General features: G+C 41.6%; 3 protein-coding genes across 3 annotated transcripts; all 3 read right to left on the reverse strand.

Annotated features, from left to right (window-relative positions):
• Window positions 1-946: 946 nt before the first annotated feature.
• LOC144463861 (protein diaphanous homolog 1-like) lies at window positions 947-56790 on the reverse strand. The gene is made up of 11 exons (XM_078169638.1): window positions 56636-56790; window positions 28745-28923; window positions 28505-28599; window positions 27396-27497; window positions 26808-27047; window positions 24690-24819; window positions 24386-24511; window positions 24052-24215; window positions 23412-23544; window positions 18948-19037; window positions 947-3864 (listed from the first exon to the last, which is right to left on the reverse strand). Exons 1-11 carry the CDS (start codon window positions 56788-56790, stop codon window positions 3677-3679), a joined length of 1602 nt encoding a protein of 533 aa, XP_078025764.1. The 3' UTR covers window positions 947-3676.
• A 9574-nt stretch (window positions 56791-66364) lies between these two features.
• On the reverse strand, window positions 66365-120444 carry LOC117260872 (protein diaphanous homolog 1-like). Its single transcript, XM_078169639.1, has 18 exons — window positions 119615-120444; window positions 90260-90286; window positions 89281-89445; window positions 88155-88256; window positions 87204-87334; window positions 84991-85074; window positions 84831-84894; window positions 84193-84332; window positions 83767-83872; window positions 83470-83580; window positions 83106-83224; window positions 81493-81609; window positions 78941-79056; window positions 75259-75323; window positions 73009-73188; window positions 70405-70923; window positions 67766-68077; window positions 66365-66460 (listed from the first exon to the last, which is right to left on the reverse strand). Exons 1-18 carry the CDS (start codon window positions 119711-119713, stop codon window positions 66365-66367), a joined length of 2553 nt encoding a protein of 850 aa, XP_078025765.1. The 5' UTR covers window positions 119714-120444.
• Window positions 120445-125039: 4595 nt separating this feature from the next.
• Window positions 125040-126161, reverse strand: smim32 (small integral membrane protein 32). The gene is made up of 2 exons (XM_033633639.2): window positions 126027-126161; window positions 125040-125681 (listed from the first exon to the last, which is right to left on the reverse strand). The coding sequence occupies exon 2, from the start codon at window positions 125645-125647 to the stop codon at window positions 125306-125308; it is 342 nt and encodes a 113-aa protein (XP_033489530.1). The 5' UTR covers window positions 125648-125681; window positions 126027-126161; the 3' UTR covers window positions 125040-125305.
• Between the last annotated feature and the right edge of the window lie 18018 nt (window positions 126162-144179).

Raw genomic sequence — 144179 nt, forward strand, 5'->3', positions numbered from 1 at the left:
CAAAGTTTCTCCCATCAAGTCTGTTTTTATACATCACAATTTTTGCGTGGAAGGTAGCGTATGCCTCTTTCAGGCCTCGTTTTGTGCATACACAACGTTTATAAATGAGACCCCAGGTCACAGTGACTTTGACCTTTGACCACCAAAATCTAATCAGTTCATCCTCGAGTCCGAGTGGATATTTGTGCCAAATTTAAAGAAATTCCCTACAGGTGTTCTTGAGATGTTACAGTCATGAGTGCAACAGATGGACAGACAACCTGAAAACATGACGCTTCTGACCAACGCCATAGACGGCGTAGAGGCATGACAAGTAAGTTGAAGCCAAATTCGAAAACTTCCTGTCCTAGTTTAGATGTTAGTTATTGCATATGTAGAGATAGAGATGGCGGAGCAAAGAAAGAGGTCATACAGTATTGATGACAGCAACAGAAGGGTTGGGACAGAGATGGAGAGGTGACAAATAATGAGAAAAAAACAAGATCAGTGTGAGGCACAAAGTGTTCTCTCTCTCTTTCACACACACACACGCACACAGTTTATTGTGAGGGATCATGTCGTACACTGGCAATCAATGCTGGAAAATATCTCTGGAAAACCTGGAGGTGTGGAAAAAACCCTGGAATTTCTCTGTAAGACTATCTAACAAAACTGTTTATTCATTCTTCTGCTGTCCTCTGGCAATAAAAATATAGTTTGACTGCAGAGTGCACAAACTATCTGCTATTTTACTGCACAATGTGTTTACATGACGGAGAGGGGACGAGTGGGGAAGAGAGTGAGAAGTTTGGAGAAATGTGCTTCAAAAGGAATTTACTTTGGCAGAAATACAGGAATACAACTGCGCCAGAAACTCCACACACACACACACACTGACATCTGACCACACTGACAGACGACGTGCACACTTTTCAGCGTGAAAGAACGAGCCGGCCACATCATTAAATTACTTAAGACATTTTTAATAGTTCTGTGTAGCAAACAGAATGACTATGTGCATTATTCTGTATACATCGAGCAAAGAAAAAAACAAAATCTTGTTTCCATTCAAATACATTAAAATAAATCAACCATAAAAATTCACATAGAAAACAATCTCTTAAAAAAAAATTACTGAACATAAGGAATGCCTCAAATTAGAAAACAATTATTCCAGTGATGTTCTGATATCCTTTTTTAAACCTTTCTCTTGTTAATGTTGAAATCAGTTTGCAGTATCTGGTACACACAATCACCTGGAACTGTCCACCAGGGTAATAAATCAGCAGTTGTGTCTCTGGTTTTACAGCTACAACATATTTTGTGCTGGAGAGCAGGCGCAGCAGTCATTATTCTCAGTGTTACTGGATTAAATTGCAGCACCAGCACCTCTACACCTACTGTACTTGACGAACCTCATTTCTTGTTAAGTGTCAGTGTCTCCATGTATGAAAGCATTTAAATTTTAATTGAAGTTAATGAATAAATGCTGGTGTTGTTGAGAAAAGATGTGACTTTTTTAAATTCCTGAAAAGCTAAACTTTAGGGAGCTTTACAGATTTTCTAGCGTGGTAAGACCATCTTGATGACGTGAGCTCAACATTTCCTTTCTCTATCAGTCAGGACTCAGTGCCGCCCCAAACATTCCAGAAATTAAAATCCAGTCAGGAATCTGCACTACAGTTGACAATTTAACTATATATAACCGTCCAGGCACTGTGTTGTATTCGATGACATAAAATGGAGGCTGCAGCTTGCAGAGCAGTGATGGCGGTTCCTGAAGCAACAGGCGCCACCTCTGACATTAGTGGAGCAGACACAGCAATATGGAGAAATAGAGTCAATGACGTCAATTAAACGGGAAAAGACGTTTTTGCTGTTCTTCCATCTGGATTTGGCAAAGCTTGATTCATCAACTGGCTACGTTGGTGATGACGATGATGTTTCCCAGTGTTTTGTTCTGCTGATTGGCAGACAGAGGTTGTCTGTCAAGGTGAGTGCTCCCGCCCACTCCAAGTGTTTGGGGTGGCACAGACTGATACAGAGAGCGAAACAGAATATTGACAGTCTCACCAGGCCAAAGATTTTCCTCAATCACAGGCAAAATGAAGCACTGATCTCTAATCAGCGGGTTTACAAAGACCGCTGGAGTCCACCCAGTAGTTTTTACATCCTGAGGCTGGCTGGGTGTCAGAGCTGAAGTACACACACTACACTATTGTGTTTGCATAGTTATAAATATTGCATGGTGCGGCTGACATCACCTCTCAGGATTCCTGTCAGATATTACACCACAACATCATGGCAACATGTTCGCTGATTGCTACTGAATACAAGTAAGAGCAAGGCCAGACATTCAGAAACTACTGCTGCAGTTCAGTAGGAGGGAAAGTGGGTGAACACACACTCAAACACACACACACATACTTGTCTCAGCAGTTTTTGGGCAGTTTTCCAGTGTGCTATATCCTCAGCAGAAAGACCACAAAGCTGTTTATGAAACCTAGGATTTATGACAGCATGGTCGGTACCGTACAGTAATTACAGATGGTAACACACACGCACACACTCAAACTTACACGCACAAACACACACACAGATATGTAGGAAGTTGAGCGTGCACATTAAACTAAATATAGGCGGCTTACTTCACACAGTCATTCTCATACACATCAACACACAGGCATGTAAACTGCTCATGTACGGAAACACCCTTTGAAAAAGTTTTTTTTTGGTTTGACTGTGGAAGAACTTTCTCCTCCAATTTATCTCTACATCCCTCTGAGGTTTATAGGAATGTTCGTGGATGTAAGCAGGTTGTCTTCATATAACTTTGTGGGCACGTGTGGTAGCTTGGACAAGTTTTTGTAAATTATCTCCATTTTTATATGTGAAATTTAACATATGCATGCACACCAGTGAACTAAATCCCTTCTCAGAAAACAAAACACACTGTGACACCCAGGTGATGACTACTGTTGGACTGGTTTGCACACGGCATCCCAGTGCAAACTGACTGGACTAAACCTGGGAGTGAAATGACAAGACTGGATTTCTATTGGTTGGCACTTTTTTCAATAACACAGCAACAATGATTAACACTTACAAACAGTAACATACAGTATATCAGACAAATACAAATCAATATGTTTCATGAGTTAAAAAAAAAAAGTGAAAAAGCGCAAAGTGGTCTTGGCCTGGAACATCCAGAGAAAACTCTATGAAGCACCCGCAGGAGGTGTCGAATTCCAGACATTCCCAGTTCAAATTTGGGATTTGGAAATAACCGCTATAAAGGGGTGGATCCCTCCTGAGTAAGTCTTTGGAACCGTTTAAGATGCCCTTTGATGAGTGACAGGTGAAGCAAGTGAAACAGACAAAAATACATGAACTGATATGTGCACATGCCGAGGAAAGCAAATCTTTATGACACCGGCAAAGATCCAAAGGTTGACGAGGGGTGTGCAGGGTTTGTGGCTGAGGTGACAGCCCCGCACTCATCCTCTGCCACTCCCTGTCCTCCCAGAAGACACAGACAATGCTACCCTAAAAGATGGTAAGACAAGAATAGGAGACACAGGGCTTTTTTTGTCTTTGAGCTAATCTCAGGTTGATATTGGCCCCTGGAATGGCTACGAAATACATCTGCATTTGGATATCACTGACTCTGAGTAAAAAAACTTTCTGCCCTGGATGCCTAATTGGACCGAGAAGGAGCAGCGTCCAGTAACTCCTCTAATGACTCCGCTCCTTCTATTTTAGGCTCCTCTGTCTCCTCTGGCTTTTTCTTCTTAATGGGCACTTTGCTGGATGAAGGCGTGTCTTCCTGCATCAGCTCTTTGGCCAGGATGTTGGTCACTGCATGACCAGCTCGTCGGTGGTTGGCTGAGAAAGAGACAGAAACAGACTGAGTGAGATAAACACATAAAGGGGACATTATAAATGTGTACACCATAACATAATCCATTCAGATATGTCAGTGCATGCCATGAAAAGACATATCTGAAAATATATCAGTCAAACAACACTACAGGCAGATACTTAAAGGGACAGTTCACCCCAAAATCAAAAATACATGTTTTTCCTCTTACCTGTAGTGCTATTTATTATTCGAGATTGTTTTCATGTGAGTTGCAGTGTTGAAGATATCGGTTGTAGACATGTCTGCCTTCTCTCAAATATAATGGAACTAGATGGCACTCTCTTTGTGGTGCTCAAAGCACCAAACACTACATCTGATAAACTCAACAGCAATGTCTCTTTCCAGAAATCATGACTTGGTTACTCAAGATAATTCACAGACCTTGTTGCGATCAATTTCATGTAGGAACTATTTACTTTCTACTGAACTACACACTGCCATCTGTATCACCACGCAGAAGGAAGTGTGCATCTACTCATGGACGAGAGGCATGGAGGAGATTCCACCTCCTGCCTAAAGCTCTGTAGCTGCCTTTCTGGCCTTCGAGGCTCTTCACGATATTTATGCCTCCTGTCTAAACCCAGCATTCTCACCCAGATGTGCTCTCAGACTCATACATTCAGAACGCATTTAACATTAATCGGTAGTACTGACATTATTTGGTCAGTACCCTTAACAGTCCCGAGATCAGTACCCAACTCTGCTGATCTGTGGATTATCTTGAGCAAGCAGGTCATGATTAGGGTTGGGTATCGTGTATTTTTTCCCGATACTGGTGCTAAACTCTTGGCACACTATTAACAAATTCACATACACAATCACATAATATATTTCACACTAAATGTCAGATACAGTACTAGGGCTGCCCCTTGAAAGTCAGAGAATCGAACCATCAGTTGGAGAGCAGTCGACTGAGATTGCTTCGAGTTGAGCAGTGTTGCTTTTGTTTGTTTGTTTTTTTAGCAGTTGTTTCAGTTTCAGTTTTCTAGTTTGTGTGCTATGCAGTGTTCTTCTAGAGACGTTTTGAAACCCAGATTTTGCTGTGGAGTGAGCACTCTTAACTTTCACACTACTTTTTGGTACAGGCTGCTGCAGACATGATGCAGCAGCCTCACTGTAACAGTGACACACGCACTCCCCCTCCGTCTCTCAGCTGCACACTTGTTACGCACAAAATCTGGCACTGAAATCTGTGTTACAATTAGGTCCCAAAGGTAGTGTCATAAAGGGATAGCACAGGGTTTCGGTATCCAACCGTAATCATGACTTCTGAAAAGAAACATTACTGTTGAGTTTTTCCAATGTATTTTTTTGGCACTTTGAGCACCACAAGCAGAGTGCCATCTAGTTCCATTATATTCGAGAAAGGGCAGACATCTCTTCAGCTGACATCTCCAACACTCAACAACTCACACCAAAACAATCAAGACAGATAAATAGTACTACAGGTAAGAGGTAAAATATGTATTTTTGATTTTGAGGTGAACTGTCCCTTTAACATTTTCATTGACTGAACACACGGCCACAAGTATGTGCCTTCAAGGACACCATAGACTTGTGCTTTGAATGATAACACAAAATGGATGCTCCCTTTATTTCCAACATACACATACATGCATTACCATGACACACAAATGGCTTAATGATGTGTGTGTGTGTGTGTGTGTGTGGCTTAGTGTGACATCTGGAGCCACTCACTGCTGATGTCAGATTAGACTCAACTTGATCTTGACGAAGTGGGAAAAATTAGGAAAAGGGGAGAGCAAAACGAGGCATGAGAGACATTTAGAGGAAGTGGGGCTGATGGGATGGAGGAATAGTGAGTGTGTAAAGCAGCAGAAAGAAGGGGTGAGACACCAGGAGGAGCGGGATGATTCACGCTGTGGGAAGATTACAGAGGCAGGGATGAATGAAAATGAGACGAACATGGGTGGAGAGATTGAGTAAGAGGAGGAAGGAGCTGTAGGGAATGACGGAAGGAAGTAGTAAAATAGATTGCACACAAACAGTGGATGCAGTGAGGAAGGATAAGAGATGCACAGGGACGCAGAGAAGCAGAGCGAGTGTGACAGATTGTGCCCTGAGGATGCTGTCGTCTTTATTCTTCTACCTGCTTACTCTGTTATTTCCATCTCCTCCCACACACACACACCAGCAGCAACAGCCTTGCCTTTATCTCTCAATCCCTCCCTCCATCCTTTACCATTCTTCATTCTCCTGTGTGGGAGGACAGCTGTGCAGCAGCGGCCATTTTGAATTATATAGGTCAGTGGGAGATTGTGTTTGTGTGTATGTTAAGAGCTCAGGGGTTATGAATAAAAGGTTAACATCAGTACAGGACACATTTGTTATCATACACACACACATTGACATAATGTGTTCCTGTGGCTACTGATGAGAAACAAAAAACAGATCAATCCGACAATGTCATGATGCAAACCAGTAGCAATACACATGCAAATGAACCATGGTAACATAAACAACAAACCAAGACCTGACACATGGTTCTGACGGAGAAGAAACAGACACACAAAAACACAAGTTACCGAACAGGTTTCCAGAACTAGCTGTGACAAAGACACAATTGAGTCTGGGGAGAGAGAGGAGAGGGAGGATTTTGAGATTTCGAGTCATCTTCACAGTTGACTTGTGAGCCTCAGCTGGACTGATCAGCACAGACAGCTGGGGTGTCAAATAATCATTTCACACACTTTCCTTGGAGAGACACACAGATCACTCGTCATCTCTTATGAACACCATTATCTCTCTCTCTCAGTCAACTCTCAAATATGTCCTCCATGTCTATTTCTGTCCCTTTTCCAAACCTCTCTCCCTTACTCATAAACTTACTAATTAGAAATTATGCAAATGACCCAAAAACCGAGAGAAACAGTGCGCGTCAGTGTGGGTGTTATTCTATGTGTATGTGTACTGTGCTGAGCTTGTCCTAAAAAAAATCCAACCCGCAGAGAAAAGCTCTTCAAAGGCTGTCAACCCAGCTCCTCTCTCATCCTCCTCCACTCCCTCTGAGAGAGAGAAGACAGAGAGGAGGAAGAGAGGGGGGGATAAGAGTCAGGATCAGAGGGTTGTGTCACTGGAGGCAGCATGGGAAAAGATGAATTTAGACAGAAACCTGCAGATTAAAGTTAACGAGCAGAAAATTCTCGGAGAAGATGTGCAAAGTTTCACTGGTTTTAAATATAGTTAAATTATGTGAACTAAAACAGCCTCGGAAGCAAATACATCACTGACAGACAGGTTTCAATGAGCATATCAAGTTACATTTAAATAGAACCTCATATAATCTCACCAGGAGAAGGCTGGCGATATAAACCCGTGGCCATAAACCTGTACAGCTTATCATGCACATAACTGTCCATATTTCTTATGTTTAATCTTATTCTATTCGTGTTTATTCTATTGATGTACAGTACAGGCCAAAAGTTTGGACACACCTTCTCATTCAATGCGTTTTCTTTATTTTCATGACTATTTACATTGTAGATTCTCACTGAAGGCATCAAAACTATGAATGAACACATGTGGAGTTATGTACTTAACAAAAAAAGGTGAAATAACTGAAAACATGTTTTATATTCTAGTTTCTTCAAAATAGCCACCCTTTGCTCTGATTACTGCTTTGCACACTCTTGGCATTCTCTCCATGAGCTTCAAGAGGTAGTCACCTGAAATGGTTTCCACTTCACAGGTGTGCCTTATCAGGGTTAATTAGTGGAATTTCTTGCTTTATCAATGGGGTTGGGACCATCAGTTGTGTTGTGCAGAAGTCAGGTTAATACACAGCCGACAGCCCTATTGGACAACTGTTAAAATTCATATTATGGCAAGAACCAATCAGCTAACTAAAGAAAAACGAGTGGCCATCATTACTTTAAGAAATGAAGATCAGTCAGTCCGGAAAATTGCAAAAACTTTAAATGTGTCCCCAAGTGGAGTCGCAAAAACCATCAAGCGCTACAACCAAACTGGCACACATGAGGACCGACCCAGGAAAGGAAGACCAAGAGTCACCTCTGCTTCTGAGGATAAGTTCATCCGAGTCACCAGCCTCAGAAATGGCAAGTTAACAGCAGCTCAGATCAGAGACCAGATGAATGCCACACAGAGTTCTAGCAGCAGACCCATCTCTAGAACAACTGTTAAGAGGAGACTGCGCGAATCAGGCCTTCATGGTCAAATAGCTGCTAGGAAACCACTGCTAAGGAGAGGCAACAAGCAGAAGAGATTTGTTTGGGCCAAGAAACACAAGGAATGGACATTAGACCAGTGGAAATCTGTGCTTTGGTCTGATGAGTCCAAATTTGAGATCTTTGGTTCCAACTGCCGTGTCTTTGTGAGACGCAGAAAAGGTGAACGGATGGATTCCACATGCCTGGTTCCCACTGTGAAGCATGGAGGAGGAGGTGTGATGGTGTGGGGGTGTTTTGCTGGTGACACTGTTGGGGATTTATTCAAAATTGAAGGCACACTGAACCAGCATGGCTACCACAGCATCCTGCAGCGACATGCCATCCCATCCGGTTTGCGTTTAGTTGGACGATCATTTATTTTTCAACAGGACAATGACCCCAAACACACCTCCAGGCTGTGTAAGGGCTATTTGACCAAGAAGGAGAGTGATGGAGTGCTGTGGCAGATGACCTGGCCTCCACAGTCACCGGACCTGAACCCAATCGAGATGGTTTGGGGTGAGCTGGACCGCAGAGTGAAGGCAAAGGGGCCAACAAGTGCTAAACACCACTGGGAACTCCTTCAAGACTGTTGGAAAACCATTTCAGGTGACTACCTCTTGAAGCTCATGGAGAGAATGCCAAGAGTGTGCAAAGCAGTAATCAGAGCAAAGGGTGGCTATTTTGAAGAAACTAGAATATAAAACATGTTTTCAGTTATTTCACCTTTTTTTGTTAAGTACATAACTCCACATGTGTTCATTCATAGTTTTGATGCCTTCAGTGAGAATCTACAATGTAAATAGTCATGAAAATAAAGAAAACGCATTGAATGAGAAGGTGTGTCCAAACTTTTGGCCTGTACTGTATATATTGTAGTTACGTTTCGCACTTACAGCATCAGCACAGTGACAATATATATTTTATTCTTTAATATTTTCATAGCTTACAATGCACATTTCTATTTCTATTTTATGTTATTGTTTTATATTTACATACTTTTATTTCATACTTTTATTCTTACTTCTTACAACTCTCTGTTCTTAACATCGGAGCGACTGTAGCAAATCACAATTTCGCCTCTGGTATCAATAAAGTATTTCTGATTCTGATATTCTATTTTTATTGTTAACGAGTCCCATGAAAAGACCCAAACAAACCACATGAAAGTCAGTCTCTCAGATGTTCCCTCAGGTCTAATTGTATTTGTTCCTACTACATATCTAAATCAGGTCAACAGGAAGATGTATTTTCATTTATAAAAAAGGTATAAATAGTTTTCTAAAACAGCCGGGCACTTCTGCACATCAGGTCTGAATTTTTAATCACACTAACTGTGGAACAATTGTCCGTCATTCCATTTTCTGCATTTTCACATCCATCAAAATCCTTGAGAGAGTTGTTTGACTGTGAGGTAGTGAAGAAAATGTGGCGTAACCTACATTCCCAACAAGAGAGGAACGAGGCGTACAGTATCATTTCATAACTGATGATGATGATGAGGAGGAGGATGCAACAGCGGATAGGACTACACTCAGAGAGAGTGACAGTGTGGAGACAGAAAAGGGAGGACAGCTCAGCACTTTCAGCCAAAGTGCCAATTACAAGATGTGGGTAGAGAGTGGCGAAAGCCAGGGAGTTATTTTATGAAGAGACAGATTTAGATTTTAAAAAAACGCACACTGAAAACATAAATATTTGGGGACAAATAAGAAAACTATAGAATATAACCAGACTTATCCTTCAATGAATTACTCTGGGTTACAGCTCCAGCAGCCAAGTTACCTTTCACCAAAAATGAAGTGGAATGATCCTGCAGCTTGTAGCTTTCAAGTGAAACTAACGCAGCAAAGAAATAATCTTCTGTCCTACAAAGTCAGATTGAAAACAGTTGTTAAATGTCTTATGTGCCTCTGGAAGAAGTTGTCTAAAGCCTGAAAAAAAAAAAAAAAAACCCAAAAAAACAAACAAACAAAAAAAAAAAACCTGATGATGAAACGTAGGAGCCAGGGTTTTTGGAACTTGACCCACACTAGGGACTGAAACTCAGGATATCTCTGCCTCTGCTGCCTCGATTTTCAACACTTGTGGAAGTGCAATACTGAAAACGCTGGAGTACCTCTTTAACACGTGGCACTACAAACATAGGAAATTCTCAGCATGTGTATCCAGAAACTTGCTGTGATGCTGTCTAAATGATCCATGCACTTGGCATGGAGCCTGGTGTGTGCAGCAGTAGGAAGTCAGACGTCGGGACTCACAACAAAGACTGCTTTTGGGTTTGTTTACTGGTGGGAGTGAGATTCAATGAGTGTGTTTGCACATCGAGGGGCAATCAGTCGCAGAAAGAGTGAAGTGAAAAGATCATCTGTAACACATTACACTCCAGGAGACTAAATAATGACTGCCTGATGAGGGAAGGAACGCTTTGTTGTACAGTATGTGTGTGTGCTGACCTTATGAGGGGAAAATACAGAAACAGGGAGAGGAGTGAGGAGATTATTTGCAACCATGCCGGTGTAGGGCAGCGTGAGATAGGAAGCTAAGCTTTGTTGAGGTTTACTGAGAATACCCACTTCCTCTGTGATCGCAGTTAATGCCTACCCTATAACTTCATTAGGACAGGTTCTGCATGGTGTGATGCCAACGGCTGACAAGGAAGCAGCCATCTTTATTCTCTTAGTTTATTGTCAGTACGGCAGCTGCAGCAAAGCCACAGTCACGTGACAGCATGGTAGCAGTGCCACGACTAGCATGATGTTGTATTTGCAGATGTAGACTGAACCTCCATCAGTGTCTCCAGCTTAGCAGGGACTCATATCGCCCTCCTCAGGCCACACTGCGTAACACACTGCTGCTCTGCACTAGAGGACTGTGGGAAAGAGTGACGTCATCTAGCACCACTATTGGCTTGTGTGTGTGGGTTAGTACTGATGTCCAGGCATGTCTTCCATGACACCCACTGGGCTCAACTGGTGTCTATGTGTGGCTTGATGGAATGTATTGTCACAGTGGGTGTTTAGTATGCATGTGACATCACCGCCACTTCAGTAATGACTTGATTGATGAGTGCACTCCTATTGGTCTAAATTATCACCTCCTATGTGTGTTTGTGTGAACACCTGTGACATCACAGATCTCTATAGGGGTAGTTTCTTTTTTTTGTAGGAGCAGACTGTCTGCTGAGGCAGCGTGTGCCTCTATTGTTGCTATCCCCTTTATGTCCGTCTCTCTGTTGTGATTGGTGCTTTGTCAACTTGTTGCTACTGCGATTGGTTGCTCTGGCAAGGGTCGTGACCCAGCAGATGGGTCTATAGTGAGTGTTGAGGCACGTCATTCCTCTACACATGAGTGCCTTTGAATTGCTTTAAACACATACTCACAAATTAGACTAATAAAATTAGCCTAAGCCGAGCTGACAAAAGGACAGATAGACCATACCTTACTATCTAAAACTGTGACAGTGTCTAAAAAACTATGCAAGGGTGTCTGTCCTCTGGAACGCAACACGTCTGCTTGGGTGCATCTATTGGTATGCAAACATCCATGTATTTCTTTGTATCAGTATGCAAGCATCTGGTGTGTGTGTTTTGTCTCTGCGTGTTTTTAAAGGGGGTGGCATGTGGGGGGGTAGACAGACGGAGGGCAGACAGCTGAGGATGCCCCATGCAGTCTGCCCATTCTACACAACCAGCAGCACAAACACACACACACAGTGAGCCGAGCTACAGGTCAAAGGTGAGGTGGTGTATAGCCTCTGCAGCCTCGTGGCTTTCCATTCTATCACAATGCTGTGACACAATAAGCATGACAACACACTCAATAGGCCCTTAGAAGTCTCTAAACACAGAGTTGGTGACGTCAGAAGTCGCCACAGCTGTGAGAAGACCAAAGAAAGAGGAGGCGAGGGGACTGACACACTTCACGTAATCAAGATGAAAACAAGCACAATGGAGGTCTGTAGCTCCAAACACAAACAGAATGTATGTGCTGTTTTACCATTTTATATCAACATATGGTAGATGGAAAAATGTATATATATAAAGTTGATAGCAGTTATAGTTCTGACAACTGACATTTTCAATCTAAAAAGGTTTTGAATGCCGTATGTGTGGCTACTCAATGTATGGCATGGACTGTGTAAGGCTCTAAACGAATTGCCCTTTTGGGACCAATAAAGTTGAACTGAACTGAATTTTGTTGAGCTATTATTACAATGTCTGACAACAAAATAGATAAAAACATTGAAACTTTGTAATTACACCTCAGGCCAAGTTAAATCTACACCCACCACTCTGCTGTGAGAGGGTTGTTGTGTCCTCATTTATCTGCTCTGATCTTATCTGGACCAGCTGACTGTTATCAAACATGTTTGATAACGTCCTCAACAAACAGCAATTGAACAAGCTGAAGTCTTACACTTGAGACATTACGTATGTCGGCACAGACCGTAATGTGAGATGTCCTCTGATGAAACAGCGTCTGGGTGCCCAGCTTAATAGAGTAACTGATCTGATTACATGTTACATGCTGCAGTGGCCTGATACATATATTTGCATTTTGTTAACCAATTTCCCTGAACATACAATACCTTACATTGTCATTAAAGCTACTGCATGCTTCAAGAACTCCACCAAAATAATCATTACAAAAATCTCCTTTCCATTCAGCTTTTGCAGCTTAGCTCTGTATCGTTGTTATTTCTAACTAAAAATACCTGAGTATGTAATAAAACTTTCAAACTTAGAAATAGGAAGCTATGAGCAGAGCCTTAAAGGAGCTGTTTACGACATTCAGAGCATATTGATCATTTAGAGTCTGATTCAGGTTTTCTGCACACAGCTTTCGACATGGAGGTGGCTAAGAGGCAGCTAGCAGCTAATGACGCTAACATCACTAACAACAGTAAAAGCCCTGAAGGGGTCAACGGTGCTAGCATGGGGTGGAACTGCAGGGTGGGCACTATGCATCTGCAATGACACCGTGAGCCAGGCCGGGCTTATTAGCTGTAACTGCTGCATGAGCGAAGTGCAAAGCTGCAGGAATTAGCTAGCCAGAGGACACACACACAGGACTTAGATGCACTAACATGCACTTGCTGCCAGACTGTCTACCAAGAAAATGAACAGAGAAGCTAAGGTACAACACACAGATAGGGAGTGTGACTACATTCTCTGCTCAGGAGGCCATTACTCCACTATATCTTAGTAAATAGTTGTTTGCTGCTGTATTAATGCTCTGAATGTTGTATACAGAACATTTAAGGCAGCAAGATTCTTCTACCAGATCAAAAATATGGTTGGGAGTGGCTCTTGGAGTGACTCTAGGCACTGGGTTATATAGCACAACTTGTTTGAAATGAGTTTATGAAAAGTTTTACATTTCTGCAAGTAAAAGAAAATACTTGTAAAAGTAACTTCAAGTGTAGTGCATATTTATTCATGGCTTGATAGGGGCAGATACAGATACATTTGCAACACCTGTCTTAAAAAATAAAGTACAAACTTCACTGATGTTTTGACTGACATTAGAATAAGTAGATCATTTTTTTTCACATTTGGGTAAATTCTGATAGAGTGCTTTATTTACCCCAGATCTATATCATGTGAAAAAAAATGTGTCTTGACACCAACATTCTTCCTGATTATTACTACCGCTATCTCAAATGCAAACCTCATTAGCTTAAGCACATGTTTTCAATATATCCAGGTGATTATATCGGCCTATCTGGTAACTGAAACTCCTGTTTTAATGTGTGGTTTCACTGTGATGCTGCATCCCCTTGCGCAGAGAAACCATGACCCCTCCTCCACAGCTTTGCTTATTTATAGATCATTAAAGTAGATGAACACTTGCTATGTGTTTGCAGACTCATTACATGGCATCTGATCAGTGATACCATTGAGTACAAGAGCTAAAATCAATTGTATTTTAACTGCATGGAAAAGTAATTAGGATGAGATTAGATAAGCAACTGGTTCAACTGGCCTGAGGGCTAGTGACATATTATATCACACCATCAGTGAGGGAAGGAGAGATGAGGACACATGTCACCAAAATGATGCCACTTTTATAACATCTGAAATTAACTGCTTTGTCCTAGAGCTGCGGTTCCTTGATATTGTGTTCTATTATTATCAGTAGTGGAATATGTATTCAGCTTTTTTTTACTGAAGTAAAAGCATCACTACCACTGTGAAGAAATACTCCTTAAGAAGTATAAATCCTGCATTCAAACTCTTAGGAAATATCAGCATCAAAATATTTTCAAAGTACCAAAAGTAAAAGTACCTGTATGCATAATGGCCAGTCTCAGAATAATGTATATCATATTACTGGATTCTAATTATCAGTGCATTCATGTGTTTATCCCTTTAATGTTACAGTTGTTAAAGGTGGAGCTTATTTGAATTACTTTTTACACTGCTGGACAGCTTAATCTTTAATAGTATATAATAATTTATTAGTTGGTGATATTTTGTATTAATACTCTATATCTGCAAAGTAACTGGTATTTAAAGTTATTAAATTAAATTTAGTGGAGTAAAAAGTATATCTCCCTCCAAAATGTAGTCAAGTAGAAGTATAAAGCAGCATAAAATGGAAAAACAGCAAAAAAATAAATCAAACAGCACCAAAATGTTACAAAAAACAAGCCACAGACCTAAAGCAAACAGCCAATTTACAACAAACAATTAAATTTGAATTTTGAATTCAGTGGTCAGATAGTCCTTAATTCTGTTTTTTTTCCCTCAATCTCCCATGCTTATAATATAATCTATTTTAAGTGCAGGTTCAAGGAGTGATGTACATAAGTTGACCGTATGACCCAGGATGGCAACTACTGATTTAGGAGTCAGTAGAGAAAGTAAATGAGGAAGCAGGGTTATAAAGAAAGATGTACCAGTGTTCCATTATACAGCTATATAAAGGACACATACTAACTTCAGGAACCACTTGCAGTGCAGCATGGTACACTGAAAACTGAAAAAGTACCTCAAAACTGTAGATTGAGTAGATGTACTTAGTTATATTCCACCTCTGGTTATTATATAACAGACACGGAACAAATCAAGTGATTTATCCTCCTCCTGTACACAGTAAATTGTATAGCTATATTACACAGTATAGAGTAAACACTAAAATACTCTCCATGCCTACATAATCTGGATAGAGGAGTGTTTTTTGCCTGCTCATACAAGCTGCCTGTGGCCCCAGTGGTGCCAGATATATATCAGCAGAGCCAGAGTCAGAATGTGCCTCCTCCCACTTCAGCTCCACTAAATTAAGACCTCTGACTCAACCAACCAGTCAAATACACACTCCCATTGTGTGTGGGTGAAAGACTTCCCGGGTGTACGAAACAAAGTGGGTAACTGGAAAGGAGCAGCCTTTAAACATGAAGAAAATTTAAACTAACAAAGATGAGATTGCCTAAAAGCCACAGCAGGGCTTCACACTCTCCACATCAGCCATGGAAAACCCTGAACTTTGGCAAAAGACAACAAAAATGACAAGACGGAGGGAAAAGTGGAGACAGGGAGGAGGCACTGAGCAGAGATGTGATACACACAGACACTTATATTTTCCTTCTTCTGTCCTACCACAGACAAGTGTGCGTAGGGAGGAAGGCTCTGACTCTCCTCTCTCTCCCTCTGTGTCTCAAACACACATGTGAAGGTATTTCCTGTTAGGAGTGTGAGGTGGCCAAACAGTATTATGGGTGACTGACTAAGCCCTTGAGTGGGCCCCATTTTCTCTCATACAGTGCTCTTTTCCCCTGCTCCCGCTTCTCTCCCTCCATTTCCTCCTTTCACTGTTGTCTCTGCCAGTTTAGTGGTGATGAGCGCGAGCTGTTTGTGATTAGAGAGAGCTCGCTGCACTTAGCGATTTTCTCAGTGTGACTTAGAGGACCACTTGTTACAACCCCTGTTTAATTGCTGTGGACAATTACTGCTAGCAGGCTATATAAATGCGTTTGGTAATTGAAAGTAAAAAGGATGAAAGTAAGATAAAAGACAGAGAAAGAAAGAGAGACATAAAAAAGAAAGAAAGAGTGCAGTCTGCCCGCCGGCTCTGAGCTATTCCACTCTGGAGCACCGCTTCACATCTGGCTTCTATTGAGGGAGGTATTGGGTTGCACACACTCTTCCCCAGCCTCTCTTATGTGTGAATACTCGACCCACACATGAGTGCATGTGAACAAACACACATACAGGCTCGCCCTCTCTCTCTCTCCCTCTCTCGGTTAATGGGCACTGGACACTTTCCCACTCACATAGTTACACACAACTCAAGGAATCATATTACAAAGTTACTATCCTGACTGCTCACACTGCCCCATTTTCATTTGCATGGTCTTACCATGACATATTATCCACAGCATGTGGTATGAGTACAAGTTTAAAAACAGACAACAGAAAAGAGGGAGAAAAACACTTTAGTCTCCAATAAGTGAATGTAACTGGATTGGGCAGAGGGACACACAGCAGAATAAGTAGCTAACCAGATTACTGGCCTGAGCTTAAAGACTGAACAACATGGCCTGAATGAAAGTCAATACAGACTGGATTAGTGCTCAGGAGTATGTCCTCATATACAGGACATGGACCCAGTAATGACTAAAACAGTGTTCCTACTTTTTGTTCCAAGAAAAATGGAAAAAAGATTTTGAGTTGAATGATTGTTACACTATAGATTTTATGATTGAATTTCGTGTATTCATACCAACCAGTCACGGTACAGGGGTCACAGTACGGTGAACACAGCTGCAAGGAGAATACACAGTCTGTACATTAATGCATGTAATGTGGAACCGAAGTCCACAAGCGCAAGTTCTGCCCGCAAATTTTCAGCCGTACGCTGTTAGCAACATGTGCTGAAGTTAGCACAACAAGCTGATAGTTAGTCACACTATGGTGAGTGCAAATGAAACACCAGGACTGGAAGACCCGACTGCGGGTTCCTGGTCAGCATAAACTGCACCAGAGGGAGACGAGTGTAAAAGACAAGGACCATGTGTTGACACTTGTAGGAGAAATTAATGGAAACACATCAAACACCTATTTGATGACATCATGACGCGCCAATCATGGGGATGACAAATGTTTGGATATACAGTGGAACTAACTGAAACACTTCTCCTAAAGCACAAGTTTTACTTTTTAGTATTCTATGTACACTGGTAATTTCAATGTCATGGCCAAGTCTAATGAGTTTAGAGTTGAAGTCTACCTCTAATATGCACTGTGGCCGTGACAGGGCAGGAAAATGACACCACCTATGTATGACCAAGGATCAGACTAATTGTGAGACAGGTGGAAATGATTAGATTTATTAAGAAGCCACAACAGATGCTTTTACAGCCTGTGGTCACCTGTTGCATTTTGGGAAAGTGTTCAGTGTTTATACAGTGTAATACAGATGTGGAGGGTGGAGGATTTGTCTGTCTTTGGCACTTGCACTACTGTCTGCTAAAAAAAAGAAAAAAAGGAAATATCTTTTCATATGTATTTTTCTTTGTGTGTGAACCAAACTCTCACCAAACCCTGACTTCTGTGTACCATCCCTAGTGTCTACAACTTCCATTTTCAGCATACTGTGTGTTTTTCAATTTGCACTCGTGTAAGTTGCATACTGGACCATGACTGGCTTCCCAACAGGTTGTAATGTCCACTCATACTTGTATGTAAATGTCTTAAAAACTTAGATTAAGACTGAGCAGAGAAACATTCCTTCTTCAGCAGATACATTTGAAACGATGATATGCAAAACACATTTTTACATGGAGGGGTGACTTAAAGTGAAAACAGACAACTTTACAAACCAGTTGGTATTATGGTTGGCTCTGCTGAGGCAAAGACAACTGAATAGCATTTTGTTTTCCTCAGAGCCTAGCAACTACCAACAACACAAGGCAAACTGCAATTTGTTTTCCAAAGTTACCACTGTTGTTCGACCGTCTGCCAGTACCACTACTGCGGATAGTAACTGCAAATAACTTACAATGATAAGGTTTGGTAACTGGGGTTAGCTACAGATAGCTACTAGGGAAAACAAAAGCAGTAGGCTCTTCCTCTTTTGTTTGTGCAATGGTTAACACAGTTTCTTTGTACTGTAAATTGAGCCTTTATGTTCCTGGGAGATCATAACAGGTGGCAGTCGGCATTACAAAGTGAAAGCGAGGCTTATAGGGAACCAACTAATCACTGGTGATGTCATTACTCTATAGACATTACATTGTGCAATCAAGGTTTACCTCATAATGATAAGTTAAAGCTAAAAACAACTTGTCTATTCCCACTCTAACTACTTGTATTTTGTTCATACATTTTAAAATACATTGTGCCTATCATCCATGCGCCCACTTCCTTTAACTTTCTACCCACACACTGGTTTATCCTCCTTAGCTCTACATTCATATTCCTCTTACATTTTCCTACAACCACACCCTCACCAGTTGTTCCTCTCGTAAGTATCCTGCTGTCCACACCCACCCCTTGGCACCCTGCCTCTTCTTTTGTTGTTGTGCCAACCATTGGTGGAATTGGCTTTGCCCCCCTGCAGCCGTGGCCAGAGAATACAACCACAACCCACAGTCTCTGAGCCATGCAACAGATGGAACAGAGACATGGGGAACACAAACAAATCTGTTGTTGTGTATTGACAGAAACATAGAGACAGAGAGGGAGAGAGATGGAACAAATGTGTCTCATATGCTCCACATGTTTCAGTATAGTATGCATACCACAAATGTCGGTGAGTGGAAACAGAAATCTGTAAATCAAGTAAGACATGACACTTTGAAACATCTGCATGTTTGATGAAGATTTATGGCGCTGCTGGTGTGTGAGTACCTGCTTGCCGTGGTCCTCTCTTTCTCCTGAAAGCAGCGCCGGACTGCAGCGCTTCCAACAGGCCGTCCATGATACCAGTTTCATCACCCTCTGTAAACATCAAAACATAACATCAGCATCATCAAACACTGGATTGAATCAACATGTGGAGTCACATTTTAACTTTTATTTATGTCTCACACACACACACACACACACACACACACACACACACACACACGACTCCATAATCACAACCATGTTATTTTAAAACAATACAACCTTAAAATACACACTAATTTTGCTTCCCACCAACAGGGGAGTGATTGGTGGTTTTTCTAAACCCTCTACCTATCACTGTTTCTCTCAGACACGCCAACACACACGTGGGCAGAGAGGTTATTTACCAGCCACGTGGCCACGTTGGTAAATTAGCTACATTAACCTAGATAGCCAGTGACCTAGTTCAGATACTGTCTCTGCTGGGGGCTACACACCACGTTCTGGGAGATAACCTCTATAACACAAACACAGCCTTACTGGACAGACACACCCACTGAAACCAAACCTCCTCATAAACATTAAAATACTACAGAATGAATGAGTAATTGCAGGTTGCAGTTAAAAAGGTGCTGACTGGAAAAGAAACCTTGGATCTGTGTGTGTGTACAGGTACAGTTAGTACGGGTGGTCTGTTTGTGTGTCTGTGTTTGTGTTTGTTTACATCCACATTCTCTGCACAGACTCTGGTGGTCTTAAAATCAGGGATCAGGGAAGGAGGGGGGGTACTCCACGGTGACGCTGCTATGTGTACAAGTGTGTGAGTGTTGTCATGATTGTTTTGTGGGCAGGATTCAGTGGCACAGCTCAGTGCTCAGGCAGATGGTTTTAATTATTTCTATTTGAACCTGAATGGAGACAGAGGGGTCTGGCAAAGGGGGCAGTGAGGTTGGGGGTTAAAGGTTTATGTCATCACCTCCCCAACCCCCCAAACACCAACACGCACAGCTTTGCTCACACACAAACACACATACACACTACATCTAATCCTGCAGTAAGCCATGAAGCAGATGGCCTGTGGTCTCGCCTGTCACGTCAGAGAAACTCTCCCTCATACACTCCACAGGCCTTCCACAGCTCACATACACCCCTCAATGTTCATGTTGTGGAACTGCACAGACAGATCAGGATGATGCAGGCCTTGTTTTTCTCCTTCCGGGGAAACACATCTGGCACATTTCCACTCACACTAATCACATGGTTGGCTTAAACCACTGATGGAGGCACAGAAACACACAAACCTATATGTGAGTATGTACTGGAGGCTTGAGCGGGACCAAACAATGACATGGCTGTGTATAAAACAGGCGCGTTGATGACCGAGTGAACTCTCATCTAAAACTAGAATGTCCTAGGGCCACTGTACTGTGTAGCATTATACATACAGCTCTGAAGTGCTTTTGTGTGAGTGTGGTGAAGGGTAACACTATTTCATGAAGCCATATGTGAGTCTTCTTTCTCAAAAGGAAATTTTACAATGTGTGGTTTGTTAGCGACTAGTAATGGGGCTCATTTTAGGGGAAAAACCCTGGTGTTTAAACACTTGTTGATGATCATGTGCTTCTGTTAAGTCACATGATTTTTCTGTGAAACACATCTGACTAGTGGTGTCACTGAGAATCAATAGAGAGTCAATACTGAAATGGTGTAAAAAACTGGGGTGGCAAAATCAGTATGACAGTGGCATGGACTGGGAGCAGCACAAGCACGCACACACACTTCACACAGACACAGCTATCGTGCATGATGATACAAACAGAATGGTATTGTTTGAAGCAAGTAAGAACATAAGAAGGATTAATTAGTGTAACAGCATTAGATCATGAGCTCTTAAAGATGTCTCTTTGGATCTGATTTACACTGGATGCACACACACATTGACAGATTCTATCTGGCACACAAACCCCCGCGCGTGCAAACACACACACACACACACACACACACACACACACAGAGGGAGGACAGCATCTCGTGTGGAGCAGTAGCACCCCTAATGGACGTTCACACAACAACAGATGTGGACTTGAATGGAAAAATTTACAGAGAAGAGAGAAGCAACAACTAACACAGAGAAAAACATTAAAGGGGGAAAGGATGATGAGAAAGAAAGACAATATTCAAGAGAGAGACATAATTTCTATATTCCTAATGTGCCATAATCATGCCTCTCTTTCACAGTGGACCAGGGTGAGGCAGACTACCCAGGCTTATCCCATCTCATCCCTTCTATCATCATGTGCTTTTCTCCTCTGCTCCTCTTACCTCCTTTTCTCAGAGACAACACTGTCTAATCCTTAAGAGAGCATCTGCTGCCCTACTACCCTCTATCCCTACCCATCCCCCACACCACTCCCTCACTTGCTCACTGTGTGGAGCACGAGCACTCCTAGTGGCAGTTCCCAAGCCAGCATCTGAGTGGGTGTGTAAACCACACATGTGCAAACCCTTTTGGCTCATACATAAAAAACCCACAGCCTCACACAATCTTTTACAGGCAGTACTGACACCTAGCTGTGGAAATAAGAAAATATCAGCAGCTAAGTAGTCTGGCATGTTTCCAAAGATGAGTGTACGACAGGCAGGGATGGATTTTTCATTACAGTAGTAGACAGTGTTTATCAGATGAAATTACTTTAAGCACAGATGGTGAATGTGGATATTTGGGTGTGGCAGTCTGGCTCCCTGAATCCTGAGCTTCCATTTTTTATGAGAGCCAAATAAAGCCAAGTAAAAGCACTTACTGATTAGATTATGAAAAAAATATATTATTAAGTATTGATCTACTAAGAGTCTCTCAAGGATCAGTTATTCACTACAACCGACATCACATGCTTAGCACATGTGCAAACTGAGGCTCCACTGAGTGAGCGTCTGTCTGTCTGACTCACAGAGGAATGACAAGGCCACAAAATGCAAACACACACTGACCTTCCAGGATTTAACCACCAACTGGGATATTATGTTTACAGAGGGAGAAAGAGGAACATTCAGAGAATTCATGAGATAGTGAGGGTATGTGAGCTGATGGGTGGGGAATTGAGAGAGAAAAGGGAACAAGGAAGATATGAGCGTGCGAAAGTGTCGCTGCTGAAAACAACCTTTGTGTAGAAAGCCATCCAGTATGATGGTTATAAGCAAATATGGAACAAAGACCAGGTGTGTGTATGCTAGATTTGTGTGTGGTTGAATTTAAATAGGGGGGTGTTGAATGACTCCGGGCTACAGGGGCAGTCAAATATGCCACCTGTATGTAAATGATCTCTAGCCCACTAGTGCACGCACACACACATCTTTGAAGCACTATTATGTTCCATTCACGCATGCCTCTAGAGGCTGAACATGAAATTTGACTACCTTACTTTCTACCACAAATGCCTGCTCCGTACTTTAAACACAGACATAAAATATTCCAAGTGGAGCCTCGGTGCTGGCTGTGCCTTTAAGTGCCCTTTAAATGATTTGACGGGGGGAGGGAAAGAAAAAAAAAGAGGAGGCAGTGATGGAACAAAAGCAAGAAAGAGAGGAGAGGAGAAGCCAGCTGGAACTTGGAGCACTAGCAGAAAGGCCAGCGAGACTTTTTGTAAAAGAGGCTCACAGAATAGACACAAATACACATTCGTATACACACAGAGTGCAGAAACACTTTGGCCAAAACAAGCGTTTTCCAACTCATGAGGAAAGTAAAACACAAACATTCAAACGAAGAAAGAAGAAGTAATAATGTAACACACATGCATGCAAACATACACAGGGTGCAACAAGGCTGAAGCGAATTTTGACTGTGGAACTGTGGAGTCCCAGGAGAACATGACTGGAGCCAGAGAGAGGAGGAATGTACTGAAACTAGGTCAGTCTGAGAGAAAGAGGAGAAAAAAAAGTGCCTGTGCATAAATGTGTGTCTGCAAGGCAGGATTTGAGTGTTAACTGTGTGTATACGAGGATGAGCGAGCAAGAATGTATGTGTGTGTGCTACGCAGGACAATATGCTGCAAGCATTTCTCAAAGTATAACAGCATCTCATAGAAGAGTAGAAATATGTTTTTGGTGATAAAGAGATTTAGGAGCTCTTTCCGTCCTCTTTTACGGAAGCAAATCCCCCCGTTCACCAGAGGAGTGAAAAGAGGTCAAGCAGTTCCTTATATACATCCCGCTGGTTCTCAGTTTCTGTGAAGCTTATTATTATTCTTCAAAACACAGGTCATCAACATGAGATTAACTCTGGTCTATAAATACTGATGGGTTGTTCTTTCACACACACACACACACACACACACACACACACAGACACACACAAATGTTCCACAGAAGCGTGGACTCTGACTGCCCCCAACTGGAGTCTGAGGGAAATACAAACTGAGAGAAGTGGAGTGTTTCTCTCTCTTTCAGTCACACACAGGTAAACAGACATGATCCAGCAATTATGACCTGCGTTGATGTCGAGGAGCTGGCTCTTCTTGAGCTTCTCCTCCTTCTCCTTCTCTGCCTTTTCCCTGGCCAGCTTGGCCCTTTTTATCTTCTCCTCAGCCTCCTTCCTCTTCTGATTCTCCTTCACTGCTTGCTGGTGGGGGAAGAAAGAGAAAATGATATCAGACTGTGTGTTTGCAGATTAAATGTGAGCGTTTGGTGTGGATAACTTAGTGTGAAAAGTACCAAAGTGATTCTTAGACAGGTGTATTATGGATGTGATGGATATCTATGTATGTAAACATAACTTCAACACCAGTGGATGGCAGTTATGCTCAATAACTGGTAAAACAAGTTATCTCCTGTGGGAGCCCTCCCAAACGGCACATTGGCAGTTGATATATAAACTTAAAATATAATGGAGTCACTTTCATTCGTTATTATGTCAATACAAGCAGGTGTGATGCCTTTTGTCTTTTTCCAGGTTTGACATTTGTCTTTCATCTTTCCCTCTTTCAGCTACTTCATTTTTTTCGACTCCACTTGTGTGTATGTCTTTGTGCTGTATGTGTAAGAGTTTGATTTGGTTGGTGGGTTAAAACTGAAAACCACACCTGCAGATAAGACTCAAGTCAGTTCATTCATGTGCACAAAAACACACCTGGAACATGTTTTTAAAGGTGTTGATGTCCCCAAAGAATTCCTCTATTGACATCTTTTTCGGGTCAAAGACAAAGTACTCTCCCAGGTCGTTATATTGCTTCTCCATATTCTTATGTAGCAGATCCAGTTTCTCATGCTGCTCACGAGCTGTACCAATAAAACTGTGGAAACATGGTGTTAAGGAACACGGGGCACACATAATTCTGTACCTTAACAAGGCATAAAAATGTAATTCATGATGGCAAGAGCTGTTGCTTGAATTTTCATATAAACAGACTGTTTCAGGCAATTGCTTAATAATTAATTAAACATATAACTGAATAAAAAGGATATGGACATTTTCTCAGCAAACAGGTCCTTGTCATTTTGTGGAGGTGGGAAAGTTTCCAGATCTTTTTCCAGGGTCTTGATCTGACGGCCCATCAGCTCAAGGTTCTTCTGAATGGTCTCTGCAGAAACTGCAGGGGGAAGAAAAATGATGCCGAGCACTTACATACACAGCCTATAATGGACTGTTGTTCTGTCACATGACTATAACAATGAGAGCACACTGTATCAATAAGACCCAGAGGGTTGTAACGGGTGATACTATTTAGGGATGGATATGTATAGAGATCAGTCAGATGTCCCTTGTACCTCTGCTGGCCTTTTCCACGTGGATGAGCTCGTCTGGGAAGCCCATGACATCAGGATACTGCTCCTGGCACACATCAGCGAGGAAATGGAGCAGCGTCTGCTTCAGATCAGCTGATTTGGTGTCTCGCAGCTGATTGGGAGAAGAATTGATTTCAAAATGGTACACTGAGATGGCAATCAATCAAAGTATTTAATGTCTGCATGCGCTGTCAGTGTTTTGCACTTCTGTGTTTAAAGATATGTATAAACAGCTGTTCAAGCCAGCTTATCAGAATCCAAAATTCCAGCATCTATGCACTCATTGTGTGTCCATGGTGGCTTTTCAACAGGTAAGAATACCATAAAATGAACTGTATAGTGTAGACATCACTGTGGTTATACTTATGATGTAGTATCACTGTACTGAGGGATTTATGAGACCATCTGTGCATGTTTATATCTGTGTTACTGCACACCTAAAGTTAATATTGAAAAGGCCTTGGGGAAAGCCTTTGCATGTTATTGTCTATGTACATGTGTTTCATGTCATTTAGCTGTGTAAAAATAAATACTATGGCACAGACACAGATCCTGCTTTGTTTTCGTTAAGGATGACGCCATAATTCAGTGCTATAAATATGTGAAGCTATAGACACGGGCAGTGAATTGATTTAGTGCTTTCTGTGACATTGACCACACTGCAGGTAGGGCACTGTTACAAAGACAGGTTACTGCAAACCAAAATTGCTTTTTTTTTTTTTTTTACCTGTAGTGCTACCTCGATTGTTTTAGTGTGAGTTACTGAGTCTTGGAGGTATCGGCCTTAGAGATGTCTGCCTTCTCTCAAATATAACAGAACTAGATGGCACTCCACTTGCAGTGCTCAAAGTGCCAAAAAATACATTTTAAAAATTCAATAGCAATGCCTCCTTCCAGAAATCATAACCAAGTTACTCAAGATAATCCACAGATGTTGCTGTGAGCAGTTTCATGTAGGAACTATTTTCTTTCTACCAAACTACACCCACCTACTGTATCCCCACAAAGAAGGAAGCCTCTACTCACAGTGTTGGGGTATAACTAGTTACATGTAATAGATTACAAGATAAATGTTAATTACAAGAGAAATGTAATTGTGACACTGTTAAAGTTACTGAAAAAAATATGGAATTAGATTACAGTCACTAATCAAAATGTTGGTGATTACGAAGGGGTTAAATCTGAATATATTTGTTTTGGTAAAAGCTGATAATGCAGAATATAATATTATATATACTTCATTACATTGAAGGGCCTTTAATAAACGTTTGACAGTAATCAGTGAGAGTACCGTTGTGAGGTTCACACTGCCTGGTTTAAGAGTTACGTTTTAAGGACTTTTCAACTTCATTGTTCGGTTTAAAACAAATGTATGAAAGTAATTGCATCTCTTAAGTTACATTACTCTGATGAAGTAATTAAAATAGTTATATTAATCTGTAATCTGTAATCAATTTTATTTAAAAAGTAACCTTCCCAACACTGTCTACTCACGGACAAGAGGCTTGTGCTCGTGACAGCACAAGATGTAAACATTGCTTATGTACTCCCCGGCTGAACTGTAACAGTTAGCTCATTGATGCTAAGTGAGCTGGCACTAGGTGCACGCTTCCTTCTGCCTGGTGACACAGTTGACAGGTGTAGTTCAATAGGGAGAAAATAGTACCTACATGAAACTGCTAACAGGTCTGTGGATTATTCTGGAGAGAGACATTGCTGTTGAGTTTTTTAAAAATTTATTTTTAGGCAATCTAAGCACCAGACAAGTGCCATCTAGTTCCATTATATTCAAGAGAAGGCAGATATCTCTAGGGCTGATATCTTCAACACTCAGGAACTCGCAACAAAACAATCTAGACTGATAAATAGCACCACAGGTAAGAGGAAAAATATGTACTCTAGATTTTGGGTTGAACTGCCCCTTTAAGGTGAGAGCTTTACTCTTGTGGGACCCAGTTTAATGTAATTTATTATACATCAGCATTTCCACCCTTGACCTCAAAAATATATACAAAAGGTTAAGAGTAAAGGCTGCTCCAGTGCACTGATTCAGTTTTTACTGTGTATGTGTGTGTACATCACATCTACACTTTATTTTACCTTGCACAGGTATGATATGGAGAAGCCGAATGCCTTTCCATTGCGGGAGCCCGCATTCATGTAATTCCCGACAAGGAGGATGATCTCTAGCAGCTTGGCAAAGTTCTGGCTTTTACTGAGCTCCTCACAGGCTGCAGTCACAGACACCACATCTGGCTTGATGTTGTTCAGCTGCTCCTCAAACTGCAGCTTGAACAGGATGGCCTGAAGCCGAGGCATCAGCCGCTTCACACCGGACATCTGGAGAGAGAAAAGAGGGACCCATTCCTGGTATATCTGATGCCACATAGATTGTGTGTGTGTGTGCAGTTGTGTGTGATAAAAAAGGGGATTTCATTCATTACTCACATCTTCCACAGTTGAACAATGCAGTCTGTGTTTAACAGCAGGAGGATTTTCTGTGTCTAATATGTTGACAACGGTATGACTCTATCTCAGTGCTTCGACATTTTCTATGCCTCATTTGCCATTAAAGTGATTTCCCTGCTATGTTTGTGGTTAGTCATGTCCAAGTCAGCTGACAATTTGAACTGCACAGATTTTACAGAAGCAATTGTTTTGTGTTTGTTGGTGTGTATGTTGTCTCACCACTACTCCAAACTGCTCCGACTCAGCCAGGTCATCATATTCATCCTTCATCTCTCCGAGGGTGCTCAGCTGCTCTGCTGGTGGCAGCAGTTTGATCAGGTTCTATGTGACAATGAGAGCAAAATATAAAGAACTATCAGGATGTGGAGACATTTGTGTGGTGGAACCTTTACAGAAAATCTTCTGTGGGTTATTCCACTGTGAAGGACAATCAGTGTGCAGGGTCAGTAGCTCTGAAGATTCAGTGTGAAGAACCTTAAAGCACATGTCTTCTTATGCAGTTTTATGACGCCCATCTTAAAATGCCCAGTCTGTCTTGTAAGAGAGATAATGTATCTCAAAGGACTTCCTGGTTAAATAAAATAAAATTTAATATGTGCTAAAGGACACAGAAGCTTGCTGTCACTAGAATATACTATGAACTCAATACACTTTCTCCTTCTCGTTACAATTGCTCATTATTCTAAAAAAAACAAACAACTTTTCAGCTTATTCCCCCCCCCGGTATTTCCAAGAAGTATTATTGTAGTGTTGCTGACGCAAAGACAGCCGGATTGCTTCCCATTTTCCTAAGAGCCTGGCAACTACCAATAACACATTTTGTTTTCCACAGTTTGAGTTACTTCGGTTGTTCCACCATCTGCCATTTCTGCTACTGCAGACAGTAATTGCAAAGAACTTGCATTGAAATTATTTGGTAACTGGGGGGATAGTTACTGATAGCTACTGGGAAAACCAAAAGTGCCATTCTCTCCCTGTTCTGACTGTGAAAGGGTTGACACACTTCTTCTGTGCCATAAATTGAACCTTCATTTTTTGGGAGACCGTACCAAGTGGAAGACAGAATTGCACGGTGGAAGCAAGGCTTATGGGCTGTAATGATTCTACAGCCACTACATTGTTCAATCAATATTTACTTCACAATTGTATGTTAAAGCAAAAAACTTGTTTGTTTCCATTTTAAACCAATCTACTCTGAAAGACACAAAAGAAAACAATACAAATAAAACTAACTTTTCACAGCCAACACTATACTGTTAAAACATGCATGAGTAGTTGCATACATAGAACCTTGTACACCAACAGTGGGGCAGATCTGAGCTCTGTACCTGAACCATGGACTCTGTGATGACCTTGTCATTAACCTCCAGGATGGCACTCTTGATGTCTTCATAAGGGAGACGGAATGATCCCAGGAAAATGGCTGTATGAGCAAACACAATTAAGAGCGCTTATTGCAAGCCAGTGAGGATACAGTTGAACACTTTAGTGTGTTGGTGTTTACTGAAGGTATGTAAAAAGCAGCGTCATTAGTGCATGGGTATCAGTGTCGACATCTGTGGACTTACAAAGGTTCTGTGAACACTTGGAGTCAAGAATCTTCAGCTCTTTCACCTTCTTCTTCTGCGTCTGCTTCTTTTCATCTCCACCGTCCTGCTCCTTTTTGGCTGGAGAGGTGGATAGAAAAATGTGGGGATCAGGGTGGGGGGTGGGATGGGAATATTCGGAGGATAGAAGACAGGAGAAACTTTGTTAGAAAGTGCATTTCTTGGTAATTTTCTTAACGAGAGGTGACTGGTACAGCTAGATAATAGAAAAAATGTTGGAAAGGACAGTGGTAAATTCAGTGGGTTCTTTAACAGAGAGAGAAGTGGACAAGAGGGATGGATAGAGGGCCTATGTGACGGCTATGAAAACTGACAGACTTGGCACGGCCTTCACTTTTTTCATTCCCTCCCAACTGTATGGTGTCACAGAGGTGTTAGGATTATTGTATCACTGGCCTTGGGTATGATGGAACTGCTATGAAATGGCTGTAACACTGGGGGAAAGACATCCCTGGCGTGTGTGGGCCTGGTAAATACGGTCAGATGTTTTTCAGCTGTAAGGCATTTAAAGTTTACAATCAGCTTACACATATGCACGTACAGTACATTTCATCACACATACACACACACGCACTTGACAGGAACACTTCACATAAACTTGTTCTGACAAGGTCAGGATTGTGACTGTAAGGATGTGTCAGTGTGTGTGGGGGGGGTGTGCGCTGGATGAGAATTAGGAGTGAAAGATGAACAAGCACATGGGTTTGACCACATGATAGCCCACTGTACGCAGGCACATCAGACCTGAGGTCAGCAGAGTACATGATGTCACAGCTGTTCATTTGTTTCTGCCAATATTATCTAACCACTCTTACTCAATTTAACATTCATGTGATAGTGCAGTACAAATGTCTTGTATCATGATTAGTGCTGGAGTCATTAGTCCATCAACCAAACATGTTCTCATTGTCAAAACTCATCAGCTTTTCCTGCTACAGATTCTCAAATGCGAGGAGCTTCTTTTATTTAGGACATGCCTTATAACTGTGGGTCAAAATAAGTAATTTTGTCAGACAGTTCTGGCCTGAGGTAACTTGAGATGAGCATTTGGCATGCTTATGGACATTTCATCAAGAAAATCTGAATATTAATTCATGATTAAAACAACTGCTAGTGGGGGCTAGGCCTAAGTATCAGTACTTGATACGCATGTAAGGCATATTGTGGTGTGGTGAAGAAGAGTGCAGTGTATTTGACGGAGTTGGCAGCTCAGCGTGCCGAGATGCCATCTAAACATTTGAAAATATGGCTATACTACATGCATGTGGCATCTACGCAACTAAATTCTTGTATTCAATTTATGAACATCAAAGGAAGTAGAATTAAATGGCATCAACTGAATTTCTCTATTGGTATCGATTCCACTTTAAGGCTACTGGTAATGGCACTAGTATTGTAACTTTTTAAACAATACCCTGCCATAGTGGGTGCCTTGGCTTTAATTAAAATAACAATGCAACAGGTACTGGAAAATGCCGAGGAGTATATCTTGGTCTCAATACCATAAATATTCCAAATTTTCACTCAACGGCCTCAACCATTTCTCATTTTTATGTACTTTCTGTATAGTGATAAGTCGATAAAAAACTGGAGGATCGATACCGCCCACTTTTTCCTCCGCCACTCCTCAGTGTGGCCTTGCTGTACTTTATCTTTGTAAAACCCAGACAGTAACAGGAAGCAAGAATCACTGTCTGGAAAACAGCCAGGAGTGCTGGCACAGAATGTACAGTACAAGTATGCTGTATCTCTTTGTCACTTTCTGTCTGAAACACACAGACAAACAATACAAATAAAAAATAGCCCCATGTGTGATGAGCAGCCCACCTGCTTCCACTGCCTGGTAATTGCCTCATGTTATGACATCAGAAGCTAAAATTAAATGTTCACGACAACAGACAAGGCTATCAGGACTGAACCTCTGTAACCATTGTAAAATAATGACTTGATGTTGTGGAGACAGACCTCCCTTCAGCTGATTGTTACTAACATTTATTATCGATTGTAATTTAGGTTAATCTAACACCTAGCTTCCTCAATTCAACCATCTTTTCCCACAGTCTGTCCCTATTTGACTGCAGTTTATCAAAAAATAGTCTCATTCAAACAGCAACACTGTAAGTATTCTCCACACAGACACAGAGACAGCCACAGCATAACAACTCATTCATCCATCTGCCCATCTTTCCATACGTCCAGTCAAACAGTGCTTTGTCTCTATGTGAGAGACCAATCAGTCGGACAGTCTGTCAACAAGCCCAGGCCTCTTAATGAGCTCCTCATTTCTCCATTTAGAACACACACTCACACACATAACAGTGAGTCAGTCAGTCAGTGGACTGGGGCCTCAATAAGTCCCATTGTTTCATTCAGCTTCAGCTGTATTAAACTCCTCTCTCAGAATCTACCATGACTTGTGTCTAAAGTTTGACTCAGACTTTAGGGCAATCTGATCTGTTTCAACTCTGTTCTTCTACCACTTGCATACAGTACACCGTATATCAGTATAATCAGCTGTGTATCTCTACCATGAATCAATAATACTATTGCGGGTCCAACACTCCAGCTATAGTCCCTGCTGTGAGCAGGAAACCAAAGCAGGAAGTCAACCATTACCCACATACACAGGGTAGGAAAATCCACCCGGACATCTGAGAGGAAAAAACATAAATATCTTCACACAAGCACATAAACATAGCTGAAAGGTTAGGAAGAAACTCGAAGGAAGTGACAAGCATCTACAAATAAACATCCTGGGACAAGGACACAAACAGGGAGACTAATGACCTAGAACAATACACAGATAATGAGAGAAATAAGATAATGTGGAGAGAAAGAGAGATCAAAATATCAGTAAAAGGTTGGACCTTGGAATACTGTGTGTGCACATGCAGACTTGTACAAAGACAGAAGTAAACATGCCACAGTGCAGTCTGATCTCAATAGCATATAATCTTAAGCAGCGACAATCCAGTTAGTCTGGGACAAGACTAGTGACGGCATCATGTCACTAGGTCAGTGGGCGCCTCTGTGTGTGTGCATCTCATAGAGATGGAGAGCCGGTGAGTGTGCGTGCGTGTGTGTGTGTACATCCGTGCTATAATAGCTACAGTGCCAGCTGCGCTCCAGCCAATGGAATCAGGCTGAGCAATGTTGACATCATGGCTGATTCATAAAATGGGGTCTGGTGTGCAGATTGTAAAATGGCTGCTCTGTGGTTTCCACATGCACAGCCAGCTCATTTCATTTATGAGCCGATGGCACCCCTAGTGGTGGCTATGGAGCACTGCACCATGTTACACTTAGTCATTGTGGGGGAGGAGAGGAGATGACAGAGGCAGAACACATGTGTGGCTACACACAAACATACACACCCATACACAAACACACCAGTGGAGCACAGGCATCTTAACATCCACATGTTTTATCGTCCCAGCTGCCTTTTTGTTACAGCGGCAGACAAAGTGGGCCCTCTTTTTGTGGAAACAAATCACTACCACCCCGACTACCAAACACACACACACGCACACACTTTCCTGGAACACTTCCCCCTCGTCTCCCCAACAGCTGCTTGGCACTGAGAGATGATGTGTGTGTGTGTGTGTGTGTGTGTGTGTGTGTGTGTGTGTGTGTGTGGGGGGGGGGTTAGGTCTGTGTGTGTGTTCCTGTGCACGCAACCATGCATGTGTGCGTCATGAAAGAAAAACTAAATTCTTCCATTTCTGACTTCTGTTTTTAATTAAGTGGAGAGACAGAAGAAAGCAGGGCGATGGAGGGGAAGAGGAGGCTCAGGAGGAGTGCACAGAATCATGAGGAGCCAAGTCATGCAGAGGTCTCTGTCAATATATAACTAAGCGTGTGCGTGTGTGTGTGTGTCTGCCTCCATCTGCACAAAGAGGAGTCTGTTTATCAGTCAGCAGACCTGAGTGTGTCCTTCAACCCCCCTCCCTCCTATTCCCTTCCTCTCTCATTCCCTCTCTCCTTAAAAGGAGAAAATGTGTGGTAGAGAAGGCGATGGGTAGTCAGGCTTGGAGAAAGGAAAGAAAATAGAAAAAAGATGAATGCAAAGAAAGAGGAAGAGATGTATAGGACACTTTGATCCTGGACCACTCTGAACTAACTCAAATAATAGTTTCAGTCTCCTCCATGAAAACATAGCCTCTTTTCTTTTCAATCTCTTCTCCTATCTTTTCATGTGGTCTATTCATCCTCTCATCACCACTCCCTGTTTGTGGAGCGCTGCAGTTTATTTTTAACCCACTAAAAGCTTTCAGATGATGTGCCCTATTGTATATCTGTGGCGCCCAATGTGTTTTTCCATGGGCCCTCTGGTGGCGAGATAGGAGTAGAGCACAACATTAACTTTATATAACTTCAGACTAACTTTTTTCCATTCAGCATTCCACGGCTGGAGATTGCCTAAACTGGAACAGAGGAGAGGGTTTATAGTTTCAACATCAATATCTCTGGGGTAAGCTGTTCTGTGGAAAATGTTGCTGAGGTTGCCCAATTGAAAGAACCACATAGAGACACAAACAAATCTTTTGCCAACTTTCAAAGTCATCGTAGACCAAACACATTTCAGGGAAACTTAATAAGAACATCTTGTGTTTTTGGTTTAAGAAGGCTTGCTTAAGAATACTAATGTATTAGTACTAGAAGGGAATGAGACAAAGAGAAAAAGAAAGGGGAGGGGGGCATAAAGTTCTTTGTCCAAACTAAACAGAAGGCCAAAACTATGGCAGACAGAAGGACAGCTGTAGCCTTGGTCCCTTTAAACTTTAAATGTCCAACATTCTGTCACTCTCTATATATATGTGTGTGTGTGTGTGTGTGTGTGTGTGTGTGTGTGTGTTACAATGTAAGCAAGTTTGACAGAAGAAGAATAAGGGGGTTTCCACGGTAACCTCGAGTCTGAAAGAGCCCCTTCATCCTGTTTTTCACTGTGAAAGGAAATGAGGAGAGAAAAAAATTCCTGAGTGTGTGTGTATGTGCGTGTGTGAGTGTGTGTGTGTCTGTGATTGTGTGAAAAGGACCAGATGGCAGGGTGGGGCAGTGGGGAGGGGGGACGGGGGCAGGATGTGGGAGGGCCAGGATGCAGGGGGAGGGCTTGTGGGAGGAGCTTGGGCTGTGCTCACTTGCGCACCCCTGGCGCATGAACAGTGTAACTGCAGCACAGATTTTCTGCACTAAACTAAGTTGGATATAAACAGACTACATTTGCTTTAGAAACATAAATCAAATTAGTATTTATAACTAAAAACATCTAGATGATCTCAACTGCATAATTTGTTCTGCTTTACCATCTACTCTTCAGACTTAAACTAATAAACTTTTAATAAACTGAAGGGCACCACACTTCTGAAATTTTGTTTTCCAAAAGGTATCAAATATTTTTTAATCTCAAGACTATAAGAAAAAGCTTGTTAGCATCTATTAAAAAAAAATATTATTTGCTTATTTAATGGTCTTACACAATGCACAATTACAAGTGTAATAACTTGTATATATTCTATTTGATATTTAAAATTAACTTTAAATAGCTGTTTTTTGTCATTAAATATTGGTGACATGGCATCTTGTATGACTCATTTAAGTTTCAATAAGTGATGTTTTAACATATAAATTGAAGGCATATTTGAGAATTAGATTGACTGTTAAATTGTTAGTGTATTAAATGGCTTGTCAGTTAATCTCGTGGTGACAGGAGGTTGCAGTTGGCATTCTGAATTTTAATTATTTTCTTTATATTTGGATGAAACACAACTTCAATAATTTTAAATGACAGAACTCTATACTTACAATAATCTACCACAAACATTCAGTGTTAACTCCTTGGAAATTAATTTTTCCATATCAGCCTTAAATCGCAATTTGAGATATATTTAATCTTTCACTTCTTAAAAAGTATTCAAATGCAGTATAATATAGAGTGGCATGTTTTTTTTTCCTATCTAAACGTATTGACAGGAGCCACAAAGTGTGGGTCCTTCAGTGAGGTGACTGTTTATGTGTGGAGTCACAGTGCCCTCCACTGGAGAAACCTGTGTACTGCAGCTACATAGCATAAGCCTGGCAAGCCCCTACACCTGGATGCACTGTTTATTACCTTCACAGTCCATCTCACTCACCATCCAAGTTGTGTGTGTGGGTCTGTGAAAGTGAGAGAAGACAAAAGCCAAAAGAAATAACTTTCGATTGTGTGTGTGCATGTTTGTGACAGTTTAGGGGGGTACAAACGGCGGAGACAGAGGTGGAAGTGAAAGAGCGAGCGGACAGAGGTTTGGAAACAGTGGGTCTGTGTGTGAGTGTGTGTGGGTGTGTGTGTCAGTGTTGTTCTCCCAGGGCCATTCTGACCTCTCTGTGCTCTTCTGGCCATGAAGGTCTTCAGCGATGACGCACACACGGCACGTAACGGCATCGCTGATGAGACACACATACACACACACACAAAGTATGCTGCCTGCATTGCTGATAAGGTGCACTACTGTCGACACACCGACACAGCACTACCTTGAACTCGAATTCACACTTGCTGAAACCACACAAACAGCCCATAAATCCCCATAGCAAATAACAGAGGACACAGACAAACCCCCCCACCACACTCATACACACACACACACACACACACACATACACACACACACACACACACACACACACACACACACACACACACACACACACACACACACAGGGAGAGGTGAGCTGCTGGTGTGCTTATTAAATCAGTCCTATATCAGCCAGTCTCCTTGGGACAGCAGAAAAGATTTACTACAGCAATTACACTGGCTAATTACAAGGAGGAGAGAAAGAGGGAGTGCGGGAGAGCTACAGAGTGTAAAGGCGAGAAAGGAAATCAAATCAAAAGGAGTGAGAGCAAATAAAGGTGTGAAAACTGAGATGATGAGAGAGCAAATAAAAGGCAGAGAGAGATAGAGAGAAGTTAGTTTAAAGGACAGAGATGATGAGGATGTGACCTTGGAGCCAGCCGCAACACCTGAGCCTTGAATGGGGTGTGTGGAGACAAAGCAAAAACACAACGCCTTAGTGTTCAAACTCACAAAGCAACTGTGTATGTGTGTGTGTGTATGTGTGTGCCTCACTGACTAACTGAGTGACTCACTGAGTATGTAAGTAGTTTTTCTGTGGTACTCTGGTAGTCTGTATGGCGCTCTGGTGTTTGTTATTCACAGTGTGAATGTCCTTGACGCCGCACTGGCCTTCACAGCACAGTGCTCCCTCTACGGGGAGGAGAGTGAATTACATCATTAAGCAGGATCGCTCACTGTTATGCTGGGTATCAATCAACCCTGATCCTTGCTCCTGGTGCTGTGGCTGACATGCAGTGACATTTGCAGACACTTACATGCTTCACGTATGTGTGCGAGTGTGAGACTGACTGATGAGATTAGTGTTCTTACAGACAGCCATCTGTGAAGGTCTGACAATCTCTCATATTTGAATGCAGCCTCGGAGAGAAGCAATTAAGAACAGCTAATAACTTGATACTTCATCATTCCCATTTGAGAAAGATGAGTTACCACCCCCGTGTTACCTTCATTAAACAGGAGAGGGGGTTCACAAGCTTTTGCTCATGGACACTTCATCCTGTCAGATGCATGAACTCAGGTCATGCAGCTGAATGCTACCCACTCTATGTACAGTGCCAGCTGCCTGCCAAATGTACTGACATTTCCCTGCTTGTCAAGTGTACTGCCCATCCTGACCGCTTCTATGACATATGCACCACCATGCAGAAAGTCTCATTTACATGAGCACAGAGGTAGAAATGAAAACTTAGAAATTGGGTTTCTATCTCAATTAAAAAGTTAGATGAACTGTAACACACATGCACCCCATGAGGCCCATTTTGCCCAGGGCAAAAAGGATTAGGTACTGCGCTCCTGTCAGCCCTCAAATATTCATTATTACCTTATGGAAAGATAGCAGACAGAGAGCGAGTGGGAGCAAGGAGGAGCAAGAAAAAGGGAGAGTGCAAAAAAAGAGCACGAGTAAGTGATAGAGAGGCACTTTATGAATACAAGCAGTTCTGACTTATGCAAAGCAAAATAGATGAAAGGAGGACAGAGAAAAATGGAGGTCTACACGGTGTCATGCCATGGAGGACAGTTAAAAGCTCGTTGCAGGGCTGGAGCACACACTCATCCTCTGTTAATCCCTCAGTTTCTGTCCTCTCGTCTCCAACCATCCATCCCTTCACTCGTCTTTATCTCTGCTTCAGTGATGAGGACAAAAGAAAGCACTCACTCATTTGCTCCCTCCCTCCCTAGTTCTCCCCCCCCCCTCCTTCCTTTTCTCCTTTTCTTGGTCTCTTCAGGCAAGGCTCGCAGGCCTGATTAGCAATTGTGACTTGACCGCATGGTGGAAAGAGTGGCACGCATGCACAGGCACACACAGGAGCATGTACACACACATATGTACACGCATACACACATATGTGGCAAAGAGGAGGACAAGGGCCAGTTTTGCTAGGTCTAATTACCCCTCCAGCGAGGCCCCGAGACAATGAGCAGGCTGGAGAGGAGGAGGGAGTTTTGCCTTTTCTAATGTCAGCCATCGCTCGCAGGACATGTACACTCACAGACACTTGAAAAAGTGTATCTGACTCCAGGCAAAAAGATTGGGCTGTTTTCTGGTGCTTGTCACTATGGGTTTTTTTCAGCCAACACGTTAATATGACCAAGCCAAGGAAACTAGGGAGGGGAGGAGAGGAAAAATAAAAGGAAAAAGATATGTGGAGAGCAATGCTGGAAGAGAGATACAGGGGATGAGTAGCAAAGTGGAGACACTGTGAGGGGGAGCAGTATGGTGAGGGAGAGGCCGTGGTGCAAAAGTGATGAGACGAGGCTGAGGAGAAAGACAGTGTGATATCATCAACAGAGTAAGAAGAGAAAGGTTATGAGAGCCCAGTGTCAGAAAGAGTTCGCTTCAATCATGATGATTAACACAGCAGACAGACACGTAGTCATTTCCATATACATACAAACCCAAAGCTCCCTCTTTGAACTAGAGTTTAGTGTATTTTATTTACCACTTTGAAGCATTGCAAAACCGGGAAGTATACCGATCCTGCAATCCACACCGCTGAGAACACAGCGAGCACTTCTTTGCATTTGTGTATTGTGAACCTTTCTCTTTGTTGCAAAAGCTTTGGGAAAACTACTGCAGGTGTTTGAAATACATCAATAACGCTGGATCATAGTCAAGCTAAGTAGCTGGAGGGGGATGACAACCATGATCTGGCAACCTCCACCTCTGCGTGGGAACCTGGGGAAAAGTCTCTCTCATCAAAGATCCGTTGGGGTGCTGTAGGGTTTCCAGTTTGTGAAATCAGCTTTACCCCCCTCCCAAAAAGAGTGAAAAAACAACCCAACCCCACTCCAATCAACTAAACTAGAGAAACGGATATTTAAACAGAGAGATAGACCTGCAAATCCTCTCCCAGAACATCTGTCTGCTGGCCTCTCTCAGGAATTGGCTGTAGTTGGGGCTAGACAAAAAAAACACACATGCATGCACACAAATACACAAACAAACAGCACACATACACACAAAAGTACACACCTAATCCCACCATGTGCTTAGTGAGCCATCAGGGGACGTGTTGCCAATCAGACAGCTATGTGAGGCTGGGCGAATGAAAACAATCAAGGAACAACACACAATATGGCAGAGAGTGTTTGTGCGAGCGACGAGAGTGTGCATGTGTCTGCGTGTTTGTGTGATTGAGTTCACAGATTCATACACACATAATGCCAACCAGAGACCAGCCTCTGTGCTCACCCAATGCATTCCTAGAGGGACTATGTGTGGAGAGACTTTCTGGGTCTTCTGTAACTAAACACGGTTGATTGTAAGACTGGCAGGGGAAGAATCACTGTTTTAGGATTCACTGCTGCTGTGCATATATCTGTGGACAAATGCGTCTGCAGGATGAATCTAATGTGAGGAATATCTTTGCACTGCAGAGCTGCTTTGTTTGACCTGCAGGCTGACCTTGATGCGATTTGTTTACTACTGGACAGTAGAGCACTCGTATCCACAATTTTTACAATGATAGTGAGTGCACTATTATGCTTTAAAGTCTGGGTAAAGCAAAATCTCTGGTTTCTTTTAAAGCACATTATGCATGATAGAAAAAACTTGTTGAAAACGTGACAAGACTGGGGGCTGTGTAGTACAGAAATGTGGAGTTAGACTGTAAAACTGTATTTCACTATTTCTGTGTCAGAGATTTTACTGGCAAGACTAAAAGCATGGCTTGATGACACACTGGAGACATCCTTATCACACCCCCCTTCCCTAATATATACATACTACTGACGTTAGAGTGCAAAGCATCAGTGTCATTTAATTCGCCCCCTGGTGAGATCGCTATGTCCCTTGAGCTCTCTTAGCTCTTTCAGTCTTATGAATACATGCAGAACAACTCTGTTACATGCCACAATCATATGAACACAAGCAAAATAGCCATCACTACCGTACCTTTTTTTGCTCTGTGCTAACGTTAGCTGCTGTTAGCAGCTGAACAAGAGGCTATCGCTGTGCTGCAGCTCTCATTCCCTGGTTCACTGGGTGTGTGCTGTGCAACCATGGATTGGCTTTGCTCCCGAGTTAGCTGCTAACGAGAGTCTGTCGCTACACTCGGGGGTCATGTATGTTACTGTGCTACTGGGTTAGCTGCTAAAGATAGTCTGTCTTGTTTTAGCTCCTTCAATGGACACACTCCCAGCGTCTCAGAGCAGAGAATACTGCTCATTTTTTTCAGAGTTTTGAAACCTAATTTTATGTTGGCAATTTTTTTATTCATTCAAATTCAGTGGGTGGTGAATAACGCATTTTCTGTGATGTGAAAAACTCAATACACATATTTATTTCTGCTTTTCCCAGACTATAAATATAGTAGTGGTATGACATGAGAAACAAGTTGTAAAAACACTATAATTTGAATTTTAAGGTTTGACAGTAAGTCAATGGAATGCCCCCCAAAATACTGTAACACAAGTCTGTGTGGTATTTTCTTTACTCTACCTGTTGTTTGTGCTGTGGACTTGTTAGCTAGCATGTGTGTGTGTGTGTCTCGCAAGCTATTCCTCCCTTTTTCTGTCTTGTCTTTTCTCACGGCTCAGTGAGTATGTCAGACTGCATTGGCCCTCTTTCAGAAGCTACTGAGAGATGGCAGCACCATTAAAATTTAACCCACTATCTCACCACTCACCACACACTGACAAGAGAGGAGGGGGAGAATGGCAGAGATAGCCAGGCAGGCATACAAGGATATACAGGCATGTATCTAACCACAGATATGCACACACACAAAACCCCACACACGCGCTCATCCAAAGGAGTGTGTGTGAGATGTGATAGCACAAGATGGGGAGCGACGGAGCGAAAGATCCTATACAGATGGAAAGTAAAGAATAAGATGGAACAGATTATGGCTAGGAAACCACACACATACACACACGTATCTGATGCATAGACGACTGTGGAAATGAGTGACATCAATTCAGCAGGGGAAATGGAGAATGTGTACGGGCCTTGTGTCCTATCAGCCTACACTATCCCTCTCTCTAAATCCACATTTCCACACTTTCTATTACTTTCTCCCTCATCAGCTCTGGCTTCTCACTCCTTCACAGGCAATCCTTCTTTTACTTTCCCTCCCCTTCTTTCTAAATCTATCACTCTTTCTGTTCAATATTTTTTGACACATAGCTTTTTCATTTTTCTGTCCTCACTCTCTGTCCCTGCTCTCTCTCTCCCGTTCTGTTCCTGTCCTTTTCTGCCCCAGTGGAGTGTGGGATAGCAGGCAGTGCTGGGAGGCCTACGGTCTCTTAATTAAGAAGCAAGCGGAACGAGGCCACAGTTAACAAGGACACACACACACACAGACGTTTGCATTGCTTTACTTCTAAGGACCCGCACTGTCTACAGTTAATCATCCGCGCTACATGCATGACCTGAGCCTGTACTTCACCGATTCAAATCAGTGAAGTCCTAACTTTAAATTTGTACCTTGAAAAAACTAAGGAATAGACTAAATGTCCTCTCTTTGCGATACCGTCTTCAGTCCTAAGGTCTTAAACTCCAATTCTGCCTAAAAAAGGACAGAAACACATAAACAAGCACTCAGTACATGCTCTCTAAGAAACAGACCAACAGACACTGTTACAGACCACTGAGCTTAGGTCACACACACTCACACGCACGCGCGCGCGCACACACACACACACACACGCGATTTCCTCTTTCACACATCACAACACCTAATCAGAGGCTGAGGACCAGGGTTGAAATCTGCGGGGCTAGGACTCAATCAGCCAGTGCAATCAGACATAGGACACACACTCACCCACGTTCATTCACAGACACACACACAGAGCTACAATTACACACGGGGACGACACACACGTAATAAGCCCTGAGCTGACGGACGAGAGGAAGGCCATTACATTATTCAGTCTACCTCATCACCACTGTAACCAACACACATACACACACAGAGGAGGCGGATGGAAGTAGCTATTTTGAGAGCGCGTGCGTCCGTTCTCTGCGAAGGTGACTTTGGGCTGGCTGGAGTGGTAATTGGGTACACATACAAATGCCTTTTTCTTTCTCTTCCCCACGTTCGCTTCAAAGTCTCTCTTTTTTCCCCCCTCTTTTCCTTCCACCATGATCCCCCTCTTTCCCCTCACCGCAGCCCCCGAACGTGATTACATTTCCGACATGAGTGAGGGGTGAAGAGAGAGAGCAGTGGAATGAAGAAAAAGTGAGAGAGACAGATGATTGACTTGGAAAAACAAAGAGAAGGTAGAAAACAGCTTTTGCACTGGATGGAAGAATTTAAAAAAAGCAAATGCGTAGACACACACGCACATACATTAGCATTTGCCCCCTGCACGCAAATACGTACACCTATATACATATATATCATTTACTCGGCAGGGGAGCGAGGAAAAGCGGAGGAAAAATACACGAAATGTCAGTCAGACTGTCATCCTGATCTTTTCTGTTAAGACGCACACAGACACACACACAGTGCAATGGCCATCTCATTTCCTCAGACGAGTGACATTTTCTCTCCCTCTCTTTTTCTATCCCTCCTTCTGCTCTCTGTCGCTGTGGTGATAAAATTAGCATTCCTTTCCCTCCTCTGCTTCTCCCTCCCTCGACGACCGGACAAGAGGTGAGGACCACAGGGACGAAAGAAAGGAGAGAGAGAGACAGAGAAACAAAAAGAAAGATGGGAACAAAAGAAGACATTAAGAGAAAGAGGGGGAAAAAACGCCTGAGCGAGACGTGAAGACAAAGGAACAAACAGAGAGCAGAGTGTGACAGACAGAGAGAGACAAGTGATAGTAAGACAAAAACGGCGAGATGCAATGAGAGAGAGCAAAAAGAAAAATACAGCAAGTGGACAGAGTGTGTGGAGAGAATGAGGGGGGAAATATACCCTCAAGGGATTCTTATCACCATGACAACCCTCTCCTGTCTCCTTTGCTGTCCAGTTGCATGATGAACTCCTGCTACTTTCACAGACCTCGGCACGGACAAAATATCCAGTCACTATTGCAGCCCGATAATCAACCTGTGGTTATAATTACCTGCAATAAGTTCAATCATACTCTTAATAACTAACTTCAAACCAGATGTGTGTTTGAAGTAACGACAGCTGGACAATCATGGTTGAGCTTACTTTGTTTACTCTGCGCAAGTCTGCTCCTCTTCCGCTTGTGTGGGAGGGTGCATAAACCCGCATGTGTGCATGTTTCTACAGGGGACGGGGTAGAGGGCCCACAGAGTATAATTAAAAGCCAGAGACACGGAGTCCTTGGGAGCGACTGCAGCAATAACTTTATGGGGAGAAGGGGGGAAAAAAATGAGGCAGGGAGAAACGGAAAAAAAGAAAAGGAAAACTGACCTTTAAAAACACAGAGTGAGACGGAGAGAAACGGTGAGAGATGAGAGAGGTGTAATGGAAGATGGGATAGTAGGAGATGGACTGAATTAGATTATGCCGAATTGAATGCGGCAAAGAAAGACAGAAAAAAGTGAATGCAGGAAAGGAAACATTATTGGACTGAGTTGTTTGTGGGGAGGGAGGGCTGGAGGAAGAAGAGACAGACAAAGAGAGGGAGAGGGACCGAGAACGAGAGAAAGAGAGGGAATCCTAATCAGAAACCTGAAGAACAAAATAATAAGGCTGCCTGACAGCAAATGTCAGCTCAGGGAGGGTAGCAGATGGAGGGAGAGAGAGAGAAAGAGAAAGCGCGAGACAGAGAGAGATGCAGGAGGAAGGGAAGAGGGAGGAGAGGTAAAGAGGAGAAACATTCAAAAGGAGACAGGTGGGGCTGGAGTGATGGAGACACTTCCCCATCATTGCTCCCTCCAGGAGGAAGGAATACAATCTTTCTGATGCTAAGAAGCAACACATCGCTAGGAAAGATATTCCCCATCTCCCACTGGAGGGAAACAGAGCTGCCAGGTCAGGCGGGTGAATCCTCATATGATGCCGTATACGTGTGTGCATAAATGTGTGTGCTTGTACACTAACACATTCACTGCCTGGCTGAGAAATGTTGCCCTTGAGCCAACCTTGACTGCTGTTTCACTCTCGCTAAGCTTTGCTTTAATTCCCAAATCAAAAGCCATCTATTCCTCTCTCCCATGTTACTTCATCACGTCTTGATGGTGAGACAGGATCCCGACAGTCTCTTGCAATTCTATTGTAGCTTTCCTCTTTAGCTGTTCTGTAATAGTACTTCAGCTTTTTTTTTATCCTCAGAGATGCAGAGAAAAAAAAAAACAAGAGGAAACAGACCCATGGATGCATCAAGTATCTCCAATTAAAAGGAAACAATGCCTGTTAAAGGCGCTTCTTTTGTTTCCCACCCAAATTAGTGGACAAGTTTAATAAATATGACAACAAAACTGAAAAGAACACACTTGGTTAATTTAACTTCACAACAACAGCTACTGCCAGGAGTACACACACGGCAGCAACGAAGAAGTGGTAATATAACCAACCATTAACGCTGACTAAAATAAAAAACAGAGATATATTATGCGTTTCTCATCTACATTTCTATAATTCTACGATTAAAGTGTTGAACTTTGGCCACAGTCTTTAAAATTTAAACACTCAACAGTGTCAAAAAGCCAGGCAAATGTCAGTGGCGAATCAGATAATATATGCATTCTGTCAAGGTGTATATGAGCAATGTGAACCTTAAAGGGAAATCAAACTTTAATGAGTTAAACAGTTCTTTGAAGTTAACCTAAGGTCAGTGGGGTTGAGCCAGTTATTCAGATGCAAGAATCACAGACTCCACTACAGTGAAACATATAGTGCACAACATGAAGTTTTAGCCATGCACTGGTCAAAGATGTGATGTACCTGTTGTAAAACAGAACTGGCCGAGTATTATCAATTGCTATGCCAACTCTGTTATAGATGAGTCACTTTTAGATAGCAGCTATTAAGGTAATAGCAAAGTGCAAATGACCAACAGGTGGCAGATAATGAATGGTAATACTTTAAAGCATGTCAAACTAATGCTTAAAATGGAACTGTGTTCTCCAGGAGTCAGAGCTGTGAAGCAGCTTGTCCTGTCAGACCATGCAGCTAATGTTATCTCATCCTGTTACAGTTTAGATCTGTCAAAATCATTTACCGTCTGTCAGTCATCATTAGCGATTACTTACCAGTCATTTGTTACTATCAGGGGAGAACATGTGTAGTTGTCACACATAAACTTTTGAATGACACGATGGTATTTTCTCTTTGAAGTCGAGTAGAATTACACAACAGGCTTATACTGGCTTTATAATTTCCTATATAATAATCTTCTGCAGTTTTTTCCTGTTTGAAAATAACAACCATGGGAGCTGGTTCCCTTGTTTTGTCTTTAGAATAATCAATGTATTCCAGTGGGCCAAATAAGCATAACAAAGTATGTTTATTTGTTTCATGTTTAATGATGTTAATAAAAAAAATACACCAACAAATTCTGGAGTTTTCTCACGTTGCATGGAGAAAACAAAAATCAGTAATTACACAGATAGGCGTAAACACGATAAAAGTGTTGGGGAGTCTGAGAGGAAACAACATGATATTTGAGGATAGGTTAAAGAGATTTTACTGGGCTCTGCATACAAAGTTTGTGTGTAAATGTCGAGTTAGTTAACTGGTACATCTGCTATTTCAAACACCACCATCACAATGTGCATGCCATTGCATTACCATTAGAAACTGAAATGTCTGAAGAGCCACAGCATTCACATTTCGCTTATATCTGTATTGACATATTATAAAACCTACTTTGATTTAAAATTAAGAACTGTAAATATGAGGAAGACCTGGTTATCTTAATCCAAATATGAAAACGGTGCAGTACATGTTCACATTTGGATTATGCTTTAAGGATTAAATATCTACGGATATTGCAAATTTCAACTAGGGATGGAAATCTTGACAATTATCTCAACTTCCCCTGGGATAATAGCAGGCATTCATCCCTGAGCTATATCTATATAAGAAGGTCAAAAAGAGATAGAGGTTATCATCTACTTAAGAAGCTGTCCCTGCATTCCCCCATAAACCACGGTTTCACCATCGCACCTAAACCGTCCTCCTCAGTAAGGACATCTTCCCAATCACTTGTTCTCCCGTTCTCTCCCTCCCCTCATCTCTCTCTCTCTCGCTACACCCAGTGAGTAATGGCGGGAGCAAAGGATAGTGGCAGAGAGCTATAAAAGTGTAATTTGCTCCATTTTCCTTGGGAAACCAAATTCACTTTCTGTCCCGCGTTACAATCTGTTAACATTCAGATGGCCAGCATTGCAGACAGCGCATTACCCGCCTACACTCGCTACTAATGACCCTCACACAGAGTGCACACATACACACGCTCGCAAGCAAGGAGAGCAAGGACACACAAGCAATGAGTGTATAAAAAGTACAAAGTGTATACGCGTACACTTGCGTGTGCACACGCCAACACACAAAGACTCATATTCTGGTTGTAATGGACTGAGAAAGGGCGAAAAGGGGAGGGAGAAGGGAAAGAGAGAGGGATTATAAAGAGGAAAGGTAGATGGGATGAAACTCTGTGTGGAGACTAAGTATGTTTCTCTGAATTAAATTAAATAACTTGTTCCAGCTCACTTTTTGCTCCTAGAGGAAGAAAAAAGAGCTCTCTGTGCTGCCCTATAAGCTTTCCTCCTCCTGTAATCTGTCTCTCCTCCTCTAATTCTCCCAAAGTCTTGTTCGCATGTTCTTTCTCTAGCTTTTCCTCCCCTTCTTTCTCCTCCTCGGTGTAAATCTCCCAAACTCTCATTCTCTAACTCCATCCCTTTGTCTCCTTGTTCACTTCCTCCATGCCTGTCTCTCTCCTTCCCTCACTTGTTCGCCAATTCGCTCTCACACTCTCATCTCATCATCCCACCCTCACAGCAATCCTTTCTCTCCTTCTCTATCCCTCTCCTCCATTTCCACCACTCCTCTCTCAGGGAGCTAATAGCCTCCTCCTTTGTTCTTGGAGAACAGCGGGGAACAATGGCGGAGTGGGGCTTGTCGTTGTGGCAACAGGCATGAGACAAGAGAGAGAGAGGGAGGGAGACAAAGAAGAAAGGCAGAGAGAGAAAGAGCAAGCACAGAGGGGATGCTGGTTGTTAGCCGGGCGGCAGGGAAGCGAGCGCTGGCTAATTACACTCGTTTCTATGCACACCGCAATTAAACTCTGATGCACACACATACGCCGCCCGCGCTCAGAATATCCACAGCCAGCCACACATACACACACCCATACACACACACTCGCTCTGCAACATCAGAGAGAAAGAGCAAGCAAGAGAGGAGGTGGCAGAGAGGCAGAAAGGGGGAGTCTGGGAAGGAAAAGAAAAGAAGTGACAAGAAAAGACTGAGACTATTTTAAATCAATGCTACTGTTCTCTCAAGTAGCACAGTAAAAGTTCATTAAACTTGGAGCTTAAACACAATCAGCTTCATCAAATCTATTTAAATACTGTAAATTGACATAAGGTTATGAGGTGGCTCAGAGACCTCTTCACACCTACACATTCTCTACCTCCTATCTATCTAATCGTCTAACACCACACACCGGCTAACCAACAGTTGCTGTACTGTCACCAGCTGGCCTCAGCTTCAACACTCCTATCATATTAATCCACCCCCCCCTCTCTTATCAGTTGTATTCCTCCCACTCTTCATCTACCATCAGTTAATCAGCTCATCTGGCTCCATCTCTCCACAGGATGATCTTGCTCTCTCCAGAGATGAAGAGCTTTAACTTCACACAAATTAACAAAGCAGGAATAGCTGAAGGAGTGAAGGAGAGGTTGGCATAAATGTGAGAGAGAAAGAGTGAGAGAGAGATGGAAATGAGGGGGGGACTTACATCCAGGTCACAGCACCCTGTAGGGTGGAACTTATCCTGTGTCTCATAAACACCCCTTCCCAGCTTCCTTCATCCTTCAATCCGATGCCCTAACACTCTTTTCCATTAACGCACGTCTCGGAGAAACATGTGTTCCACGCTGTCTGCCTGTCTATTCTATTATTCATGCAGTTTAATGCTTGCCCAAAGTGTGTGCATGTGTGCATTAAAGAGCAGGAACATGTCACTACATGTCTGAAGACCAGCTGATGTGTTGGTCACATTGAGCTTTCGGTGTTAACGGTGGAAAAAAAAGAGCAGCCAAAAGAATGTGTGTGTGCGAACACACGCATACCAATGTGCACACAAAAAGCACAACTTCACACAGCAGCATGAAAACACACACACACACACACACACACACACACACACAAACGCAGGGTGCCAATGAGGCAGATGAGGAGTGAAAGGAGTCACATTAAACAGCCAAACTTGTCCTGTTTCGCTTTCATAGCCCCAGTCCATTTTCATAATGCATTAAAACCACCGCTGAGAAGAGAGGGGGACATGGAAAGGAGAGGGGAAAGATGAGGAGGGGGTAGAGAGGGATGGAGACACAGAAAGAGAAATGGAAAAGAGGAGAGAGGGGACAAGAAACATTCTCAAAGTAATCTAAAGCTGGTGGATGTATGGGGGTGCGAGGAAACAAGATAAGGATGAAGGGAGTGGAGGAGTAAGAAAAGAGAGCTCGTCTCAGAGGCAAGATATGGGAATAGAAAGTGTCTGATAGAGGCACAGACAGATTAGGGAGGTGGATAAAAGAAGATGGGATGCACTGATAAAACAAGTAAGGATGACGGCGAGAGATGGGGAAGAAGATTTAGTCACAAACTTTGATTGTGTGTGTTATGAATGCTAGTGGGTTTCTTTATGTGTGCATGTGTTTGTAGTGCTCCTAATGTGCGTGTGTGTGGTTGTACAGTGGCAAGGGGCAGAAGGTTCTCTGTTTCAGCACCAGCAGGCTGATGAGAGTTTGGGGCCAAACAGCCTGGAGGCAGAGCTGGCCTTGTTACTCACTCTCCCTCTCTCTCTTTCACACAAACAAACACACAATCTCGAATTTACCACAGCTACAGCCACTGTAAGAAGCTGAGCATTTTGAACGTTGAACCTCAGATAATAACAATATGGCTAACACATGAAAACAGATGTTAAAATATTTACAATGAATATCCACTTGTTTTATGAATACACTGTATTTTAGTTAAATATGTCTTTACATACCTACAACCAATTACTATACCAGTTGATACTTAATTCCCATATACATGGGTTTACATGTTTTAGCCTGTTAAAGGGACAGTTCACCCCAAAATCAAGATTGCATATTTTTCCTCTTACCTGCAGTGCTATTTATTAATCTAGATCATTTTGGTGTGAGTTGTTGAGTGTTGGATATATCAGCTGTAGTGATATCTGCCTTCTCCTGAATTTAATAAAATTACAAAACCCAAAACCAGTGAAGTTGGCACGTTATGTAAATCGTAGATAAAAACAGAATACAATGATTTGCAAATCCTTTTCAACTTATATTCAATTGAATACACTGCAAAGACAAGATGTTTAATGTTCAAACTGAGAAACTTTATTTTTTTTTGCAAATAATCATTAACTTAGAATTTAAAGGCAGCAACACATTGCAAAAAAGTTGGCACAGGGGCCTTTTTACCACTGTGTTACATCGCCTTTCCTTTTAACGACACTCAGTAAACGTTTGGGAACTGAGGAGACCAATTTTTGAAGCTTTTCAGGTGGAACTCTTTCCCATTCTTGCTTGATGTACAGCTTAAGTTGTTCAACAGTCCGGGGTCTCCGTTGTCGTATTTTACGCTTCATAATGCGCCACACATTTTCAACGGGAGACAGGTCTGGACTACAGGCAGGCCAGTCTAGTACCCGCACTCTTTTACTATGGAGCCATGCTGTTGTAACACGTGCAGAATGTGGCTTGGCATTGTCTTGCTGAAATAAGCAGGGGCCTCCATGAAAAAGACGTTGCTTGGATGGCAACATATGTTGCTCCAAAACCTGTATGTACCTTTCAGCATTAATGGTGCCTTCACATATGTGTAAGTTGCCCATGCCTTGGGCACTAACACACCCCCATACCATCACAGATGCTGGCTTTTGAACTTTGCGCCTATAACAGTCCGGATGGTTCTTTTCCTCTTTGGTCCGGAGGACACGACGTCCACAGTTTCCAAAAACAATTTGAAATGCGGACTCGTCAGACCACAGAACACTTTTCCACTTTGCATCAGTCCTTCTGGGTGCTGTTGATGAATGGCTTTCGCTTTGCATTGTAGAGTTTTAACTTGCACTTGCAGATGTAGCGACGAACTGTAGTTACTGACAGTGGTTTTCTGAAGTGTTCCTGAGCCCATGTGGTGATGTCCTTTACACACTGATGTCGGTTTTTGATGCAGTACCGCCTGAGGGATCGAAGGTCACGGGCATTCAATGTTGGTTTTCGGCCTTGTCGCTTACGTGCAGTGATTTCTCCAGATTCTCTGAATCTTTTGACGATATTACGGACCGTAGATGATGAAATCCCTAAATTTCTTGCAAATAAAATAATAAGGTATTATGGCGTGAAATACAAAAGGCACTTTCCTTTTGGTCCAGCGCTTCACTGACTCAGTGAGAATTTGTGCCACATTTCAAAGTGCTATCCATTTGGAATTGGTTAAATTTTTATGTTTTGGGATGTAAATGTCTTGCCTATTTTATTTTCTGTTGGCGCTGACAGGCAGCTTGCTGTGTTAACATGCAGAAACATGATGCCAAGTGCCCACGCTCCGGTCTCCACTGGTTAGTTAGCTGCTCTGCAGTGTGCACCAACTGGGTAGGACCTGGCTAGCAGCACTGCTCATTTGGCGATTAGTGCTGGTCACACCGTCCTGAGCCATGGTGGCAAGATGGCATTGCCAGAGAAACATGGCGCCCACCATCCAATCTTCCTCTCAGTCACCAGTGAGTAAGCAGCTTCATTTTGAGCCGCAAAAGTCCTTTAGGGTTGTTGTCGGTTAAGTTCAGAACTGAAGAAGCCTCTTGGATGAGAAGTGAAACGTCTTCAAGAAACTCAAGAAAGTCCAGTTGCCTACCATATAGCACTTATGATCTCTACTACATAAACACCATTAGCCTTGCTGACCCTGCACACCATGCTAGCTGAGCAAACAAGAGCTAACAAAGTTAATTATGGTAACCATGCTAAAGGTGTGTTGTGGCTCAAAATTAAGGCGCTTACTCACCAGGGCAACCTGGAGAACAACCATGGGGTGGGGACAATGTTTCTGCAGCAACACCATCGACACCACCATGTGCTGGGACCGCTTTACCAGCAGTAATTTCGTCATAGTCAGGAGTAGCACAATTAGACTGTACACCAGCATGCATAACTGGTCAAAAATACTTTGAAATCCCTATTCAACAGCGATGTCTCTTTCTACAACTCAATCACAGGCCTTGTGAGCAGTTTCATGTGGGAACCACATTCTACCTAACTACACCTACAAACTGTATCAACGTGCAGAGGGAAGCGTGCATCTACTCATAGAGATAAGTTTATAGCAAACTAATACTGCTAGCTCAACTAGCACCACTGAGCTAGCTCACGTTACTGCTCAGCCCAGGAGGACACCATTAGTGTCTACATTTTTTAGGTGCTTTGAGCACCTCAAGCTGTGTGCCACCTTGTTCAATTATTTTCGAGAGAGGGCAGACATCTCTACGGCCTACATCTCCAATACTCGGCAACTCACACCACAACAATCTGTATTGATAAATTGCTCTACAGGTTAGAGGAAAAATATGTGTTCTTGATTTGATGATGAACTGTCCTTTAAAGCTCTATTGCATCAGATTTGAAACATTAATACTGAATCACATGATCAAAGGTTTTCAGGTACTGCTGATCCAACATAGAGTTGCAAGGTGCTGCTTTCAGCTCATTGTTGTGGTCTACTGGGTTGCACCAATGTGTCCTAAAAGCTCTCAGTTTAAACTGCGGGCAGCTTGCTTATAAAACAAACTACGAAAAGGCAGTTGTATAGTATCAGGTCATTGACAATATATGATTGATTGATACAATAGGTTCATTTTTGGAGTAAGTGGTCCTGGGGAAAAAGGTGAGTACATTTATAACATACACACATCCGGTAGCCAGAAATGTGACTCCAATAAAATTCCTGGGTCTCTCTGAGTTTTCTGCATATGGAAATATATGCAACTGTTTATCAACCCCTCAGCTGTAAGAACTTGATAAGCTGATGGTACAACAAGGTTTGCAGCTCTGAGTTGGTCTTGGAAACTTTTTTGATTCAGTACAGAATGAACGTCAACTTGCTAAAACTTGAAACTTGCTTGAGGTACATAATCCATCACAGCTAACTCTATGCCTGCTTTTTTCCCTCTTTGACAAAGTTTCTTTATTGTCATCAGTGAAACTGCCATGAAACTGCAAGTGTAATGCGTTTATGACCTAGAGAGAAGTTATCTAACTCACATTAACTCAAATAATCCTTACATTATGCTTATTGCTGTCTCAGAGGTTTGACTTTCTGACAACCTCACATATGTCATGAATATATTAATGTGTAGCAGCTAACTCTCAAACCATCTTTCTTTACATTATTATACAAAGACAACTTTGGAAAAAACTAAAAAAAAAAGTTCATCAAGTTTACTGATGGATTACTTATCTAAACTACGTTTAAAATCTTTACAAATTGATTTTATACCATGCTGAAATGGGCAGAAACAGATGCCTGGAGGGTAAGAAAAAAGCAATCAAACATTTAAAAAAAAAGAAAGAAAAAACACGGACAATTGATGGTGGCAATTTATGTTACATGATTTGCAGTGGGCTAAAACAAGCAGTGCCCCCAGTAGGATCTATTAAATGTCTAATAAACTTCAATCAAATCTACAGAGACTGACAAGAACAAGTGATTTCTTCTTATCGGTTGGGAAGGGAAGAGTTAAGGAATGAGTCGAATTGGGGCTGAGGCATCCAAAAGCCTATCTCCTCCAAGTCAATGGCGTGAAGGCTATCTCACACACACCTGACAGAGACAGAGTGCTGCCAATAGTGCCAGAGGGAACAAGAGAGAGGGAGGGTGGCAGACAGTGAGAAAGGAAAAGGGAAGGAGGGAGCAGAGGAAAGCTAAAGAAATGAGACAAAGAAAGAGAGCATAAAACAAAGGCATAAAAAGAGAGATGGATGACAATGACAATGGTGAGCACAGTGGTCAGTGGATGACTATGGCTTGTTTTGATCTGAATGCTTGTTTTTTATTATTTATGGGAAAAACTGACAGAGCGTTGGAGAGGCAGCATTTTGTATTTGTGTGTTAAGAGGACTGACGACTGATAGAGGCACTGTGTTATAAAAGCACTAAGAGCCCCAGCAGCCACACGCTAAAACTTTAATCAGGCATTAATAAAAACAATATCATTACTGTCTGCCTGAGGAAGTATCAACACACACCTCAATGAATCTGGCAGGCAGGCAGGCAGGCACACACACACACAAAATTATAGTCTAGGAAACATGCAGACATAAACAACCTCATCTCTCATCACATTTTTCCTGTTTTTACGCCGTCTTCATTCCCCTCCTCTTCATCCTCCCGCTTTTTTATTGCCTTTCATCTATCAATCTACCTTTAAAATCATTGTGTAAGATGAAGCACAAACAGAGTATGGGCATACAAGTGCACACACACATCCACAAATGAGCATCTAGAGGGGCGGAGGAGCGAGAAAGCAGGAAGACTGAAAGCATCGTCTCAAGGACAAAGGTAAGCCACTCAACTCTTGTCTGAAAGCAGAGCTGCTTCATGCAGCAAAGGGCTGAGACTTGAGTCAAGCAATTGTAAGTAGCGCGTCTCCCCAGTCGCACTATTCACCACGGAAATAAAGACAAACTATGAAAAATGGGAAGCCAGACACAAAATGGACATCCAGAGAGGCACACCTGAATGCCGTAGCCTTCTTGAAAGAGCAGCAGAGCTATAGAGATCTCTCTCACACTCTTTTTCTCTTTGACAAAGCTAGGCTGGAAGGATGAAAGCACTGAATGAAAGCCTACACAGGACCTTAAGGGACAGCATAATGGTGGCACAGAAAGCAAAAAGGAGTAGCAAAAAACAAGGACGAAGAGAAGACTGATAAAGTCATTTTATGGATGTTCCTAGAACATATGATGGGAAGGAAGTTGAAGGGAAAAGAGTGTGAGGATGGATGAATTGTAGGGGAGGGTAATAAGTAACACAGAGGATAATAAGTAAGGCAGTGAGAGAGGGCGGGAGAGAGGGTGGAGAGAAAGTGAAAAGAGAGGAAAACTGAAGTAATAAAGTCAGAAAAATCCTTAAAAAATTACTTTACTTTTCTTTCTCAGTTCTGAATGATCCTTGGCCTATATACGCACTCAAACAGCATGAGATATGTGTATGTGCACAGACGTGCACGCATGTGAACGGATCACGCACCGATAACATTACACTCCTTAATTCCTAATTAATCCTTCTAAACTGGATTACGGTGCAGAGCATGACAAGCCCAGGATTCCACCCTTCACCCTGATGACTGTGTGTGTGTGTGTGTGTGTGTGTGTGAGTGTGTGTAATGTCACTTTACTGTTTTTCAGCCTGAAGTCTCAGAAGGCCGGCCTGTCCTCGGTTACATGATGTTGGGAAATGAAGCTGACAGTGTCTGCGGTCCCCTATGACACAAACACACTCACATACACTCTTTCTCACACACATACAATGCCTCTCGTGCACACACACACAAGTGTACACACACACACACACACACACACACACACACACTAACACACAAGGAGTCCCTTGACAACAGGTCTTGAAACGCTTATGAATTATTGTAGTGAGTGGCAAGAACTCAAAGCATTACTTTACACATTTTAAGTGAGGACTCGTGGGGGATATGTGCTTACTCACATAACAGACACAGGTCCCCTGACACACACACTTGTCCTGGTTTGAAAGCTGTCACACAAACTGTCCCATGTGATATGTATTCTGCATTACACTACAGTCTGAAATAAAACCAGAGGGCTTTATAGACACCAGTACTAATGAATTCATTTCATGTTCCATAGCACTTTGTAGACAAGCTGAGAAGTGTTTTATAGCAGAAAAAGCTTCCACTTCTGTTCACTCCTGTCTGTTTGGGGGGAAAGACTTGAGCAACAAACCACCAAGAGCAGACTCTATGCGGCTCATGTCATAAATATATGGAAAGCAGGGTGTGTACACAGTTTTTTGATAGCAAAGGGGATGTAAGGCTGGGCAATATATCAATATCATGATACGTGATACGAGACTAGATACTGTCATAGATTTTGGATATTGTATTATCGCAAGTGCATTTTTTTTCTGGTTTTACAGGCTGCATTACAGCAAAGTGATGTAATTTTCTGAGCTTAGCCGACTGTTCCAGCTGTTCAATTATTTGCCTTTCCCCACTTACTATATCCACATATCGTCTAGCCATAAGTGGATTTCATAATGACTGCAGCAAGATGTCCTAATGTGTGGTACTAACACTAGAGTACACAACATACGTCATGACATAAGCCATTTAACCACAACATAGTTATGGCCTGGGCCTTTGGCCTTTTTCTTACTGACAGCCCAAATCATGTTGTCAGCATCCATATTTTATCCCAATTGATTCCTATCAGATTTCTACAGATGTGCCTCAGTCCGGATGCACTGGCTGCTCACATCTGATTTCAAAGTATCTTTGAACACAACACACAATGATGAAGAGCCAGAGTGACGGAAGTGCTGAGCAGATCCATGCTGGTACTAGCAAAGTGCTAAAGAGGACACCATGAGGAACAACAGTCCATGGACAGATGTCAAAATATGTAGTTTGGAGGGCAGAATGACGAAGCTCTGTTTTTCCACACTTCCCACCGCTCTCCACAACCAAATCTGGACTACTACTATCATCTTAGGCAAAAAAAAAATACTAAAAATTCAACAGCAAAATTCCACAGCTTTCAAAATCCTGTGTGACAGGACGGGCAGAGTTATAAGAAATCAAATACTATGCAACAAATATGCACCAGTGCATTTTGTTCCTCTTAAATAACCAAAAATACACATTTAATAAATGACTACGCTATAACGTTCTGCTTTGGTGTACTGTAGCTGTTTGATGATGTCATAAATCTAAACTCTAACCTTTACCAAACAGTACCAACAGTTTTGCTGTAACATACAATAACCCATTAACTTATTGTAAACCAGCTACTATAATGTTCCAACCTAATGAGATTACTGTAACTGTGGTCAGCTCTTAAGGTAGTGGAGGACATTTAGGTGGAGAACACGGCTGTAAAATGCAAACAGTGACCAAGCTGTTAAATCTGTTAACTTAAATGGACTATCCTCTACACATAACAGATAACTGTATTTATCTTTATGTAGCCACTGATGGAATTTCATCATATAACAAAGCAAGAAATGTGAACTTCAGCACAGTAGATACATAATAGCCTACAGAAAGTGCGAGTTGATTATGAATGTGTTGAGAGAAATGAGCTACATTTGGACCCCAGTATGAATTAATAACATGCAACATATTGCATTCCGTGTTACTGTGCGCAGTACTGTGTTCTCCGTGCTCATTAAACCATGCTGGCAAAGGAGAGGATTGGGGGTAGAGAGGGGAAGTAGTGTGATGGATGGATGGAGAGGGGGGTCACAAAGGGATAGATGGAGTGAGTTGGGGGGAAATTAGCATGCTTTCATGCGTTCTTCACCTCAGTGGAGCACCATGGGGCTTGTTGATGCCTCTAAGTGCTATGCAGTATTAAGCAGACAATCTCTAAGGAAGCCTGTTGGCGAAGTGCATGTGTATGTGGTGTGTGCTGACTGACCGCTAACTGTGTACAGTGAAGTACTAAGCCCTAAATAACCTATTTGGAGAACAGAAAGACAGAAGGGAAGTGGAGAGATTCAGCGGAGAGCCAAACATTGTCAGAAGAGTGAGGCATTAAAATGCTCGCTGTGACGTTGTTCCACTCCTGAGAGGGGAAAAGCAGAGATGAGAAGAGAAATATTAAGAAGGCAGGGAAAGGTCTCTGTCCATCTGTTCTCTCACATTGTGTATACTGATGGAGAAAAAGGCAGGACGCACATGTTGATTGAGTCACCTTTTGTTAAGAGCAGCAGAGTCATCTCTCCTGCAGCGTTCACAGCAGCCAGCAGAGCAGTACGTCACAATGACCAACCTAAACACCTTAACTCTCTGCCCGGCTCTCTCATTTCACCTTTTCTCCCTCACATGCTCTCGCAGCTACCCTCACTCGGCTTCCTCATTTTACCTCACCTCAATCTCCATCTCCTCAATCACTCTGGTCGCTTCATGTCTCTTCACCTTTTGATTATTCGTCATTCCTTCATTCCCTCCCTCAGTGCTCTCTTCAGTCGTACACAGATCACTCCTGCCTCCATTCGTCCTTCTCCGAGCCTCATTCATTCTGTGCCTCTCTCCTTCACTCTAACTTCAATAACGCCATCCGTCTTCTCGTCTACTGAACCAAGATTAGTCTCCATCCATCTGCATCTTTGACAGTAATCTCTCCTCCTCCTTTTTTTTTTGAATAGTACCTGCAGCTTTCGAACATCATATTAATATTATGAAGAATAAACTTGTGAATAATTCAACAAATACACAAAAGAAAGAAAGAAGAGCTGACAACCTTATTACTGACCCTTACTATTTAGAAATACTAATATACATTGGGTTCTCATAGAAGTCTTGACTTTCAGAATTCAGGTTTAAACCTGCTACTCTCATCCATCATTGTATATTTATTACATTTTTGTTTTTTTCCTGGCAAACAATGCAGTGGCCTTCATGTTTGTTTCCTTCAACTGGCTTCAATCAAGCAGCATGCTTGTTATCATCAATCCAGCTCCCCAAAATTTGCACTTTTCCCACAGTGGCGGCAAGCTTTTATCTTTCTTGGGTTAGCCAGCTACCTCGTGAGCCAACAAACAACAACGTTTTTAGTAACTTTCTCCCATAAAAGCTGCAGTGCTGCATCAAGTGCTACTCACATTTTTCAGAGTCTGGAAGAAAGGGAAAGCAGCATGTTTGTAGTTTCACGCAGACAGCTTTACAACTCTGAATATCCTTAAAACTTAACTGCCAATAATACTGTGTAAATTTAGGTTTTTATCACAATGAAATTCCCTAGATAAGAAACCTGTCTTCATACAGAGAATACATCACTTTAATGATTGAGAACTGTTTTCAAGATCCGCCAATATCTGATGTATGGTTATTTTATTATTAGTATTATTTGCAATGCTGTTGTGGTCTGTAGCTCTTGCCGTTTTAAACTGTTATATTCTTTGAGGCTAGATACAAAAAACAGGGAGAAGGTAAAGCTTTCAGAGCAAAAATCAACATGAAACTTTGAAAGGAAAAAAACTCTCTGGGTTCTTCAAAAACTTTGCAGAACAGACTTTAAAAAAACATTCTTGGAGAGATCTTTAGAAGTCTCTGGCGTACCACTCCATTCACCCAAACAGACTTGAGTTGCTGCTGATGCCATGTGCATGCACAACAAGTCCTGAAAGGTTCACTCTGCTCGCTGCGCATCTACAGTGTAACAGTTCTCGCAGACAAAGCACTTCTAAGTACCATACATTGAAAACAAAAGACAGAGAGAGTACACATGCAAAACATGTGACTCGCATTAGTTATGGGGGCCGCATGTCTCGTGTACTGTAGCTTGTTATAGGAGGTGTAATTTAATCTCGGTTGAAATGACACTGCTTCAAGTCGTCCTTCTGACTACTTTCTGCCATCACTGCACATCAAAGCTGTACTGTGTCTACACTGATATTTCATATACGTGCCCCAGTGACACAGGCGGATCTGGGATGGTTTTGTCTCTGAAAGTGGTCAAAAACAAGAAGAGAAATTATTAAACAATTCAACTGAGTTTTTTTTACTCGCACCACAGCCTTTGTTTGAGCTGAGATAGAACTTTGGGTGAAGTCTGACTCCAATTTTCAGGCCCAGTCAAGCTCTACAGCCCCACTGAAATAGTACAACTTCAAAGCCCACTCACTCAGATCAATACTTAAAGTAGTAACTCCATTCACACGATGACAAATTACTCATCTGCCTTCCCTCTCTCTTTCTTTTACTGTTAGTCCCTGATGCCCTGCTACCATCACCCTGCTTTGCCAGTCTCAGTTTCACCCTGCAGTTAATCTGCTGGGTGGAGTGACGAGCGCTTGGGGAACCAACGAGAGGAAGATGAAGGAGATGAAGGAAGAGGGGAATGAGAGGAGGGGGGAAGGGTAGTGAGCGATGGCCATGCATTATTGAGCATACAGAGTGGAGTTTTTAGGGGATAAATGTGAAAGCATGTTTAGGGACAACCTTTTCCCTTCTGCTTCCCCCGCCTTCTCCCTTCCTTCATTTCTTGCCCCCCCTCCAACTTTGCTTTCCCCACGAGGGTGGCCACATCTCTTATTCAGTGGGGAGGTTAAAAATTCAAAGCTAGGAGGGAGGAGGTGCGGGGAGGAAAGAGAGTACCTGAAAATGGTCAAAATGAAGGAATGTCTTTAGGGAGTTTTCTCAAGTGCTAATCTAGAGAGCTCCTTGCTTTGATTAGGCGCGCGTGTGTGTGTGGTGAGGGGTGGGTGGTGGCTGTGGTGGGAGAGTATGAGGACGGGGGAGGTAGATGAAGAGAGTGAGAGAGAGGAAGAGAGAGCAGGAGAGGGTGTAGATGTACACTTTCATGCAGTGCAGTGTAGTGTAGCACACAGCGTGGTGAAAAATTAAGGTGCCTGCAGGGCGAAGCAGAACCCACGTCTTGTAGAACACGACACATGCAGATACTGAGTAATGGAGCAAGGGCTTCAGCATGCAAACACACACATACAAAACAGGCATCTATGAGCACAGACACACACCAACTGTGACTGACCAAGGAGCACATACACAGCCTTATTTTGCTCACATTAACTATGCGTACAAATCTGAATTCTTGTGCATCCATGACACATAAATTTTAGTTCACACACACACACACACACACACATAGTCGCACAGTTACTGGTAACAAATTAAGGTCAGAAAGTGGAGCATGTCCTGGTCCACCAAACCTTGTAAATACCATCGGTGTCGGGTGTAAATGCCACTGGGTTATCCACATTATACACAGCCTCCACAGCTAGAGACCAGGGGCCATGCTACACCAGCGGCAATAAAAACTGGGCAGGTTACAACACAGACCACACATACACCCTTGCCGAAGTGCATGCACAGACACGCTTGCGTACACACACATGGAAATAAACAAGATAATGTGTGAGTTAAGAAAGTTGGTGAAAGTGTGGGCAAAGTTTGGGTGAAATTGATAGTTTTAATATGTGCGATTGTGCGAGAACCCCGAAGACATGGTCTAAGCCATCAGCATAATGGGGAAGATAGTCTAATAGCACACTAATAACTCACTAGCCTGCTAACACCGCATCAGTAGCAGCTTAAGGCTACTGTTAAACAATTCGACTGAGATACGGGCTCTGGACTTTAAAGGACACTTTCAAATGCCTCTGTTTCTGCCATCTATCTTGCCTTTTCTCATTTTACAGCTTGCTTTATCTTCACCCCCCACCAGTCCTCCATCATTTTTCTGGTTCCATCCCTCGTTCATTGTCTCTTTTCATAAGAACCCCTTTATCGGGCAGAGATAAGAGAAGAGAGATGAGGAAATCAGGAGAGAGAGGAGGAAGAGGAAAAGGAGGAAGGGAGATGGGGGTTAATGCTCCTATCTTGTCAACTCCATCTTTGAAGTTGTTGCACTTTACCGCTGCATTTTTTTATGTATGCTATCAGTGACATCAAAGTGGGCTAAGTCTCCTGCATGTGTGTATGTGTGTGTGTGTGTCACTGCCCTCAGGGATAGGTAGCTAATATTGCAAAAAATAAACAGAGGGAGTTGCTGAGGCGGGGAAGCGCAGCCATCCACAGTCAATCTGCACTTTTAGCAGCACTGCACTTTGACTCTTTCTTCTCTTCTCTTTATCGCTGCCTTTCCTCATGATTAACATGCTTTCTAATCATAGCTGCAGCCTTGGTGTGACTTCCCTTCCTCCTCCAGCCATCAATACAAAAATTAAAGCACCTCTACCTTCACAAACACTTTGACACCTCAGAGGCGCAGGCACGCGCCCATGTAAGTCTGCACATAGACACACACAAAGCATACATATATAAGAAATACAGAGGGGGAGGAAAAAGAGTATGCTGCTGTTACCAACAGGAGCAAAACAGGAAGGAAGAGTGGGTGGAAGGAGTGTAGGTATGCATACATATATCCCTTCATCCCCACATCCTTCCATCTCTGTTCATGTTTTTTTCCCTCTTGGCCTGGGTGAAAAGAGACAGAATCATGAACACTGGGGATACTTAGCATCTGTAACAAGCTTTTGAGCTTATCAGCCAATCCCTCAATTAAAGACACACACTCAAAAAGGTTACGTACGTACTCACAGGCACATACACACACAGAGAGGTTCTCTCAGTCCCTGCACAGCTGTCATATCACTAGGAACATTTAAATGGTAATAGTGTTGGGATGAGACATTGGAACGCTGGCTGGCTGGCTGGCCGGCCGACTGGCTGGCTGGTTGGGAGAGGAGCCGAGTGAAGCGAAGAAAGCCTATTCCGTTTAAAAACAGGATAATCTCCAGGAAAGAGAAAAGGCAGCAAGGAGATTAGGCACACACAGCGGTAATGCTCCGGCATGAGTACACTTAGCTCATTTGCATGTAAAACAGAGGAGAGAGATATAACGAGGGAGGGATGGAGTGAGGGATGGAATGAAGAGAATGAGTGGGACAAAAGCGTGTGTGAGTGTGTGTGTGTGTGTGTGTGTGTGTGTGTGATCCCGCTTACATGTGTATGCATAAGAGTATGTGAGTGAGCTGTTGCAGTTGGCAATGAGAGCCAATGTGAGCACACACAGATGTGTTTGAACCTGATAAGGCCTGATGAATGAGCGGCGTTTTGCGGCTGTTCCTCAACCATAAAGAGATGGTGAATGAGGGAGCGCTTGCTATTGCCGCACTGAGAATACACACCGAGGCTTAGAGCGCGAGCAGAGCCAACCTAATGCACCGCTACTGTTGAGGGCTTAAGAGGTATAGTTAGGATTTCAACTTAAGCACTGGTGCACATAAACGTACACACAAACACAACCTATAAACATCAAATCTTTCATTTACAGGTCATACCTGCATACTGAAAAGCTAGTCTATATGTGGGCTATAGGTGCCGTTTCGATTTATGCCTCTCACAGACACGACTGTGCACACACCCATAGTTATCCAATCGTGTGGTCATTTGTTGTTGGCTAAAAGGTGGTGGGGAGAGAAAATAGGGATTACAGATATGAGTGGAGAAATGGCTGCATCCAGAAATGGAACGAATAAGAGAGAATAGAAGGAAAGAATAGTGTGATATTTTTCCCAGCTCTTTCTACAGCATTAGTGACCCTTGCATTAACCTGCTTCTCTTTCTGCAGCCCCAGCCTGAACACTGCATGATTTATTAACAAGGCCGGCTTCTGTGGGCTACACAAGTACAAACATACACACTGAGATATACACACGCACACACACACCCTCAACAGAGAAGTTAAAACACATTACACACAAGCTTTTCAAAGCCAATACTAATTTAGCACAATCGCGCACAAACACTCTTATGGCTTAATAAAGTGTGCCCGTTCCTCATTTAGTCATCTAAGTGCTTTATTAGTACATATTTTAAACAGTCTCGGGAGACTGCAGCTCCGAGTCTACACTCCCCATAAACTGTTATCTAAAATTCTCCCTAATTATACACAATCATGCACACAAATGTACGCGCTAACACACACAACTCGCAAATGTTTCTTGGCTGTGACCTAGAGGGGATCCAACAGTGGAAAAACAAACATCTTGGAGAAGTGGGTTGTGTGGGGATTATGAAACTGAGATGGAGGAGGACAAGGACGAGGAGGAGGAGATGGAGGAAGGCAGGAAAGGAGACCACTGAAGTGAAAAGCAGGGTCTTCACCTTCTCACCTGTAGCCATTTTCAGCAAAAACTTGCAGGTAATTTATCAGGCCTGTCAAATGTGGAGCAGCAACTGTGCAATCATTGGGTACAGAATCCGAAGAGACATTAAACTAGGGGTGGGCGAGAAATCGATTCTTAGATGCATTATGATTCTTTTTGGAAGATGCAGAAAAGTCAGTAATCAGCAATTTAAAACCCATTTCTCAACATTATGATCGGCCATTCCAATTCCGTAATGATAGGCTGTTTCTTACGGCTGAACCAACTGAATGCTGAAATGAATCGGATGTAAGCGTGTGTTGCGTTTACGTCCTTCCAATTCTAACTACTATTGTGATTAGGGTTTCAGAGGTGGGTCATTGTTACTGCTAGCAGTACTACTACTACTACTACTACTACTATGAGTACTACTAGTACTACTACTGCTACTAGTACTGCTAGTACTACTGCTACTAGTACTACTACTACTACTAGTGCTACTAGTACTACTACTACTATTACTACTACTACTACTAGTACTACTACAACTACTAATAACAAAAATAGTGTAATACCATATGACGTAACACTGTGATATTTGCTGAGACACTTATCGTACTGTGAAAATCTCATAGCAAATTCATCTGTTTATTTTTATTACAAATACGCTATATTTTTTAAAAGTTACAGTAAGGAAACATTTTTTGATGCATTACGATGCATCAATAATCACACTGTAGCCCAGTGAATTGGAACAGAATCATGTGGTGCCCAGAATCTCATTGTAAATGAACTGTGCCTCATGAATGACCAAAGGGTAAATCTGCAGTGTCAATATATCACACAGCTGACATTTCAACAGCCGTACAATCAGTCTGCTGTAATGTAAAAATTAAAACAGTGCCAGGAGACATGTGTTTGCTTAAGTTATTTCATTAGCATTAAAATGTTCCTTTGGTTGACAATGACCTTGAGCTAGTGCACTGCAACAAAAACAAGTCACCAAATGTTGCGATCTCTGTTTAGCAGCAGATGTAATGACCTAATCAACAACACAGCACAATAATTCTCCATGCCTCTTGGTCTTTTATTGCTAATATATGACATATCTCATCCCTTTAACTGATTGGTCTACAACCTGACAGAGGCCCCAGGCACACATGAGCACACACACACACACACACACACTTCCTTGTTGATTGGTGGCTCATTAAGGTGAAAAGTGAATGGAACAGACCTAAGAGGAAACTCAGCAACACTAATACACACACAGACACACACACCTACAGAGAAGGAAATTGATTTCTTCAGAACACAGGGAGATCAAAAGGCTTATTATAATTGGTTTGTAAATGTGGTTGAGCTCACCACCCACTCTCTCGAGCACATACACCAGCATACAGGCATCCTTGTGCTAACAAACACACATTCGTCAGCAATAAACTTGTCGGGATTTTATAGGAGGCATGTGTGATGCGGAAAGGTGCTGTTGCATGTGTAGGTGTGCAATGCAGCGATATATATATATATACAGTGGATGCCATCACAACGTGACTCCTCGGGCTGGAGTCGAGGGGGAATCTCCACTGGAATAAAAAAAAACGAGGTCGCCGTACTACAACAGACCATGGAAACACAGCAGCAGAGACTGAGACACAGAAGAAGAGGGAAGGGTGTAAAGGCTGGAGAATTGGGATATGAAAATGATCCTCACATTATGAGGATTAATAATCATATATGCTCCTGGCCCTTTTCTCTCCTTTTCTCTCCCGAATCAAATTAATCACCAACGTTCCCCCTAGCCCTGCCTTTCCCTCTGCTCACTCTTCTCTTTACACCCACCTCCTCCTCCTCTTCTCTCCATCTCTCGCTCTCTCTCTCATTCTTTTGCTAATTGGGCTATCTGAGGTGCCGACTTCAAAAGGCACCTGCTATCAAACACATACTTAAAAAAAAAAAAAAAAAAAGTGAGAAAAGGACAGTTCAGTGTATCTATACCCATATTAGATGAGCAATGTTTGAATTCTAGCTGTGCCACTGTCCCGCACTTCCCAAAAAATGGGTAAACGCATAAAAATACTGTTTGAATTCTGTTCACTCATTAATATATTATTATTATTATTATTATTACTATTACTATTACTATCATTAAAAGAAAACGAGGAGAAAACCAATGCTAAAAAGCAGAAAGCAGACACAAGCACTTCAAAGTAAGTAAGTGAGAACCAGTAGCTTAATGGAGAATGTGGGGATAAGCTTTGCCGTCTGAATCCTTATACACTCCACTAACTGCTTTACAGCCACACATACTTGCTCATCTAAACAACCTGGCTTTTTGCAATTGCAAATAGTCATATCAGGTTTTTATATACAGGGCTTTGTTATAAGCCCTTACACTTGCAAAGCATAATAATGGCAGGAAATAATAGCAGGCTTTTTCCAGATGTCTACAGGAGGAAGATGGCAGTATACTCGCATGGTTTCTCTGCTACAAATATTGCAGTGGAATTTGGCTAGTTTCATCATAATAAATTCTTGTGAATACCGAGCTGTACCATCGTCATCAAGCTGTACAGATGTACAGTGTAACAGCTTGCTATTATCTCAGACTGGGCATCAGTTCAACCACATTCAAAAGCTCAGTTACGTAACAAAAATGCAGCATGTAGTCGTATTAAGAATATATCTTCCCATATTTTCTTCCATAAAGTGGTGCTTAGGTAAAACAAAGCCACCCACCACTTAAAATGTCGCTGAACCACAGCAAGAAAGGAAGGAAGCCTGCAGCTCCCAAAGGTGGTGTACTTTCTGAAAACTCTGACAGTCTGAATCCTCAAAAAGCCAGACCTCACTCGATTTATTGACTTACTATATAATGTATACTTCTCATTTCCCATGTTGACAGCTTAATGTTGTACTTCAATCCTGGTGAAAAAGATATTGAGCAGCACAGCACTGCTAACAGTGGCCTTGGCTGCAACGGCTGTTCGCAAGGCAAGTTAAGTAGTTTGAGAGGAGAAAGGTGAAAAGTCTTGAGGTAAAGAAGCCTCGACTGGAATAAATCCAGTAAGAGGAGCTTTTCTCACATAGTAGTCTGGACATGTTGTGCTCTTGCCTGACCTCAGAACCATTACCGAAAACATGTAGCCATGTAGGCTTAACACTGAAGTACAAATTCATCAGGCAAAAAAAGGTCTGTGAGTGTATGTTAAGTCAAAAGCAGCTAAATGAGATCAGATGCATTACTACAAAAACAAACCTATGAAACACCACACAATATAGAAAACATTTAGAAAATGCTCTGTGATGGATTTGCTGTAGATACTAATAGATTCATCACACATACATAAACAAACCAGGGATAATTGATGCTCAGAGTCTGACAGCAGCTTCAGTGGCTTATGGGGATGCCAACTATAAATAGGATTTAAAACGATCTGCTCTTGTTAGGGCAAAACCCATCTTAACATAACAAAAGTAATATCACATTGACTAATACAAACAAAAGGTTTTAATTATCATCTCTGCAGTTTCCGAGACTATTTCAAGATTTGTTTAGTCAAATTCTGACATGCTCAGCAGCAGGAGGGAGACAGGAGGAGGAAGGATACCTGGCCTGAGCTTAACTACTGAACTTGACCTCATTTTCAATGAGAGATAAGGCAGATTGAGATACATGGCTTGATATATACAGACCGAAAATGGAAATAACCACAGATAAAGAGCTAAAGATAAAAAAAACATGCACGCTTGAGTGTGTGTCAAAGTGTGGAATTGTGTCCATGTGGGGCATGTGCAGCCAGAAGGCGTGTCTCCCACCATCAGCTCTCTGCTCTTCCACCGAGCCTCAGAGGTCAGCACCCCTGACCCTGCCCTGAGCGCACTATCCCCACCCCCCCGCACGTCTGTTTTCTGTGTGGGTGTGTGCGTGCGCGCAACCCCAGCAGCACTGCTGGGCAACTGATGGAGAGGAGGAAGAAAGGTCAGAAAGGGTCAGCGGTGGCTCGGTGTGGTGTCGGTCTGTTTGCTGGGTAACGAGGAATGGGGGGTGCAAGAGGAGGAGGAAGAGTGAAGTCGAGCTTCCAGAGGTGAGGGATTAAGAGAAGGATAGGGAGGTCAGGAGGAATGTATTACGCCTTGAGCGTTGTGTTTAAGCAAGAGAATGAAGGACAAGGGGTGAAAGGTCAATGTGCATAACCAGAGCTGGTTGTTTATTGGGTGTGTGTGCATGCACAGACACACAGACATGTATACACAATACAGACACGGTGTGGATTAAATCATAAGTGCGTGCTCACAAAAACATACGATGCTTACACAAAAGCTCCAAAAAAATCCAAAATCTATTTTAAAGAATGTTTCATTCTGAGCTACCAAACTCCAACAGATCTAAACAGACTGGTCTCTCTCTCTCTCTCTCTCTCTCTCTCTCTCTCTCTCTCTCTCTCTCTCTCTCTCTCTCTCTCTCTCTCTCTCTCTCTCACACTCACACACACACACACACACACACACACACACACACAGAGAGAGAGTACATCTGCACAGGCAGACATACAGACAGGTGTGGGGCTATGAAAAGGCCACGGTGTCTTTATAGTCAGCTCTCAGAAAAGGTTATTAGACATCAACCGGAACAGGCGGCTGTCTCAGCCAATAAAAAGTGGAGGCGTGGGTGTACGGGCCAAGGGGGTGGAGGGGTCAAATCAAGGAGTGACAGGCGGACGTTAGGACTTGCCATACAGGTGAATGCAGATGGGACAGCTGCCAACACTGACATTTAACTGACATCAACAGCTAGCATCAGCCATGTGTGCATGCGCACTCCTGTTTATGTATATGACATGGACAAGAGTCAGTGTGTGTATGTGTACCGAGACTGAATCTGAAGGTCAGATAGAATTATATACACACCCACACACACTGTCTGTCTGTGATTTCCTGGTGTCCTGGTTATGATATGAATATGGAGGAATTATAGCAGAAGGCTCAGTGACACTGGGACAAGGTGATAGGAGTGGACAGGTGTGCGTGCGTGAGCGTACGCCCGTGTGTCAGCGCTTTGTGCCAGGACAGCAGGTGGCTAGTCAAAGGACATCAGTGACCTTCTCCTTATCCCTCCCTCTACCCTCCTCTCTTTGTCCATCTCTCCCTCTGTCCCCAAGTCCCCATGCGTCTCACCCAGTGCTCTGTCTCCGCACAACAAGTCACGGGCACGTCGAGGAGATGAACACATACACAAACACAGGTGTGGGTGGTTTATTCATGAACTTGTGCGAGATGCTGTTTTGACACAGTGTTGCTGAATAATGTAAATGTGCAGTGTGTCCTCCCAGCAGAGGAGAAGGGTGAGAAAGGCTGGAGAGCATGTGTGGAAAAAAAAGAACTAAATGGAGGTGTGTGTGTGATATTCTTACCTTTAGTGGCTGATGGAGGCAGAGCAGGAGGATTGAAATAGACATGGAATCAGGGAGAGAGGGGAGGGATGTGGGAGAGGTGAGGAAACAGGGAAAAAAGACATTGCTCATTACTGTGAAACAACATGATAACAGCAGTAGTAAAAACACACACGCCACACACTCACTCTTAGTCTGTGAGGAGAAGGTTAAGGTGAGTTTGGCAAAGAGCTCATTGTTTTCGAATTTCTCCTCTTTCGCCTTGGTCCAGAAACTCTTCTCAGAGAGGTCCTCAGGTCCGATCTAAGAGAGAGAAAAACATACAAAGAGACAAAGAGAGAGACATGAAATGAAGAAGAGAGCGAGATGTATTGTATCCGTTAGATAACCATATCATCAAATTGGCTCAATTTTCCAAAAATGGTCATCTGTGCACCTGGCAAACAATGAGATGAGCAGATAAAGAAGTCGGCAGAACAAAAGAAACAGCCGGGCTGTAAAAGGAAGAGGCAGGGGTATGATAGTAGAGGGAGTAGAGAAGGGTAGCGGAAGGAAGGAAGGCACAAAGAGGAAAGAAAGAGGAGGAAACAGGTAGTTATTTTCTTTAATCTTCGCACACTGTCTCTACCACAAAACATCTTGAGCTTCAGAGCTTCGCACACAGAAACGCAAAAAATACAGAGGGTTCCGCTTTGCTTCCCCCCATTCTTTGATTTACTCGGGAGCTCTCTCTGTATCCCTCCCTTCTCTCTTGGTGTTGCTCTCCCTTTCTCTATTCCAGTCACAAGTCACAATTAACTTTGTATGTTTTTCCTGCACTTTCTGAGTGTTCTCATTAAAGGAGAAGAGAAAGAGAGAAAGTGAAACAGAGAGAGCAGGAGAGAAAGCAGTGGTAGTAAATTTACAGATATCAGTCCTTTCATTATGGACAAAGCCTCGGGGATGGGGGCGTAGGATGGAAAAGACAGAGAGTAGGGAAAGGAAATGTGATATGGGGATGAGCTGAAGGAGCAAGAAAGAAAAGCAAGAGAGCACGCAAAAAAGGACGATGAGACCAAGCCAGGAAAAAAAAAGTTAATTTAAATTACAAAAGAATACTGTCCTTTCTAGCAGCAATTTAATTATCTTTCAGTGGCGCAGTTAAAAGAAGAAGGCTTATTAAAAAGCAATTTCTGTGACATCCTCGTCAAACACTCTCACCAGCCAGAGAGAGACAGAGAGAGAGAGAGAGAAAGGAGAGAGAGAGAGAGAGAAAGAGAGAAGCTAAATGCTGATGAAGTCTGCTGAAGCCATTAAACAGTAGCTTTAGGCTAAAGAAAGACAGAGGGCCGTTTTGATGTTTTAACCATCACAGATGAGAGGGTGGAGAAGAACATGAAGCACATAGTCATGAGATACACGTGTGCATGCAAGTCACTTTAGGTCAGAATCTCACTGTTAAAGCTCCATCTCACACTACAGAACGCCCCGAGCTATTTCCAACTGTATTGTAGAACTCAGCATGGTAAATTACATACAAACTTTAAATTGCTCCAGAATTATTTACAATAAAATCCTTCCCCGTTTTTACATGAGGATTATACTAATGTGGATAATGAGGAGCTGAAATACAGTGTGTTATATTGGCTGTCAGTACTGGCGTCATTTTGGCAGATTGCCCCAATAACAAGCAAACACAACTCCATCTAATTGTTCTAAAAATAATTAATGAATTAATAAAAAATTCTGGAGATGCCACGGGCCTAATTTGACATGAAACATCTGTGGCAGGAAGTGTCCGCAAAAGCAAATTATTCAAGCCAAGCATTTAAGTAGCTGTTATACAGTATATAAGTGGTTAGTTAAATCATTCATTCATTCATTTTCCGTAATCCTGCTTGGGGTCGCGGGGCTTGAGCTTATCCCAACTGACATTGGGCGATATCACACCCTGGACAGATTGCCAAACTGTTACAGGGCTGACACATAGAGAAAGACACCATTCACGCTCACGTTCACACCTATGGGCAATTTAGAGTCACCAGTTAACCTGCATGTCTTTGGACTGTGGGAGGAAGCCGGAGTACCCGGAAAAACCCACGCTGACACAGGGAGAACATGCAAACCCGGCACAGAAGGGCTCCCCCACCCCGGGTTCGGCAGCAAGGTGACAATGCTAACTACTGCATCACTGTGCCACCCTAGTTAAATCATATGAATCAAAAATTGTAGACCATGAATGTCAATAATACAGAAGTGTGTGTATCTTTTTGATGGCAATGTTGGATAAATCCTAAGTTTAGCTTAGTTCAATGGCTGAACTTTCAATGCCCTTTGTATGGTGCACTGAGTGCTTCATCCTGCATAGGTTCCCCACTCTCATAACAGCCTAATTAAACCTAAAAGTTTATAAGTGTAAGATAATATCTCATACATGGGAGATAAACCTTTAGGCTTAATTGGATTTTTGGCCACACTGCCCACAATTTTTTTTTTTTTTTTTTACCTTGCCTCTCAGGGCCTCCGTACAATGAGCTATGCCAAATTTCAAAATTTCACATTATCTTTTTACATCAACAAATAAAAAACTAACATTTTACAATCAGTCTTTGAAAATGTATAATATATCCATCATGCATCTCAGGTCTGACCTTGCTCCAGTTGGCTCTCTTCAGCTGGACCTCAGGCTTGTACTCCTTCTTAGGCTGGAGTCCATAAGGCAACTTGGGTGGTGCAGGGGCCCCCCAGCCAAATGGTGGAGGTGGAGGCATGCCTGGACCCGGCGGCGGAGGAGGGACACCGGGAAACCCAGGAGGTGGTGGGGGTGGTGGAGGTCCCATCCCAGGTAAGGGTGGAGGGGGTGGTGGTCCTGACATGCCAGGGAGGGGCGGGGGTGGCGGAGGTCCTGGCATGCCTGGTAAAGGAGGTGGAGGAGGAGGAGGAGGAATACCGGCGTGACCCGGTAAAGGAGGAGGGGGTGGCGGGGCGGGGATGCTTGCGTGGCCTGGGAGGGGTGGGGGTGGAGGAGGAGGTGGAGGGGGCATACCTACATTCTGGCCAGGGAGCGGAGGGGCGGGAGGTGGAGGGGGCAAACCTGGTGTTGGCACAGGGACAGTAACTGTGACAACTTTAGTCTTGGCCTCTTCCAGATCTTTAGACAGCTTTTCAATCTGCAGGGGAGCAAGGAGACAGTATGTTATCATAAATATTGATTAAACTATAACTGGGCATACCACTGTAAATCTTCACATCACATACAGTCATTTATCATATTGGCTTGACTTCACTGTGTATTGTTGGTTGTTTATTATTTCTGAATTGACATTAATTTTGTATAGCTTTGGCAACTTCCACCATTTCCGATGAACAGCCATGCCAACAGAGTGATTAGATTTAGGGGAGGAAAAAAGGCAGAACAAAAGAGGGGAAAGAACGACATAGAAAGGGATTAAAGCCTGGGCAGGATTGAGTTTTGGGAGAGATGGGAAAGAATGGAGGACAAGGCGCAGAGAGAAAAACATAACAGGGGGGAATTAAGTCGACAGAGGAATTCAAAAGAAAAAGTTTTAAAGAGGAGGACAAACTTCTAAATTAGATTGGGGGAGGGTGAAATCAATTTTTTATTTCAACAGTGAAATACTAATTTCAGTATTTACATCAGTGAGGCGACAGTTCTTGAGAAAACTGTCCAAGTCGTGAAAGTAAACCAGCGAATACTGGCCAATGAAAGAGGACTAGGCTTTGAATGGCGACATCCTATATGTGCTTTAAAGTATAGAGAAGATTATTTACTCTATGTGTTCGTAGTTGTGATTAAAGTGTTAACAGTGTGCAAGTGAAAGAGTGTCTACGTACGCAGCATAACTAATTGTTTGTGTCGTTTTCTCGGACTTTGAAAAGAAGACAGTAACAGACATAAAGGGCCTCCGAGGCAAGCTTTCTTAGTGAGGCAGCAGATGAAGAGTTGGGCACAGCATCACACGGAGGGACAGTGAGAGATCTCTACATGTGAAGAAATCTTGGATGGGCAGTGCCTCAAACACAGAGGAAGTGAGCCATCTTGGTATGAGAAGCTTGTCTGATGCCTGGCTGGTGATGCTGTTGATGCGTTGGACAACTGTGTGTGCATATGCGTGTTTGGGCTTTCGCGTGGTGAGACGATGACTCTGCTGGCATCAGCCACTTTGGATGAAGCTCATTTTGGAAGCTGTGTACTTCTCTTACTGACAGACGCGCGCGCACGCAGACACACGCGGAGGAACATCTTCATGTGGCTATGAGCACACATTCACAGAGGCAGACTGTTCTGGGTCACTTGGTGTGTTTGTGAGTTTGGGTGTCACTGTGAGGCAGAGTCCAGCTGGTGTGGCAGCAGGACACTGACAGCTAAACAATCCTCATCTTTGCCTCCCTACTGTATGAGTGTACACACACACACACACACACACACACACACACACATATACAGACACACACACATACATACACAACACCCTGCGTGTGTATCTTGGCCTTAAAAATTCTGTTTGTCCCATCTCCATCCTTTCCCTTTCTTCTCCTTTCTTCTCCCTTTAGTCACTCTTTATACTCCCATTTCCCCACTATCCACGTTTATATTGAGTTTCTTAATCTCTAAAGGATTTGGCTTCTTCTCACAATATCCTTTTAGTTTTTTTTTCTTCCTCTTTTCATGCCATGCTAGCAGTTGGCTAAATCATTTAAGGCCAGGAGGCTTCTGTGTTTGTGTGGGTGTGCATAGATGTTGGACAACTTTTTGGTGCTTAGACTTCTGCAATATTGTATTTCGCTAAGCCTCAAAATATTTTTCCTTCTTGCAGCTTTAGAAACAGAAACTTCTGTTTTTGTGTGTTTGTGTTGTGACATTAAACAAGACTGATTCTGTTATCTGACTCGAACTTTATTGATTCGGTCCTAATGTTCTGGCTCTCTTATATTGACAAAGGTATCAGGCAATGATGGCAATACTGTATGAAGTCTGTTTGAGCTGATCAGCTCACCACAAAGATTTTTGGAAGTGTCATAATGGATTCAACTCATTTTTATTTCAGTGATTTTAGATGTTTACTTTAAGATTTATTCACATTCATTCCAACACATATTCAGAGACGTTGTCACATTTATCTGACTCAATACTCCACACACACTAAAATTTAAACAACACCGATTTAGATTTTAAAGTTACTTGAATTAAAAAAAAGGCATTGAGCCAGGTGGGTGTATGTGTTTGTGTATACCTGCTGTTGCAGAGTGCCTAGCTGTTGTTGTAGTCCCTGGTTCTCCTTTTCTCGCTCCAGCTTAGAAGTGGCCAGCTGTTCCTTCTCTTGGCTCAAGTCCTGCAGCTTCTGCTCATAGTCGCCCTCCAGTTTCTTCAGCTCCACCTGCAACTCGTGGCGTGCTGTCAACTCTGCATCCAGCTAATACAAATGCAAAGGGTCATAGAGAGTTAGTTAGAGTCGGTTTCAGTATCCTAAAATGTGCAAGGCAGACATTTTGTGTCGTGGTGAACTTCAAGAAGCGTTGTCTTGAGGGAAGTAACGAACTGTCCCACTGGTACCAGGGCTGCACAGATACTGCACCGCTGTTGTGAAAATGTTCCTGATATGTTTCTGTAATGAATATTCAGCTAATCCTGTGCAGCATTTTCTTACACAGTGCAGCCTCATCCACCTTGCAAACAAACTTCTTCTCCTGGACCGGAGGAACGGACTGAGTTGGCAATTATAAGGTACCATGCATACAGTAATATTATACTAATACCATATGAGGAAAAACAACAGCAAACATTTATTTTTAATATCATTTGAAAAATTAAATACAGAATAAAATTAATGTCCTAAATTACCATAGAAATATCTTAAGGGTTTATTGTGTAGGAATTAGGAGGATCTATTCGCAAAAACTTTATTAATATTCATAAAAACAAGACAACGCGCTTACTCAGGATTAAACCTCTAAAACTGGATGCATGATGCTTAATGTAAATGATAATAAAATCAAAATCAGGACAACACTCCAATTTGCATTTTTTAATATTGCCATACGGATGTTTCAGGCAAGATGCCCTTCTTCAGATTATATTTTGGCAATGTCCAGAATACACACTGTCGAAGGGCGCCCTGCCAGAAACGTCCATGAGGCAATATTAAATCCTAAATCCTACACACGAGACATTAAAAATATTCTGAAGCATTTGTTTTATAAAATAAAGGCTGTGTAGAATGACCAAAGAATGGATATGGTTTTGCTGCAATTCAGAGCTGCTTGTTGAGCTCTTCAAAGGCTAAATCACTTTTTAAACAATTTCCTTTAACAAACGATTAAAAAGCAGTAAAATAATTTGAAATACACCACATAAATATCATCCCCGTAGCTACCAAAACACCAGGGTTCTCCAATCAAACATGTGAGTAAAGTGTGTCTGCGTGCACAAGCTTTTAACCTCCCTCTTGAAGCTGCAGCAGTTTCCGTATCTCAAAGACCTGCAGAAGCCATTTCCTGCAGTCTAGTGCTTTCAGTTTCATTGTATAATTCACACTGCAAATTAGTGTCAATTATTGAGTTAGGATGCTTCAGTGCACTTGTATGAGCTCACTTCTCACTTCCATTTTAAAGCCTTCACATCCATTAAAAAAAAAAAAAAAAAAAAGAAAGAAACATTTTACCCCCAATTCTAATTTCCTCACTTTCATACATTTTAAGGATTTTTCTTCTAGGACACTTGACAAACAGGATAAGAGCATTCAAACATATGACTACATGAACACACAGACACACATGGCCGTTTAATTTGCCGACAGCAGATCCGTTACTCTTGCTGTCAGCGTCCTGACAGCCTCATCCCTAATTCTTGCCAAAGAGACTGCCTGCAATTACCCCATCATAGACAACTAGCAATATGGTGTGTGTGTGGTCAACGAAAATGAATCCAAGGGTGTTCATGTAATGTGTGCTTGTGTGGACGCGCGTGTGTTCAATGGATATGATCCCATGTGAGTGTGCGTATCTTCATGTGTGCCTGAATGAAGGCTAGTTTCAGCTCCCTCTTCGCAATTATCCTGTCACTGGGACAGAAACATCTGGGCAGCAGCACACCACAATCAAGGCATTTACCCCCTTATGTGAATGTGTGTGTGTTGCGTGTGCTTTTTGCAAGCCTATAAGCGTATTTGTCTGTTAGGCGGCTGTCAGGCACGTGTATTCTCATTCACTTAGTCACCCTCTGTCCATCCCTTTTTTTCATTTGCCATCCCATGTCAGACAAAAACTGGTCGGACAGAATTTCATTATAGTCGCAATGTGTCTGTGTGTGAGAGGGGAAAATGTTAGCTTTTACAATGAATGATTTTCTTTTGTGTCTAAATGATTGTAATAGCTTGTATGCTGCTGGGATGACATGTAAATATGTCCGTGTGTATGCCGTGCTGCTGTGTGTGAGTGTGAATTTATGATTTTCAATGTGAATTCATTATTTGTGCGTATTTCACCTTCTTCCCCAGCTCGGTTGCTTTGGCTTCGCTGGTTTCCACCTTGGTCTGGTCCACCATGTTGTCTGTGGCCAAACAGAGAGGGCAGAAGAAAGGAAAAGAGAAAGAGGGGGAAAAAAAAGGTGGTGGATAAGATAAGGGTTTCAGACAACGCACCTGCACACGTCTGGGCGTGAAGACATCGCACCCTTTAGTCTGGCACATGCTGTGCGCACACATACATTCACAAACAGATGCGTACACACAGAGCAAGCATCCGATCTGTGTCCCTATTTTTTTCCCTTATCACACTACTCAAAGTCAAGATCCGTGAGAAGATCGTGGAGGCATCTCATTACAACAGGATGCCATCTGTTGCATGCTGCTTCTACACATCATTACCTTTTAAGCCTCTATATACACACACCTTTGTCTGACTGTGTGTGTATGTGCGGGAGAGGTGGGAGCCCACTAATTTCCCTCCGTGCGAAACACATCTCACACTATTTCATATCAAATTCTTATATTCAAAAATGAAAGCCCATATAACAGTCTGGAAGTAATCCATTATCAGAGGTTCTGCTTGGCAGAGGACAAGGTGAGAAGGACACAGGCTGACCAACGGGGTACTTTTACTGAATAATTGCAGGGCCTACAGGTGGTTCAGTGCCCAGGGGCTTAGTGAGCATGTGCAGTAAAAGAACTAATTAGCATGAAGATGAATGCCACAAAGTCACTGGATCAAAGACAGCTAATCATGATGCCCAGGAGAGGGATCAAACAGATAGATAGCAGAGATAGAAGCGCTGCGAAAAGCTAAAACAGAAAATGAAGAAACTGCATAGACATATAGGGAGACAATTACACAGACTGCGAAGAGATAAAGTTGGAGTCTTCAGCTGCAATGAAAATATAGCTGGTGGAAAAAGGGAGTTAAAACTATGCAGGATTCCTTATATCTAGATAAGCTAGTAAGCAAGGCAGAGCAAAAATGAGAAGTCTATTTTGTGAAAGAGAAGATTTTGCCGGATGAAAGAACTTCACAATAATATGTCATCCCACATACAATTTCAGAGTGTGCATTTGTGTATGAGTTTACATGGTTATTGGATGTGTAATGGAAGAGGGGGGGGGGGGGGGGGGGGGGGGTTACTTCTGTCATGGTGGCTAGGCTAAATGGGACAAACTTCGAATAGAGCACTAAGGGAGCCAGAATGTAGGGGAAAAAAACTGTGCTGAATTTCAGAGTTCAAAGAAAAACACTAAATAATGCATGCAGGGCAGAATTGGGCTGCTTTCCACCGATAATAACTCTGGCAGCCTTAAAGGAGGCCAGCCAGCCTGTGTGTGTGTCAGGACGCATTTAGAAGCAGTGCAATTAGAGCCTCCTGCGGTGAGCAACGGAGACCTGCCATAAAGGAGTATTGAACTCTTGAGACATGGCCTGCACCTCCATTATGCTCTGGTTTAGTTTACTATAGTCAGCAGGTGTTTCCTAGTCAACATTTAGTGCTGTCACTCAAGTCCACAATTCCACACGTGCATATACAAGAATGCACCACTTTTCATCAAAATTCAGCATTTCATGTTTGCATACAAAGGAGGGTGACATGAAATGACACGGAACAATGGCAATCAGAATACTTTCATGATCCCGCTCAAAAGTCTGTGTTACCCATGTGGCTGGTTTGGACTCGGTGTTTTGCTCACAGGCACTTAGACAACAGGTTCACAAATGTTCAAATCTGTTTTAAAAGTATAGTCAGGTACCCAAGTGTATGTCAAACCAGTTTTTGCTTGCTGTATTTATTCGCCTTTTTCATACTGGCCATTAAAAGATCCTTTCCTAATGTGCTTCCAAAGGAAGTGATGAAGAAAAAAATCTACAGACCTAATTCTCTGCAAAAATGTATTCCAAAGTTTTATCGCAAGCTAATATGTGGCTTCAGCAGTCTGAGGTAATCAAATCAAGTAGTGTCCTCCAAAGTCTTTTTGTGTTTTCCCGGACACTATTTTCTTGCTGAGCTGCAGTGGAGGCATCGTAACACAAAGAGGGAAAGATGTGCTGAAAAGAGTAACTTCGAAAGGTACTCAACTTGATTTGATTAACTCAAACCGCTGAAGCCACATTTTAGCTTCGGATAAACTTCAGAATGTATTCTTGCACAGATCGAGGACTGTGGATTTAGTTCCCCATCACTCCCACTGGCAGCACTTTAGGAAAAGGATCTTTTAATGGTCGATATGAAAAAGAGGAAAAATTCACAGCAAGCAAAACCAGTTTCAATGACTAAATTTACATGCACAAAAAAAATCGTTTTTTTTGTGCTGTTATTCCAAAAAGACAATGTACCCACTAAGCTGTTTACATGGCTAATGAAAATGAATTTTCCACTAATGTTCCTATTTATATGCAGCCGTGCACACTCCAATTAACGTGCCCTAACTTGTTGTTTATCACGTCAAAATATGAAAAAGTGAAATGGCTGGAGTTGCTTGTGCCATTTTGCAATCTTTGCTTTTTCAACTGTCGGAACTCAGCCTCCTTCTTTTATTCCTTCAACCACCTTCTTGAAAAAGTGGTGATATCTACACATATCCAAAAACCTGTTGATATTCGAGTCTCTTATAAACAAAAGTAGGTGTGTTTCTCCTTTCGACCTGAAATATGGGCTTCTCTTTTGGGCATGCACCCCAGTTGAGACAGATATTCCTAATGCACTGTATACATGTCAAAGAATGCTCCTAAAATTTGAATATTACCGGCATATCCCACATGTCTTAATTGGAAAATGCTGCATTAGGAAAAAGACTACTCAGACTACCCAAATGGAATGTGCTGATGTGGTTTAATGAAAGCTACTGGATACAAAAAAATTCCCAAGGGCATGAATAAAGTATCTATCTATCTATCTCTATCCATCTTACTGTTCTCCACATCAAATTCAGAATTTTGTCATATTCTGAATAATAGAATTATATTAGTGTGCATGTAAATGAAGTCGATATTCATATGGGCATCTGACTTCTGCATTAAGACAGACCTGAAAATTGTGAACTTATCCTATAAAGCAGTAGTGGCTTGCAGAATGGCCTCTGCTGACTTTAGGTATTTAATACGTTCCCCACTAGTGCCTGAGAGTTACCATCGAACCAATCTATCATTGCGTGTCAGGGTTTAAACATTGGAGGAGGACAAAGAAATCTCACCTACAGTACTGTAGAATCAGACTCTGGGATTGCTTAGTTTGAGATAAAGCTTTTATCCTCTTGATAAAGTTCTCTTTATATCACTGACCTATGACTGTAAAACCTGTGGCACAATTCAGCCCACACTGCCACACATTCCTTCTTTGGCTCCACCCTGTGGCGCTTCTTGGCAAGTACACATTTGTCAACCACATAAACACACAATGTAATATGTGTTATGACCAAATTAAGGTTAAATTACATAGGGCAGATGTAATGACATTGCCAGCAGTGATTGGAGTGGGGCAGGCCAAAAGTGAAATATGATTTTAAGTTCAACCCGCACAGCACTGCACCGCAATGTTTGACTTTTCTGGTCTGTGTGAATTTTGTGTCGATTTGGTAATTGCCTGTAAAAGTGCATGGATATAAATCGAAATTTTAAGGGTGTCGGTTGATGTGCAGGAGGTCCCATGTACACTTGGACAGAGGGCGTTCTGGTCTGAAAACTCACCTATCAAGCTTTCAACGTTGAGGCTGAGGTTACGGCATTTGAAGTCAGGGTCTGCTCCATTTCTGTGAAGCACGATCTGAGCGATACACTCGTCTATCAACTTGTAGTACTGAGGCCTGCAGGAAGGAGGGAGTGACAGATTTACAGAGAGATGGATTAGGAGACAGAGGGAAAAAGAAGTGGGGAGAAATGGGAGGAAGATAAGATGAGAAGGATGGAAAGAGGGTAACAATGGAGAGGGAGAGTCAATATGTGGTGCTGGAGGGAAACAGAAAATGTGTCACTCTGTAACACACTTTGCATGTTGTATCCACAGCGTCCATTGTTATAGCAAATGTATGTGTTGTGCAGTAACAGTGCAGTCTGCATTAATAAAAAATCTGGCACATACGTGAGCAGAGGACGGCACTGACAAAAAGCAAGCAGGTTCATTTGTTCAGACAAATGTGTGAACACACATGCTTTGTCACTTTGTCTTTGTCTGCGCCTGAGATTGGCTGTCTGTGTGAGCATGACAGTTTGAGTTTCTTGTCACAAAGATTGATTGTGTGCAACTGTGTTCCTGAGAGTGTGTTGGTGTATGTCCAGCGCCCCGTGTCTGATCAAGCCAGCTTCACACAGACACTCAATTTTGGAGGTGTCTTATTCCCTGACCCCATTAGATGCTGCCAGAGTCACAAACTCAATACTTTATTTATTCTGTCTCCCTCCCTCCCTTGTCTCTCTTAGTCACTCTGCCTTTGTCTAACACTTATTCCACTCCTTCACTATACTTCAAGGTTTGTTTTTTTTCCCCTAAAGCTCAGATTTATCCGTGGAGCGAGAGAGACATCTAGTGACATTCTGGAAAACGGAGACAAAGTGGAAATAGATTTGTATTTGGCTACATTTTAAATCTGGCATTCTTTATGAGCCTGAACATATTAAATTTAGACATCAGGTATATTAGGGAAACGGTGGTTGGAAGGCCTAAGGCTATAAACATTTTGATTAATCCTTAAATTCATGTGTCATTGGATTTGTTAAACTACATCTATTAAGCCTGTACAGTCTGTGTACATGCACAGTAGGTACATGTCTATAATGTATGACCATTCACAGACTGCATTTCTGTATTCTGATAAATTACCAGGCCTCCACCTCCACTTGAGACTGAAACACAGTGACACCAAAAATGAAAATAGACCAAAGCGGCAGGTACTTTTTCGTTCATTCCCACACAAATGCCAACCCTTCCATTCCCTGTACTTCCCTCCCTCATTCTCTCAACATCTATCTAGCAATTTACCTCCACTCTCAATTTCATCTCCATTATTGTTTCGCCCTCCACCTCCCTTCTCTCTTCATCTCTGTAATTATCAAGCTGTATTTTCTGCCACTCTTCAGTTCTCCCTCCCACCCTCACTTCCTGTCTCTCTGAGGAGTCCATTATAGACCACCTCTATTGTGTTTCACTGGATCACCTGGATGGAGAAAGCAGGTTAGGAAGGAGAGGGGAGGTAAAAGAGACCTCAGCTGGGACTATTTGTTTGAGCCAACCTACCTTTTCCATTCTCACAATTTGTTCCCCAAACGGTGTTAAAAATAAACTATAATATCATGCCTGTCTGATACCTTTAAGGCACCAACAGAAACACGACTGACTCAACTCAAATGTGTGCACACCTCCATGTGTTGTTGTGTGTTTGGCCTGTAATTTTAAGTAAAGCAAAGCATTCCTCCTTTGTTGTTGCTGAGTGTGGAAGTGGACATGCATGTGTAGATGTGCACATACTGTGGCGTACAACTCTTGACTTGTCCTCAACATTATTCTACCCCCGTCTTGTCATTCAATTATTCACTCCTCCTTTCTCCTCTGTTTCCCTAGCTAAACCCCCAAGGGCTTTGGGAGACACAGGGAGAGACATTAGCATATTTCTGGTGATAAGAGGTGATGGCGTTCATTTCTATTAAAATGGAATTGGACTTCTTTGCATGTATTAATTTCTCAGCCTTTGAACGGTGCTCTAGAAAACAAACAGCAAATGGAGGACAGGGCTGTGAGGAGGGAGAGGAGAATGAAGAGAGGGAATTGAAGAAAAGGGAGAACTATTCCTTCTTAAGTTTTCCTTTCGTCTACGTTATTTGGGCTTTTCTTGCACTGGTACTGTAAAATAAACTCCCAGAGACAGTTACATAAGTACTTTCCTGTACATATATGATATGGCTGTATGATGCTGCAATAAGGAGTCCAAATTCTGCCTCCTAATTCTAATTCTAGAGTGCACTTCTGCATATTTGCCTTGCGCTGCATGCAGCTATTATCTACTCATCAATCATTCAGAGCATTTTAACAATTAGCCTTCTTCTAGTTTTTCTTACCCGTAAAAGACAATTTATGTGTCACAATAATAGAACAGCAGTGATATGTAAATCTCAGGTGATACAGTATCTAGCTACTTGTCACAAAACAATACCATATCAACATATCAGCTCTAATATGTGAATGTGTGAGCAGGCATATGAGTGAGAGAGTATCAGCATGTATGAGTGTGTCAATATTCATGTGTTACCTGGCCAAATAGTCATTACGGATCAGCAGCAGGTGCTGCATCAGGGACAGGAAGTGGGTTTCGGCCTTGGAATCCTTCACAGTGTTGACTACGATCTCAAACACTTCCCTCACATCGGTGAAGCAAAAGCAGTTAAGGCTTAATTAATACAACATAGAAGTAGATATTAAAAACTCAATACACAGTTGTCATTTGTGCACTCAGTGTTCATACAGTGTTGCAGTGAGGAATGCAGACTGTGTTTACACTGTATTGGTTACTCCTGGGAGACACCTGGTGTTGAAAATTATAACTGCATGTCAAAAGCTGAATTAACAGCAGTTAGTTAGATTCCTTTTTAAGGTGTTTTTAATAGTACACTGTTACAGTAAGGGGGGCTTTCTTCTTGTGGAAATCTTGTCCATCCTAGATGTTTCCATTTTTTCCTGTAAATATGTATTTTTATCAAGCAGGACAAGATCATTATAGACATTCAGATTTTACAGGGATAAATCATATTTGCATAGAATAAAGTTGTTAAAGGTCCAGTTATCCCACCATAAAAGTGGCCAGATAATGTGTTCACAATATATCATAGTTGTAGAAGCATGATACTAACTTTAACTACTGCTTTTAACTAACTTTTACTTTTTCTTTTCTTTTTTATTCATTATGATTATTTAATTGTATGTTTTTATTATCTTTTTTTTCTCTATCACAAATGATTGTCGATTGATTGTCTTATATGTTCGGCACTTTGTGTTGCATTTAATGCATGAATTGTGCGATATAAATAAAGTTATTATTATTACTATTATTATTAACTGATATTCTGGCAGTCCCCCACCCATGTGTGATTTTGTTGTTGCTTTTTAACCCAGTCTCCTCAAATAATGCTGTCAAATGAAAGTTTTGGATGGCAGTTCTAATAACAATCTCCTGTCATATATGTGTTTGTTTAATACAAAGGAAGCAAAAAATAAAATAATTATAAGAAGTGTGGTAGAATAAACCATCAAGTCCACATATAACAGAAGAAACTGACACTTAACTATGTAGTTTTGTTGTTGTGAAGCTAATTGGCCTGACTCAGCTCTGATAACAAAAACAGATACTTAGGAGCCAAAGTCCATCAGTGGCTGGATGTTTGATGTTTTGCTGTTCTTTACTGCAGTGCAGATGGGCAGCAGATGTCTGTGACATGCTAATTGGCAAAGACGGATTTTGAATGTTAAAAAAAAGTTCACACAGGGTTACAATGTCCCTGGAGCCTAAAAGATTATGCTTATCAGTATGAAAATATTCATTTTGCATCCGTCTTAGAAGAAAGTGAGTGGTCAGGCTGATAACTGGGAAGAAAGGGAGCGATCTGATTTTATGTCAATTCATTCATTAATTTTTATAATGAAGGGAATAAATGCATATAATTCTACATCCTATCTGTGTGAATCGTAGTCATTCTTTTATTATAAAGAAACATTATGAAGGTTATTCCTTTCACTCAGTAAACTGGCAAAGTAACAAAACCATGAGTGTGCAAAGTTATGTTGTAACCAGGTAGATAGATTTTCAAGGTCAAAAAGCAGACCCCGACAATTTCTACAGAGGGGCAATTTTGCTCAGTGAAAGGATATTCCATCTCAATGCGGATGTCATCAAGACGTGCTTTGAGGTCCTCAGAGTCATCTTCAGCCTGCTCATCAAACACCGTGAGTTGCACCCTCAGCTCTTCGTTTTCTATCATCCGCACCTCCTGCCGGGAGAGTGATGGGATGTAGGCGGAGGGATGAAAAGGCAAGGGGGAAAATGACAGGAAGAGTGTGACAAACATTGAGTTTGGACAGTTGAGAAAAAAAGTTTTCACAGCATATGAGCGTGTCTCAGCCAGTCAGCAAGACAGAGGCATCAAGAGTGAGAGAGACACGAAGAGTAAGGATTTGCAAATGTGTGTTGTTAGAGTCGCTTTGAGAGAAGATCAAAAGAGAGTGTTTTCTGTACCGTCAGCAGGTCTCTGAGTCCCAGTCTTAGCAGTTCAGAGCGAATATGGATCCTAAAGTCCAACTCTTCTCCCCGGCTGATCAAGGCGTTGATTAGCTGCATGCAGCCACCCTGCCAAAAGAAACACAAGTCAGCTTTACGATTTAGACTAACTGGATACATAATAACTGTACTACAAGACACAATATTTGTAAGCCAATGCAGATTGCACCTATTGAATGCAACTGGGTTCATGTAATTTGTTGACAATAACAAACATGGGGACTTATAATTGTTAACGTGTGTGAGCATGTGCACCTTAAGAGCAATGTTGTGGTTTTTCATGCCAGCAAGCAGAGGCTGGAACCTCTCGATGTCCCGCCTCTCTGCCTCCTCTGTAATGGCCTCCAAAACACGCTCATGACTGCAAAAAAACAGACAGTTATACACATCATATATAATGTTGCTACATGTTGTTAAAAACACATAAATACAAAAAAATGCTGAATTAAAAAGCAAATTCTGTCGCTCTATTTGACAGCTGCAGGTGAAAGAAGGAAAAAAAGACAGATACACAATTGTTCATTTACTGATGTCAATGGTAGGTTTCTAGTAGCTGCCAATAGAGCTGTTCAGAATATAACTTCGTGTAACACTGCAGACTTTAACTGTGGGGACAAATTGGTTGCCCAAGGCCATAATTGCTGTGTGTTCAACTGGTGTCAGCGTTTTACTAATGCTTACAGGTTCTCAGGATGTTCCAAAATTGAAATGGCAGAGAGCAGCTTGACAGCATCCACCATCATATGAGGCACCCTGGGGTTGATGGCTCTGACCAGCAGAGGAATTCCCTCATCTGACTCCAGCATGGATTTAAGACCGTACTAAAGGGGAGAGAAAGGAAATAGGAAGATAGAAAGCAAAATGAGGTAAAGTCCATTAAGGTTTATTTTCTGCAGCAAGAAGCTCAGGCTCTCATGGTTCAAATTATAGTGGTAATGTCAGAAGAATCAAAATCAATTTGTCTCTTGCAGGCACCACACCCATTATGCTAAATTACTGATGTGTAATGATTAACACAGATTCTGAAAAGATTTCTTCTAATTACCTAAAGTTTCATCCATCACTACACTGAAAACTTAAAGCACTCTTAAAGGTTACAGATGACTGCATTTATTGTAATGAACTGACCAAAGTTGGTTACATTGAATTCATAACCCCCTCTAGTGGAAGAATTGCTACACTACAACAAGGATATAAAATGGGATGAATATTATTTTATTACTGGATCTATTGCTTACAACTACTTGCGACAATTATGTGTACCCATACCAAAGAAATTACATTTTGATGCACATAAAAAAACAGTCAATGTTCCTTACCTTGTTGTTCATAAAGGCTTTTAGACAGCGAATGATCTCGTGTTGACATTTCACTCCCATCATTCTAATTGGGGAATGAGAGAGAAGAAACAAACAGAAGGACATTACAAACACATTACTAAAGAGTACAACTGCCTATTATGTGGTTTAAACTACTTACGGGTACTCGTCTTTGTCTTCCTGCAGTCTTCTCAGCAGATTCAGCAGCAGGGCCAGCCCCTCATCTCCAAAGTTCTGCACCCAACTGGAAGTGACACACCGTGATTAGTCCACTATGCTTTTACCATTTTTACATTTTATCACTTTGTCGTTCTCTAAAAATATATTTTGTTTACAACATTATTTTCCCATTTCCGTTTGAAGATTTTATTTTGTTTTCTTGGTATGCCTTTCAACTTGATTAAGACACAATGGCCGCATGGACAAGATAGCCATGTTTAATAGCATGACCTACTTGTAGTTTTGGGGTTGAAATAAATTTTACAATATTAGAAAAATCTGTTTTTTTTTTGGTGTGTGAATTTTTTTTGTTGCCTTAAATAAGACATAAGGAATATTCACTCTTATTGGAAAACAGACTACCACCAGATGACTAAACATAAGTTATTTAAGTTTTCAGGTGCTATAATGTTTGAAACAAAGGAGTAACTGCCAGATGTTTTCAGTCATAATAGTCCAGAAATCTGAAGGTCAAACTCTGTAATGTAAACCGTGAAAACATTACTGATTGAGCCTGTTATCGACAAAGTTGTCAAATGCAATCAGCAGTCGAGTATGGACTGTATTTGAAAGTCATATAATACAGTAGGCTGAATAGAGATCCCCTGTGTGAGGGACTGCATAAGGATTTGTCTCATTTCAGTCAGTAATCCATAGCAGCTTTTTCAGCAGCAGTTGAAGCATATTTGAAAAGGTCTACCACCTTTGCTGTGTGAGATTTTTCTTTGCAAAATGGCTTAAGCTTTGTTACATGGTGATCATGAAAGATCAGTGTCTCTAAAGCTCAGCTCAGAGCAAAGATTTATGACGAGAAAGTTGAAACTTGGAACTACCTGCAATGTGCCCATTTGCAACGCTCCGAAAACCTGACAGTTTACATTAACGCGACTAGACAATACAATGCTTCGTCTCCATAGCAATGACTCTCTGTGCTTCCTTTTTAACTTCCCGCTTTTCAGATATAAGTAAACACTGTAGGTGCTTTGTCTTCTGAGTATGTGTGTGTGACATGGGCCCATACAGCGAGCAGCAACAGCTACCCAACGTATGACACCAATAGACCATGAGGACGGAGACCAGGATACGTGACAGCCGCAGGGATGTAAATAAGATGGACTAAGCTTAACGGGGATGGAGGGCTGTTGTCAGAGAATGCCACAGCAAGCGAACACGCCATCTGCTGATAGTTTGTACCTGACTTAACCAGCTGACTGTAAACAGATGATGTGTCTTACGTTCTAAACCCAGCCACTGGCGACTTGACAAGCTGAGTCGCAGGTGACATCATCAGCCAGCTTGAGGCGAACTGAGATGGGCAAGTTCACACCGCTGCAACTTTTCCCTGCTAGTTCTAAATGGGTTTGTCTTGCTGTGAATCTTTGGTCTAACCCGAGCTTAAAAAGCCTCACCACAAAGTCCCACTCACATTGAGGTCTGGACTCCACACCAGGAGGTTGAAACATTTCATTTAGAGCAATTTTTTAATTTATCTGGTTCAATGTTTTATCTTCACAGGCAGTGTATGTATGTTAGGGCTGTAATAGTTTGTGTATTTGGCAAAGGGGTCAAGGGTCAGTACATGCAGCCGCACACAGAATGCATAATATTTAGATTGATGCATGTAATATGGAACCAAAGTAACCTTTAGACACAAAAGCAGAACGGGATAATGCAATTACTTGGGCAACTGGCATTTACACTGGCATGTAGCCAAGGTGGAACTTATTGAAACACTCCTCCTAATGCACAAATTATATTTTTTATTATTCTATTTATTTTGTATTTAAATTTAATAGCACAAGAGATGCTTCTGAGTTTTATAGCCTACTGTGACCTGTTGCACTTTGGAAACATGTACGTTCAGTGTTTGTACAGTGTAATACAGAAATGTTTGACATGTTGCTCGTTTTTACGATAAAAATAGTTTACTAAAGTTGTCTTGGTGCTAAATGTTTCCTCAGTTCCCAGCTGGAGGATACTGTCTGTCATTGAGACTTGCACTAATGTCTGTTTTAAATTAAATGAAAAGCAACATATGCATGTGTTTTTTCCACACTGCACCAAACCGTGACTCCTACAGCAGGGTATGAAGGGAACCGTGACCTCTATGCACCATTACACCCTTATCTGTATGTAACTATATGTGTGTTTTACCTGACGGGGTTGTTATTGAGTGAGACTCGCAGAGATTCCAGACAGCTCAGCAGCTGTGTGTCTCGGTAGTCTGACTTCAACTCCTGGATGTACATCATGGCTGATTTGGAGCTCTCCTTCTGGTTCTGACCCTAATCGACAAACCCAAACAGACAAAGTGAGCGCACAAACACAACATCGCTCTGTGTTCTGCATTTATATTTTGTCTTCTTACACGCTGTAATTGGTGTTATTTCCACAAGAAAGCACAACGACAGGGCACCGAGGGAGACAGTCAAGCTTAATCTGAAATTTTGATTTGCAGAATTAAAGGCTATTGCGTGTAGGATTTGCTCTTAATAGGCTTGTTTCACAGTTAAATGAACTGTGCTAGCAACCATCTGCGCTTGGTTATGTAGGTCCTTTGAGCTACTCGCTTTCATAGATTTGATTATATTACATCTGCTGCTTTTATTCACCCAACTACTAGGAGGGTAGCTGGTCCTCCAAATGATGGTTGTAAAATTTCATTTACTCTGCATTTCACCAGTGAATACATTTGTATAACATCTATAACAATCCAGTCAAAGCATTTTCTTTCTCAAGCGTTTGGCTTGAGTAAGGACACACTTCAACTGCATAAAAAGGCAATCCCTAAATACAGACAGTCAAGGAAAAGCCTTTGTCTGCACATTTGTATGAGCAATCATTCTTAGATAATAGTGTCACTGTATGATCTAATTACTTCTTTAAATTGGCTTTTAAACACTTTAGTCTGGCTGTGTGAAGTGAATATGACAAAATTCATATGTACTACAGCACTACGTGTTTAGTTTACTGGACGATATGGCGTGTAAAGAAGAAAACGCTTTGTAACTGGTGCTGATTTTAGCCAGTGCTGAAAAAGGCCCTACATGAAGCTACAAATTCCCTGCAGCATACAGTATTAGCAACATTTATTTTGGTACTGACAGCTTTAGACGTGTGAAGGTACTGGGAGACCATCTCTCGTTTGATCATAATGTCTTTTTCCCTCAGAGGCTGCTGCTTCTCCTCGTTCAGGTTCATATCCACCTGGAGAGTCAAGAGGAAGGAGGAAAGGAGAAACAGAAAGGAGTGGGATTAGAGGGGGAAAACAAAGTGTTTTGAGACAAGGAGATAGCTCGATGAAAAATCTGTAGACTCAAGCATTAACAAACAGAAAATACACACCGATATGGGAATCTAATTGTATTTATAGCTGTGAAGAGTTACCCTTGGGTATTTCAACTAGTCTCTCCTAAATTGGAAGTAAAGCCCCCAGTGAGATGCTGACAGATGCTCAGTTTTAAAGTTTGAGCTGGAGTGGTTTTGATGTGCTAAGACACTGAGCAGAATTATTAGATAATATGACATTACTTAGAGGAACTCTTAATATAGAATATCAAACATTGCAGTTTCAAGAAATACGTAATGTGAGGTCGCTTGTCACATTTTGTCAAAGCATACATATTTGGAGCAAACACAAACGAAAAATAAACTCTTTCACAATTATAGCTAGGTTTTTCTTTTAAAACATATTGGTAATTCTACATTAAGTGTAATTAATCAGAGAGTGATTAAGAATGAGTGGAACAAAGCTGCAACCATTTATCAATTAATCGATGAGTTGTCGACTATTAAATTATTCATCAACTAATCTGATAATGTCTGTTTGAGTTTAAAAAACAAGTCAAAACACTGATGATTCCAGCTTCTAAAATGTGAATATTTTCTTGTTTCTTTACTCATCTATGACAGTACACTTAATATATTTGGGTTGTGGACAAGACAAGACATTTGAGGACATCATTTTGGGCTTTGAGGAACCCTGCTCGACATTCTTCACCATTTTCGGACATTTGAAAAACCAAACAACTCATCAATCATTTGAGAAAAGCACTGACAGATTATTTGACAATGAAAGTAATCATTAGTTGCAGCCCTAGAGTGGAAAACACCAAGTATAAGTTTCCATGTCTGTTTAGAGGAGATACTGAAGAGGTGATTCTCCAGAAGTTTAATATTTCACTCACACACACACGCACACTGACGCACACACTTTTACTGTCTTTCTCACCAGCATCTGTTCAAAGAGTTCCAGTACATATTCATCAGAATGATCATGCAGCATGGCACTCTGAGCGTTGATCTCATAGCTGGCAGCTGAAGAGTGACGCTGACTTGGCACATGGCCAGGCTTCTCCTTGTCCTTTTTCATCCTCATGCTGGTGAAACGCTCCAACTGGATTAGCAGACAATATGACACAGGTTAGAGGAAGGAGGTCAGGGAGAAAAACTGCAAAGTGTGACCATCACTGTAAGACCACAAAAAAGGTAAAAATCCCTCATCAACTCACAGTTTGAATTCAGGCCTACTTTCTTAATACCAACTCATGACTGAAAAATAACAAAAATCAAAAGGGCTATTTTTCCCATCAATTTGGGATATCATATTTTCTACAACAGTAGAAACCTTTCAACACTGTGAGATGATGATTAGGGATTAGAGACGTCAGAGGTTTTTGCCAACAAACATTGAGACACAAAGTCAACATGCAGTCAACACTGGCAGGCACAGAACATAAGACTCAGTTTTGACAAACAATAGGGGATTTCCTTCCTTCTGGTTTTAATGACTTTATGTGGTAAACTGCCAAAACTTGCATTTTGTATCATTTACTGCCAAATAAAAAAAGAGTGTCAACTTTTGGATACATGCAATCTTGGCACATTTTGACACAGTGACCCTCCACAATGATTCAAAAACACTAATCAGTCATTGTGTACGAGTGTGGCATCCTCATGTGGCAGGCACATGAGGGCATCACTGGTCTGTGTGCCAAGCATTTCATGCCGTCAGTGTGCATCTTCAAAGCATGCACATCCAACGTGAGCACAGCACAGGACAAAACACACATACTTAAAAACACGTTATGGTGGATTAGGCTTGTGTGACGGACAGTGATGTGACATTTAAAGGACAAAGGTGAGTCAGTTTATCGAAGATCAATACAACAGAAAGTCAAGTGCACAGGTGAAAGCAGTAACAAACCTACCTCATCAGGAATCAGGCGTTTGAGTTTCTGTAAAGGATCAATGGATGAAAGGGAGAAAAATGGAACGAAAGGGTAGGAAAAAAATCAAACAGACAGCAGGGATCAGCGGTGACAAGAGGGGAGACAGATGGAGGGAGAGAAAGAAAAAGAATCAATTAGACAGAAATCATTTATGACAGGAAACAGATCCAGGAAACTGTCTATAGAGTGATTCGCAGCAGGAAAAAGGGGCACACTATAAATAAATCAGTGTTATTACCCAATGTAGTCATTGAAACATATCGACAGAGAGCTACATTTAAATGAGCTGGAATCAAAGTTCAGGTAACCAAGGCACCTGGAGGGAAGTAATTACATGTGTGACCTATTAGTAGCAGATCAATAGTCAAACACTCAAAGGCAGAGAGACATCAATACATTTTTAAAGGCAGGAAACTGGCACCAATATAAATGAAATACACTTGCATGTCTTGACCACTAGATGTCAGGCTACATTCAATAATGTCCCCCTAGGAAACCCATTGTTGGTAGAACCACTTTCAAACTGGACAAACACATGGCCTGACAAAGTCCATGCAGAGCAAGTAACATGACAATGTCTCAAATAAGAATAGACAGAACTAATGAGTGAAGGGGAAATGGAGGTGAAAAATACTTTTAAGGACAGTATCAACATTCTGTTCTTAACTGCAAATTTCCCTTGTAAATTAAAGGCAAGCTGTTTTCCATGTATTTTGACAGGGTAGAGCAAAAGTCACAACAACCCACAAGACAACAAGTAGCATGTAACCTTGAGGGTTAGTCTCAGCTGCAGGAATGTGAGGGTCAAAGGATCACAAGATCAAACACAGAATAGCTGTTCTTGAAGGTCCCTCATTAAAGGACCACACACAAACAGACTACATGCATAGACAAATGTTTCTCTTCCCCTGTGGTGCACTGGCCTATATGTTTAGCTCAGCTTTTAAGACAAAATCTACACTCAACAATTCAAAAGTCTCACAATACTCTGCAATACAGATTTCAAAAATCACGAAAATTTAAATAACATAATATTATTATGATAGAAAACACTGATGCTGTATGTAAGAATTTTGGTAATTTAGGTATGGGGTAAAAGAAGGGAACTTTTTTGTCCACAATCAAATTATTACAAGGTAATAACAGGTTGTTCCTGTAAAGCTACATTCTCCCTTCTTCATCCCATCTATCAACTATCTGTTGTGAATAGAGCTTCAAAAATAATACGACAGTCACCCATTTTGATTGTATTAAATTAATGTAAATTGAATAATATTTGAATGAAGACAAAGTAGATTTTTATGTCTATATCAAAAGTGAAAACAATAAATACCATGACTTTAATAATTCAAGACACTGAACTTTTCCAGTCCCAAATAAAGAATATTACATCGAATTCACCCACAAATAAATGAGCCTCGCAGTAGTGTGAAAGCAGGGTTTGTCAAAGTTGTAAAGCATTACTTTGGAAGGCAGTATATAGAGGTAGTTAATATAATGTTGTTACTTTTCCTTCAGTTCCATATTACTGGTAAAATGTATGAACCAAGATTGTGAAAAACACAGCATAAAGTGGCACCATCATCTACTCAGTAATATATCTGGTGACCACAGTACAGTATTTGTACCTTGGATTTTCCATTCTGTTATTTGTATTTCTAGAGAAAGCTCCATGTACTTTTTTGGCTATGAGAGTGAGCCTGTCTTTTTTTCCTTTCTCTTTGACCTCCACGTGTTAGCCATTGTCTCTGAGCTCTAAAACAAAGCGTGTCGAGTGATTTACAGTTCATGTGAAAGACCGCAGAGCAAAATAACTGTGGGACAAATATAATTCAATTGTAATACATTGTGATAAGTTTGCTCTGTCTGTTGTTGAATGTGCTGGTGTGAGTGTACATGTCTTGCCTACTAGGTGTCCGGCTACACCCAATAATGCCCCCCTAGGAGACCCAGCAGGGATGCTTACAACTGCCATAAGACAAACAACATCTTCACACATTCCCTGCAACATTTTACTGTCTTTCATTAGTATAATTAGAACTCACATTAGAATAATAAAGGACTCACGTTAAGAAAAAAGCCACACAGTAGCTAAGTCATGTTTCCCATGCCATTAATAAATCTGACAGGACAATGTAAAGACAATCAAAGTTAAACAAGTCAGAATGTTTTGCCTGATGGTTTACAGTTCTGTGGCAGCAATTGAAATGTTAAATGCATGATGCACAATGCCACAAACACAACACCACCTATTCAGTACCTTAGACTGAAAGATATTGCAGAGAGACAAACTAGTGTCAGATGGTATTAGTATCAGGAGATACTCAATATAACAGTTATCAAGCTTCCTCTAATATTTGCCTTACAGCTGAGGCTTGCACTTCCATCAGTATTACAGAAATAATTCAGGATCCAAAATTTGCCAATGATTTTTTCCATCAGTATTTTTCCCTAGATCCGTGTGTGTGTGTGTGTGTGTGTGTGTGTGTGTGTGTGCGTGCTTAAGCCTGCTGACAGCGTTCACATCCAAATAAATCAGATCAAATGAATGAAGTCGAGGAAATGAAATGAGTCAAGGCTGCGGTGAGCTCTGCCGCTTGAAAGCTTTTGTTCCAGTTGTGCTGCGTTTGTTTCATCTTTTAGTCACCTGCTGCTTTTACATGGCACTGAGTTAGGGGTACATGAAGCAAATCTGGCTTATTGTTTCAGTTTTACAGCTTTTTACAGATGTTCAATGTAGATAATTGGCCTTTTGTACCTATTTTTTCGCTGAACATTTACTGTATGGATTTTGTAACAACATTAGTGTAGTCTTTAGGACTTCCTGTCCCCTTGTCAAGGGACGTCTTTTAAGAATGCCTACAATAACATGGGTGGCCACAAATGGACGAGTTAATTGAACATTTTTCTGTAGCAGGAGAATAGGTAAAGAGGAGGAAGAAAGACAGAGAGAAAAAGGGCAGTCTGATTAGGGGGAGACTACTCAAGAGACGGAGGTTTCCGCTTGCACAGCTGCCATTAAATAACAGACCCTCAACCCATGCACACACACAGATATGGGCAGAAAACACATGCACACAAATGTTGTGGTGCTACTTAGCCCACAGAACAGAAGTAAACAGCTGACAGTAGGCAGAAGTGGATTCTGGGTAATCGCACGGGAAACTGAATACACAAATGTCAGGAAGACAGTGATCAAGATAGAGGGTAGAGGAAGAGACAAAAACCATTTGTGAATTTGTAAAGTTCCGCTTTTTAACCCACAAGTACATTTATATGCACTCATATACAAAAGTAACCACGGTGTTTGAGCAAGGATTGTCTTTAAGGGGGTGAAATGGGCCTATAAGTACTGTCTTTCTGTCTGAGGAGAACCATAAAGGCAACAATGAACCGCTTCAGAACCACTTTCTGCTCTGAGTACCAACAAAGCCTCTGTTAAATCAATGAGACAGAGCCAGCTATGATCCAAGAACTAATTGGTTATTCACACGGCTGGGAGGTATAGCTGAAATTAATACCAAAATACTATACAAATAATTTTCAGATACACAGCATATCACAATATGGCAATGAATGCAGAATTATGTATCAAATAACCTAATTGTTATTCAGTGCAATGAACTGTTTTTCACTGTTCAGTACTAAACAAGACAAAACTCTTTAAACTCTTAAACTTAATTGCTTTAGTGTTATCTTTTAATTACAATCAGCCTAAAATTATTACGTTAAACGGCAGTTTTGCAAAATGATTACGTGATATAATCATATATCATATAATCCACTGGCAGTCCATACACTACAATACTGAATTACTCCCAAACCCTTGCTATACATGCTATTCTCAGAAGTATAATGCCAACATAAAAATCTCCCTGAATGTGTGTGTCGGCTAAATTGATCCTTAACACAACACTGAAAAATAATCAACTCAGTCTGTGGTGCGAAAGGCTATGCCTCGACAAACTGATGCTATTAAAATTGACAGAAAGAACTGAGTAACCTTTGTAGCAGCATACCAGCATACTTGTGAACGACAAGGGGAAAACCAGTCACACAAGTGGAACAAAAGTACATAATCTCATTAATGTTTGGCAATTAATCTACAGATGACCACTTTAGTCACAGTAGGAGTAGTGTGCCGTTTTCTCAATTTCATCCTAAGCCTAAAATAAGCAGCTAATCGATTAATCGAATTATGACTGCCGATCTACCAAAATAATTACAACTACTTTGACGATAATACAAACTGCAGATCGTGTGCTTACTCCAGCTTCTCAAAGACATCTCTTTGGGATCTGTGAAACTGCAATTGGATTTTTTTTAACCATTCTGAGACTTCTTACAGACCTAATGATTAGATAATTATTACATAAAAGTATTCAACATAATTGAATAATGAGAGCTCCCTCCACTTGGGCTCAGAAAGTTTTTCACTGACTTTGTCCAAATACCAAACCCAGAAACTCAAACTCAATTATAATGCAGAGGGGTTCCACAAGAACAAACTGCCAGCTGAATGAGCCGATTCATCTAATCAGCCACAATGAGCTGATTAGTTGAAGTGGTGCATGCGACAGGCTCCCTCTTACTACAGTTTGGGTGAAGATCAAGCCACCAACACCTCAAAAGAGTAAGCAACTTTTACATAGTGGCCATAGGTGGCTTGAGATAGCAGCAGGCTTGAAACAGTAGCTAGGTTCAGCCAAATGGATGTGTCACAGCATCCAAAGTTACTAAAAAAAGAGGAGTTTAATCTGACACCATTGGGGCCTCGGAGCATTAGTGTTTTGTTTTTAATTCAATGATATCATTATTTTTAGGATAGGCATGTTCAACTGTACTGTATTGTCTATAGACTTGTCCAATATTACTTGGGGTTCCCACAGGAAATTGGTAATTGGAGGTCTAAATCCCAACAAAAGCTTCCCAACATTAAAAGCTAGTTAAGTTGTAATATGCATGATCGTTTTAATAAGGGCTAAAAGGTTTAAACGAAAATTAAAACTGCACAACTGCAAGTGAGGTTTACAAAAGTAAGAAATCAAGAGTGGTGCACTGATTGCTACTTTGTAATTTTCTGTGCGGGGAAAAACTCCCTCCAGTGTCCCAATGCAAAGCTCTTTACAAAACACCCACACAAACAGCCGCACATACAATAAACACTCCAAAGGGAGCGTTATTACGCAGCCTTGAAGGCAGCACCAAAATAAGGAGGATAGGAAATGGGCTCTGTCTGTCTTCTATGTCTGCCTCTACAACTAGACAGCTGAAGAGACCGCGAAATCAGCAGATGCATTTGGCTTGTGACAGCGATATAATGAGACAGTCACACAGCGTTGCTGATGTTTCTCTGTGTGTGTGCGTACATGCACCTGTCTGTGCATACATATTTAAGGAGCGGGTCCTGGGAGTGGTGAGAGATTATGTAAATCAGAGCAAGAGTGAAAACTAAGTAAATGCAGACTGGCAGAAAGCAGAGTGGCCACTTTTACAGGCAAATGAGTGAAGCACCGACAGTTCTGTCAGATGATCATTTGATTGATGCACACTAAGGTAATGGCTGGGCTGCACGTTAGGTGGAAAATGTGATTTTTCTGACAGATATTGCAAATGTGATAAGGATGTGACATATTCTGTATTTGTCTTAGGGCTAGATTTATCAATTAATTGAATAGCATCCCATCATTATTGTATTATGTCAATCTTATATAGGCTCTGACAGTATGGATTTTTTTTCTTAACGCAGCGAAAAAACAACATATCGCCTCAGTACAGCAGTTTACAGTATAAGACATTGTGGTGTTTATTAAAATTCAGTAATATCTGCCATCTTAAGTTCGACAAACAGGTCCAAGTTGGCTCACTCACCAGAGCAGCTCCAGTCTCCGTCTTTGCCACCTGTGGCATAGCAGCCATCAGTGTTGACAGGCTATTACTTGTGATGTGCAACCAATCAGATAGTGCTGTGGGAGGGACATGGAGGGAGGCTACATAGTTCTGAATGTAGACAGTGGGGCTGCATCAGGCCCTAAGTAGCACAATGTTTCATTGACTTATTGTATCAGATCAAAAACAAACCAATAAAACAACAAAAAGAAAAAAAGAATGCAGTGATGACGGTGATGACCTCATCACGGTAGCGTCAGATGACCTTGGCACTGTGGTGATTTGGTTATCATCACAGCCCTAATCTCATATCCTGTATTATCTTCATTCCTGAGAGATACCAACACTGGTGTGTCCACAGATATTTGTATATTTGAACGTTCATCGTCACAAAAAAATCTATTAATGTTTTATGGTATACAATAATGTAAAGCAAGTTTGTTTATGTTCTGAATATATACAGTAGGTGAAAGCTTTCTAATAATCATATAGGCCTATACAGCAATGGCACGAACAAACTAGAATGTTTGGTCATGTCAGTACGGAGAGAACTGAGATCAGCTATGATGCTGACCAATTAAATCTGTAAGGCACTCGTAGAGTTGGGCGAATTTACATTTTCTATCCAAGTCGGATTATAGCTACCGGATGGTAAACTATTCCGGAAGGAAAAAAAAAAGGCCTGAGCAATCAACTGTGTTCAAATGAAAGGACCGGAGGTTTTAAAAGTAAAACTTAAGCTGGATTTACATATATGTGTTTGTTTCTCAGCATTAGTCACTTATCAAAGATCTCCAGGCAAGAATTAGTGTCGAGCCCTGTCTATTACCGTACCACATTTGAGTTGTTCTGATTGTTTCTCAGCCTTGCATGCAGTTTCACTTGGTTGTCATTTGGTCTTACTGTGTAGCTTCACACACATAAACATCCATTGTCCAGTACTTCGAAAGAAAGGGATTCTTGTTATGCTAAAAAAAAGATGAACTGCAATAGGACAGAAACACAGTAAAGAAAGAAATGCAATAAAAAGGTTATTGCCAATCTGATCTGAATCTAATCTGCCAACCTTTTGTCTCCACATATCAAATGTATAAATCATAATAACATCACTATGATCTTATGCCTTCACAGAGTATAGAAATTCAAAGAAAACCCGTCTGTTAAGATGGATGTGGGTTACTGCACCCATATTTCTGTTTGTGTTCTCTTATTTGTAATGGGTAAAATGCAGAATTGGGGTTGTAACATTTCTGGATATTAATACCATGTGGAGTGGGGAGTATAGGTGAAAGAGAGGGATATGATGCTGACATGAATGTGTGGAGGGAGCAGACGAGGTGCTGAGTGTATGGTGTGTGGCAGTGGAGGGAAAATAAGGTGAAGATGGAGGGTAATGGAAGAATGAAAGAATGCATATTATTCCTACTGTGTTTGTTTCAAAGAAAGATGGGTGCAATATTAAGGCCGCATACATGAAAACCTCCGAACACTGAACAGTAAAAGTTGTGGAGTTACAGAGCAATGTGCTTGTCATTGTATTGCTTACCATGTTGCCATGGTTACACACAGAGTGTACTCATGATATCGCACAGGGGGAAGCAGTACATGGGCGGACACACCCAGCCACAGCTGAAAAGTTTCCTATGAATAGAGCCTGAGCAGGAAATGACCAACAACCCTGACGTAATGCACACACACAAAGCTGTGTGGAGAACAGGGTTCTTAAGTTAAAAAAAAACACCTTCCCACCCATTTTTAAGAGTTTACGTTGCCCTGAACCGAAAAGCAAAACAGCCAGACAAAAGTGAGATAACCTTTTTTGATCCATCACAGATGCCCATTTCAGAGCAGGGTGTAACAGTGTTGAAGTCACTTTTTCAGAGGAACCCTGCCTGTTGACATATGCCAGGTTAGTTACAACTTCCAAGCAACCTGTGACAAGGAGAAACGCAAACCCTCACATAAAGAGGATGAAAGAGCAAAGTTAAGAAAGAGCACACGTTCCCAAAATAGTACATGCAATATTTAACCAAGGCTGTGAGGTCTAACCCTCAGAGGCCAGCGTCTCCTCTTCATTACCCCACACTGATTTGGAAATCTTCCAATTCTTACACACTTGATCTTCTCTATGCTGCACACTCCTGCACGCCTCACTGACCTTCTGACTCAAGGTGTATTTGAGTGCACTGACTGTCTATGTGTGAGAGACATTATGATTGTACGTCAGTCCAAGTGGGGCATGTTTGCTGCATGACTGCTCCCCATCCTTGGTCTGCTGTTGTTAGTGGAGAGACAAAACCCAACCACCCCCACCCGCCTCTGCTTGAAACAAGAGAGGGCCTGTTGCCATGTGTCTAATTTTGCACCCTGTCTGTCTACTAAAACTGAATAAACTTTAATGAAAGGTCAAATGAATAGCATTTAATTAATAAACCTAGGTCCCAGATTGGTTGTTGTGTTCACAGCAGAATAGCAATTGTCTCTTCAGGAAAAAGCTGATTTAACTAAAAACATCCCCTCCCATGGTTCCATAGACTCATTTTGATGGTCCAATTTAATTAACTGATTGCTAATACAACCAGTAATGCATCAAGCCGCACATGCAACACCTTTCAAAATGCCAATTATATCCTACAAAGGGCCACTTGTGTTTTACCAATATCTTAACAACTCATAGCACAGATACCCCATCATAGTAAGGAAATGTAATAGTAGTCAAAAATTTACAGAGCAGTGTCTAGTCTTGTTTGGTTAGTATTAGTTGAAACTGCCATAAGAAAAAAATCAGTTTCACTGCATCTTTCAAATTAATGTGATGCCCTAAGTTTTTATTTGTTGAGAAAATTAGACAAAAAGGCAGAAGGCCGAAACAATAACGACAGCTTGAAGGAGGAAAAAGCCGAACAAGCCACAGTATATAGACCTCTAGTCCATATTTAGCTTTGAGATAATTCAAGCAGTACATAAAAATTAAAAGAAATAAAATAGATAAACAAAACATAGACGTAGGCACTTGGGCGCTATGTTAAAACTGTCACAAACACGTAAGCCAAGAGGCTTACTGATGCATCTCAGACACTCCCCAGATATCTGGCATGCCAGGTATTTGGTCTGAGACTTTGTTGGCAAGATAAAGCCAATGACAATGCAAGACACTAGTTGAGGACAGGGACAAGAGGCCCTGCAGCACTTTCCAAGGTGTATGTATGTGTTTGAGAGGGAGAGAAAGAAAATGACAGAGAAGAGAGGAGAAGGTGGAAGGTGGACTATTGCACACATTACTTCTGTAGGCTATTACCCTAATAACTTGTTCAGAATGCTGCTTTGTCACTTATTGACTTTGATCATTTCTAGTCACACCCCCCTGACACCAGATTGTAGGTTGATCCACGCAGAAGAAAGATTTTGAAGTGTGCAACCCCCTGTCGCAGGTCAGTCATGTTATGTGAAAACCACAACCACCTCAAGACTCGCGATTGTAAGACAAGTTGTGTTACATGAAAAGTTTAGAGATCTAAGGACTCTGAAAGACTTGTAGTGTGACCTGAACATAAACCACCCGCCACCAACATCCTGCCCCACTTCCTAACTACAACTGGCCACTAAAGAAACTCAACATGTAAATGCAATGTCTTCTTCACAGAAATTGGTGAAAGGCTATGAGCTGTCTCACTGCATTGTATGCAAGTGACGTTGGTGTCATGCAGCCAACCTTCAACCCAAAAAACTACTTCATTAGATTCCAAAACACAGCACTGGAGGTTGTGCAGCATCTCTCTTTCTAGATATTTTTGTGTCGTTCCACTTGGAGCCTCAGTAAAAACTAAATACAAATATACAAATATTATGTTTTTTCATTCCTTATTCCTCTTCATGTTAACATCTGCAAGTGAACTGGCCTGTGTATCATCAGGGCTGTCGAAATTGGCCAAAATTGATGTTTAACTACCACTTTTAAAAGAAAACATATGTTTGAACCAATCGTATATCCTTTTTTTGTGCCTGATGTCCATAAATGGGCAAACCAATACAACAAGATACATAACTACTTTAACATAAGCACGTCCTTAAAAATATCTAAGCTGCATACCTACACATTGCAAATTAAACAAATACAATAATGTCCTACACCACAAAACATTATTTAAAGAACGTCGATATATCTCTCTCTCTTTTCTTAATTTTGACAATTGATTGTTTTTATTTAATTAGAAAATATAATCAAAGTTAGAATATTCGTTGGGACCTGTGTCCACATAGCATTTTTTCCTCAGCGCTGGTGTCTTTTTTCAATTGCTCCTGATGAGGAGAGAGCGTAGAGAACACACCACCTTTTTCGTGCAGCCACTCAGAGTGCTTCTAGTTGAAAATCTCAACTTTTCAGAAAGGTGCTGGTGATGTCATGTCGCTTCTTCAGCTAGGCAACTGTCACGAAAATGACAGAAAAACATGTGTGGGAGCAGACCAGCCGGCAGACACTGCAGGTTGCTGGTGAGTGTTGTGTTTTTATCACTGTACCATTGTAAGGTTTTTGTTAATCGTGAAATCAACCCTCTGTTGATGCAGTGTCGCCTTAGCTACCTAGCTAACTTTAATGTCACAAAATTGTTGTCATAGAAACAAAATCCACACACAGCGCGCCATTACAAAAAAAAAAAAAGGGCTGGGGAAACCTTTTTTATGAAGCGCTGAGATAAAACACTCTGCGCCCTGCAATCCCTTTTTGCTGCTGAAGACAAACGCTATGTGGATACAGGTCCTTAGTTCTACATATCACTTTTTATTATTAAATAATCTCAACAACCAGCACCACAACAACAGTTTCTCCATAACAATAGGGAACAAAATGTTGCATCACAATGAGTAGATTACAAATGCTGGATGTATTTACAAAATTCTAACAAGTGTTGCTTGACCCCACTATTTTTTACTAAAAGAAAAAAGAATTTTGCCCATCAATAGTACTAATGAGTTTTTATGCTGATCCAAGCCATAGAAGTGATCCAGCAGCTGGTCACAAAATATTGTTGAAGAAAATGAAGAAGGCTTTTACTTCCAGGCTCCTGGACAATCACACATTTCACACTTTCTAACTGTATGGGGATTACCAGTAAGTAATACCAAGTCCTGAACCTGTTGCCGAAAAACAAAAGTTGTACAGCAGGTGTCATTAAAAATGGACTAAACAGCACACACATGCACGTACACTCACAGATTCACATTTTGCTTAGCTGTATGCCGTGTGCTTACCTTTTACCTTCCACCACATATGAACCAAACTGCCTTCAAAATCACTATAAAGTATATATCACTGGTTCTCCACCCTCAGGCATTATGCAGTTACAATCATAAAGCCTTTAACTGCATTTCAAATACATTCTGCTTAAATTATGGGAAAACAAGAATTACTAGAATTACAGACGTGTAGTTGCATGCCTTTGCAAATCTGCCAAGTTGCAGTTATCTTTTACATTTATGTCTGTGAAAACATGGATGCCTCGCATACATCTTCCACCAGGCAGCAGAGAAGATCTATACCATTAGCACAGTTTCAAGGTGGGCAACTAAGATTAGTGTCACCGATTCAGTATCTGACCAAATGTCTTCTCTTCTGTACCTGAGTTATGATGTTGAATAATGGCCAGAAAAGTGTTTTGGTAGAACATTATGATGTCACAGTAAAGTTGACCTTTGACCTTTTGGATATAAAATGTCACCACTTCGTCATTTTATCCTATTACACATCTGTGTGACATTTTGACATGATCAGCATATGAATTCCAGAGTTGCCAAAACATGTTTTATGAGGTCAAAATGACGAGGTCACGGTCACTGCGACCATGACCTGTGACCACCAAATTCTAATCAGTTCATCCTTGAATCAAAGTGGATGTTTGTGCCAAATTTGAAGAAATTCCCTCAAGGTTTTTGAGATGTTGCGTTCTTGAGAATAGGACGGACAGACAACCCGAAACATAATGCCTCCAGCCACAGCTTTCGCCACCATGTAAATATATTTTGATAAATACCTATATCCCATAATAGCCTCTATGATATAATAATGAACAACACAGATTAAACTTTAATGTAATACCACGTACTGTGGGAGAGCAAATAAAGATAAATCATCATACACCAACTGTGAAAATCTTTGTGTTGGAAATGAAAGGGGGGAGGGACATTAAACAACACCAGTCTAAGACACAACAGCACAAGATTAAGCCTATAATTTGGAGAAGAGCAGGATTTTACAAATGGGTTTTACAGAACACTCACAGAGATATTTAAAGGAAGTCGATCTGAACTACCAACACAATTCAATTATGCCCACAGATGGCAAGAGAGAAAGGGAGTTATGGAGGTTTTTATTAGACTTTAATAGTTGTAACCTACAGAAGACAATCCACAAATGTGTCTGCAAATATCTCATTATCCACATTTTATTTGTGTTGTGTAAAGTCATATTCACAAAAACTGAGAGCGCTTTGCAAATATGCAGAACTTACTCTGAAAACATGCATTTTAATTTCACAGAGAAATGTTTTAGGTTTTACAAACATAAATAATTTCACCAAAACAAATACATGTAAACTCATATTTACTCACTCGTGGATGACTCACCCATATGTTTACATGGATCAGGAAAAATCAAAAGCAGCACTAAAATAATATGGTCAACCCACAACTCCCACCTCGATCTCTCTGCAATACCAACAGCACAGGCCATGTTAGTTTATCATCACCAACAACAAAGCTTGAAAGAGGTTGTTTGATCCTTCATCATTCAGTAAACAAAAATGCCAATTACAAAAAATTTACAGCTAACATCTGATATTCACAAATCGTTCTATCGGCTATATTCAAAGTCGCAGCCAATCATGACGTTAAAAAGCACTTCATCAGCAATGTCTTGTCATAGTTGCAACACCAGAGTTTAACAGTAAAACTTAATACATTCACTTTAAATGTCACCACAAAATACAAAATGATGAAACCATCAATACAAGCAGACTGGGTGGAGTTACTCTATAAGTGCATTATGCCACAGCCATTTTCATATTTCTTGACAGTGTCATTTCTGTTTGAGCATTAATAAAGTTTTCCCCTGAATCACTGCCAGTGCTGTCACCTAATCTGACACTGTAACGCCTCCAAACAAACTTTACCTTTGTAAGCCGTCTTGTTTCATGACTGCACGCTTCACAGACCTCAGGTTTCTTTGCACTTCTAACAGTCATCTCTATACAGTTAAAAAAAATAAACTGGTAGTGAGGTGTTGGGCCTTCAGAGTCATTTAAATAACGGCTGTATCCTGAAGCCTAGAGTCTTAAAAGTGATGTGGCTGCCACAGAGCACATCTAAACTTCCACCTACACACATCGCCTGCTCACAAGTGAAGTGCAGCATCCATCAGAGTGCTTTGCAGTAACATCCCTCACACACAAACACAAGTTCGCATACTGTATATAAACCTCAAACTTTCACCTACATATTACCACAAGAACTGGTAAGTGTCTCCACACACACAAATTCTCACTACCTCCCTCATACCCTCACATATTCAGTCCACTGTAGCAGCACACAGAGACTTAGCTGATATGCATGCATCATCAACTGCTCCTACGGATGACTGCAGCCCTCTGAATCAACAGAGACAGAGACAGGGTTTGTTCCTACGGTAGCTTAGAGGCCCAACAACAACTAGCTCATTACATACCATTACCTAAGACAGGCTTACACCACAAGTAATGAGAACTGCCTAAAAAAGAAACTGCACGAAGCTACGGAGGAAGAGCAAACGAAGGTTCTCTTTGTCTCTTTACAGGTTTTGGTGTGTCACTGTCTACTAGAGCCACAATATAAACTCTGGCAGGAGCTTAACACCTTGAATCACAGACTTGCATGTGTAGCTGATTAAGATAGATGTGAGTATACTGTAAACTATTAATAAATATAAGCCATCACCTAAATAACAACTGAGGCTGTGAAGTGACCACATACAACCTGGGTAAAAAAAGGGAGGTAGCAACAAAATAACTACATGTACCTACATTACATTAGCTCTCATGTCAATGTACAATGTAATTTTAACAACATTAAATCCATTTTGAAGCTCTTTTTAAAATATTTCACAGCTGGAAAATGGTCTTTTCACAAAAGGCTTTCATTGCAGCAGAACAATTCATATACTTTCTAAATTGGTGATATATGACCAGAGAAAACAGAGGAAAAGGGCTGCGGTATTCACTTTTGCTCAAGAGGCAGAAAACCTGCAACTACCAGAATGCACTGCACCAAACCAACACATTCTTACTCTGACCTCTTCACATATTGACATTTTGGTCATGGTCTTTCCACGTTTACATACGATGTGCAAAGTACCCTGGGTGCGTGGGTTGCTGGCATTTTTGGGACACAATGTCAAGTTCTCTTCCTTCATGTTACATGTCCGTTTTCACAGGAAATTTACCATTTACGTAAAGTCTCTTTCAGAATAAACGCACTACGTTGTACAACAACGCAAATTTACTTTTTTTTCCCTTCAACAACAAACACACATGGTTGGGTTTAGGCAACAAAAACATGTAGTTAGGCTTAGGAAAAAAGAACAGGTTTTGACTTTAGAATCTTACAGGATACAAACACTGCTCTCTTGGGTTAAGGTCTGTTTGTGTCGGAACCATCCACCACCCCTCCCGCCCGACCCACTCAGACTTTCACAGCCATAACTTTCATCCTTGTCCTGCTGCTTGTCCCGCTGCTTTTCCCCCTGACGCCGCCAGACACCATTCAACTATAACGGCAACCAGCTGCGTATCATGCCGACATTAAAGGACACCTTTTTCGTTGTTTTCTGACGCCACAAGTCACTGCCCAAGTGCTGGATTTGGACGACTTCAGAGTGCACTGGTGGGTGATGTAATGCAAGCTGCCTGTCTGAAAACAACGTGGCTGCCAGCTGGTATCCAACAATTTTATATTAAACAGTAAGCTGAAATAAGTTTCCGAAAACATTTCAGGTGAGAAATAGGCAACACATGTACACATTTTTATGCCTCTGTTTTCACAATACAGGAAACAGAATGGTGCCACTTCCTGTACACAAACTCTAATATTACAGAATCTTGGTTTTTATTTGATCAGCACTGCCTCGTGTTATAATTTGATTTGAGTTTGACAGAGAGAAGGGGCAGCTCTCTCTCTTAATGGGTTTCTATACTCTTTGTGTCTGTAATGGCAGCAGGTGTCCAAATATTAGGAAGTCCTGTAGTTCAAGCATCAGCCCAAGAGTGCCCCCACGCATCATCCAGAAGTTTTTCGCTGGCAAATGAGCAGGGAAAGCTGAGCGCTGACAAGATGAAGGGAAGTTTATCATAGTTAATTTGCACATACTACACACGATAAAAAGCTTGGTTAAATTTAGCAAAGTATCCCTTCAACAACTGTTGCTTTCTTGGATGTGTTTTGTGTTAAGGAAACTGTCAAAACACATGGTGACTTAAAATTCATTCAAATTACCAAAGGTTTATCTGAATCATTTCCTTTTAACATTTTGGTATTTCCAGCAAAGATACTCACAAATTAGCTTTAGTCAGTTTTCTACTTTTTTATGTAATTTGAATATTTCCCATTAGCTGTTAACAGATTTTAAAAGATGTACATGAGTAAACAGATTTGGAAAAACTCAAAACTTCAATACACATTGTAAGTAACACATTTTGCTCTGACAGTGATGTCCCAGCAGCCCCCAACCATACCTGTTAGGTATGTTCAGCTGATGTTAAGCCATGAAAAATCCTATATTCTGTCAAAAATATAGTGAATTTGACCAAGCCATTATCTCCAATCCTTATTGACTACAATACCCCCAGCAATTTAACAAGCCAATTTTGGCAATAGACTATTCATCCAGTGTTATGGACTTATGTGTGCAAATGTTTCTTTAAAATAGTTCTATTAAAAAAAACAGTGTAGAGACAAAGCCACAGAGTTTGGATTAAAGGAGAATCTCAAATATTACTAAGCTTTACTTGGGAATGATTTAACATTATTGCTATTGCCTGTGGTCTGACACCGTTCCATCTACTCATTACTGGACTACAAGCACTAAAGCCTCGGCTATACATCAGCTCACACAGTGATTATAATGTGAAGTAATGACAGATTTCAGGTTAAGCTTAGCTTCTTACACTCCTCGCCAAGACACCGCAGGGTGTGCACGTGTGTCCAGCAGCTGAATTTCTCCCACAGCCTTCAATGTGTTAACGTCTTGCTCTGCTCCTACAGAAATAGACTGCTGCCCTCCAGACACTCGGTTGTGACTGCGAAACGTACACCCATGCTGTTTACAGTCATAGTGTTGAGATACACAGACCAGTCTGAGATTAACTGTAATCTGTCAAGGGTAGACTGGGGAGAGTCACAGAGGAGGACTGACACTGTAATCCTAACTAAGCCCCCCATACACAGCATAGGAAACACAGTCAAGAGCATTCATATCTGTGAAGATCAGTCTCCAGGTCTGTCTATCCACCTCTCTGCTTACTGGTGAAGGTCTTGTTAAACAGACAGACAAGGGACTAGTGCATATATACTGGGAAATTCCTGTCACAACACTGCCCTCTGTCACTAACTGGCCGACTGACTGCAGAAAGATTACCAGAAGAAGAGCATCACTATGCATGAGCTTGCCTACCTACACACTGAGGTGAGCCATGATTTGTGTGACTGTAAAAACACTATCATTAATCACATTGTCATGCATTTGTTGTCTTAACCACTGCTAATGTAATAACTATCTTAACCCAACTAGTATTTCTTATTCTCTGATAATCTTTTCGTAGAAGCAGCAACCTTGTGATTTATCTCACGGGAAAGGAACTAATGCTATGTGCCACTATGGAAAAAGTGGGCTTGAAACAAGCTGAGAACTCTCTACATTTATAATAATGCATGCACTTTTGTTAAAACTAGCCACTGAGATGATCAAGAGACACCTGATAGAAAAAGAAAAAATCCTCAATCCAAATTTAGAGGGTTTCTCATCTAAATAGCCAACTACTCACTTCTGTTTGGCTGCTATGTTTTGATAGAGTGGGCAGTCTTCAGCACTATTCGGACGGGATTAGTTTTACATGGGCACGTGGGGTAATGTCACTTTACCACAGGACGTCAGTAATATTAATGGCCGATTCGCACAGGATAAAAAATATCAGTAAAACTACCACAAGTGGGAGGGGTAAATCCATTCATGCACCGCCGTGCCCTCCTGCCATCATGAGCGTATGATAGGACTGTCAAAAGCACCATGAAATTGAGTTTGAATATTTTTGAATTAATTTAGTAAAGTTTGAATAATATTAGAATGTATTATTATTATTTATTTATTTATTTTTACAAAAAAAAACACACAAAAAATAAGATGCTTATTGCTGACGCAATATGAACGTGACACTTGGATGAAAACACCCGTTCTGACCTCACTATAGTGCCAGGTATGATCAACTTCTGTCTCGCTATCTGAGCAATGTTTGGATACTTCAGTGCGTAGCTTTCCACCACAAGAGTGGATCCTGGCCGGCTCATAGTGGTGTCTCATTCTGGTAACGTTTCATCTCTTCTTCAAAAAGGGTAGGCAGGGAGGCAGCAGGTACAACACTCTCCCTATATGTCTCCCCAAACAGGTCACACATCGCGGACAGCACAGTGGGTGGTGTTGGTGCAGCGGGCTCCTCCGTCGGCGCCTCTCCCTCCCACTGTGTCCCTCTCTGGCCCGGCTCGTGCGCAAGCCATCTCCGCCCGAACGGGATTAGCCGTGATATACAACATTATTGATAGTATTATGATATTCGAATGATCAAATTTAGGTTCGAACTTATAAAAAAATAAATATATTTGAATATATTTCTAACTTCAATTTTTTTTTGACAGCCCTAACACACATGTTTACTGCTGGTCTATTCGCACGGGATTAGTATTACCTGAGGTAATTGTCCTGGACCCTTTTACAGAAGGTAAAAGTTGTGGTAATCTTTACTGACATCGTGCGGTAATGATTACTGACATAGCACATTCGGACGGGACTAAAATCTCTGGTAATTATTACTTTACCCCTCGTCCCTATGCAAAGCTAATCCCGTCCGAATAGGGCTTTATAAAGTTAAAAGGATGCAGCCCCCCCATAATCCGACATTGGAAAAGGACTGGGGGAGGGGTTTTTCGAAGCTATTCAACCATCCCACAAGCACTTCTGAAGAAGCATACTGGCAGCTCAAGAAGCAACCTATCTTAGCCAGCTCAGTCAGCCTTATTTAACAGCATGAATACAAAACTTCAGTCTGATACACACACAGAAACACAGGTAAATTGATGACCGACTGACTGACTGGTCTAGTAATCATAAAACTAGAGACAAAATGTAAGATGCTTGAAAGTAGCAGAGAAAATAGCATGTTTTAGAGGAGGGGGTTTTAAAGCTATTTTTTGGGCATTTTTAAGCCTTTAATTGATAGGACAGATGAGTGTGAAGGGGGGAGAGAGAGAGGGAGTGACATGCAGCAAAGGGCCACAGGCTGGAGTCGAACCTGGGCCGCTGCGGCAACAGCCTTGTACATGGGGCGCCTGTTCTACCACTAAGCCACCGACGCCCCGTTTTAGACGGTTTTTAACATGAAATCAGCAAAACACCCTGACTCACTCATGAAGAACAAGAATGATAAAAAGCACTATGTTATGATGATGGTGCCATGATGAAGTCATAGCCACCAAGCCAGAACTCAAAAACCATATGCTGTTTCAGCAGTTCTGTCTTTCCAAGCAGCACAGTAGAAAGCTAATCAGAGATGCTTCAGTTAGAAAGCACAAAGCAAAGTCTGCAGCAGGCGTCAACGTTAAAAAATGGGGAAATCAAACTATAGTGTGTCCAGTCAGTGGCATGCAAATCTGTTAATATAGCAGGGTTTAGAATAGACAATTACCTTTTCTGCATTATTTTTTGTCATTTTTGTCTATACTGGAGAGATGACACTGAAAAGGCAGACAGGAAACAGGGGAGAGAGAGAAGGGCATGACAATAAAGATCCCCATCTGGAATCGAACCGGTGACAACATGGTATTCACTGTAACCACTCAGCCACCAAGGCAATCCAGTCTGTGACATTTTTTAATCAAAAATGCCAAACATTCCCTTGTTCCAGTTTTGCAAATGTGTGGTTTTCTGCTTTTATACTTTATACATAATAGTGAACTTGTGATGGACAGTTTTGTTGACCATCATAATCATGAGAGGAAGTGGAAGTCCAACTCAGTGCTGAGGTCACTACACTAAAACAGAGACGACCACCACCATGGTTCCTGTTTCATCTGAAGTTTTGAGGGTGCCATCTGAGATTTCTGCCACTACCCTATTACAGTAGAGGTAAAAGAAATTTAATTTGTGTTATTCAAAGTGTAAAACTAGAATTTCTGTCCCACTGTTGTATGCCTCTGCAAATGAGTCAAGTTTTTCTTAGAGTTTACATCCATGCCTGTGAAAACATGGATGCTTCACACACATCTTACCTTCAGCAACACAGAAGATTGATACAATCAGCACAGTTTCAAGTTACCAATTCAGTATCTGACCGCTTCTGTTCCTGACGTTAAGTAATGGCCAGAAAAGTGTCTTATGTAGAACATTATGAAGTCACAGTAAAGTTGACCTTTGACCTTTTGGATATAAAACATCATCTCTTCATTTTATCCTATTGACATCAGTGTGATGTCAATTAGGAGTTACGGCTAAAAATACATTTTGTGAGGTAACACTGACCTTGACCTTAGGCCTTCAACAACCAAATTCTAATCAGTGGACGTTTGTGTCAAATTTGAATAAATTTCCTCAAGGTATTTGTGAGGTAGCACATTCCCAAGAATGAGACGGATGCAAGGTCACAGTGACCTTCACCTTTGATCATCAAAATCAAATCTGTTCATTGTTGAGTCTAAGTGGATGTTTTGTCAAATTTAAAGAAGCTTCCTCAAGGTGTTTGTTAGATGTTGTATTCACAAGAATGAGACAAATGCAAGGTCACATTGACCTTGACCTTTGACTTAGGACCACCACAGTCTAACCAGTTCATTGTTAAGTCTGACTGAACATTTGTGTCAAACTTGAAAAAGGAATCCCTCAAGGTGCTCTTGAGATATTGCCTTCCCAAAAATGAGACAGATGAGGTCAAAGTGTCCTTGACCTTTGACCTACAACCACCACAATCTAACCAGTTCATCATTGGGTTCAAATGGATGTCTTTCCCAATTAAAAAAAAAAAAAAATCCCTCAAGGCGTTCTTGAGATATCACGTTCACGAGAATGAGACAAACAGACGGACAACCTGAAAACATAATGCCTCCAGCTACAGTTATCGTCGGCGCAGAGGCATAAAACTCCATTTAAAAGGTAAACAACAGAAACAATGTCTTGATTTATTCAGGAGAGAACAGATGTGATATCCATCTCCAGCCTGGAATGTTTCAACCCTGTCTATTAGGCTCCAATGATACAACCCTGCTGTATACTTTAACATCAACCTGACCTCAAACGATCTGAGAACAGGATGTATGTAAACATATTTAGTGGACGACTGGTACGTCATTGCACAATGGATGGAAAGGAGGTAAGGAAAGAGATAAGGGTAAGCAATAACGGGGACGAATACGGAAGCCTACTGTTCGTTATTTTTGCACAACTTCCTGTCACAGCCCTCAGAATTTGAGAAATAATAATAGGGTGGAAGCGCTGACATATCTGTGTGTGTGTGTGTGTGTGTGTGTGTGTGTGTGTGTGTGTGTGCACGTGCGCGCGCATGTACACAAACGCAACTAGAAAAAGTAAGAAGGAGAAGTAAGATTTAACAGCTGACAACATGAGCATGTGAACAATAGGTGAACACCCAGGGGGTCAGAGTGGTGTGAACATAAAATGAATATGGTGCTTCATATTTCTTTTATATCTTCCCACTGAGGAACAGACAAACCCTGCTGGAAGGGGGAGCCGCATTTCTCTGACTCTGCCATAAAGTGCCAGAAATGCACAGAGGTGGCAGCTAATTTTAAGTCAAGGACCCGAGAGTGAACAAAGCAAATGAAACACCACTGTCTGGACTAGCCTTTCAATCCTTTTAACTGAGCGGACTTTACACCTAGTGAAGGCCTCCAACAAACATCTGAGCAGATGAAACTGACAGTGGTAAACATTCAGCTCCAGGCAACACATGCACACAGGCATTTGTTGAAAGCTCAGATGAGTAGGGGGAAATGAGCATGACAAAGAATGACATGCAGAAAAACAGAATGCCGTTTCCTTTGCAGCCTCCCTGTAACACACTAAACAACACATGCATGACCTGATACACACAAACTGTAAGGCATGATTTTATGCACAAACACCCCAAAAGTAACACAAAAATAGTCAGTTGCACCATCTGATAAGGGACAGTTTCAACACTGACAGTTTTTTCCATCGGAGTATAAGTTAGCTGTCGACTGGCCTAACTCTTCTCTTACTCTCTCTTCAACAATCATTCATCATTCCTGTCCAATCGATGTCTTGCAATGCCACTGTAGGACTTAACTTTGCACAGCTGCCCAAAAATATCATCTGATCAGTTATCTTATTAAGTGACAGTATGACAGCAGCCAAAAAAGGAAAAAGAAAAGTTTCCTCCTTGAGCAAGCAGTCTGCTGTTACAGTGGTTCGGACTAATTAGACAGCAACACCAACTCTGCCCTCATGAATTGTTCATGATGACATGAAACAGAAAAGTAACTGAGTGGCTGCTCCTTTAGACAGTGAGTGAGTTAGTCAGTCAGGAGCACAGCTTAAAGAAAGTACAACAGTTGCTGAGAATTGGCAATATGGATTAAGTTTTCTATCACAAAATATGGAATTTTACAGGGGCTCCACCTGATAATTATTTTCATTATCGATTAAAAGGACGTCTGAATTTTCTGTCAACTGAAAAGTCAATCAGGCTTATTGACTAATCGTCTCAGCCCTAAATTTTACATTGCAATATAGATATATATCGTACATACATTTTTTCTGGAATTTCCTTAAAAAAATTCATGGATAAATTTCACGTGTAAACGTCCTTCTTTAGCAGAATGAAATACCTGACATTGTCTACATCAGGGCCTGAATTTCAGTGCGCGATTTGGGATACTGGACATATTTTTAATGTTTCCCGCAAATCAAGCAGATATAATGCAGGAAATTCCAGCACATATTTAAAGTGATGTAAAATTAATTTCAGCAAGTGTAATTGCACCAGTGCAGTACGGCCAGTCCACCAGAAACGCTGCATCAGACAGACTGACTTGCGCCCTCTGGGCAACACACCTAGTGCGCTCTCTCTTCCTATTTCTACAAGGCTATGAGCCTCTGGGTCTGCTATAGCAGCATATCTCACTCGCATATACTGACAGGTTTCAGCGATGTGAAGTTGAAGGCATGCAAGCATGATGGACCACTGGCGGAAAGTCAAAGGATGAGCGCAAATGGCAGTGCCATCTTCAGGATGCTCAAACATGTAAGCCTAACGGTATTGTTACTAAGCCAATACAGCAGTCCAAAGACAAGTTTCAAGCTAACTGGCTCATTATACATCTGCAGCTCGAACTTAACAATGGTGAAAAGAGCTACTCCATTAGTAAAATGTAGCCTACTGTATGCTGCGCCTTTTACCAGCCAATGTTACAAAACCTCAACTTTAAGTCACCACTCAAATAGCATTTCTCATACAGCAAGGAAAGAGAGAGAATAGAGCACGGAGACAAGAGACAATAGAGAGCCACCAAAAAGAATGACTAAGGACCCTGATGCAGCTCAAAGAGATGGCCACTAGAGAGGAGAAGAAAGGGAATATAAATTACAGCAGTGTATATACTTCAGAGAATCTCAAGGAAAGCAACAAAATGCAATGAAATGTAATCTGAGGAAGAATAGGACAAAGTGGTCCTCGTGCCCCACCCCCTTCAAAAAATGTATAAACCCCCTCCCCTATGTTAAGCATTTAAGGGAGGAATTTACTCCCTATTTTGAAAAATGAATTTCAGGCACTGCATATGTATATGGAGAGTGACTCAGAAAGGTTAATGTGACTCTATCTATCTGAGTAGGCCCATTAAAGTGGATATTCTGTGACAGTCTTGTTACTAGGAAATCCCTAGTTTGTGCTTGCAGTGGTGGATGGCTTATCACTGAGAGCATGGAAACACTTACCTGAAGCATCTTGCTGGGACCACCACTATTACATGGACCTTGTGACTACCCATCTGAGAGATGTCTCAACACAGCCACAGGCACTTGATGTATCGTAATCAGAAGACAAAGGACCACAAAGTCGATTGTGAAGGCTGATATAATAAAAACAAACACATCTGAATGAAACAACCACCCAGGTGAAAGTGAGATTCCATTCTAAGCATGGTATTCCAGCAGTGCAGTGACTCTGCATTCCTCTGTGTGCCTGCACAGCACTTTTATTACACAACTCCACTCTTACATCCAGTCAGAACAAGCTTCAGAGCAATCAAACCTCAGTGCTCATCTGGGCCAACAGCTGTATCTTTTCAATCTGTAAAGCACGGCGTAGATAGAGCAAACAGAGACTACTATTCACGTTAATCATTATGCTCATCCTTAGCAGATTATCCCAACAAGTGCCTTTATTCCATCTATTCAGAGATGCCTGAACAGCATATTAGTCTAACTTGAGAGTGAATAACAACAGCTGTGAGCTGGGTATTTAAAACTGCCACCAGAAATCAATTCCGAAGTATCTAAGAAGACAGTCTCTGCATGTTAATCTAGCATGTGTCTCTTTAGCAGTTTATAGAAACCATGTTGAATCAGAATGGCAGACTTTCACTCATGATGCACATCTGTTCACATCTCATCAGATATGTCATACCAAGATTGTTATCTTTGACAACAGGCTTGAATGATTCAACCATAGAAACACACACATAAACTGTGTTTTTAGACTCAATTCAGTTATTTTAGCTTTCCTTACCCATCACGCCAACTGTAACTTGCTATTATCGTTGACTGCACCACCACTCAAGCACATTTTCTACCTTCCTTAATCTCCTTACCTGCATTTCAATTTACTAGTTTCTTTCACACTTTTTTGCAACTGCCACACTCCCCTCTTTTTTCCCCGTCTCCCCCTGTCCCTGCTCATTGAGGGCTCACTTGCTTTCCTTTGCTCAGCCTTGCTCTCTAAAATACTCCCGTTCACTCTGAGCCAAGAGGCCCCTGCCACTGGCCATCCATTAACCACTCCAGTTTCACGCTGGCACTCAGTCATCCTATTCTTCAGCTCACAGTATGCTCTTCTTCCCCTGAGATGCACAGAACAGGAAACTGTGTGTCTGTGTGTGCTTAGGTGTGTTTGCGTGTTGGAGGACTAGTGCAGACACACATAAGAAGAAAAGAGGGCAAAAGAGACCAACTGTGCACCAAAGCAAATTTTTAACTTCTCTACTTGACTCAGACTTCTTGAGTCAGACTGTGACTGAAGAGTTGTGACCTGACTGGCTTAATTCATGGCCTTAAATTAAGCATTTGCTGAGGTGGTTCCCCCAGGAAGTAGGTGCACTGCTGCACAAAGGCACATGCAGGCACGACATTTTATGCTTGAAGGAAGGCGCACTTATCCTTGCTATTAATCATGATAAACACCAACACTTTAACCTGCGCTCAACACCTAAACACGTGCCCACTGGCAACGACTTGGGCACCATCCCCAGATACAAGGCTGCATATAAGTCAGACAAACACAGAGAGAAAAAACTGCCTCATAATTTGAGTTTTTTTGGTTGTTCTTGTCGTGACTGATATTGCTTGAGTGTGTTGTGGTTTTCCTCAGAAGCTGCAACGCAAATGCATTGCTTCAGTTGAACTGTGGAGCAAATGATCAATACCGCAATATAACGTGATAGGTTTTGTGTCAAGACACTCATCCGGGAATCGGTATGCACTTGACAATTTGATTTAGATTCAGGGTGCTACAATCCAATTATAAAGCAATTCTTAATGCATTCAAGTCTGCATTCACAATATACACATCATTACTGTCACAGAAAAGTCAGATGACTTTAATTTAATCTTTAATCACTTAACATGACAGAAGTAATCCATCTGGTAGGTTCAGGTCGCATGCATGAGCAAGTCGCATATTTTCCAACTCTGTGAATATTCAACTATAGAGAAAAGTATGCGCTGCTTTGCAACTTGCTTCAGGGTTTTCTGTTTGACATCAGCTACAACTGGTTTTCTTCCAGTTCCCGGAAAAAGTTTAATTTGCATCTGCATGTCTGTATTCTAAAGATTATTTTTGGCATTTTTGCCTTTTATTAGGCTGGAAAGTCTAGTGTGAAATGGGTGCACAAAGAGGGGAGTTGACCCCATGGCTGCTGGGGCAAGGACACAGCCTAGATACATGGGGTGCCCGCTCTGCCAGGTGAGCTGGTGGGTGCTCCTGCATGCTTGTTTGTTTTAATGCTTTAAGTTATACAAGAAGTTACAAATGACATACTGTCATAATTGGCAGCATTTTTTTCCAACTGGACTGCGATCTTAGGTAATGCAAACCATCCTCTGACACAACCTCAAATCTCTGATTATAATTCTGGCTCAAAGTGTAACCCATGGTATCAGTGAAGCTCTGTGAGAAATGCCCCAAAAGGCCAAAAAGAAACATGTTTACAACATGCCTAAGTATCAATGTATCATCACATATTGATTGTGATTATTTGAAATGGTTTTCAACGCTCATTCTCCATCAATACACCAGTACCAGCTGTAGTTTCTCGCTCTCTCTTACTGTTAATGTTTTCTGCAGTCACTGTACTGTTCTCCGCTACTAACCAAGAAAAGAAAAGAAAAGCCAATGATGTCATGCTACAGCTTTGTTATATTCATCTTTCAAAAAAAGTTAATTTTATGCCTTCAATGTCAATTTGTCCCAGTGGTACTGAAAATGGTATTAAATATGAATATTTTTCAAGGTATTGTATCAAAGTTTAAAAGCCCAGTATTCTGACAACACTATCAGGACCTGATAAAAAGTCGACTTGTGCTTGAGAGAATTCAGCAAACCTTTCACCTAGGAAAAAAAAAAAAGCTAACCTGCCAAGCTCAACAAGATGTCCCAGAGCCTAAATCTGTGATCTACACCTCACCTTGTATCCCAAACAACTGTCCAGGGCAGTGATCCCTGGCTAATCCACACTGTGGCTGCCTGCTGGGTTGAGCCAGCCTGTTTATGTCAACAGCATTCGTGGATGCTGATCCTTTCTCTCTGGGCCTGAAGAACACAGATAGCGCTTCTGGGAGCACGGCTAAAATGACCTGCTTTTGGCTCTAAACAAAATACATGGATCATGCTCAGTTGCAGGGGTACCTGTAAGCACAGCGAATCCTGTTAGGCATTCCTGTGAAGGTTACATGTGTCAAACAAACAAAAACAGTGTGTGAATTGGGACACACATACACAAGGACTCACATGTGCTCAGGGCAAGCTTACAGGCATGCTTACACACTGCAGGGGAGCATTACATCAATAAAGTATGGTTTTGTGGGGTAGAACTGTAGTAAACATTACAGGGGTTGATGTTGGGGTTAAGCAACATTTCATGCGCTGAATGGTGATTGGGCAGCTGAACCTAAAGCCATGTATTTGGTGATTGAAAACAAAAGTACAAAAATGTCCATCTATCCTAAAATCTTCATGCTGCAAACAACAATAGTATTGTTCTTAATGCAAAACCTAGTTGATGTCCTTGGCATTATTCCAACAACACACTGTAGAAAAAAAAAAAATCAACAATCCCATCTCAGAGTCGTCCAAAAATAGTGAACATGTCTAGAAAAACAAATGATGACTTAAACTGAATAACCCACCCACACTGCTTCATTCAGTCCCAGACAGCCCAACTGAGAGACTTTCACACAAGAATGACTCTGGCTTGGTAGACCGAATACAAGGCTGGCTGGAGACAATACACAGATCGTAGTCGTATATCTCATCTTGTTATTATCACTGGTATGTCTGAGAAGAAGCAAAAGCAGAGTGATGAAGTCATAGATGATTTAATGCCACAGACAAGAAACGTTAATACCACAGACAAGGTAGTTGAGACTTGAGAGAGGCAATGTCACACTGTCGAACAAGTACATCACAAATAATTCTACACCACTTAACCTCTTTCTGAACCCTGCCTGTGGTGTAATAAAAATCCTGCCAGAATGGGTTCGAATTTCAGAGTTAGCAGTGAACTGAAGTCAAGGGCACAGCTCTGTCTAAGGTGGGCAGTCTGGCCGCACACACAGGCATGCACTCACACCATCTGGTTGAATGACGCTCCAACACAAACTTGTGTATGCAGTGTTATCTAAGGACATTGCACAATTGATTTCTGTCTGTGACTAATATTTGCTTATAGCCCTACCTAAACCTGTGTACAATAGCTGTACTGCAAAAATATGCCATTTACCAAATACTTCCCTCATTTTCATCCACTTCTATCTGTTTTCAAAAGCTAAAAAAACAAGAGCATACCTTTATAATACAACATGGACAGCTGACTGTGTCTTAGGGCTTCACACTTATTCCAAACACTACCGAAATCGCAATCAAGTGCAATATCCAAATCACAGGAGCTGCAATTTTTTGATGTGGCAAAATTTGTCACAAAAATCCATTATAAATGAAGCATTGTGGTGCTGCAGAGATGCCACGGCCTACAATTCATATTCCAGACGTAAGGGTAAATGCTTGTTTGGTAGCGACCAAAGCAAAAATCACCATTTTTTTCATTTTTTTGAAATCATTTATTTCTGTGAAAATTAAATGCAAGATATCGCAATCACAGTATCTGTCAACATGATCACAGTAAGATTTTTTTTCATATTGTGCAGCCATATTGTGTCATGTCATTAAAATCATGCCAGTGACAAAGGAGACCTACTAGTGATGTCACTTCACTTAAAATTTCTTACTTTGATACAATACTTCAATTCGATCCAATGTTGTTTTAGATTCCACTGGGAAAACTGATATTGAGGGCATAAATTTAAATGTTTTATTAAATGCTAACTACAGCAACAGCTTTTCTTTTCTTGGTTAGTAGCAGAGAACAGCAGAATTACTGTAATAAACATTACCAAAGAGAGAGCAAGAAAACCTAGCTGGTTTTGGTGTATCGATACTGTGGTAAATGAGTGTTCAGAAAAACAGTTTCAAATATTCAGAATCAATATGTATCAATAAATCAATGACAACATTCAAGAATATGTTTTCAAAGGCTGAAAGAGCCATTTATAGTACAGCAAGGACAGCTTTTATACTACTACTACCACTCTACTCCACTGACTGTGTCCTGCCATCTAAACCGTGCTGGTAACAAAGACCCACCTACAACCTCCTACTGCTACTACTTGGCATACATGCCACTGGGTTCATGCCCTGGTGGTACTATCTACATGAAAGAATTCCTCACAAAATTCCTGAACAAAGTGTTCAGTATGTAAATGTGTGTTGTAAGAAACAGTTTGTGTTCAGCGGGATATAAATCATCTTGCTGGTTAAACAAGAGGGGACCAATAGAGGACCTGAAAACTCTGTGACAATAAGTGTGTTTGTGTGTGTATTCGAAGTGTTTACTTAGTGACCAGATGTGTCTTCTCTTCTGTGCATCCTCTATGGTTACCGTTTGTCAGTGTGTACAATATCAGTTTTCACCTGCTGCTAGACAGGGCCAAGGGGTTATGTTACGCAACAGTTTGTACTGGCTGATGACAGGCATAACTAGTGGTGACTCTTACGGCTCTGCTCCCATCAGGACACCACACTGACTCATACATGCTACAGCAGACACAGCCAGGTAGACACCACATGATGTCATCAAAATTAAGTCACCTTGAGAAAACTCAACGTGCCAATGCCACACCTTACCATAAAAAGTTAGGTCATTCATTTGACACAATTCTAGTATAGTGTTTAAAATACAGGCAGTCTTCTTTGTACACATTACAATCAAGTGTGAGTGTTACTGTATAACTGGATGTCTTTATAGTTTTATAAATGTTGTTGGAAAATAAAAAACCTGTGAGTCATTTGTTGACATGTTGCAATTTGTGAGGACTGCATTACTTAAGGTTTATTGCACAGTACAAGTCTTCAAAGTTGGAGAGCCACCTATTTCCTCATATGCTGACTCTTACTTTGACCTAAATCATAAATCCAAACATTTCAAGCTCTGTTGACAGCTGCACAACATTGGATCACAGTAAATGCAGGTAGGATGAGTTTGTTGCTTTGTAGCATCACTTGAAACAGAGGAATCTGTGAAGTTAGGGGCAAGATCATAAATATCTAGTTCAACCTGTGGGATACTCACAAATTTCTTTTTCCCATCTCCATCCTCAATGCTCTTCTTTGATTTCTTGTCCTTCTTGGGACCAGCAGCTGAGGCAGAGTTCCCCGTGTTTGGATCCATATTTATAGCGTAATCCGTTCCCTTGAATTGGGTGTCAAAATAAACCCGTGTGTCTTTAATCTCCCCGTACTCAAACGTGAAAAAACAAAGCAAATGTTTCTCCCGTCGGTGTTTCCTGACTTTGCGAAAAAGCAAACAGTTAATTCCCTTGGGCCTATGCTAGTGCCCTGGCTAACTTAGCAACAATTAGCACAACGGTGCTAATGATTTGGTAGAGAGCCAACTGTTACACCGAACGAGCCCCTAGCTAAGCCGCCTGTCTGTATCACTGAAGGAGGGAAATTCAAAGCACAGCCCCAACTCCTCGGGTCGAAAAGTACAAAACCAACCTGTTGCGTTTGTAAAACACAAATGAGGACTTATTCCACCAGCATCCACATGTAACACAAGCCGAAGATTTAAACAATGTGTATTTCAAGTCCCGAAAGTATGCGGTACTAACTAAGCTAACCGTTAGCTTGCTAGGCTAGCTCGTCTGACTACAGTAGGTAAAGTCTCAGGAAAGAAAAAAACTCCGCTCTTCCCACTTCCACGAGTTGTTAATGCGACTACAACACGGGCGACGAGTTGGTATTACGGATGACTTGGCCCGACCGTGTATCCCAAATTAGTTTCCATGACTGCTTACAAGTTTGGTTAACTTTTTAACCCCTGAATGACGGGGGAAGCGACTAACGTCTCTAGCGCTGGAGAAGTCTTCCTGTTCTTCTGACAGTCCGGTCAGAGCTGGTTGGGGAGGAGCCTGCGCTCTGCAGCTACACCTGAGAGCCTGAGAGGATTTAGCTGGCAGTTTTTCCATGACTGCACAGAGCTGTGGGACCAGGAATCAAACAAATAAGTGTAATATATTTTAATGAAATATAACCTAACTGCCCAGTTATGCTGTAGAAGTTGTCCAATTTGTGTTTCCATGGCATCACCATTCATGACCTATGTTTAGAGCTGCACAGGAAATGATGTAACAATGTAATGTGTCTTAATCTACAATCTAAAATCCAAGAATAAAACACACCCACGGTCAATTCAAAAGTCAAATGAGCAATGTAGTAGATTAACCCACCACCAGCAGGCAGCACAGGCCAGTTACCTGAATATTAAAACAGCTTGTTTCCAAGTTTGACAGCTACTGGTAGGTACCACCATGGATGGATTACTGAATGCGCCTACTGGGTACACATCCAGGGGCCCAAAGCGTAAGGGCCTCCACTGGCCTTCACCTGCAAAGTGTCACTTAAATTAAAAGGTAGTGACCAGGAAGAGACTCAAAATGCCCACAAAGACACAGAATTACTATAGACATACTCTTTAACTTATTCAGAATGAGGCTGCTAGGGTCCTGACAAAAACTAGGAGATATGACAACATTACTCCAGTTCTAAAATCCTTATACTGGCTACCTGTCACTCAGAATTGATTTTAAAAAAAATTGCTGCTTATGTATAAATTACTCTGTGGCTCAGCGCCCAAATATATCTTTGACATGCTTGTGACATATGAACCTATAGGACCCTTAGGGCATCTAGGGCCAGCCTACTGACCGCCCCAAAAGTTAGAACAAAACATGGTGAAGCAACGTTTTGTTATCATGCAGCACAAACCTGGAATAACCATTTTTAAGTCAGAGCTAAAAACATTCCTTTCTTTAGACTGACTTCATCCTGTAATGACTGCAAACTTATTTTTAAACTCGATTTAAAAAAAAATGTTTTCATCTTTGCTCCACTTGTCTGCTTTTTGTTATTGTGTTGTTTAATTGTAAATAATTTAGTAATTATTTTTCTTTTCTCTGTAATCTTATTCTGTAAATCTGTTTCCTTTATTATGTTTTATATTTCATTGCTCTGCGAAGCACTTTGAATTGCCCTGTGTATGAAAAATGCTATAAAAATAAATCTGTCTTGTTTTGCCTCACAAAGAAATACAATATTACCAAAAAAAGAGACAAAATTACCACACAGAGACACAAAATGACTACAAAGAGACACAAACAATCAAAAAATGAAACAAAATTACCAAAGAGACACAGAACCACAAATTATGCATAAAGACTACAACGATAAAAGAACAGTAAAAAAAAAAAAAAAAAAAAAAAAAGAGGCAAAACCATCACACAGTCTGTGTGTCTTGCTTGTATGGTGATAGGGCCTTGTGCATATCTCTGCCCAAGGGCCCATTGTCTCATAATCCATTCATGGGTACCACTGTACTGTGGAGTTATCAAGGTAACAACTTAAATCACAGATGTTTGAGTTCAGCAGTAACCTCTGGCATTCCACAGAACTTAAACCAGTAGTTCATACTGGAAATAGTCAGGTAGTTTTACAGTTCTCCAATAAATCAGTTTGAGAGAGGCAGGGTTTCATCAGGCAAATTGAAGAATATATTCTATTTCTCCCTGTTATTTTATTCATGTCACATAGAGCTATATCTCTATAAGAGAGAATGTATTGCCTGTAGTTAAAGACCCATGGAGTGTGATCTCTCCTTCAGCCCTCGCCAGTGTATCTGCTGTAACCTTACCACATTACAAAAGTCATCTCTCTCTCAGTGACACAAATGTGTGTCTCCTTGACTCTTAAGTTCAGATGTAAGATTAACCGGAAAACCTCTATTCAGACATCTAAGATTGCCCTCACCTCAATATCACACAGGCAATTAATCTTATCTCAGCTATCTGCAAAGGAATTCAGCTGATGTAGCTGAGCAAGATCTCACTGGCGCGAATGTTACAGTGATTATTAGTTTATAATGAAGGTCACCATTAGTAGCCTTTCTCTACTTATGGATCTAACAATACCAGGAGGTGTTGCTTCATTTCAGTCAGGTGTTGTAAAGGTGAAGTTTCAACATGTGTGGCTTTGGCACTTTGCCATTTTGTACTGTAAACATATTGTGCAAACAAATAATCGGACTTGGGGCGCCACCAAGTGGTGACAGGCGCTGCAGTGTCACCAGTGCTAACACAGCATGTACAGCAAAGTTAATGTGCCCCTTGGAAGCGATTGAGGTGCAGTAGCCTATTTTATATTGTTCTCTAAAATGATTTCTTTGCATTCACAGATGCAATTTGCACTGAGTGGAGGAACATTAGAGACAACTGCAGCAAATGATTGACCCAGGAAGGCACGTATTGTTCTGAATATGCTGACTAAATCGACCCAATTCTTAGCTGATTGTCTTCCCAAAAAAAAGCATGTAGGCTAGTTGGTCGGTCATTTTAAGCTCAGCACCACAGAGAGGTGGCCTTCTGCCCCCCTGCTTGCAATGCATTATATCAGTGCTTCTCAGATTCAAATAAGATTATGATTACGCACGGCAATAATTACTGCGTTTTTGTATAATGCCCAACACTTGGAATGCAGTGTTTCTCTTACCTCTGTGACGTACACAGACCACACATACACACACACGGGCACAGGATTACAGAGATAGGCTCATCTAGCTGTCTTGGTATGTGAGAGATGTTTTCTAACAACAAGATTGGAGAGGATTTGCGCATCACCGGTGGCACTGAAACCGACAATAGTGTGGTTTATCGCGCAGGTCTCGTCATAAACTTCAGCCTCAAGTCTTCATTCTCCGGGATATTGGCGCTATAAATTGCAGGGGGAGAGGTTAATTAAAAGTGAAAGTGCACGATAAGGCTAGCAGCCCTATGGCACTCGTGAAAACACCTCCACGGACGTATGAAATGATTAACAGTCGGCCTCTCACACCCAGCAGCTGCAGCATCACCTTCAGCCATTCATAAACAGATGCATAGACGAAGAGACTGCCACTTCAAAGTACATTTGAATATCTTTATGTGACGATATAGGCCTACGGTTTGTAATTTAATCAGCATTTTTACAATGGACAAAAGGATGGAAAGTGTGTGTTGATTGCATCAGTTCACAAGACAAGACAGTTAAGTTACAGTCATACAAAATATTTTATATACAATCTACTGTAGACTCTTTCTATGTTACCATAAGTCACATTTCCATGAGAATAAAACAGATTAATCTTGTCAGGGCCAGTGTTGAATACTGTGAATTTGTGAACCTAAACTGCAGGCTCCAGGTCAAATTTGTAAGCAGCTAGATGAATTAGTACAAGCTCGGGAGTATACTGTAAAGGAATGAACAATTTGTTTCCAAAGTGCAGCATGGGGACCACATGGGGGTTGCAGGGGATGATGGATGGCTTCACATTTTATTCATTCATTACCAGAAAATACATGAGTCACCAAATTGACCAGGAGTTATACGGTTATCTGTTTTCCACCTGCAGTGGGCCCATACATACCATTCATCTTCTTAATGGTACCCCATGGTCTGAAGTGCTATTTTGGGGGGATGGGGCTGTGGGCCTTAGAGTGAAACGTGTGGGCAACATTTGGTCTAATCGGGGCCCTGACTACTCATGTTAGGCGTGGGGATTCTAGGTTTTTTAGGCCTTCCAATGTGTCCAAGGCAACAGCTTTGTGAGTCCAGTGCGTGCAGCAGCAGTTCAGGGGTGACCAGTTAGTCCTTAAAGGGACAGTTCACACCAAATCAAAAAGACATATTTTTGCTCTTACCTGTAGTGCTTTTTTATCAGTCTAGATTGTTTAAGAGTGAGCTGCTGAGTGTTGGAGATATGGGTTGTGGTGATGTCTGCCTTCTCTTGGATATAATGGAACTAGAGGGCACTCGGCTTGTTGCGCTCAAAGCACTAAAAATACACTTGAAAAACTCAACAGCAATGTCTCTTTCCAAAAATCATGACCTGGTTACTCGAGATAATTCACAGACCTCGGTGTGAGCAGTTTCAAATAGGAACTATTTTCTTTCTAACTAACTACACCTGCCAAAAGTATCACTGCACAAATGGAAATGTGCATTTACTCATAGACAAGAGGCTTGTGCTATTGACAGCCTGAGATGTAATCAATAATGGCGTCCTTGGCTGAGATGTTACACTAGCTAGCTCAGTAGTCCTAGCTGAGCTGGCAGTAGCACGCTTGATGGTTGACAGGTGTAGTCATTTTTTTCATGTACTATTTTCTGTCTACCAAACTACACCCGTCAACCGTCAAGCGTGCTACTGTGAGCTCATAGGACCACTGAGCTACCTAATGTTACAGCCAGGCTGAAAAGGACACCATTATTGATTACATCTCAGGCTGTCACAAGCACAAGCTTCTTGTCCATGAGTAGATGCACACTTCCATCTGCGCAGTGATACAGTTAGCAAGTGTAGTCAGTTAGAAATAAAATAGTTCCTGTATGAAACTGCTCACACCGAGGTCTGTGGATTATCTTGAGTAGCCAGGTCATGATTTCTGGTATGAGACATTGCTGTTGAGTTTTTCCAAGTATATTTTTTTGTTGCTTTGAGCACCACAAGCCGAGTGCCATCTAGTTCTATTATATCCAAGAGGAGGAAGACATCTCTAGAGCTGATATCTCCAACACTGGCAAGTCACACCAAAACAGAATAGACTGATAAATAGCACTACAGGTAAGAGGAAAAATATGTATTTTTTATTTTGGCGTGAACCGTCCCTTTAAATCCCCACAAGAGTCACTAAAGACCCAGAGTCCCAGAGATTTGTCCTGGGGGTCTAGCCTACTTGTAGGAGGTCCGGGCCTCTCTCAGCGACCTGTCATATGGCATGGAGGCGAAGAAAGAGTTCCGGAGCTGGCAGTTGATGAAGAACACAATGAGTAGCACCAATAAGAAGAGCAGTAGGCACATGACTATGTAGGTGATCAGGTCCGGTTTGTGGAGCTCGCCCTCCCGGAGCCCTCCTCCCCCTCGCCCCGTGGTGGGTCTCAGGAGAGCGGCCACGCTCACCGAACCGCCGTGGGAGGCGTTCAGGGAGGAGGGGGCGTGTGTCGAGGACTGGGCCATGAGCACCAGGTCGAAGTCTGGGGTGTCGGTGGAGTTGAGGAGGATCTGTCTCAGCATGGCGCCACGCGTGCTCACCGGCTGCGTCGGTCGGCTGGAAGATGTAAAGACAAGGAGAATCTTATGTAGCCTACTGACCCCGTGTTTGTACAGTCTGTCCTATCTCTGATGTACCAACAAAGAATGTGTGACAAATTTGGGAACAGCCTGTTAGGATAGGAGGATAACAAAAACCAGCCATCCCATTGCAGACAAAATACCTCCATATCTGACAAGGTCACTGATAAACATCCAGTGACAAAGATAATCTGCACTGTATGTATAAATAGAGTCACAGTGATGCCATAAGTGATATTTAAAACAATATAAAGTAAGCTGGAATCACTGTTAAGTACAGATTCCTCGAAAGACCACAGGACCTTGTGAGGAAATTACTTACTTTGGTTTGCGCTGCGAAGAGTTCCGCAGGTGAGCTGGAAAAGACAAAATCCCGGCTCCGCATTCCTCAGCGTCCCCAGCTCTGTCCGCTCCGCTCCGAGGACGCGCTGTGGAGAAGCGGCGGGTCGGTGGCTTCAAACCTGCACCCACTGACCATATGTAGTGTGATATGAACGCCGCGTCTCCCGCAACATTAAACTGATCAAATCCACGTGTCAGCGCAGACCAGGGTCCCGGTGAAAGAGCCCATTTCCAATTCCACTTGTTGGCGTTTAAATCCAAAATCGTCCTGCCACGCGTGTGTTTAAGCACAGATTGCGACGGGCTATACTGTAGCGATATCCAAATGACTCAAGGGTCTGTCAGAGGTGGCGAAGTTCAGCGGCGATCGCCGGTGCGCATTCACGTCCTCTTGCGCGTCTTGGGAAGCAGGCTTGCGCAGCAGGCTTCAACAAGATCTCCTTTTGCTTGTGCGCACAGGGGCGCAGAGGAAGGGCAAGTCGGATCCCCCGCTTTTCCAGCCCCTCGCTTGTTATTTTATCCAGTAAAGGGTCGATACGTGTCAGATAGAAGCTACCGAAGGTCTGCCCTTATGGGAGTATCGATCCAGTATGGCTAAAAATGAGACGAAAGGAGAGATTAATGAAGGACAAAACACAGCAGCACACCGGGTCGTGAACAGCTTCCCATCTTCGCCCTGGGTTTTGTGTGTGTGTGACAGAGAGTGGGGAGAGAGGAGAGAAAGAGGATTGCAGACCAGGAGAGGGGAAGGAGGGCGCTGGAGGCACGTCACCAGACAGGGAAATGTGGATGTGTGGTACTGTAAAGAGAGAGACACCATATCTATCTATCTATCTATCTATCTATCTATCTACAGTACCCCTCACAATATTTTCAAAGTGATGAGACAAAGTTGAATCAGAGCCATTTCTGGTTCAGCATGGGGAATGTGTCACACTGGGGTGAGATTGGTGAGTGTGTGTAAGAACTCAGAGGGGTGATTGCATTTTAGAAAAGGTCGACCAGGTAGTCCTTTGTCTGAGTCTTAGTGCCTGACTCATCCGGCAGCCCATTTCCTCTCGGAAAGACTTAAAGAGCAACAAAACTGCTCTTGCATCTGCATCTCACATGAATCTGCATCTCACATGACCTTGTCTGCTCGTTTAGAACATAAATGTGTGTGTCTCTGCTGTGACACAGATTTGACATCTGGACCAGACACTGAGAAGAAGGTGGTAGAAGTGGAAATTGGGAGCGGGTTTACTCTTACATGGTGCTTCGGACATAAGCGTGCATACAAAGGGCCGGACCTTAAAAGCTCTGCCGAACTGTTTCATATTCATCTGCACCTGTTCTGTCACAATAGGATGGTTGGCAGGCATGGAGAGCAAGGATGGAGGGGGGTTCACACACACACTGCAGCAGAACCATAAACCATCCCCAAACTGCAAACTTTAACGCAACATGCACATATGCACTGACAGACAATAAAAAGTTTGAGGCAAACTAGTCTACAAATATCAGACAAAAACACCTAGCGGTGTCCTGGTGTCCCACATCAACTGTATTTGACAATAAAGAGGATTACAGTGGGCCAGAGTTTGGTAGAGAGTGTGTGTCACATGGGAAATCTAAATACAGCCTGAAGCCTTGTTTACATACGTGGAGGGACATTAATAATTGTGACGGCTAAGGAGATTACTGTTTATTATTGCTTTTTTGGATGTGGCACTGCTTCGCTATGGGCTTGCTGCTATCCTCATCCCCATCACACACTCTCTCTCACACACACACAAATCCAAAGACACACAAAGGAAGTCTGACCCATTTTACCAAAATCTGTGCCTTTGAGTGGTGATCAACATTATAAATGCAAAACTCCACAGCGATGTTGGTAGCAGATCTAACTCACCCATCATCATATGTGTAGATTTTGGGAGTGACATCGGGGGACATGTACCCTTCAACATTTACAACATGTGTATTTGTCCCATCCAATAAAAACATGAAAGTAGTAGACAAGATTAAAGACATTTACACCATAAATCGATGCAGAAAAGTCACAATATGGCGCATAAAAAATAACCAAAATGCAGGAAATTAAGCATTCAATGCTCACAATTTGCTGCTGGTGCACCCAACCCCCCTATTTCAAGACCTGCACCCTGTCACATCATTGTCAAGACACGTGGTTTCGATAGGAAAGGAAATTAAAGAGGGAGAGAGATGGAAGGGTTGTGATATATCATGATGTATATGTCGATTGATGCCTCGCTCTGTGACTAATTGTCAGAGTTATCAGGATTTGCTCATTAGCTGTAGCCCATGACAGTGGAATTTTGATTAGGAATGCTAAATTGTAATTCTCCACCACAATAGAGATTCATTATGGGCCTCAAATAATTGAAGTTCCCCTAAAACTCCTTGACACTGTCAAGCATCATGTCACACAAACCACTGACCTCTCACCTTCTGTGTGTTTGCATCATACATGCACAAACAAACACAGAGACAAGGATGGCCCTAGGCTTATGGGGGCCCAAAGCGGGACACAGTTTGGGAGCTGCTCTCACTATAATGTGCTGCTGCTTCAGATGGCACTGAACCAACTTGTGTATTGTATAGTTCCAGCAGACGTTATGTACAAATGAGCTTGTGAGGACTAAAGTGGGAGCGATCAGCAGCAACACTACCTTTAAATAGATTACAATAAAAACAATTTTTGTCCATTACCCCCAAACCCAATGAATTGTCCTCTTAAACTGAGATCCAAATATAATTTATTTTACTTCATCATTACTACATCACTACTACATCATTTTTTTAACCACAGAATCCTGGGAGTGCTTGTTTTGTAGGGTACAGTAAATTATTTACTTATGGCTCGGACAGACTTTATGCATTGAAGGTCTGCTGCTAAAACTAACTTTATGGTGGCAAGGCAGCTGTGGTTGGCTTGAGGGCAGTGTTTTGGACAGGACTGGAGTGTGGAGCAAGAGACTGGAGCATGTGCAGTCAGTTTGCTTACTATATACAGTGGCGGAGTCACAAAAAATGGGCTTCACATCTCACAGGGGTCCGTGCTGACCCTCGTGGACATGGATGGATGACAACATTAACATCACATGGACCACTATTTGTTGGCAAAAATGGCACAAATGTTGACAGTTTTCATTTAATAGGTTGAATTTTTATTTTCTTGTTTATTAAAAAAAACAAGAGACCAGGGGTCCCTTAGTAACTGCTTCTATCGCTCAGGGCTGGCCCTGCACAAACAGATAGGGAACACATCATAAACTCTGCACATAACTGGCTGTTTTATTAAACTCCTTCACCTTCTGCATCCCTTTTCGAGTCATCTCCATCTCCCTTATTCCCTAATGTCTCTTATTCCCTATTTTATTGTGTGGTCCATTTCTCCCACTTCTCTTCATGTCTCTTTCTTCCCTCCTCCTCTCTCTCTCTCTCTCTGCCCTTTTCTCCATCTCTTTCTGTGTCTTAATCCTTTTAATCCATAAAAAGGAAGGAGGAAAAAAAGACAACTCATCCGCGAAGCACCAAGAGCTCAAAATGTAGATAAACAAGAAAACTAAAAGTTGTGGGATTTCTTCTTGAGAGTTTAATAATGTTATTTTAAAGGATGAAAAAAAAAAAGACACAGAGAAGTGCTTCAAAGAAGCTTAATGTTCCTGCTGATGAGACATAACCAAAGCAAAATGGCAGGGCCACGCAAGTCAACAGGGATTAAGTATGTGTAGCCTACACACACCAGCCACTCTCTCTTTCTCTCATTTACACACATCCACACTGATAAAACACACACAATGATACACACTCCTCTGCACTGTCAGCTAACTGGAGAATTGGCTTTGCTCAAGGGTTGTTATTTCATTACTCTTATTTTTCATTATTTCCATGTGGGAACGGATCAACATTTTGAAAATCTTCCCTAAGAGCCTTCTGCCATTGTTTTACACCATTAAGTTCCAGTCACCTCAAATTACGCCATGTCAAGTGAGGGTGAAGTAAAGAGCACAAACAAAAGCTATGGTAATTTGCACTCACAGCAGTGCTTTCCTCAGCCATTATTGCTAATCCTTTTGAGCCAAATTGCTCGAGTCTACTGAGTTTTGTTTATTTTTGCTTCATGAAAGAGTAATATTGTTTTGTTGCTTTCCTCAGCATGAGCTCCACAGTGCAGTGGAGTCATTCGCCGCACTTGCAGGAGTCCAACAGCCACCCAAATATACTGTCTATAGAGTCTATCCATCTCTGCTTTTCACTGCTTCACCGGCAGACAGGCAAAAAAAAAAAAACCCAGATGCTTCCAAGGCTCCAAAATCATTAATGATGAATATTTTTAAATAATAAAACCGTCCCCACTTGCTTGCTAAGACAAATGCACCAAAAAGACACACATATACACAAAGTGTAAAGTAGAATCTGATAACAGCAATATTCCCTGACAGACTCTCTAGACTAAAACACACAAAAAACAGAGAGAGACGGATTATAGGACCACTGCTCCTGCATGTGTGCACACATAAACACACCTACAGGAGACATTTAACATGTATAAACCTAAAGCAGCCATACACACACTACCACACACTTAGCAGAGACAGAGAAGGAGAAAGAACACGTGCAGTCACACATACACATAGACAATACACTCCAACACAAGCTAACACATGCCCCTAATCAGTTCAAAACACACACACAAATCACACAGCACAGACAATACGATCACTAATGGCTACACAAGCAGCTTGGACTCCTTTATCTCTAATGTCAATACAATTCCATTTTCTGTCCGACTGATTTCCAACATGAATCGTCAACAAACAAAGAAATGTGACACACAAACGTCTTCCCTCTCTCATTTTCTGTAATTGTGTTCATTCTCTTCAAACCATCTCCTCTTTAACCTCCGTGGAAAAATCAGCCCGGCAAAATAGGATTTCTCCCTGCCAGCGCATCAAACGCCCCCATTGGCAGAAATCAGATGCTCTACAATTAGTCACTTGATTATCTCGCCAGAAACACCAAATGCATCTCCTCATCTCAGGGAGGAATTAAAGGAAAGGCATTTACTTAATCTCACAGTAAAAATGAGGAATGGATAGTGAGCAGAAGCTGTCATGTAATCAGTGAAACACACAAGTACACAGAACTACCACTATGCAATTGAAATTACACTCATTTAAATTATATTTTGAGGGCCAAAATATATTTGGAAAAAAAATGCATGTATACAGGAAAATGAAAAGAAACTATTTTTTGCCAAAGTTTGCCAAGTTTTTAGTCCTAAATAAGCCATTTTGTGCTCTTCACCAAATATAATACCATTTAAACAACATACATTACATTTAAAAATTCAAAGGTTACTTAGGCCCTGGCTGTCAAGCTAACGTGCGCTAAGCATAAGCTCATTAACTATTTTAACATTAGCCTTGACTCACTGTTCTTTGTGCAACTACAGATGTCAAAGTTGGAAGTTGTTGCAGATTTTGACTCACATGTTTTACATACTGCAATTCATTTTGGTTGACCACCGTGTAGCTCTTGTATACAAATGATCAAATGATCTTCGGTATTATTTTTTCCAACCAATGTAATGTCAGTTCAGTTGATTTGGGAAATGATTTGTGGCACGCTTTTTAAGAGGGGGAAGGTATCAAGTATATTTAATACAAAAGGCTCAAGCCCAGGTGAAGTAACGAGTCATTGGTATTCCATGTCATGTCAAGTTGTGAGGCTTTTTTGATTCTGACAAGTTGAGTCTAAAGCGGGATCTAAACTTGTGCGTCAGCTCTATGCAGAGTCTACGCCATAGCCTACGCACGTGGCCTACGCTGTTGTGAGCATTTATACTTGTGCGGTGGTGTGTCTCTGTCACAAGGACAGTGGGGGTTTCTGTGAAGTGGTCTAAAGTAGTTGATTCAAATCACACCCAAAACACACATCAAACATGGCTTAATAGCCGAAATTTCAAACACAAGTACACAAATCGGCTTCACTACAACTCGCAGCATTCACAGACAAAGCACTTGTCTTGTGCTGGACACATTTTCCTCACACATACAACATGCTAATGTTTTTAGCACAAGCCTATGGCATTTTACATTGTATAAATTAGCCTTGCAGCTATCAGACTTTTCCTCTACTCATGTGAAGCCAGGAACAACAGCAACATTTAACACAGGTAACGTTACAAAATTTGGTCCCATTTAAACTCACAATGTTCACTGACAAAACAACTGTCTTATATTAACCATGTTTTCTGAACAAATACAACATGTTAATATTATTAGAACAAGCTTACGGCATTTTACATTGTATAAATTAGCCTAGTGATGATCGGAGATTTAGTCTACTCGTATGAAGCCAGGATAAGTCACGCACAAGACTTAAAATGCTATTTTTGTGGAGGCTTTATATTCTTCACAATTTATTGTTTCTTATCTGTGAAATTAAAGCAAATAAAAGCTTTGTTTCCACTGATGGAAACGGTTTCAGCTTACAAAAATAGACAGGATGTCTGAGTCACCGTGACTTGGAGTTACATTTCTGGGGAGGTGCACATCAGGCTACAGCGTAGAGTACAGCATTGATTTGACACAGAAGTATAAATAACGCTCAAGTCATCAAATACGTGACTTGAGTCTGACTCGATTCCAAGTCATGTAACTCAAGTCCACACTCACACTTATTGCAGTAAAGGCCCAAACACACATTTTTGTTTCACTATGTAGACAGCACAGTCACAGTTCTCAGTGCAGGTCAAGTGGCCTCTCAGCTCAATAGCAAACAAAGCAGACTCAGCCAGTATGGGCCACTGGGGTATTTCAGAGTGTGATCTTTAGAACAGCAAATAAACAGCAAAAGAGGAGCAAAAAAGCTGAGCCTCAGCTAGCTTTGTTTCCTTCTTTTTCATCTGCATTTCAAATGCGAATCATATCGGGAATGTAGCGTTCAGGATCAGTGAAGGAGGTCTTGGGAAGAAGGGGAGGGGGTGCCCCAGGTAAATGGGTGCTTGTCTGAGTATGGGGAGCGTCTCTGGTCCAGTAGCCATGTGATAGAACAGATACTCACCCCAGAAGCCCTAAACACCAAAAACATGAAGAAATGGATAGAGTGGGAAGGAAGGAGGAGGTAGAAGAAAGGGGGAGGGAGGAGGAAAACTAAATAGATCAAGTGGGAAATAACAGAACCAGTGTTCCCTGTAAGACGTAGTGAAGTTCTGCTGTCTGTTGGCTCAGTCTGTGATGACGAGAAGAGGAGGAGGAGGAGAAAAACAGAGAGAGGCTAATTACTCAGTGATATCTGTTTTCCAGGGTCACTAAGTTCATGACCAGCTGTGATTCAGACAGAACTAGTGTGAGAAAGAGGAAGAGCCAAACAGACACGTATCACGTGAAAAGAAAAAGATGAAAACAGCAACAGGACAGAGACAAACATAAAGTGACGGAGCAGAAAATACTGTAGATGCTGAGCCAGACAGAAACAAACAGCAGATTAAAAAAAGACAGAAACAAACAGTAAATGGGAGCGTGGGTGGAGTGAGAGAGGGTGAAGGTAAAACAAACAGAACACAGAGCAGAACAAAGGGAGAGAGAGGCAAAGTGAGTCAGAAGATGAATGGTGGTGCAACAGCTATGGCTGGGCCATAAAAGGGAAACTATGCTGTAGGTACATAAATACACTGAGGGGAAATGTTGCTGTATATGACGAGCAGCAGGGGTGGGGTTGGTATAAACATAACTTCCTCTCTATACCTCACTTATTCTCCTCTCATACTCACACACGGCTCTCGCACAGAGTGACTGGGAGAGCGTTTGCAATCCAGTAAATGTTGTTGTCGATCGTGTGCAGCATATCATATGGATTATTCAGCGCTGTCAGTGATACTTAGGTAAAGATTCAGAAGTAGATATGATGGGAACGCTGAGGATGACATTGGTGATTGTACTGTAGCAATGTGAATGCTGAATAGAAGATGACGCCTTGGATTATACAGATGATGAATGCTATGACACAAAGGCATAATGATGCTGAAAGCAATGATGATGATGATGATGATGATACACTGAGTCATGCCATGAAAAGTATATTCTATCAGATACTCCTCATTTTGTACAAATAGGACTGCTCACGTTATTCAGTTGGCTTCCGGAGTAAAACCAGCCAACCTGGCTGTTATCAGGCCATTAAATGGCTGTCATCAGTGGTGATAAGTAACACTAATTAGGGGCCTGCATACCCGCTATTAGTTTGAGAAAGCCATTATCAGGCCATGAAATGAACGTTCTGCCAGAAAAGGCTTTCATGGGTCTGTCTTCCATGTGCGAGAAAGCCCACACGTACAGAGGTGGGGAGGGCTGGTAGATGGGTCAAACACAGGACTTTCACCCAGAAGACTGAGGGTTGAGTTCTATGAGAAACCAAAATCTATGTCTAATTATGATCATTTTGTAAACCTAACCATGTTGTTTTAGCACCGAAACCTAAGGAAAGCAAAGGTGAAACCTAGCGAACTGGTAAGGGCTATTGAATGGGCCATAACGGCCTTCTGAACCTACCAGTAGGTGTGTAGCAAGCTCCTACTGACCCATGTCTATGAGGTTTATAACCAGTCATTTAATGGACTGACAATGGCTGAATGTGCATCCTCTGTGTTTACATGATATAGCAATACGTTGTCACTCATCAAATATTTGGTCAATGGACTTTTTAAGTGTACAGACGAGGCGCTGGGTATCCTCCTGCGTCTGTTGTTGATCTTCTGAGATGCCTTGTCAAATTACACCTGTTACAATTTAAAAATACTCTCATTTTCATGGAAACAGTACAGTTTCTGCTCGTTAGATGAATACTTTTTAAAAATAAACTTAACAACATTGGTATAACAGCTAAGCCTAAACTTAAAACCACTGAGAGGCTGCATAGACAGGCTACTTAGTAATTGATGCACTCGCCTGGCCTAACAGACCGCTGCTCATCAGGGGAAAACAAAGAGTCCACTTCTTCCTCTTTGATGCATAATTCATTTTTCACCGCTGTAATCTTCAATGAAAAACTTGCAAACATCCATGAATCTGTGTCCATAAACCATTCAAAGGTACAAATTTCACCATTACATTGAGCAGCGTACGCCTGACTTGACGTGACCCAGCGTTGCGGTCAAAAAACTATGTGTGCTCCTTCATCTAGCGGCACATGCCCCTAAATGAATTATTCCTACATACAGTACAGGCCAAAAGTTTGGACACACCTTCTCATTCAATGCGTTTTCTTTATTTTCATGACTATTTACATTGTAGATTCTCACTGAAGGCATCAAAACTATGAATGAACACATGTGGAGTTATGTACTTAACAAAAAAAGGTGAAATAACTGAAAACATGTTTTATATTCTAGTTTCTTCAAAATAGCCACCCTTTGCTCTGATTACTGCTTTGCACACTCTTGGCATTCTCTCCATGAGCTTCAAGAGGTAGTCACCTGAAATGGTTTTCCAACAGTCTTGAAGGAGTTCCCAGAGGTGTTTAGCACTTGTTGGCCCCTTTGCCTTCACTCTGCGGTCCAGCTCACCCCAAACCATCTCGATTGGGTTCAGGTCCGGTGACTGTGAAGGCCAGGTCATCTGCTGCAGCACTCCATCACTCTCCTTCTTGGTCAAATAGCCCTTACACAGCCTGGAGGTGTGTTTGGGGTCATTGTCCTGTTGAAAAATAAATGATCGTCCAACTAAACGCAAACCGGATGGGATGGCATGTCGCTGCAGGATGCTGTGGTAGCCATGCTGGTTCAGTGTGCCTTCAATTTTGAATAAATCCCCAACAGTGTCACCAGCAAAACACCCCCACACCATCACACCTCCTCCTCCATGCTTCACAGTGGGAACCAGGCATGTGGAATCCATCCGTTCACCTTTTCTGCGTCTCACAAAGACACGGCGGTTGGAACCAAAGATCTGAAATTTGGACTCATCAGACCAAAGCACAGATTTCCACTGGTCTAATGTCCATTCCTTGTGTTTCTTGGCCCAAACAAATCTCTTCTGCTTGTTGCCTCTCCTAAGGAGTGGTTTCCTAGCAGCTATTTGACCATGAAGGCCTGATTCGCGCAGTCTCCTCTTAACAGTTGTTCTAGAGATGGGTCTGCTGCTAGAACTCTGTGTGGCATTCATCTGGTCTCTGATCTGAGCTGCTGTTAACTTGCGATTTCTGAGGCTGGTGACTCGGATGAACTTATCCTCAGAAGCAGAGGTGACTCTTGGTCTTCCTTTCCTGGGTCGGTCCTCATGTGTGCCAGTTTCGTTGTAGCGCTTGATGGTTTTTGCGACTCCACTTGGGGACACATTTAAAGTTTTTGCAATTTTCCGGACTGACTGACCTTCATTTCTTAAAGTAATGATGGCCACTCATTTTTCTTTAGTTAGCTGATTGGTTCTTGCCATAATATGAATTTTAACAGTTGTCCAATAGGGCTGTCGGCTGTGTATTAACCTGACTTCTGCACAACACAACTGATGGTCAACCCCATTGATAAAGCAAGAAATTCCACTAATTAACCCTGATAAGGCACACCTGTGAAGTGGAAACCATTTCAGGTGACTACCTCTTGAAGCTCATGGAGAGAATGCCAAGAGTGTGCAAAGCAGTAATCAGAGCAAAGGGTGGCTATTTTGAAGAAACTAGAATATAAAACATGTTTTCAGTTATTTCACCTTTTTTTGTTAAGTACATAACTCCACATGTGTTCATTCATAGTTTTGATGCCTTCAGTGAGAATCTACAATGTAAATAGTCATGAAAATAAAGAAAACGCATTGAATGAGAAGGTGTGTCCAAACTTTTGGCCTGTACTGTATATTGACAGACCCCATGACAATACAGTGACCCCTACAGGACAAATTAGCATCCCATTCATACATTTTACACCTAGAATTGGTAAAACACCTCATATTTACATTTATTTCCTTGTGCAACATAAACACATGGTTAGGTTTAGAAAAAAAACATCATGGTTTGGCTCAACATTCAGAAGGTAAGCGAACAGCGGCATCACAGGTGAAAGTCCAGTGTTTGTTGGACACATCCACTGCCCCTCTTCCTGCCCACCTTATAGGAGCTTTCCAGCTCCTTAAATTATGTTGGTATCCAGTGGCGTATCAAACTGACGCTGTCCTGTGGTGTTATACACTGACACCGCCCGGTGCTTTTTTCCTGGTATCTGATGCCGAAATCACTGGCCAAGCGGTGCTATTTGCTATTTTATAGTAATAGCAATAGCAATAGTAATTAGTCTGCTGAGTTTTTTGACCATTCATGACAGAAACCACAGCTCTTGCTGACCTGTAACTTTTCTTTTTTTTGGTAAACCTTTAAAATTGAGTTACTTATTCCTGAAAGACATTGCTTTTTATTGATATCTCTCTCAGCTGTGGCAAATTTGGAAAAATGGGAAAACATGCCAGTGAGAAAATACATCCTACTGGAGGAACATGAAGAAAAATTCCCTCGAATGGTCGGGGTAGAAGTTGTGCAGTAAATCAGACAGGCGTATTCACAAAGGGATTCAAATAAGTTTAATTGCCTGTTAGATTAGGTTAAACAGCAGGTCAAAGACTGCATGCTTGATTATGCTACCTTGTGCACCAAGAAGCATCAAACCTCCTAATAATCAGGCTCCATGAACTGCTCTGCAAAACACTACAACCTATAAATACATAATTTAGCACTCAAGCTCTATTGGAAGCTATCCTATGACATCTGTTACAATACGCATTTTTGTGTTTGTTTTTTATTGCGATGAAAGTGATGATGATTTTTATGGGGAAGAAAACATCCCACAAGATCGTTGCCCACCTGACACATTTATCTCGTGTGTGCAGTTTCATGCACTGCTCTTGCCATTATGAGATCCCTTGTGGCTCCGTACACTCTCATTCCTCAGCAGAGCCTCGAGGACCGGTTGAGCCACCTGGAGGGCCTGTCAGGGTGTTGTCATATCAATCTCTCCATCTATCTTGAACCGGTGCACCGTGGCTTTGACAAATTGGTAAACACTCAACAAGACTTTTCTTTAGAAAGCCCCCTGATATAGCCCCTTACTACTCCATTAGCCCTCTGACTGCTCCAGAAATTAGATATTGGCATTTCACCGATGATGGGGGCTCAAGAAAGTCTCAGCTCTATGGATTTGCAATTTATTTCCAAGCTGTCATGTCAGAGAAGAAAAACATAGGTTTGACCATGTTAGATGATATTCTTATGATTGTAATAAAGGTTGTATTCTTTGTGATGAATGGCTGTGATTGTACGATTGTGACAGCTTTATGTGTCACAATTGTCCTTTAGTTTGTTTGAGAGGTTTGTCCTGATGACGTCCCGTCCAGAGGGCTTTCATCTAATGAGGTACTGTGATGAGAGAATGAGATGACTCAAGGGGGTGATTGATGTCTTGAATAGGGAGCTGTATCTGCATGTGAGCATGTACAAAAATGAGTGACACGTACTCATCTGTGAGAATTAGAGCTACAGCGAGACTTTTGAGTTTAAGCCTGCTCCTCATAATGCATCCATTAATATGTGACTGTGAGCTTTTATTTGTGTACAAACAAGTTAGCATTCACTGTTTAAATGTGAGCACTTATGACAGCCAGCCTGGTGTGCGAGCGTGTGTGCATATGTGAGTATTCATGCCTCAGTGAGTGCGTAATGTATGCAGATTTCTGGCAGAGAGGAGCCCACCTACGTGTGTGTTCAAGCTTCTAATAATATACAAGGAAGGGTAAGCTGCTATGTTTGTATGTGCTTCTACGAGCAAGCAAGCCTTTTTTTTTTCTTAATATGTGTGTCTGCCTGTCAAGTTTGTCTCCTGAGGGGGGCTTCCAGGCAGTAGGCGGGAGGTGCGTTGGAGAGGGGGTCTAATCTCTCCTCCAAATCCCTGGAATCCCTGTCTTTCAGAGGCAGGAGGTCACATCGCTCACTGCTCTGCCAGGAGAGACAGAAACAGAGAAAGACAGATGGAGGAGGCGAGAGGGATGAAGAGAGAGGGAGGATGAAGAGGAGGAGAGCACTGGAAACACTTCCTTGGGCCTCTGGGACAAATTACACCAGTGAAGGGATGTCAGTTATACCGTGTTGCTTTAACGCACATGCACGAAAGCACACCCACAAGGTTTTCTATGCAAGCTCACAGGTCACACACAAACAAGCATGACCTGATGAACATCCACAAAACTTTATCTCGTAAATCACATGTCTGACACACGTCTGCACAAACACACACAGACATTGACAGAGTGTGCTATTGTGTAACGCCCTTAAGGTAAAAACTCATACCAAAAGTCTGCGGGAGAGCACTGGAGGAAATCAGATAATAGAATTTCCTGTGAACTTCCAAAAAGCACATCTCCCTCGGACTGACTTTGTTGCTATGGAGATAGTCCAGGAAGGGTCTTGGCTGCTGTTTATGTGTGCTGTACAGCATTTCGCGGGGTTGGATTCAGTCTTCTTTCTTTTTGAGACAGTGTTTTGGCATTTCTGCTTTACTGGCCTGTATATATGCTGCAGCAGTGAGTGATGGCGAGGAGAGAGGAAGAGCAGAGGAAACAGAGGGAGAGGATGTGACAAAGATTATAAAACAGACTCGGCAACGTGACGAGGAAAGAAAGGATGCTCTTCAGAGTGTACCCAAGCCTGTAATTGTGGTTATTATAAAGTTTCCCTTAAAGCTGCACCTGGTGACATTTTATCTGAAAATATACCTTACAACCTGAAACACTGCGTGAGAATGCAAACGATGAGTTTATCGACTCAGGAAATTCTGTGCATGGTCGTCGTTGAGAAGTCTTCACCGTGAACTGAAACTTAAGTGCAACATCCCAAACTTTACTTTGAACAGCTGAATTTCATGAGCGAGCACTGCGTCCAGAGAAAGTGTGACTCGTTAATGAAGGTTGAACCTAATGCAAGAAACATTTCCTCACCCCCACCCACATTTTCAACACTCACAAAGGAGAAGAAAGGCACAAGGTCTGCAGAGTTTAAAGGGTTGCAGTACATGATTAAATTCCACAAAGCTAATATTTGTCTACAACTGTTACATGAAGGCATGAATTTGCCCACAATGGGTTTAACACTAAAAGACATCAATGGAAAACAGTTTTTAATCAAAACATCTCCGCTCTGAAAATTGCACTTTCTGCTTACCAGTGTTGCTTACAGCCTAGTCGCCAGAGGAAAGTCTACGTTTCTGCAAACAATGAATATGTTACATTTGCATGTTTCATATGTATCATATCAAATATTTTCTAAACTGATGTAATGTATGAGGTAACTTCATATGAAGTGGAGTGTATGGTGCGCGAAGCTGCAGACCACTGTTTAAGCCCAACAAATCCCGTTATGATTTAACGAGTCATTAGGCTCGTTCAAGGTGAGCCAGGCCTGAGCAGATTCGATTGCCACACAATGCATGCTGGATAATTTTGTGTCCAACTTCATCCCAACTTGCTCTGATGTCATACAAAAGTGGACAGCATATAATCTTGCGGTCACAGTTTTTAGAGCCAGGCGCTGCAGTTTCTCTCCACTGAGTGCAAGACCCAAGGCATGATGGGAAACGCCTCTCACCTGAATGAAGTGCTGATTGGTTTAGATGTGGACTCAACAATATGACGTTTGGATAAACCTTTCATTTTTCTTTAATTTCAGAGAATTCGATTTTATTAGTCTGATTTGACGGTTTATTCTGTTAACATAAAACATGTTGCATTCATCATAAACTATACAGAGTCTACTGTATATAAACATTGGACTGTTTTAATTATTGAAGTACTTAGCAACACAGAGACTTGTGGCCAGTGGGATGAGAGGATTCTTAAAATAACATCTGCACAGATGTGAAGCCCTGACTATGTCTGACTGATCTTTAATGAAAGCTGTTGTCTTGTATATCTTTATTCTAAAAACATGAACCTCAGAGTCAGACACAATTTATTTAGCCTGTGTAGTTGAGGGGACAGGTCTGCTCTACAGCAGCAAACTGATGTGATGCTGATGTTCATGACCAATCATGTAAAATGGAGGTTGAACCATGAACATAAATTACCAATTTCCTGTAAAGCATTTTTATAAATCAGTCTATCATAATTAAAACAACTGAAGACTAAGAACAAACTCATTAATAAATAGCATCATATCAGACAGGATGTGAGTGTTTCTGTGACTTCCTGTACACACTGAAGGGTGGCAACTTTTTGTCACCACCTCCTGCTGCAGCAGCCTGATATCGTCAACTCTCCAGGCGAGGCGCAGTTCATCTCGAACGAGCCTATTGCTGTTTTCTTAAACACACAAAGTGGTTGCTTTTTTAACAAGACATCACTGCTTTTCTTGCCTGGATAGTGGCACAAAAAGCGATAGTATTTATTGAGACATTTCTGCTTTTCCAGCTTTGATTGTGTCCCCTAAACTGGGTATTTTCATCCAAAACATGATGTTTTTTCCCAACAAAAACCAAGTGGGTTATGTGCTTAAACACAACCTCACATTTACCACAGCATTACTGAAACCTAAAATTTCAATGTATCCACTGGCTATTATAACGTGCAACTGTAACGTATCCGTGGTTTGCAGAAACGTACAATACCAATGTTTTTCCTGGAGAGTGGGTTGGTTGCTTCAATAAAATTGTCACATACAAAAATTGCACTGAAAGCAAAGACATCCACAATGTGTCAACCGTTGTCATACATAGCCTGAAAGGTGACCATTTAAGGTATGTTTTAGTGACAACTTTACAGAGTTCTTTGGCCTTATGTGCACAGACTAGACAATAAAAGGAAGCATTTCAGTGACAGCCTGAAGCAATGCAGAGAAAGTGGTGGATATGGAGTAAGTGGGGTCTGATAAACATCTGGACATATGTTGGAGCACAGTGTTTATAGTGCTGCTTTAGAGGGCAGCACTCAGGATGTCTGTGACACGCCAAGGTCAACACACACAGGTGCATGACTCAGCTGAACACACACACTTACAGGGAGAAAAAATTCTCAGTCACAGAGGCGTTCTGTGGCTTTTAGGACCCTCTTGAGTCAAAGGCACTCGAAAACATACTGTATGATGAGTGTGCTGTAACCTCATGTGATGCTTTTACAGTAGAGTGGTCCTCCCAGCTGCTCAAATGTTTGTTTCAAGAGCATTTGTTCTGAATGTGTACATTTGTGTGTGTGTGTGTGTGTGTGTGTGTGTGTGTGTGTGTGTGCATACCCTCGTTGGAGTGCAGAGCAACACCACAGCCACATGTTTGGTTTTGCTCCAGCGGCTGTCATCGACTATTGTTGGGGACAAACACTGAATATTTAGACCCATTAAATATCATCAGTCTGCATCTATCAGCACAAACACACAGAGTGATTCAGTGATTAAACAGCCAGTTTAGAGCATACTCTCTTTAATTCAAGGATCAAAAATATGACAATATACAGTACAAGATTTTGCTTTAATCAATAGTTCTTGCGTACAAGTGAAAAATACAGTATTTGGGGTAATTTTTGTTTTTGAGGCGGTGAAAATCATATAACCTTTTTTGGGAGTCTTGTCATTATGAGTCTGAATCTGCACACAAACAATAGTTAGCTGCTCTTTCACTCTCTGACACATACAGTACAAATAAATAAAGACACAGGTCACACCACTTATTTAAAGAATAACTGGACTCTAAACATTTGTGTATCTGAAACATAATTTGGTCACTATAGGTTGAAAAGTTCATATCTCTGAAAACCTTTTCAATTATGTCTAATGCCTTCTGATAAAAAAATATCACTCAACTGTAATGGTGCTAAGACGTGTGCTGTGAGTTACTGCACCTACTAGTGAGCTCAGGCTTTTAACCTCTGAAGCTGTAAAAACTACCTGTAAATATAGATACATGTGTCATGGCAATAACTCTCATAGTCCTGCAAGATTACATTTTACTGTAATGGTTAATGATGTTATGATAAACAAGGTCTGATTTGTTTTTCCCACGAAAACAAGTGATGTATAATGATAGCCCTCTAAATGTGTTAATATGTGCAGTATGCACCGTGCTGATCTGTACCTATGAACACATTCTCACTCCGACCTCTTCACATATCAACGCTAGCATCCACACAATAATAGGCTAATAAAATTGAGGCATCTAAGCTTGATAATATTTCATTTTTGATGAATAGATAGAAAAATTTTATTTAAAAGGGATGGAAGGGGATTGTTTGGTTTGTTTCAATCACACAATCAAAACATAAGAATAAATGTTGGCATTGTACATTTCTGCAAACCATGGATATGTTACATTTGTACATTTCATATGTAGCGGATATGTTGAAAAAGTTTGTTTTCTCAAGTCTCAAATTTAAATGTTATGTTGTAACACTGTGGTTATCTTGTGGTTAGGAGACACAACTTGGTTAGGGTTAGGAAAATATGTTTTGGCTTGAAATACCCGGTTTGGTTACCACTAACATGGCTGGATATGTCCCAAACTGTTTTTTTTTGTTGCTTCAAACATATCTGGAAATGTCCTAATTGATCATTAAAAAACACTCACTTTTGTTGCTACAAACATGGGTGGACATGTCCCAAACTGCAGTTACAACACACCCGCATTTGTCATGACAAATATGGCTGGAAATGTCTCAAATTCACATTGTACACACCCACTTTTGTGGCAACAAACACAGGTGGAAGTTTCCTAAACTGTTGTCAAAAACACCTGCTTTTGTCTTTACAAACACTTCTGGAAGTGTTCTGAACTGTTGTTAAAAAAACTGCTGCTTTTGTTGCTACAAACACAGCTGGACATGTCCCAAACTGCAGTTAAAACAAGCCCGCTTTTATTGCGACAACTACAGCTGGAAATGTTGGGTGGACATCTCCCAAACTGTCATTAAAAAATGCTCACTTTTATTGCCACATGCATGTCTGGACATGTCCCAGACTATAGTTAAAAAAGGCCCACTTTTGCCACTACAAACATGGCTGGACATGTCCCAAACTGTCGTCAACAAAACATTTCTAGCGCTACAAACACGGCTGGAAATGTCCCAAATAGTCTTTAAAAACACCTGCTTTTGCTGCTACAAACACGGCTTGA

Source organism: Epinephelus lanceolatus, chromosome 7, assembly GCF_041903045.1.
Source record: "Epinephelus lanceolatus isolate andai-2023 chromosome 7, ASM4190304v1, whole genome shotgun sequence".
Taxonomy (NCBI): domain Eukaryota; kingdom Metazoa; phylum Chordata; class Actinopteri; order Perciformes; family Serranidae; genus Epinephelus; species Epinephelus lanceolatus.

Excerpts from the sequence above, each read along its gene's own strand:
- LOC144463861 (XM_078169638.1), bottom strand. The coding sequence starts at position 56,790 with ATGAATGAGGCTCGGAGAAGGACGAATGGAGGCAGGAGTGATCTGTGT. Across the intron at positions 24,512-24,689 it reads CGTGGAAAAGGCCAGCAGAG|TTTCTGCAGAGACCATTCAG; the intron begins GTACAAGGGACA and ends TTCCCCCTGCAG. Across the intron at positions 23,545-24,051 it reads CCTTTAAAAACATGTTCCAG|CAAGCAGTGAAGGAGAATCA; the intron begins GTGTGTTTTTGT and ends TTCCCCCACCAG.
- LOC117260872 (XM_078169639.1), bottom strand. The coding sequence starts at position 119,713 with ATGGATCCAAACACGGGGAACTCTGCCTCAGCTGCTGGTCCCAAGAAG. Across the intron at positions 89,446-90,259 it reads AACGCCTGATTCCTGATGAG|TTGGAGCGTTTCACCAGCAT; the intron begins GTAGGTTTGTTA and ends CTGCTAATCCAG. Across the intron at positions 68,078-70,404 it reads AGAGAGCCAACTGGAGCAAG|ATCGGACCTGAGGACCTCTC; the intron begins GTCAGACCTGAG and ends TCTCTCTCTTAG.
- smim32 (XM_033633639.2), bottom strand. The coding sequence starts at position 125,647 with ATGCTGAGACAGATCCTCCTCAACTCCACCGACACCCCAGACTTCGAC.